The sequence below is a fragment of the Martes martes genome (genome assembly GCF_963455335.1).
Source record: "Martes martes genome assembly, chromosome: 7".
Lineage (NCBI taxonomy): Eukaryota > Metazoa > Chordata > Mammalia > Carnivora > Mustelidae > Martes > Martes martes.
In genome coordinates, this window is record NC_137894.1 from 44,363,949 (window position 1) to 44,507,785 (window position 143,837).

Genomic DNA, 143,837 nt, shown 5'->3' on the forward strand with positions numbered 1-143,837 from the left:
CCCTGCCCGCCATAAACGAGAAACAAATAGTTAACTTGCAGAGATCACAATCCTGCAAGACAGGAATCTCCCAACTATCTTGATGTTAATGGCTTGCTAAAAGACAATATTAATCAAGCTGCGAGACCTCCCTCCGGTATCCCGGCACCTTGTAGGCCTTCTTTAGCATATGAAAACTCCGTTCAAACCTCCCTTTCCCTCACCTTCCCCCAACTGCAGGGTACATAACCTGCCATCCGTCACAACCCAAGGCAGCTGCATCTCTGCCTGCCCACGGGTCCTGTCCCCGTGCTTTAATAAACCACCTTTTTGCACCAGAGACGTCTTAAGAATTCTTTCTTAGCCGTCGGCTCCGAACCTCTCCCCACCGAACCTGACCTAGGTTCTAGGACTTCATCAATACTGTATGTGCTTGTCTGGGATACTTTTTTTTCACTCCACAGGGTGTCTCCGGGACGGAGAGAAGAATGTGGGTTGGGGGGTAGGCAAAACTGGGCTGAACCTAGATCTCAAGTGCTCAAGCTGTGAGATTGCATGCAAATTTCTTAACTCGATTGAGTCTCAGCTTCCTCATCTGTATAAATGGGGCTCTTGTTCCCCTTATAAGGTTATGAAGAGGATACAGTAAAAGCCTGCATATGAAGGGTTCCTCTTGCAGAACAGGTTTTTAAAAATTACTTCAAGCTTCTATTGTTTTCTTTTCCTCTTGTTTTTCTTCTAGCTCAGCAGTGGAGATCACTGATCCACGGGGAGGGGGGGGAATCCTTACAAAATTACTTCCCCCTAGATAATACAATCAACTTTTTTTTTCCAATCAACTGTTTTTTAGATTAAGAAGTGGGAATATGAATTTTATCCAGTAACTGAAGACATTACTAAAATATGTACTTGAGTTATATATTATGACTTGCAAATGGATGGAGAGGGAGAGAAAAAGAGAACTAGTGAGAGAGGGAAAAACGGAGAGAGAAACTATGAGTGTGTTTCTGCTTTTTGAAATGTCAATTACCCATTGTTTACCGCTCTTCAATTGCTCCCATCCCTAAGCCCATCAAGGTTTGCTTAGAATGGGATCCTCTCAGCTGACCACTGAAGACATTATTCTATGGGGTCCAGCTACCACGAACAGAACAATGACGGGATGACATCGAGCTGGGAACCAGATGGAAAGAAAGTTCTCCAAGCCAGTGCCAGATAAAATTCCTTGTGATATCTCAGTCCTCAGTTTAGCTCTTTTCACATATACCGACTTTGTAGAGCACTGGGCTTGACTTTTCTTTCGCAGAGATTCTGTGGTTCACCTCTTATGATATGGTCTGCACTTGCTTCCCAAATAGGTTTTTCACCAAATAAATATGTGAGTGGAAAAGGCAAATGTGATCTAAGATCTGGAGTCAGGAAGGCTGGTGAGATTGACATTAAAACACAGAGCACTCAAATATTTATGTGTGCATTTGTGAAATATTAATGCAGCACCCAGCAAAAATACACAGGCAAACACTCTGGGGCAGGGCTCCCTCAGATCTCTTTGAAGACCTGCCTTTTCAACCTAGCATAGCTTTCGTCACTGGAATATTCCATTCGCCTCAGAGTACACTGTGGTTTCTTTCAGCCTTGAAGTGTCAGCTGGCCAACACAGCCTTCTTCAGAGCCAACCCTACATACCTGGTTCCCATTGCCAGCTGCTCCCTTGATCTTCGCACCTGGAGGGCACCCGCCATCTGCCAGCAGAGACACTACACAGGGACTGAGCCTCTGTATGGGAGCGGCATGGGCACCTGGCTTCTTCTGGTTGCTGGACCTCAAAGGCATCCTCAAAGAGCCCCCTCTGTTCATTGCCTTGCCCTGTGCTTCCCAAGGGATTTGGGAAACCTAGTAGGGGCCATCAAACACCAGACAGCTGGGCTGAGGGGACTCAGGCAGCCGGGCTTGATTGAGAAGAAGCTTTGTAAGGACCTATTTTATGTTTATATTTTGTCAAGAGGCTTTCATTGAGGTTAAACAAAACCTTGTTGTTTAGCCCTTGAACTGTCCTGCTCCCCTTCCCCCAGGGGATTCACTTAAAGGCGGGTCCTGGAAACCAGCTCCAGGTAACAATGCCCAGATACAAAGATGGGTCAGGCCAGGTGGAGACATCCGATCAGTAGGGGGTTGCATACTGTCTCCCTAGCTACCAAGGAGCATGGGCCCCCGCCCTTTGGGAACCCTTTTGGCGCCAATCCTAATCAAGGTGTAATAGGCTGATTCAAATGTCTACTAGGGTAAATTATAATTCAATTGGTCACCTAGCATCACTGTGGAGTTTCCTGTGTGTGTTACAATCTCATTGGTCACCTGTGCGTGGCCAGGCCCAACCGCATGGCCTTTGCCCTTAAAAGCTAGACTGTGAAACAGAGAAGGGTCGCCCTCTCTTGTAAGAGGTGCGGCCCCGAACGTTCGGTTAGATTCTTGATGCTTGGCGCGAAATAAAGCTTTGCTTGACCTTCGCTTTGTATCAGTCTCGCTCCTTTAATCACGGACCCGTTATTGGGGCATAACAGCCTAGGAGGAACCGTCTGTGGGCAGGTGGGAGTCCTGGACTGTGGACCCCTTCAGGGCAGGCAAGATGTCTGTCCTGTTCACTCTCCTAACCCCAGCATCTAGAACACTGCCAAGCACATACTAGTTCCCTGACTAACTCACAACCCATGGAGATGGACTGATGTCCCCACTTAGCAGCAGTGTCCTTTATTCTGAAAAGATAGACAGAAGTATGTGTGACAATGTCATCCATTTCCAGGAATGAAGTACAAAAAGCAGGGTGCAGTAAAGGACTGACGAGAACGTGTTTAAAATGAGGCAAAGTGAAAGGTCCATCCTCTTAAGGGTGTACACAGTTCACCGGACTGAAGAAAGGAGCACTGTTCTAGGAGTCAGGAAGTCTTGGCTTTCATCAGACATTTTCACATATGTGCTGTGTGACACAGAACAAGTCACTTCCTCTCTCCAGGCTTTGGTTTCCTCTTCAGTTAAATGTAGCAGCTGGGCCACACAAACCCCAAAAGTTTAACTCTGTGCTCAAGGTTGGAAACTCATGGCTAGGTTTGTCAACGCTGGTCACTGTTCTGCTTCCCAGCAAGAGGTCAGTCCTCTATCCTCTACCACACATTACTTCCTAGGAGCTCCCACCGAGCCCCTGTTCTGGAACATTCTCCACTGACAGATGTGCCCTGCCACAGGCCCTCACAGGCCCTGGGGCCCTGGACCTGGTTCCCAGCGTCAGCTGTCCTCCAGAAGCTGCAGTGAGGCACAAAACTGGTTCCGCCCGAGAATGGGGGACACCCAGGAACCACAGGCCAGTTGCAGAGCTTCCTCAACACATTGACAGCTCCAGTCCCTTTCTTCCCGGAAGGTTCTCTGAAACTGGGCTGCCTTTACATTCCCCTGGAGCCATTTTGCTCTGGATCCATGCACTGACTGAGGGCGGTGTGGCCCACTCCCTCACAGGATGTGCTTCAAACCTGCTGCTGACTCAGCCTTTCTCCTGGACCCTTTCTTTTGGGCCCTTTTTCCTTTCCCCCTCTATTCTTCCTGGCTCATTTTCCCCCTCACTCACCTTCCAAAACTTCCCCTTTCTTCCCACCTCTTCCCACATGCTTTCTCAGTCTCAGTGCTTCACCCTGATCTCTGGCTTCTAAGGCCCTTCTCTCAGGCTTCTGGTCAGTGTCACCATTCTTTTGGCTTGGAAAGCAGGGCCCAGATTTCTACGTCATTAAGGTTCCCTTACTTCCAGGGTCCAGGTAACCCATCTCTTTCTCCTCTCCTTTCTCCCTGTGGTTCCTTCTTTGCCCTTCTCCATCCGTATCTTTCAAAAAAAGTCCCCTGCCCTGGGCACCTGGGTGGCTCAGTGGGTTAAGCATCTGCCTTCAGCTCAGGTCATGATCTCAGGGTCCTGGAATCCAGCCCCATGTTGGGCTTCCTGCTCAATGGGGAGTCTGCTTCTCCCTCTCTCCCTGTTCCCCGTCCCCCAACTTGTGTTCTCTCTCTTATCTCAAATAAGTAAATTATATCTTTAAAAAAAAATTCCCCTTCCCCATCTTGGCCATAGTTGGCAGGTGTACTTATTTTCTAGGGCTGCCCTAACAAAGTAGTACAGATGGGTGGCTCAAACAACAGGAATTTATTTTCCACAGCTCTTGAGGCCATTAGTCCGAGGTGTTGGCAAGGTTGGTTTCTTCTGAGGCCTCTCTACTTACCTTGTAGATGGCTGTCTTCTCTCTGTGTCTTTACACGGTCCTTCTTTGATGTCCTATCTCCTTGTCTTATAAGGACATCAGCATGTTGGATTGGGGCCCAACCCAATGACTTCATTTTAACGTAATTACCCTTTAAAGACCCTATCTCCATATATAGTCATATTCTGTGGTACCGGGGATTGGGAGACACAACTGAGCCCCTACCCACAGGGGCGATGGTAGTAGTGGTGGAGGGGGCACAGGCTTTATATGCTGTGTCTGTGCTGATTGGGGGGAGGGGGTGGAAAATCTTTAGGGAAGGGTGTAGAAGGCAGGTGCCTTATGATCCAGAGGGAATGGTTCACTGTGACCTTCTGAGGCACTGTCCCCTCAGCACCCTAACCCTGGATGCTCCCCTAGAGTCAGGCACCTGAGCTAAAGGAAACCAGATGGGGATAGCCCTAAAAGAAGCCAAGCATCAGGCAAATCAGAAGTTTAATAAAAGTGAAAAAAATTATAATACAGTTGGCTGCTTTAGAAGGTCTAATATGTTGGTCAGCCCAACATACGGACTCCATGTGGGTCCTGGGAGGTCACAGGATTGGTCCCTCACACCCTCCTCCCACGGGGGAGGCCTCTGTCTTTCTGGTGTAATTTTTGACCAGGCTAGTTCTGAACTCCCTCATCCTGTGAGGAAACCTGCCAGAGTCTGACCTTTCCCCCATGGTGATGATGTTCATTGACATTGTTTTCTCAAGTCCACACCTCATCCCAGGTTCTGAGGTTGGAAGACAGGTGAAAGCCCGTTTTATGGAGAGTAAGAGCTTGGGAATGTTGGGGCATCCTCCTTAGGAGACGGCCACTGCTCCCAGGGGCTCCTTGCTCCTCCCTAAAGTCTTCTGAATCCCACAGGCCCATCTGTCTTGCAAAGCATTCAGGGATACAGAATGCCTGGGCACTGGTAATGAGGGGGGACCCAGAGTCTGCGCAGAGAGAGCCGGGCCAGCTAGGAGGTACTGCTCCTCCTACGGTGGTGGAGAGCTTTCCTCTTGGCGATGTCCTCCTCTGTGTCACTCTCACAATTCCTCTGGGGAAAAAAAAAAGAGGCCCAGGGTAAGGGGGTCATGAGAGGCCAGGGACGGGGTTGTGCTGGGTAGCCCGGCTGACACACCTGGGCCAGGGGCCTATAAGCCAGGGAGGTGGATATTGAGGCGAAGGCTGTTGCTCTGTCTGGAGTCTTGAGGGGGATTGGGTGGGGGTAGGGAAGGACTTGAAATGGGGCCAGATCAACTGCCTGGAGGCCTCCTTCCCAGGAGGAAGGAAAGCAGGCAGCACATCTAAGAGAAACCAGGCACCAGGAGAACCCAAATCATAATAATCATCAAGATAATATCTGGTGTTTGTTGTAGCTGCCACGTAACAGGTTGACGGGTCTCCCGAACTCAGCCTGGAGAGAATGGGGGGGCAGGGGTGAGCCACAGGGACCTCCCGAAGCTCTGATGGCCGCTGCCCCACACCCACTCTGCTCTGACTGGCTCAGGTTGCTCTTCTGGCTTTTGTGCTCCATCTTTATGAAAGGGGAAAAGAGTAAAGTGTATTCCATGGCGGAACCAGAGTCAAGGCAGCCATTCTGGAGATCACGGTGCCTTTTTTATTCAGGTCATATCAGTCTAATCAAATTCTTTGAAGATTTTATTTATTTATTGGTTGGAGAGAGAGCGCACAAGCAGGGGGAGTGGCAGGTAGAGGGAGAAGCAGGATCCCTGCTGAGCAAGGAGACTGATGCAGGACCTGAGCCACAGTCTAAACAAATTACTAAAATTTATTAAGAAAGGTACTAATCCAGAAAGACTTCAGTGTCTCATAAATACTCCATTGTTAGATGTTCAATTTTAAGGGTGCCTGAACAAAAGAATCTATCATCATCATCATCATTTAAAGGAAATTTCCTCTGAGAAAACTATATAATAGATGTCTGGGACCCAAGCCTTCCTTTTCCACTTGTAGAATGAGGCATTGAGCTGATGGCACTGAATGTTTAAGTAAAAAGAAGGCTATATTTAAAAATGTGTGCACAAGGACAAAAATTAAGAAAGAAATTTACAGGGGTGCCTGGGTGGCTCAGTCGTTAAGCATCTGCCTTTGGCTCAGGTTATGATCCCGAGGTCCTGGGATAGAGCCCTACATCCGGTTCCCTGCTCCTCGGGAAGCCTGCTTCTCCCTCTCCCACTCCCTCTGCTGTGTTCCCTCTCTCGCTGTGTCTCTCTCTGTCAAATAAATAAATAAAATCTTAAAAAAATTTTAAGAAATTTACATTCTTTCAACTATTCTCTGGTCCTGTCTGCCCATGGCCTCCATCATATCAGAGCAACTCACTTGCCATGTGCCTTCCCGGAGCTTTCTCTCTCTCTCTCTCCTTCCCCTGGCCTAAGCCAGTTGGAAATCCAAGGTCAAGATTAACTTTAGCCAAGTACATCCTGGACCAAGCCTGGCTATAACAATAAAAATAACTCAAGCTCTGCTGAATAGCAATTTTTTAGCATGAGTCAGAGCCAAACAATGAAAAAGTAAGCTGGGGGAAAGTCTGCCTGTCATTAACAGGGATTTTCAGAGGGAAAGTCCAGTCCCCTTGAATAGCAGGTGAGGAGAGCCATCAGAGAAGGGACACGGCTTTGCCAAAGCCACACAGTTGCTTGGGGCCTCTGGTGCCACAAATCCTCAAATCAAGAGTAAGAACCAACAAGAGCTTTGGCTAAAGAAAGTGGACCCCAGGACCTGGTGCAGAGGGAGGTCCCGGGATGCAGCCCGAGCACTGCATGTCCTGGGATTGTTCAGGGCTGACGGCCCCATCTGTCTTAGGCAGCTGCCCTTCCTGTGCCATCCCAGACACTTCTGGGGCCTCCTCACTTTGATGAGCAACAGGGAGCGTCCGTACCGGGGACCTCTACGGCCGAAACACTAACTGCATTCAAAAGCACTTGGCACTGCATTTTAGTCTACGGGGAGATTTTACACAATCACAACTGTGAATACACACTGAGCACTTCTAATGCCAGGCTCTAAGGATAGGTCCTCATTTAGTCCTTGTGACTACTCTATGAGGTAGGAACTGTTATTAACCCCATTTTACACAGGATAGCATTTTGGCACAGAGAGGTTAAGTCATTTCCTCAAGGTCACACAGCTAGTAAGTGGCCAATATGAATTTTGAAAGTCTAGTTCCAGAGGCCACGCTCCTGATCACAGTAAGTTCATTTTAAATGTACATGAATAGTTACAAGCTAGTCAAATGTCATCTAAATATTGTTGTTGTTGTTGTTGTTATTGACAGCAATCTAAAGCAAAACAGAAATGGGCAAATTGAAAGATGAATATTAAGCTTCCATTCTACAACACATCTTTGGATTGTCAGGAATATATTTTGGGTTGACTCTGGTAGTTGCGTTATTCAGAGCCCTCAAGGTCTCCAGCAGGCCACAAGTCCTCAGGGAAAGACTAGGGCAGTAAAGTGGCAGCAGCTGTCCCTTTGATGGTCCACTAGGCAAAGATGCAAGATCCTCCAGAAGCCCATGCTGCCCCCTTGGAGTGCTCCCCTCCCAGGACTGCCCTAGGGGTCCCCCTGAACATGTGGCCTCTGCTGATCACACAGTGCAGAGGAGGACAGGAAGAGTGGAACCAGTGGGAAATAGTTAGCACCCACCTGCTCCCTTCCACCCCCAAGCTCCAGGCCACCCCAGAATCCTGCCCAACAAGAGAACACTGCATTTCCCTACCAGGTCCTCATCTGGCCGCAGGTGCACCTTCTTCATCAGGGAGCGGGTGAGGTGGTTGCACAAGGAGACGATGCTGAAGGAGAGCTGAGGGAGAGAGGGGGAGAGAGGGACTGCCAGGTGAGACGGTGCACAGAGACCCGCCGGGGTCCCCTGCTCCCCACCCCCTAACCCTGACACACCTTCCATCGCCTGCGGACATACTGCTTCTTGAAGTTCTCCAGGTTGACCACAGACTCCCTGCGGACCAGGGCTTGCTGGTTGTCCACTGGCTGGGAGACAAAGCAGAGTTTGGTGGCTGATGTTGGGCTTGGGTCGGCAGCCACCCCGCTCTCCAAAGCCCCAGCCACATAGCATCCTTAGCCTGACTCTGCCACCTCTCCCTAGGGCAGGGCATGCAGGGGAACATCGCATTGAGGCCAAAGGTTACAGATGTCTCAGCTGTTTCGGAGATGCCCCTGGGGCCCCTGAGCTATATTATAACACAGCCGAACACACACTCTGGGTGGGCAGGAGACGCGTCCCTCAGAGCGGAAGAACGGGAGGCAGGGCCTTCAGGCATTGCTCACTTTGGGGAAGGGTCATCGGACAGCAGTCTAGGATGCCCACTGTGTGCTGGGCTGCCACTGGGCTTAGCAAAATAGAGGGCAAATAGAACATCAGGACTCCATTCACAAGTAAACTGAAGGAAACAGGGGCTTCGGTGGCAGGGGAGAGGAAATGGGATGTAGAGTTGCCTTTCACAGCCTGGCGGGTAAAGCTCAGCTTAAATCCTGACTTCTCCGACAAGCCTGGCTGGCTTTGCTAAGCCTCAGTTTTCTCATCTGTGTTATGGGGATAATAGCTTTATTAAGGTAGAGATGACATATAAAAATCTGGACATATTTAATGTACACAATTTCATGAGTCCATTCCCCCTTGAATTCCTCCCTTCCTGTAAAACAAGGTTTTCCTAGATCAAAAGACAGCTTTCAGAGGTTCTATGAACCTCCCAAAATGGTTTGCAAATTTTAGTGTGTAAACTTGTACATGAATCTTCAGGGCAGCATTATTCATAATAGCCAAAAAGTAGACACAACTGAAATGTGCACCACCCGATGAGTGAAAAAAATTCCATACAATGGAATATAATGTAGAAACATTACTCATACTATAGTTGACCTTCAACAATGCAGGGTTAGGGCACTGAACCCTGAGACAGACAAAAACCCACATATAACTTTTGACTCCCCAAAAACTTATCCACTAATAGCCTCTTGTTGACCGGAAACCTCCTTGATAACATAAATAGTCAACTGACATGTTTTGTATGTTATATGTTTTATGTACTGTATTCTTAAAATAAAGCAAGCTTGAGAAAATTATAAGGATGAGAAAATACATTTACAATGCTGTACTGTGTTTAGAAAAATAATGTGGACCCCCGCAGTTCAAACCTGGGTCCACTATTCTGACAGATGCTACAATGTGGATGAACCTTGAAAATATTATGTCACAAAAGGCACACATATGTATGATTCTATTTTCATAAAATGCCCAGAATAGGCAAATTGATAGAGACAGAAATGAGATTGATAGTGGCCAGGGCTGGAGAGGGGGTGCTGGGAGAGGACTCTGAGGGGGTATAAGGTTTCTTTTTGTTGTGAGAAAATGTCCTGGAGTTGGGTGGTGGTGATTGTTGCACAACCTTGTGAAGATACTAAAGAATACCGAATTGTATTCTTTTAAATGGGGAATTTTAGGGTATGTGAATTGTATCTCAATAAAAAATTTAATTTAATGGGTGTGTACAGGCAGGCAGTTCTTCCGAGGAGAGCAGATAGATTTCATCCATTCTTGGAGAACTCTGTGACCCCAAGAAAATGAACTGCCGTAGGTGATCCATAGGGGCCCATCCAGCTTGATTTTTCTCTCTGCTCTGACAGCCTCCTCACAGCAATGCCTCATGTGGCTTCGCAGTGAATGCTGAGTGACGTAGCTCGCGGGTTCCTGAGCGCTGGCCTTGTCTCTCATCCATATTGGAGCACTCCTCCATTCTCGATTTCTCATCATGGCCCTCAGCACTGGGGAAGCCGGCGCATAGGGCTGGCCCACACAGCAGGGGACCTAAAATCCAGCAGGAGATGCACTTTCCATGTCCACCCAATCCCTGCTCTTGGAAGGCCCCCCTGTGTTTCAAAGCCCAGTTCAAACATGTCCATTCCCCAAGACAGCTTCCGAAAAGCAATGCCTCCCTCCCCGCCATAACCGAAACACAGGTGGGTTCCCTCAGTATTTCTCACCAACCTTGGCCAGCTCTGCAGTGGGGCCATCTCCCTAGCGAAAAACAACTGGAGGTCACAGAAAGGATTTTCTTCATGATTTTGTCAGTGTCCTCGGCCCCACCTCCTCCCCACCCTGAGCACCAGTGGGTACTTAACAGCTGTATCCTTAGTTTCCCCGAGTTGCTGAAGAGACACCTGACATCTGCTCACTCCTGCCAATGACAGGCCCAGGTACCTGGATCAGCAGCCGTGACACCATGGCTCCCCAGGGCTCTGCCTGGGAGCCAGCACAGCTCTGTGGGGGTCAGGGAGCAGAGAGGAAAGTGTGCATACCCTTGACATTGGAGGGGGGATAGAAAGCCAGGGGCTGTTCACTCTCCCGAATTAAAACACTTTGGGCCAAAGAGTGAGGAGGAATGAGGGGAGGAGAAGGAAGAAGATGGAGAGGGAAAAGATGAGAAGAGGGTGAGGCCACTGAAAGGACCATGCGGCTAATCTCTCCTAGCTCTTTCCTTAATCGCCTCTCACCTCCTGTGCTGCACCTGCAAGCCCAGTCCTGGGTCTAGGTCTCACCTGAGGGCAGATCTTGCTTTTTCCTGGTATCAAAGCCTTCCAGAAGCTTCTTTCCCACACTCTTGATGGAAACCAACAAGTTCACCAAGATCCCCAAAAGCCTGTACCATCTGGGTCCTTCTCCAACCTGATTTCCTCCCTTTCTCCTTTCTCTTGCTGTGGCTCCTCCAGTCTGCTTGTTGGCCCAGGAACCCAAAATCTCAGGGTCTTTGCCCTTGCTCCTTCATACATTCACTTTGTCACTTTGTTCAGTCTTTGTTCAAACGTCACTTCCTCAGGAAGCCTTCCTTGACTGCTCTGTATAAAACAGCATCCCAACATTGTATGGGGGCAACCAGCCCCATACAATGCACTGTGCCCACACCCTACTTCTTCATAACAGGTCCCACTACCTGACATTTTATTCTGTACTTATTTGTTTTTTGTTATTCTCTCTGTCCTGCACCTCCCAGCAACTAGTATCTCCTTTCCAGGGTGATTTCCTGCCTTCCCAACCCACAGAACATTTCCACCTCTAACTTCGCTAATGTCTGCATTCATTTATGAGCCTCAGGCCTGCAGGGGACCCTTGTACTTTACTTGGAGAGTCTGACGAGGGATCAGCAGATTCTGGGAGGGAAGGGACCTCTTTTTTATCCACTTCCTGATCAGCACTCTTGTCAGAAGAGAAATGTCCAAACCCCATGGCTGGAAGGTCAACATATAGTTGGGGGAATCCCTTTAATAGGCATCCTACCTTCCACCTGGTCCAGCAATGCCAGCCATGGAGCAGAGGGGCCCAACTAAAATATGGGGTGGAGGGACCACTCCCAGGGGCCATTAATGGGAGGTGATGCGATTGCTTCTAGGGCCCAGTCTATGTGCTACACAAACAGCATGAACTCTGAGAAGGGGGCCAGCCAGGCATAAATCTGTCAGGCTGGCCTTTCCTGATCAATGGGTCTCCTTGGTTGCTAAGAGGCTCATCACATGCTGACACTACCATCGAATCTTTGAAAGTCAGGGGCATAAATTCTGCAGTGGAATCTGTTCCCGGAAGGAATGTGGCACCAACACTTCTGATTCAGTGAGGGGTACTGGGGGGATGGGGCTGTGTTCTGCCTTCTCCTGGCCCTCCCCTCCCTGTGAACACACACTACCCACCTTCCACCCTGAGGTCCTTTGGCCAGAGCATGGGCAATTCTGACCAGACTCCTAGGAGCATGTTAAGTGTCTCGGAAAAATGTCGGGAAAGGAGGCAAGAGGAGAGAACACTGTGGCTCAAGTCAGGTTTTGTTTATGGAGACCCAATTGGCCTTGGAAAAGTCCAGCAGGGTGTGCTGGGTCAGCACCCACGCCCACAGAGCAGAGAGATGGTGTAGCAACTATCCCCCAGGCACAAAAAAGGAACTCTCTTTATAAGAAGAGACACTCCAGATTTTCTCTTAATATCAGCCCTCCTCTAGAAACTGCAGACAGATTGCAACTTCTCAAACCTCCATCTGTGCCACTTCTCCAGTTCCATCCTCCACGAAAAGTCAAGGACACCTGAGCACCCACTTCCCTCTCCAGCCTAGGTCTGTCTGTCTCCAACCCCACCAATCTCCCCAAATCCAGTCTCTCTATAGGCGGCACCTCCAACTCTCCCTTTTGGGGGCTAGAGCCTGGGCCCTACTAGTTCTCACCTCCCAGTCTTCCTAGGAAAGGAGAACTTGAGGCTTCTGAGAGCCTGCCTCCTTATGCATGGATGCGGAGAGCTGTGGAGAGACTGTGTCTCTAAAGGTTGTCTTGTACTGAAGAAGCCAATGGAAAGGAGTGGGAATGCCCCCTTTCCTTGCCTGACCTGGTCTCACTTCTCTGAGTTAGGTCTCTGTACTTTTAATTCTCTTTCCAGGACCTTCAGTTTTCTGAGCAATTTTTGGTCCCCAGGAAACGCTTCCAAAGCTCTCCCTCCTGTACTCTTAGAGAAGACAGGAGACCTGAGAGACGTCACAGCCAAATGGTATGCATGGACTGTGTTTAGATCCCAATTTGAACAAACCACCCACAGCAACAGGACAGCCTGGAGAAAAGTGGGGACATGGGAGTATAAAATATCTATTCACATGGGGGCACCTGGGTGGCTCAGTGGGTTAAAGCCTCTGCCTTCGGCTCAGGTCATGATCTCAGGGTCCTGGGATCGAGCCCCGCATCGGGCTTTCTGCTCAGCAGGGAGCCTGTTTCCTCCTCTCTCTCTGCCTGCCTCTCTGCCTGCTTGTGATCTCTGTCAAATAAATAAATAAAATATAAAAAAATATATCTATTCACATTATATTGAGGAATGATTCTTGCTTTTGTCAGGTGTGATAATGGTACAAGAGTAGCTTTAAAAAGAAAGTGCTTAGAAATTCATGCTGAAGATGAGTGAAATAAATAAGTCTAAAGTTTGCTTCCAGATAGTGCAGAAACAGCAGAGTGCAGGTACATGGGAGATCACTGGCCGTGACTAGCTCACTGCTGTAGCTGGGCAAGAGGTATCTGGAATTCACTATACCATTCTGGATATTTGTGAATATTTCCCATAACAAAAAGTTCAAAATGAAAACAGCCTCTCTGTTAAATCTCTGTAAATCTCCTCTTTTATCTCCATTTAACAGGTCCAGGCTCTGGACCCCAATCTGGGCTCATGCCCATCCCCCCCCAAATTCTACATGGCATCTTCTCCTCAGGCTACAGCTTGGGAAGGAGGTGTTGAGGGGGTGGGGTCCCTCCCTGAGAACACTTCTGCTCCCTGCTGCCCCTCAGACCCCTTCTCAGTCCAAATTCATCTCTAACATTTTCTGGAATACTGGGTACCTCCATTTATGACTCGTCATGGCCTTTCCCATCTCCCAGCTCGGGGGGGTGGTGGTACCATGGTTCCCATCTGTCCCAGACTGAGTGCTTTATTCAGGGGTTGTCTTGTCCTTATCTGTCACCTCCCTCCAGAGCCAGAGCACAATCAGTATTTGTCCCAACGAACTGGTTCCTTCTGTTCCTCAAATATGCCCACTGCTGGGTCTCCTCTACGGGGCAAAGAATCTTCTCCATGGGCCAAGAGTTTCACAGACAAAGGAGAAAAGGCCATGCAGTGCCACAGACATTTCCAGAGATGGACAGTGGGATTGGTAGCGGGCACACAGCCACCTACCACACGGGCCAGCTATACTGTGTATCAGAGCGAGGTGGGGGGGCCACTGTCTTCATAATCACATGTAGGTGAGGCTGGGCAGTCTGGGGAGAGGGCTCGTGGGGGAGACCAGCTTCTCCTGTCATTATCACTTCACTGCCACCTCCTGCCGCTGCAGACTCACCGGTTGCCATGCTATCTCCACCTTTCCCAACGCAAAGCTGAGCTATCACATGCCATGCACATTGGCCTCAGCCCGGGGGGACATGCTGTTGCCTTCCCCAGGTGCCAACTCTCCAGCTTCCTTGGGAGTCCGTAATCGGGAAGATGTCACACATTCAGCCTCCCCTCCACAATAGCCCAGGTGGCCTTTGCCCAACTGCTCAATACCTGGTGAATAAAAACTCCTCCTTCACGGCTGATATGGCCTAGCAGTGCTCCCCAGGCCCATCTCCCTCTACGTACCAGTGAAACATTCCTTTCCCAACACCCATCCAGCCACCATCAGCCCTGTCCTGCCCTTGACTCCACTGTTATAATGCCTGGTATGCCCAGGTGGCGGGGAACCCAGGGACTCCTCTGGCTGGGCGTTCCACCAGACTCCTTGGCCTCTCCCCTTGGCATCAAGTTCTGATGCCAAAGGGCGATAGGAGTCAGACTGGCCAGGTGACAGAGGAAGGTCACAGTCCCCTCTCATTTCCCTGAAAGACTTGGGGGCATTTCTCAGGTCATTTCGATTTGTGTTCACAAGCTCTTAGTTACAGAGAAGGGTCTGCTTATAAAACATCTAAATAATAAATAGCTACCAATGACCGGACAAGAACCGAGAGAGGACGATTCCACGACTGTGAGGAGAACCACTTACGGTTCTGACTCCAGCTCTGGGGATGACCAGCCGGCTGATTCCAGCCAGGTCTTGTCCTGTCAAATGCTGTGAAATGAGGGTGTCTGGTGGTTGGCCGCTCACTACCTCCCAGCTCGAGCAGTGAGTGGCCGATGCCACGATTCTGGACTAACCACTTTTCCCTCCCTGTTCCCAGTCTCCTTCATTCAAATCAGCATCAACGCCTTACTCCTTTAGTGCAGTTTATGTAGACCTTCACAAAAGTTGAACCTGAGTTACTCAAGTGGGGGCTTCCTTTCCTTAGCAAATCTGGTTGTATGAGGTCAAGGTCTATTGACATGGCCAAAAGGGACCCTTTTATATTTGCAGTGTCTTATCTTATGGCAAATGAGTGCATTACATCTCAAGACGGGGCAAGTAAGTTCTTGGAGAGACTGGAGACAGGTCACTTGTACCCAGTCTCCCAGGCAGGGCACAGGAAACAGGGCTTTGCTATCTTCCACTGATTCCAAATACATACTTTTGCGTCTCCGAAATCAGGTTTTCTCTTCAAACCAATGGCATCATATCATTACTGTCAGTCCGAAGTGAAGGCAGCTGTTCCAGGAGATAAACACACCGCTTCTGCCAGACTTTAGGGCCCCCCCAACCTTAGACCATGTGACATCAGATTCTCTGCTTGAGGTTCATTCAGATCACACCGATTGGGCAAATACAGAAAGTACACCTGCGTGAGGACCACCCACCTGGGCTCCTCTTCTCTAGCATTAAGAATGAAACACACGTTTCCTTGCTTTCCCTTTGTGCATGATGGCTTTATTTCTGCTTGCCCTCTCAGGGAGGGTGTCCTGGTTTTGGTGGGGAGATTAGGCAGTCTCCTATCACACTTGGCTTTTTTCTTTCTTATTTTTGGTATGTAAAATAACAATGCATTGTATATTTGATGAAAATATGGTTTCTTACATTTGATGGAAACCGTTTCTATTACAAATATTATATGTGATATTTGAAATGATCTAGCATGATAATGGAAAAGGAGGTAGGTTTGCATGGGGTCAAAATCTCATGTCTCACCCCAAACCACTTGCCCTCTATGCCACTCATTGGCCATCCCCCCCCACCCAGCTCTGCAGGCTGTTGCCTAGCCTGGCATCCATCATGACTCCCCAAGACTCTTGGGACGAAGGCAGAGCTCTTAAATTTGGCAAAGTACCACTGGTCATGCCTTCTCTCCAGCCACATCTACACCACCTACTCACCCTATCCTCTCCCTTCCAGCTTCCGTGCCCTCTCCACAACCGAGCCCTGGCCCTGACAGCTCTGTTGTCAGGAACACTTCTTTCTCCCGGTTTGCTCCCCAGACCTCACCTCCAGCGTCACCACCTCAGGGAGGCCTTCCCCGACTAAATCAAACCCCACTACTGGCTACACACATCTCTTTCATAGCATGTGTTCCACATACACTTTTGCACTTGTAGAATGTCCTTGATTAATGTGGGAATCCTTTACCTGACTGTGAACTCCATGAAGGCAGGAGACGAGCCTGTTTTTACTCAACATTGTAACCCCAGTGCCAACCCAAGTGCCTGGCAGTTGGCACGTGCTCAAACATTATTTGTCAATAGATGGTTGGGTGGCCTTGGGCATCTCTGCTCTGGAAGCAGAGAGTAAACTCCTGGAGCCTGGGGTGGTTACCACTGACTGTGACCTTGGGCAAGTCAACCTCTCTGTTTCCACATCTCCAAATTGGGAATAACACTTATCCTGCCTATCTGACAAGGGTGTTTTGTGAGTCTGTGAAGTCACTTTGAAATGATACCATCTGGTGCCTCACCCCCAAGCTTCTAGCCCAGTGCTGGGCCCACACTCCACCATGCTCTGTCTATATGAGCTGGCTGACCGGCCCCTCCAGGGAGATGACCTCACCCAGTCCTCAGGGAGGTGTGCTCAAAGCTTGGGGTCAAGAGGGGACCCCTGAGCTTGTGCTTCCCAATCTTAAACTCTCATAGAGTTTCTCAGCCCTTTCAGGGCCCCAATGGCCCAGGTACATAAGAAAAGGGACCTTCTTGTCGATTCTTCTTGGTCTTCATTCCTAAAACAAGGTTGGGACCTTTGGCCAGAGCAGAGAAAGGGGGAGATGCTGCCCCTTGCCTCCTGCTTGGCACACTGATCTGCAGACAGGGACAGGGCTGGATAGGAACAGCAAATAGCACTCTTCAGGTCCCACTTTTTGGGACAATCATCTAAAGGTATGGGGCATTCTACTCTACCTGGCAGAATACGTGAATTAGATGAAGTTGCTAACTTTTACCTCTGGAGCTGAACGTTACCGTGAAGGTGGACACTTACAGCAAAGTCTCACTATTGCTTCCCGTAGACCTCATCTGAGGGTCTGTCTTCTTGAATCAACCAGCTACGAAAGACCTTGAGGAAGTCACTTTCCCTCTCTGTATTAATTTCCTCAACAGTTACATGGAAACAATCGTAACAACAATGCTAATACCACCCACCTTCCTGCTCACAGAGTTCTTTTAACCATCAAAGACATAAGTGCTCATAAGTGAAAAGTCAGTGCCAGTAAAAGGTATTAATTTTTCCATGCATTTTAAATCCCTCCTTCCATAGCAGGAAAGCAGCACACTGGCTTATTGTTGTCCCTAGTTAAGGCAAAGATTCCTCAAGGTCTGCAGTCCCTAAGGCACAGAGGTGGGAAGTGAGATGTTAATGACTCCATGATCACAAATCAATTCTCGAGCATCCCCCTGGGCCAGTCATCCTCCCTCCAGAGAAGGGTTTGCGGAGGGGTATTGACTCGCAATTGTTTCAACAGCCTGGCCTCTGCCAGCCACCCTCCCAGAAATCCAGGCTGGTGAGAGGAGGTGCAGAAGGAATAACTAGCTAGCACCTTCCTGATTCTGGATCCTGTGAAGGGGGTGGAAGGCTCTGCTACAGACACACACCCCACGGGCTAATTCTAGCTGATGTCTCGGTGGGGCGCTCAGAAGCATGCTTCTGCAAATCCTCCAGGATGCATCACGGACTAGATTCTGGTACTCAGGGCTTCAAGCCGGCCAAGGCTTCCTTGCCGGCTGATCTGTCACACAGCTCCACTAGGGACTCCCTGGCGTCCCTGTGGAACATGGAGCCCAGGCCATCTGTGTTCCTATCCTCCAGCTGGAAGCTGCCTGCCAGTTCCTGGATCCACTGTAGGTCTGCTGAGAGCTCCTGCCTTAAAGCTTCAAACTGTGCATGCAGATGGTCCAATTTCCTGGCCATGCTTCCGAGGCCGGCCCCTGTGGCCTGGAGGTCTTCTCGCAGGAGCTTCTTCAAGGACTCCACTTTGCGGAACTCATACTTGAGCTGGGATAGGTCGTGCCGGGCATTCTCGCTCTCCTCTCGGTACCAAGCTTCCTTTTCGTTGTATATGGAGGCTAGGGCCTCCACGTCGTCCTGGATGGTGTTGTGGGTCCCTGCCAGGGCACAGCAGCCCTGGTCGACCTGCGCCACGTCCTCTACTACGCGGGCGAAACGCTCGAAGTTGACGTACGTGTTATTGGGGGGCATGCTCGAGTGGCATTTGAGGGTGTACTCTCTCAGGCGCTTGGTCTTCAGCTGGGTGGGCTCTGTCTTCTGCTGTTCTGGGGCTCTGACTTCTCCTTTGGACTAGTGGGTGTTTGGATAGAACAGCCAGAATTAAGTTGATGCCCGATCCAAAGGGCAGTTCAAGGTGCAGGCAGAAGGCACACAAGCAGCCTCGTAGGCATTTGCTGCATGCATCAGGCCACAGGGAGAACCACGGTGGGATGAGCATCCCCACAGACGATGACAAAGATTCAAGACCACAGGGGTGCTGCCCGCATGCTCACCTCAGGGCTGGGGGGCAGGGATCCATGGCCATTAGAGAAGGTCTCCACACGCATAGCACTGAGGGAGCTCACACAGACAAGCAGGCGATAGCCAGAACTTTGCAGGCATCCGCTCAAAGGCAGGAGCAGACAAGGCCATGGCTGACTGAGGGAGGCTGAAGGACTGCTCTCCTTCAGGGCCGGCTGGCATGCTGGGCCTCAGCAACTTGCCACACTAAGCCTAAGGAACTCGCTCACTCTGGGCTCAGGGCCCACTCCAAACCTAGAGGGCCCTTGGCCTTCCCCATCCTTTAACAGGCAGATGAACCTACTCGGAAGCATTCCAGCCTTTCCTGACCTCCATCTTCCACAGGCCCTACCCTTGCCCATCTGCTCGCTCAGATCATCCTAGCCTCTCCTTGAGATCCAGATGAATGGGACACCTGGTGATGCCCAGGGAGTGCACATCTCATCAGTCAGCAGAAGTGGGGCCGTGATCCTGGTCTCCTGATTTGCACCCCACCAAAGTGGGGTGGTTTTTTTTTGTTTGTTTTTTGTTTGTTTTTATAAGTAATCTCTACACCCAATGTGGGGCTTGAAGGCTTGAACTCCCAAACCCAAGCTCAAGAATCACATGCTCTATACCTGAGCCAGTCAGACACTCCTGGGCAAAGGGTTTTTAATTAGTACTTTACTGTACTGTGCCTAGAAAGCAAGACCCTCCCCAGACTAGTGGCTGGAAGACCAGTGATGACACAGGTTAGGTGGGGCGTCACCTTCGCGCCCCCACCTCCCCAGAGGGAACAGCCTCGCACTGAGGATGACTGCCTGTCCTCCACACTAGGCTGCCATCTCCCAGCCCTGTCCCCTAAGGTTTCAAGGCGCCGAAGAAAGCTGGCTGATTGGTCAGAGTGTCATCCTTTACTCAGAGCCCCGAGAGTCAGAAAGAAAGAGGTTTGGTTACAGAATTGAGGTTTCTAATTGTCTTTGCTTTCTCTCTACAACTTAGGAGTCCTGATTTCTGCTTTGAGAATGACAGTGACACGTCCTCTGACAAAGTACACTTTGTAAGACAGCCCCAAAGATAAAGTGTTTCAAGGGAGGTTTGTGAAGGCTTCATTTCATAAGTCACCCGAACCTGTGAAATATAAACTTAAACCTATGAACCTATTTGAACAAACCCAGACCATTTGGCACCCCTGCCTGGCTTTCATCTATGCCCAAGGGTGGGGGTTTCTAGCAAAGGTCTTCCCGTGGGCCCTCTGCATCTGGCCACCCCACCCAGCCCCAGCAACGGATCGAGGACCTCCTGCTCACTGGCACTCCACACCATGCCCTTACCGTGATCCAGGGGTGTTGGAGAGCCTCTTGGATTGTGAGCCGTTTCCTGCAACGAGGATCAGAAAACAGTGATGATCCAGAAGGACAGAAGCTGAGAGCAACCGTCTCCATCTTCACTCTTTGTCAGACCTGCCTTGTGGCATTCTTTGACCACTGCCATCGAACCAGAATGATGAGGAACGCAGAGCTGGATGGGGAACTGACTGAACTCCCTGCATTCCAGACAAAGTGGTCCAGGCAGACCCCTCCGTAGAGTGACATTATATAGACCCTCATCTTTGGCCGTAAACTCAAAGAGCCTAACAACACACTCTATGAGACTCACAAGTGCTCTTGTGAGCTGAGTTGTACACAGACCACTAAGCCTCTGTGCTATTCTATTTGCTTCCCAGATCCCTTCTCAGCCCTTCTCTGCTCTGGTAGGGATCTGACCTAGCACTGCCATTAGATGGGGAAACCAGGACTCTACTCTTTTGAGGACCCCATTCTAGCTTTCTCTGAAGTCTGTGGGACCCAGAGGTCATGGCCTTCTAGAATCTGTAGATCTCATTCTTTTTCCATCTAGTCCATGCTCTGGGCCCCCAGCATCTTACAATTCCCCGTTTACCTCCTGCTTTGATGCTGTAGCCACAGGGCTCTCCCTAGGCCCTAAGAAGGGGTAGGATTAGCATGTCTCCTGTTTTCCCACTTACTGACCCCTCTGAGTCCGCCTCCCCCCCCAACTCCCATCTGGATTGGTTTAGAAACTCTGCCACTTTCTTTTTCAAATCCTAGTTCTAGGTGCCTTTGGGACAGACTGGAAAACATAATGTGCCCTAGAGAAATGCAGGCTGACTTCCAAACACGTGTGTGTACGTGCATGCACACACACACAGACTTATTTGTATTTTGGCAGGAAAGAAAGCAAAAAGACCTGAGCAAGCAAGATGAATGCCAAATCTCAGCTAATCCACGCTTCTCAGCACTCGCCCAGATTAGACAACGATGGTGAACATGGCAGCCTGTGGCAAAGTAGGGACAGACTGACATGTCTTCAGGAGAGGGGACAGGAGAAGGTCAGTACCTCAGAAACCCATGCCTTTCTCTGTTATCTTACCGGGTCTCTTTAACCAGAAGCTTCCGAATGAAGTCCTTGGCCAGCTCGCTGGTCTGGCTGAAGAATTCCTCGTCAAAGTCATAACTCACTGCTGTGATATTTGCTAGCGTTTCCTGCTTCGTGTCTCCCAGGAAAGGGGATGCTCCACTTAGGCTGAATACAAAGAGAGGGAATGTGTGACTGTAGGTGAGTAGAGGGAGTCAGAGCTGAGGGAGTCAGGGGATCCTGACTCGTACTATTGCATGGGGATGGGAAGCTGCCGGCAACATCAGCTGCCTGCTCTGGGCAGCCAGTCAGCAGCCTCCTTGACTAACTGAGTCGGACTCAATCTACTTCATGGAGCTACCAGTAAGTACGTGATAGAAACTGTGTCCTAGGAACTTGGAAGAGGAGGGGAGAAAACACAGGGACGACTCTTTGTAATCCCAAGCAGAATAAAACAGAATATAACAGAAGGTCTGGGGGAGCACAGGACAGAGGCAGGCTCCACGGCGGAGCTGACATTAGTATTAGCTGTGTCTTGAAGAATGAAGAGGCTGTCAGCAGTCAGGGGAGATGAAGTCTTCTAGACTAAGGGAGCATCCTGAGCCAAGCCTGAGAGGTGTGGAAACAGACGGGCCATTAGGGCCGGGAAGTGTATGTGAGGTTCCCCTGCAGGGTTTGTCAAGAATGTGTCATTCAGATAGTGACTCCCAAATCTACTGTTTCCTGACTCATATTCCAGCTTATGGGATACCTCCCCCTAGATGTGTCATTGTCACTGTGCCCTAACCTCCCTCCATGAGCTCCCTGCCTTGTTGAATGATGTCACTCCACAGATGCTCCCAAGCTAGAACACAGGGCTCACGTCTGACCCGTCCATCCCGTTTCTCACAACATCTAACCAGCCTCAAACTCTCGTTGGTTTTACCTACTAAATATCTCCTGAAGGCCATCCCCATCCCCACTGTTGCTTTCTTGGCACAATGGCAGCAAGGTGCACTGGGAAAATTTTGCTATTTCAGACCTGGATTTGAATCCCAGCTCCACTACTCAACAGCTGTGTGAACCTAGGTAAGTTACACAACCTCTCTGAGCTGCAGTTTCCTTCTCCATAAAATGAAGAAAATAAAAGCCTCCACCTCACATGATTGCTACAAAGAACAAATAATACGCTGTCTCCAGGCAGTCTTGCCCATACTAAGCGCTCTGGAATCAGTGGCCATGATTTCTGTCTTTGAACACAAAGAACCTTCTATGACTCCCCGTCTTCTACAGGATCACATCTAAACTCCTGAGCAGGACATCAGAAGTTAGTCCCTACCACCTCCTCGGTACACTTCACCACACTTACCAGGCACACTGTTTCCTCCTTCAGTAGACTGCCCTTCCCTCCCTTTCCACCTGGAGAATTAATCTCATTCTGTACAGCCCAGCTCAAACGAATCTCAGTCTCTCTCTCGTTAAATCTTCCACAGCCCCAGCAAACCAGCGCCTCTCCCAGCTATGTCTCACAGAGGCGTGTTCATACACCCAGCGTGACTTTGGTCCCACTGAGTGCGACTTAGCTGTGTGGTGTCTCTCCCAACACAGGAAGCTCCAGGCAAGCAGGGCAGACCTCCCTCATGGCAGCATCCTGAGTGCCTCGCCCAGAGCCCACCATGGAGCAGGCACCCAAGAAACAAGAAACTGTGTGGGACTCAAATGAGCTGCAAGAAGGCTCTGTGCCTGGTACACACTCAAATTCCTCAATATTTCAGTATGGAAATCAGAAAAAAAAAAAAAAATCAAGGTTTCAAGAGCCAGCGCAGAATCTGGAAACGTGGAGAAATGGATCCAGTTCTCCTCTGTGTCCAGTTCCTCTGGGGCTTTTCAAAAATACTGATCCCCAGGGACCTCTGGGTGGCTCAGTCTGTTAAGTGTCTGACTCTGGATTTCGGCTCAGGTCATGATCTCAGGGTCCTGGGATGGAGCCTTGTGTGAGGCGCTGTGCTCAGGTGGGAGTCTGCTTGAGTCTCTCTCCTCCCCCTCTACCTCTTCCCCCACTTATGCTCTCTCTGTCTCTCTCTAAAGAGAAATAAATAAACCTTAAAAAAAAAAAAAACCTGATTAAAAAATACTGATGTCGGGGTGCCTGGGTGGCTCAGTGGGTTAAGCCTCTGCCTTCAGCTCGGGTCATGATCTCAGGATCCTGGGATGGAGCCCTGCATCGGGCTCTCTGCTCAGCAGGGAGCCTGCTTCTCCCCTCTCTCTCTGCCTGCCTCTCTGCCTACTAGTGACCTCTCTCTGTCAAATAAATAAAATCTTCAAAAAACAAAAAAACAAAAAAAAACCAAAACCTGATGCCCAGGCCCCATCCCTAGCAATTCTGATGTAATAGCTCTGCAGGGGGTTGAGGGCAGTGGTAGGTATTACAAGGTCTAATGTGGAGCCAGGATCGCGACCCTCCACATTGTACAGAGCTCCCAGTCTATGGACTGCTGGAAGTCAGAGAACTGGCGGAGAGGGGTGCTGGGTGCTAACGCCCCCACGTCACGTCTGGCAGCCGCTAGACTCTGACCCAGTGTGCCCTAAAAATAGCACGTCCCAGGTGCGCGGTCAGGGGCAAAGTGTGGGAAAGCCCCGCTGGAATGAAGACCTACTAATCAGCCAGGGCTGCCCGGGGAGTTTGCACGTGTCTGCTTCCTTAACCCGCACAGCACACCTGCGGGCAGGAAGTTTGAGATTCCTATTTTCCTGAGGAGGAAAACAGGCCCAGAGGTTAAGTATCTGCCCAAGGCCACACAGATCGAAAGTGGCAGGTTCCCTGCACATGGGCCACACAGGAAATGACTGCTTGAGCAACTTCATACTTTGGGGCTGGGAATGAGGCTCTGGGGAGAAACGAGAGAAGCTGTGAGAGCCGGGGAAGGCAGGGGAGATGGGGGAGAAAGACTCGGGGTCAGGGGAGGCACGGCAGCCGGAGGGCTGGACCAAGGCTTCTGGGTGAAAGCTGACTTTCTCACGGACAAGCAGCCCGGGTGAGGCCGAGCGGGGGATGCCGGGCGGCAGTGGGGACAGGGACAAGGCTCAGCCTCCATGCTGGGGCCAAGCATCCAAACCGGAGCTGAGAGCACAGACCACCAGGTGTGAGGTGGGGATCGAACACATCTGGCTCACAGTAAATGAGTAAATGGGGAAAATCAGTAAATTCAGTCTGCCTGCCTGCCTGCCTGCCCTTCTCTGAGTCCTCCCGGGTCTCCTCGATCCAAGCGAGGTCGGGGCCCCGGCATCAGGGATACTTACAGGATGTAGGTGATGACGCCTATGCTCCTGCAAAACAAAGAACAGGCCAGTCAGAGCCACGTGGCTCTGGCCCCAGCCCAGCAAGGGACTCCCCTGAATGGTCCCCAGGGGAAGCGGTCACCTGCCCCTTCACGGCGGCCTAAAGATGCCATCTCAAGTCCATGGCCCTCTCGGTCCCACTCTTCAGCAGCAGCCTGGGATGTGTGTGGAGTCACCTAGCCCTGGACATTCAGTCTAAGGACCCAAGTTCAGACTCCTGCACTGGCAGGCTGCGACTGGGACAAGTCCCTTATCATCTCTGAGCCTCTTTCTCCTCATAAAAGGAGCGTAATAACTACGTCACAAAACTGCTGGGAGGATTTTAGAAAACCAGGCAATGAAGGTACTCGGCCCCTATCAAGCACTGTTGAGTGAAATGAATTCTGTCTGTGCAGAAAATCCTCTACGGTACCCCTGGGCCCCACACCATGGTTAGAGCCTAAAAGGCTCTGGGCAGTCATTAACGGACTCATTAACGGAATGAGCTATTGTTACTATTTCTTCATAACGACTGTGCCAGGCCTCAGGGCTGCAGCCTCGCCTCTCCCCTTGTCCCTGCCTCCGCCATGTTCTAAGTGGCCTCAGGTCTGGGCCTGGTTGCCTCCAGCTGCCAGGGCCGTGGGTCCAGCACACATGGAGCAGCCAGAGGCTCCGAACGTGTGGAGAAAGTGGTTTTCATGGTCGAGGGGGATGTCAGCCAGAGACGGGGTCTGAGGCCTGCTGACCTTGAAAGGATCCCTAAGGTGCTGAGGTGGCCTGCACAACTTACCACATGTCAGCCTCCAGTCCCAGGGGCTCGTAGTTCACAATTTCTGGAGCTGAAAGAAGCCAGATTGAAGAATCAGCAGGAGAATGAAGATGAGAAGATAAGGCTAGAGAGAATTTTAGGGTGTTTGGTGACAAATGTCTCCCTCCTGAATCCTCACTAAGGAAAAATCAGAGCAACAGATGGAGATAATTCTGGGTCTAAGAATCTTGAGAAATGAAGTTGCCTGTTATTCTGGTGGGAAGCTTTTACACAGAGGCCTTGATGGTGGGGGAGAGGAACACCCTGAAGAGGAAGCGCAGGGTGGCGAGAGGAAGATGCAGGAAGAGGAAATGGGGCCTAGCAACAAGGCCTGCTTTAGAACTCTCTGGTGGAAACCAGGCAGGTCAGCACTGGAAGGTGATAATGAAGAAAAGAAGGCAGAAAGGGAATCCAAATTCCTGAGTCTGGTCTGAAAGAGGGGCACCTCCCTACTGAGGAGAATGAAGACATTCTGGGGCCAATGAGATGATGAGCCTGAGGTGCCCAAGGGGCATCCAGACAAAGATGTCCTGGGAACAGGAGAGGGAGACAGAGCCGTCAAATCTGAAGTCATTGTACAGGTGGAAACAGGAGATACGTGGATGATGTGGTGACCAGGAGTGGGTGCAGAGTCTAGGAAAGAAGATTCTACCCAGCACAGAAGAGGGCCGAGTTTTGCGCGAAGATCAGACGAGCACTTGGAAAGTGAGTAGTGTCTAGAGACTGACGGGATGGGTAGACGTCGAGATAAGAGTGTAGATGACACCATAAAAAAGCTTGGTCATGAAATGGAGGAGAAAGAGAGGTGAGTAGCTAGAGAAGAGAGAAGGGCTGAGCCTGTCTGATCATAATGGAAAAAGGGAGAGAGCAGGAAAGGCTACATTTGTTCATCTAGAACAATAGCAAACCCACGGCATCTATGGGGTGTGCCCACCTTCCCACCACTCTACTTCAAGACACGAGGAAACACTTTTCTGGCTCTGCTTATTTTTTAGCTTCTTAAAAATGATGTCTTACTGGATATGATGTAGTCACCTGCCCCCTCAACCTAACATTATGCTTCTAGCGTTCACTCAGGGTTCATCCATGGTCTTTCTTTTTCACTGCTATGTAGTAGTCCACTATGTGAACATACAGCATCTTCCCCTCAGTGATCATTTGGATGGTTTCCACTTCTTTTCTCATCAGAACAACACTGTTATGAACTTTTTGCACATGTCTCCTCACAAACATGAAAGACTTCCTCTTGGATGGTGATTCAAGGTGTGGTCTGAAGACAGTCACTGGTCCAGACACAGTAGGTACAAAAATTGGGAGTAAGCATTTAGAAACTCACAGAGCAACTTGACGTTGCCATGACATTCAAATTGTGATGATTTTTCTAGGGATTTATTTTTCCAATATCTTACTGTAAAAGCAGTCCTGGACAGATTGAAAACATTTTTTTTTCAGTCTTTCACCACAGAGAGTTTGAGAAACACAACTCACTTTCCAGGCTTGTTTGCTTGATAGGCATATACACTCACTTCTGTTCTCTGTGTGCTTTTATTGGTCCATTTTCTTCTTTGCTTTTCTTCCTCTTTCTTTTTTTTTTCTTTGATAGTTTTTAAAATTAATTTTCTTATTGTTTCCCCCTCTACTTACATTTTTGTAATGGCCACCCTTGAGACTTTAGGATGGCTATCTAACAAATTCTAACATAAAGCAGTGTTTTGACCTTCTTCTAACAATACAAGAACCTTAAAATACTCATTTAAGCCCTCTGTCCTAACATCATTTTCTTCCATTTTTAGTTCTTTTTTTAATCCCACAATCATCATCATCATCATTATTTTAAACAGAAAATGTTTACATTTGTCCAATGTTTACTCATTTCTTTGCTCCTATTACTTCTGACATTGAGACTTTCCCTCAAAAGGTCATTAATTCACAAGCACATCTTTGGTAGTTCTATTAATACATGCTTGTTGGTGGTTAATTATTTCATGGTTTGTCTTTCTTGTTGTTCACTTTTGATTTTTTGTTTTTTGCTGTGTTTTGTCTGAATCGTTTACCCTCTTTCTTGAAATATAACATTCCTGGGTATGCAGTTAGGGGTCCTTTTTTTTTTTTTTTTAGTATGTAAATTTAGTATGTAATTGACTTTATCAAGCAATTCATGAATCAATCAGCATCCCACCTAGTAAATAAAGAGATGCTCCCTAATTACTGTTTTTTTTAAATTTTTCCTCAGTTCTTGGAAGATAATATTCTATTGGACATTGGTTTCCATTGTTGTTTTGAGAAGTATGCTGTCAGTCTAATTTTTTTAAATTTGTATTGATTGATTGATTGGTGATCTGTCTTTTCTCTCTGGCTGCTTTTAAGATCTCTTTGTCTTTGGTACCTTATAGTTTAACTGTAATGTCAACTATAGTATAACTATAATGGATTTATTTTTATTGTTTTCTGTTCAATATACATTGTCCTTTCTGTAGCTGGGCATGCATGATTTGACAACACTTCTGGAAATTCTCAGCCATTTTCCTCAAATGCTGCTCCTCTGTTGTCTTCATTCCCTCCTCTGGGATTCCAAACAGACCTATGTTAGCTAAGCTTTCCATTTTTACCCTCTTACACTTGTCCTCTACTTCATATTTTCATGTCTTTGTCCTTCCGTGGTATTCTAGTTAATGATTTTTCAGCTCTGCCTTTCAATTCTTCAATTTCCCCTTCAGCAGCGTAAAACCTTCTGTGTAACTCATTCACTGCATTTTAAATTTCTAGGAGTATATGTTAAATCTCTCAAATTTCTATCTGGTTCTTTCTAGAATCTGCCTGTTCATTTTTGAAAGTCTCTTGTTGCTCATTCTTGTGTTTCTTTTATTTCTATATACATTCCATTTATTTTATAGTCAACCTGTGGTAATTTCAGTATCTTATGTCCTCGGATGTCTAAGTCTTGCTGGTCACTCATTGAAATGCTGATACACACACTTTGGGAGAGGTCTTCCTACTGAATTCCTTTGCTGCCCCCAGACCCAGCTCTAAGTTCATTTCACTGGCTTTGGAGGTGGGGTTAGTGGTGCTGGAGGAGTTACTACACTTAACATTTCTCTTATTCGCTATGAGTCCAGAATTTCATTAAAAAGAATATTTTCCTCAAGAATCCAGTTTTGTAGCGGGAAGGCTTTTGGAAGACTGTATCCACTACACTCCTAGAGGCTGACAGTAGTTACTTTTCAACACCGGGTCTCAGGTTCAAAGTTCAAAGGAATGGTGGGAGTAGGACAAGTGATTATAACCCTATTTCTCAGGAGTCCTGGGTAAAGAAAGTCATTCTAATTTGGACACAGACCTAGAGAAATCACCCTATATATCTGTAAAGTACAAACAAAATCAGTTCTGGGCTAGAGCTGGGTCATACGGGCTCACTAGAGTCAACTGTGGGCATCTCTTCCCAACTCTGAATTCAGTGACCAGTTAAAATTGATAGCTTAAAATTGGCAAATGCTATAAATTAGGGTTATGTTTTGTGTTGAGACCCAGTTGTTAGACATTTAACAGCATAGCAGTGGAAAAAACCCTCCACATTTTGGCCTACTCGTCAATATCCCACTCACATGGTTAGTCTGATGGGAACTCCCTGCTCCATCCAGAGTGGACAGTGAACAATCCCCAATAAATGCACTAATTCTGGCCCTACCCCCTGCTATAAATGACTGAACCTGGGATGTGCTCCTCCTCTACCCTGACTCTGTCCCCATCCCTCTTCTGACACTTCTCTCATCCATAACACCAGCCCTTTGTCTCTGTTTGACTCAAGGGCATGACTGATCCCACTGACTCTGCCAGAGTGGACGTCTTATTTGAACAGTCTTCCAGAGATAACTCCATCATTCACTTTATAATTAATCATATGCTGTCTTGTGTCACTTCTTCCACTCTTTCCCTGAATTTCTAGCTGAACCATTTACTGTTGATTAACACTCGGTTTGAACTTAACTAAGTACATATACGTATTTTACCACACACGTGAATAGTGGACAGCAACTGCTATCTTGGATAAAGTTCAAGAACAGATGTCTTATGCCCTGGGTTCAAGTTGGTTGTGCCACCAGCTCATTGTGTGACCTTGGATGTGTCATTCTGAGTGTGCCTCCTTGCCATCACTGTGTCCCCAGTACCTCACCAAACATCTGTCTTAAAGTAGATGAAGAATAACCATTGGTTGACTTCAACTGACATCCTGTAGCCTTCCAATTCCACACTTGTTAAACTAGATCGATGACCCAAACAGATCCTTCTAGCACTGTTACTTGGTGGTTTGTTGTCTTATTTCAACAACTAAATTGCACGCCCCCTGGGGGCAAGATCTTTTTAGGAAGACAACCCAGTGTAACCAAAAGAACACAGGCTTTGATGTTAGATGTATCTACATTTGAATCTTAGCTTTACAACATACTCGTTGTTTTGCCGTGAACCAAGCATTTGATAGAGAAAATAACTAAATCTGCTTTATGAGGTTGTTTGAAGATTAACTGAGATAATGTTTGTAGGACCCCCAGCATAGTGCCTGGCACACAGCAATGTTCCCCTACCCTGGGGTCTCTGGGTCCTTAACAGGACCCTTCTAGAAGAGCCGTAGCCCTGGCACGTGTGACCCGAAAATCCATCAGAAGGGATAATCTGACACATTCTGTTTTCCTTTTTGATTAGACTGTGGTCAGAAGTTTCCGCCTCCAGGTTTTGGGGAGACCATACCCTCCCCTCCATTTCCAAGACCACTCCAACTCCCAAAGCAGAGAGACAGTGGTCCTCTATTCTCATTCCTCTCCCCTCTTCAAGGCTGCCTCTCTAGGACCCCCAACCTGAAGTCCCAGTCCCATGAGGGGGCTTCTGGGGCCTGAGCCAAGACTGAGAGAACGAGAGGGAAGACACAGCTGCACGAATAAAGGCCAGGCACACAGGAGAGGTGAGTGGGTAGATCTGGCATTTGGCAGATGATTTCCCTTTTCCTTTTCAGGAAATCAAAAGCTGCTCCAGAGAAACTTGAGTTTATGGGAATGCCAGAGGGCAAGTTAATTTTAAATCTTCACAATAAATTCAATGAAGAGCAGGGGGTGGGGCCAGGCTCTGCAAAGGCCTGTAGCCTTTTCTGGCCTCCCCCTCCCACTGGGTGCTCAAAGCCAACACCTGGACCCTTACCCAGAAAACCAGCAGAACATTTCCTTCCCCACCCATTATATTTCTAAGGGGGAGGATCTCCAAGGCACCATCTCTCAGCCTAGAGACCACAGCCCTAGACAAAGGGTTTGTTCCCAGACTTTCTCTACCTTTGGATCCCAGATGCTTAGGTGGGAGAGAAACAGGCCTAAAACTCACCAACAAATTCTGGCGTCCCAAAAATGTTCTTAAATTCAACTCCATCTTCTATTTCATGAGCCAGGCCAAAGTCAATCAGCTTGATGTGTGGAATGGGAATATTCTTGTCTAACAACATAATGTTTTCTGGCTGGAGAACAAAAAAAAAAAAGAAGGAAGGGAAGAAAGGAAGAAAGGACATTAATTAAAGCCCTGTTTTGTGTTTTCACTTTGGGGTTAGGGTGGGGTTTGGTGTTCTTTTTTAGGAGACTCAAACTCTTTCTTGGTTTTATGTCTTGTCTTTTCCTGTGAACTCAAAAACAGGCGCTGAGGGCAAGGCCTGGGTTGCACCAAACCTGCTGTTCACAACAGAAGCGGAGACCTTAGCTTTGGTCCCATTTCTGTCTCTGAATGGCAGATCCCTTTAATGCAGTGCCTCTGTTTCCCGATCTGTTAAATGGGGCCAGGGAGAAAATTGCAGCATTTCCCGTAAGCAAAACCACTGCCCCTGTGTGAGGATGGGAGGGGTGGGAGCCTTGCAGTCTAGCCTCGGTTTACACTTGGCTTATTAACCTCTGTCTTCCTGACCACCTCTTTCCCCTGGCTGGCCAGCTTCCTGTTGACAAACTCCCCTCCTCTGGACTCTGTGTGGCTCATACTTCTCTATGTGTCTAACTAATTTTGGCCCTCGGCAGGACACAGGAAAAAAATGCACCTGATTTCCAGGGAAAATACCAGCTGCCCAGGCTATCCCCAGTGTCACAAACAGCTGTCAGATCGGATGCAACCTTGCGGGTACGTGTCAGTAGGGGGATGGTCCTGCCCTGGGGCTCACACGCTACAGGCTCTCAGTGAGGACAGAACAGGAGCCTACCCTTCTCACTCCCACCCAGCTGCCCAGAGTCCACAGTGGGGGAGCAGGTCGCTCTGCTTCACCATGTCCCATCCCACTCCCCACCATGATGGTCTTGGACTCCATTCCAAGTGGAATGTCCTGAAAACATACATCCGCACCAAAATATCAAATGTCACAGCCGCATATTCATTATAGTCTCAAAGTGAAAACAAGACAAATGTCCATCAACTGGTGAATACGGTATATCCATGTATACTATTCCACCATAAAGAGGAACGAAGGAAAAGAAAAAATAAAAAGGAATAAAGTATTGATATTTCAACATGGATGAACCTTGTAAACATCCCACTCGGGCACCTGGGTGGCTCAGTCGGTTAAGGATCTGCCTTCAGCTCCGATCATGATCCCAGGGTGCTCGGATCGAGTCCCACATCCGGCTCCCTGCTGAACGTAGAGTCTGCTTCTCCCTCTCCTTTTGTCCCTCCCCCGACTTGTGCTATTTCTCTCTCTCTCTCTCTCTGTGTCAAAGAAAAAAATAAAATCTTTAAAAAAAGAAAAAGAAAGCCTTAATGCCAAGTGACACAATCAGTCACAAAAGACCATGCGTTGTAGGATTCCACTGACACAAAATACCCTGACTAGGTAAATCCGTAGAAACAGAAAGTGGATTAGTAGTCGCCTGGGACTGGGGGAAAGGGGAGTGACTGCTAATGGGTAACAGGACCTTTTTTTTTTTTTTGGTGACAAAGATTTTCTAAAATTGATTTCGGTGTTAAGTTGCACAACTTTGTAAATTGTACACTTTACATGGTTGAGTTGTAAAGTATGTAACTTATTATCTCAATAAAGCAGTTTTAAATAAATAAAGGTAAATAAATAAATACATGTTTAAGAAAATCAAGTGTCCCTATTTCTTGAAGTCCTGAAGAATTTCCCACCTTTTACCTTTGTTCACATTATTTGAACTACCTAGAGAGCCTTCTGCTTGATCTGACCATCAAAATCCTAGCTGGGCTTCTAAGTCTAACTCAACTCAGCTAGTCTTAAAAGCTTTCCTCAAAGGGAGGAACTGAGTATTGCCCCCCCAACCCCGCCACACACAGCCCAGAAATGAATTCTCCTCCCCCGTCCCCTTGGTGCTTATTTTAACCTTTTGGTTATGACATTTGTTACACTCTCCTTTGCCCACAGTCCTTGCTGTCACTGTCCTAGCTCCTCTACTGGACCCTCAGCTGGAGGGAGGATTGGGGTCTTTGCTTATTGACCCGTGCAGTGCAGAGCACAGAGACTGGCAGGCTGAGGGTGGTCCTAACTGTTGGCCGAACTGATTCTCATTCTGGCTGGAAGACAGTCCAGGTGCCACATCCCAAACTTCCTGGCTCCCCGAAGTCTCTGAGACCTCATGTCAGAGTGGCTGGAAACTTTCACTCGAGGGAGCTGGCTGAGGCCTCCCCTGACTTTGAAAATGAATAATACATTCCCTTTTGCTTTTTCTTTTTTAAAGCTTGTTTATCCTTTTTCCCCTCTGGAGATTTCTCTCCACTTTATTTTGAAAATGTGTCAAAGTCCTTTCCCAAGGCAAAGCAGGGTCTTTGGCCCTGCAGAAAGGAGAGCAGGGACAGGGGAGGTCAGGAAATAGGACCCAGACAGATGGCCCCACTCCAGTATGCCAATACAGCCCTCCAATGGCTGCCCATGGACCCCAAGTGTCCTGGAACCCCATTCAGGGAGCTGTGCCCTCCCCACTGCCCACCATCACCCCGGCCGGTGGGGGCGGGGAGCTTCTCCTCTCCCCATTCCACCATATTCTTTAGTCACATTGTTGGGAACCTCCCCTCCTCTCCAGGCAATGGCCCTGAGGCTTGTCTCTGGGACTGAGGGTCAGGGCCCGAGGCTTCCTGATGAGCAGTGTGCTCAGGCCGCAGCCCACGCTACATGGGGAAGGGAGCTGCAGCAGACAAATGCTGTTGTGCCAGACCCCCAGAGATGACCCCCAGAATTATGGGGTAGCAGGAACAGGGTGGGGAACATCACGGAAGAAGGAAGAACCATGTGAGGCTGAATTCTCCCAGGCAGCACTGCTCTGAGAGGTGAGAAGCATCCTTTTATGGCCTCTCACCTCTGCGACCCACAGTCCGGAGAAACAGCCTCTCCACCGGCTTGTGAAAACCTCAGGGCCAGGCCACAATTTCTCACCCGAGTACTGCCTGGCCTTACAAGTTCTTGTCCACCCCGAGAACCTAACACACAGCAGGTGACTTCACCCCCACTTGGAACATTCTTCCTGCACAGTCCCAATCCCCAACCTGCTTTATTTCCTCTTCACATTTCAGTAAAAATAGTCTCTCCTCCAGAAGGCCGACACGTGGGTGCATACATTCCACCCCCCCCGTCCCCATAACACCCTGTGCCTCCCCAATTCCAGCGTCTCTTCCCCCGTCTCAAGGTGACAGCTTACTTCTCTCTCTCCCCACACCGAACTACAAGCTTCCTGAGAGTTTTGTTCCTCTCCTTGCTACAGAGCCTGGCATCCACCAGGTGCTCAGTAAATGTCCGTGGAGTGAGGACAGCTGTCATTTGGCTGCACTGTGCTAACCAAGCACATGACATACTTTACACCTCATCGAACCCTCCCTCCCATCCTATGCAGTGGATGCCATCATTCCTCGGTTTCAGAAAGAGAAACCAAGACCGAAAGACTGACTTGTGAAGACAAGGCTTAAGCCTCTATCTGTTGGACTGCAAAACTTCTGCTCCTAACAATAGAGGAAAGGATCTCCCTTCCCTGGGGCTCAAGTGTCCTGGGAATCTCCCCTGGGAATGCTGCTTGGGCCTGGCAACCTAGGGCAGCCTTGTACCCTGGCACAGCGGGAATGTTCTGCTGGGTGGGCAGGCCCTGGACCCCCGTTCTGCCCTCCATCACTCACATCCTGGCCCATTTGGACCAAATGTACTTTTAGGTTCAGACCTGCCCTGACTGGGAGTAAACAGGAAAATAGCTCCTATATCTGTAGTTCCTCTTGCTTTCGGAAGGGCTTCCTTCTCACTACCCCAGCCTCCATGAACCCAACCTGATGCCACCCAGAAGGCAAGGCAGGGGCTGAGATCTTCTGAACAATTTCCAAGGCAAGCAGCATACAACGGCTCCACGTCATCTTTGCAACCGCTCTCAGGGGTAGGCACTGTCAACATCTCCACTTCACAGATGACGAAACAGAGGCTCAGGGGGCTAAAGCACTGGCCCAAGGTCCAACACCTCATAATGGCAGAGTCTTGGGGTGGGTTTCCCAGGCAGTCCAGGCCCTGCTTGCCACCACATCACCCAGTTTGGTTAACTACCTTCAGTGGTCCCACTGACCAGGAGAGAAAGCTCAAATGCCCTGCCTGATATTTGAGACAATCAGGCTCTGCACTGAGGGTTCCATGCCACCTTCCCAGCCTCATCGCCCCTCACTTCCTTGCACCTGCCCCCTCTCCCTTCCAGGTGGCTATTACACACCCAGAGAGACAGCTCGGTTCCATCCTTTGCTCTGGCTTTCCCCCTTGCCTGGAATGCCTTTCCTACTCCTCTTCACACTTTCAGGGACTATGCCTCAACTCCGCCTCCTTCTACTGCCTTACTTTTCAATGAAGCGGCCCCTGACCCTAGGCTCTAACCCCCTTGGCGCTGACAACGCTTATGAGCAAGTGGTCCTCAGTTGTAGGCTGTCTCTCGTGTTGGGACACCGCTGCTCTCCCGGGTGGTGGCCTCCCTGGGAAACTTCAGATCAGTGCTAAGTTTCTTGGCGTCCCCTATGGTATCTTGTGTCCTGCACGCACCCCTGAAATACGCTGACATGCACTGAAAGAAGTGGGAGTTAGCGGTCCTTCTCTTTCTGCCCTGTGGAAGTCCTACACCACCCTTGGGGGGGTGCCCTAGGGCACTCCTCCCCACAGGGGCCGCTGTAGGGCTGGGTCAGGAGGGACCATGACTGAGGGAGGATCCCCAAGGGTAGCCTGAGGGCCAGCAAAGCAGCAGCTCCCCCAAGGGCTTTTTCTCAGCTTCTCTGCTTCCCCCTTCCCAAACAGGGTGGGGCACTAGAAAAGATCCCGGGCCTGCGTACTGGGAAATTCCAGGTTCATCTCCACCATACAAGGCCATGTGAACTGAAGCATCCCACTTCCCCTCTCTGGGCCTCAGCAACCCCAGTTCTAAGACAGACACTGGATGAGATCCAGAGCCCCTTCAAGCGCTAGCCTCTGCAGCTGCAAGGTGGCACAACCTCCCGAGCTGGTTGGGCAAATTCCCACTCCTCTGGGCTCCAAGCAGGACATACAAAAGGCTCAGGTCTCCTGTCTCCAGGTCAGGAAGGAAGAACAGGCCACTGTGACCACAGACTGCTGGGTCCAAGCCAGGCTGCCCTCTGGGGTAGTATGATCCTATCCATCTGTCATTCTCCAGCTTTATTTACTTTGACCAAATACTACCCACACACTTGACATCACCTCCAAAGCATGGCTACAAGAAGAGATTCCTACAGGTGCCACCACTGCCCAGCACAGGGCTTGTGGAGTTGCTACCAGGAGGCAAAACTGCCCTCACCTGTCAAAACAAACCCACCCAGCTCAGCCCACGAGGCAGGCAGCTGTGGGAGAGGCTAACATGCCCCACCGTGTCCCAGTGGACTTGATCAGAGGTGCCTGCTATGGCACTAAACCGGAAGCTGGTCCTCCAGGCAGGACCCATGTGAGTGGGTGATTCCACTCCCCTGTCCAGCACAGCGTGTCCAAGAGCCCCTGCAGGAGGAAGGCAACCTCAGGGAGCTATACAGTAAGGTGCAAAATGCTTGAGCTTAGAGTCAGGCGGGTCTAGGTTCAAATCTCAGCTCTGTCACTCACAGTGAAACCTGGTCAAAGTCAATGGACCTCTTGCAGCCTTGGTTTCCCATCTGTAAAATGGGACAATACCTCCATGGCATAGGGCTGTTCTAAAGATCCAGAGAGATGGTCCATGGAAGGATCGATGCCCAGCAAGATTTCAAGTAATGGCGGCTGTTTCCATTCGTTCCTCTCTGGGATGGAGCAATGACAACAGTCATCCCCAGGAAACTTACTGAATCCCTGCTGAATCACCTGTGCACCACTGTAGAATATGCCCTCTCCCTGACCTGCCTCCTGTCCCACGCATGCTCACCCCCATGTCCCCCTACACTGTTCACAGTGTTGAAGCTGCAAGGGCCCTCAGTCCCACCATGCTGCAGAGCAGCTCACAGAGGTCAACAAACTGCCAAGGTCACTGAGCGAGGAGGAGAGCCCAAGTCTGTTGACCCCCACCCAGTGTCTTCTCCACGTGCCTGTCACTGGGTGAGGCTGCTTATCTCAGCCAAGTGGGGTACCGGCCAGACAAGAAAGCTGCTTATGAACCTTCATTGCAAATGTGGAGCATGGCCCCAGGAAGTGCTGGGCAACCTGAGCCAGCAAGGATGCCTGCTGCCAGGCCTCTAGGGGCAGGTTTCCACGGAGATGCAGCAAACTCTTCCTCTGGCACCCTATAGATGAGACCACAGGCAGCCCCTTCCCACAAGCCTCCAGTGTGGCCCATGCACAAGGTCCCCTCCATCTGGCAGTCAAGGCTCTCCTACCTCTGGAAACTCACCCCTCTGCCATATCCCAACCAACCTCCTAATCACCCTGACACCACCTTGCAGTTAGCTCTGCTGGAATGGCCTTCCTCACGAGCTTCTTCCCGTCCCCACTGCCAGCTCTGACACATTCATTCTGGAACAAGTTCCATGACCCCTTCCCCTCCAACACCTCCAACTAGTTGTTTCCCCCCAGCACCTGCCTGTTAACCTGACACACCTCTGGCGGCGAATCAACTGCACTCTAATTCCTTGTGTGTCCTCTCCCCACTGTCCTGAAGCCCCAGGAGGACAGGGGCCCTGCCTCTCATTTCTACCCCTTGCACCCAAGAGTGGCTGGCATTGCAATTCCTGGGTGCTCGGGAACTATTTCCTGCCCAAATGAACAACTAGCACAGTCACATACGCATCTCTTGCACCTTCTGCTTTTAGGGAATCAAGATAGATAATGGCTAAGAGCCTTGGAACCTGGGTTCCAATCCCAGTTTGGCCATTTACCAGTCTGACACTGGGCAAGTCACTTAGGCGGGCAGCTGCAGGTTGCTCACTCATTAATTAGTAATGCTGATCCAACAACCTCACGAGGGTTACCAAGAGGATCAAACAGGACCTATAAAGTGACCCGTAGCTGTTAGCATCCCTTCTGCAATTATTTCCTTGGTCATGTCTCTTCTTCCCAGAACGAGGGTCTTTATCATCTGCCTTCCTTCTCAGCCAAAAATTCTGTCTCCCCCAGCAAGCATCATCTAAATAGCCAGCCTAGCGCTCCTTCCTTCTCCCACCTTCACACGTGTGCAGCAACCTCACCCCACAGCCCCAGTCAAGGCCAAGAGCCTGTGTGTTAGTCCCACCTTCCCGACCAGATTGCCCAGTTGCAGAGAGCAGGCCTGTTTTGCATGCTCTGTGTTCCTAAAAGCACCCAGACTGGGGTTTCAGTATAGCACAGCCTATAGCGTTTAGTTTCCAAAGCATTCATACTCATTTGATTCTCACTGTCCAAGGCAGGTACTGTCATCACCCCCATTTTACAGATGAAGTAACTGAGGCTCACAGAGGTTAAGCGCTTGCTCAAGGTGCCTCAGTAATAAGTAGCGCAGCTAAGGTTCAAGCTCTGGTGGATTCCAGATCCTGTGTGCCCTCCTGTCTCTCCTGTTGCCTCCTTCCTCTAGTTGATGCAAGGGAGCCTGCTGGGGTCACCCTTGCCTGCTGCCAAAGTGGGCATGTCCACCTTGGTTCTGGTGCCTCAGCAGCTTCCTGTCCCAGCTCCATGTATTTCCCAGAAAACCCACAGAAGCAGCTTCGGAAAGGACCCCAACTCGGTCGCATTTGGATTTTTTGTTTTGTTTTGTTTTTTATTTATTTATTTGACAGATAGAGATCACAAGTAGGCAGAGAGGCAGGCAGAGAGAGAGAGAGGAGGAAGAAGGCTCCCCGCTGAGCAGAGAGCCCAATGTGGGGCTCGATCCTAGGACCCCGGGATCATGACCTGAGCCGAAGGCAGAGGCTTTAACCCACTGAGCCACCCAGGTGCCCCTCGCATTTGGATTTGTTAAACCACAGCTTCTGGCCACACACTCATGGTCTCCTCCTCTGGGAAGGCTGCTGCATGGTTCTGACCTCCCACGCATCCTCACCCCCATGTCACCCCTACACTGTTCACAGTGTTGAAGCTGCAAGGGCCCTCAGAGATCATTAAGTCCCATCATGCTGCAGAGCAGCTCACAGAGGTCAAGAAACTGCCAAGGTCACTGAGTGAGGAGGAGAGCCCAAACCTGTCTGGTAAAGCAGAAGGGAAAACCTACTCTAGCTACCTACTCTGCCCCTAGGCTCTGTGATATGGAGAGAAATAAAAATTCACTTTTAAGGGCATTCCAGGACCACTGGCTTTCGGCCTTGGGCCAACCAGCAATGTTGGCCCTATGGTTTGTGCCAAACTAGCATTTGGGGTGGGCTTTCCCCACACGTCACCTTATTGGATCCTCACAGCCACCAAGCTATGGATGGCTGGTGTCCCCATCTAACCAGTGAGGAACTTGGGCCTGAGTTAAGACATTCTGAGCCCCCAAGCTGTGCTTTGAAGGTTCCCCTTCTGAGCAGGTTGCCCACTGGAATCCCCTGGGGGACTGCGTTAACAACACCAAACTGAGGAAATCAGTTCACCAGGAGTGAGTGTCCGGTGTTGGTTTTGTAAAGCAAGCTCTCCAAGGAAGTCTGAAGCAGATGGCGCCATGTTTGGGAAACCAGTGCTGAAGAGGGCGCCGGCATCTGACGGACAAACGTTAGAATCCCACTGTGCCCTGAGCTAGCTGTGTTGCCCTTGGCGAGGCACTCACCTCTCTGAGCCTTGGCCCCTGGTCTGCAAAACGGGAATATTACTGTGGTAAGGTTCTAGGAGCCCTCAAGTAACCTCTTTCTATAAAATGGGCATGACAGCGGACCCTCCCTCACAGGTGGCTGCATGGATTAAACGGTTAACACATGCCCAGCACTCAGACAGGAGCCTTCATGTTTTCAAGGTGCCCAGTAACCACCGGCTCCCATTGTTGTTACTACACCACCGACAACAGTGAGCCTGCATATAACACGATCCTGTTTACAAAGTGCTCTCACGTTGTGGGCAGTCTCAGAGAGCCAGGGAGGTGCTGGAGCTGGTGCCTACTGGCCCATGACAGCCCAGGAATTGTGTGAGCTGGCTGATAAAGAGAGCCACATTAACTATATTATTTTAATATTAAAATTAACTTTTATAAACTGATATTGAAATAAGTCAGATGAAAAACAACACTTAAAACTCATTGCTTCCTAATTTTTTAAATCGTATTCTAGTATTCTCTGTACTTTTGAGGTGATCTCTGTCCCTTATCTCTGAATTGGGGAAATCCTAAATAAGGCTATGCTACTGCTCCCCTCTTCCAAACTCTGGTCAGTGGCAGGTTGGTGCCTTGAAATTGTGGGCCCGGGTGGGGGGAATATTGACACCATGGAAAGTGGCAGACACTACAGATCAGATCCTGATTTATTATCTTTTTGATTCTAGACTTAAGACATGCTGGAGAAGATCACTTAATAACGTAGCTGAAACTTAAAAGGGTGCCATGTATGTAGCTGTTGTTTTGTGATTAGCACAGAAACAGAGGACATATTTTTTTAGTATTCGGAAACTATGATCTAATCCAGCCAAGAAGTCATTCCAGTCATTGACAAATAAGCAAAGTTCTAACACATGTCTTCATTGTTTCATTTTCACCCTACTTGTTAAATTCTGTAGACAAAAATATCAACCAACATTCTGGTCAGAATCACACTCGGGTATCAACTGCATCCCTAGGTTGGCTCTTGATACAAGAGTTTGGCAGAAGCCAAAGGAAATGTTGTATGAGAAAATTGGCTCTCTGGGATTTACCAAAGAAAGTATCATATATTTTTATTGTTTGTAGGTTGTGTTACAAACCTTTACATCATAAAATTCATGATAAATGTGTGTGTGTGTGTGTGTGTCCATACACTTGATTTCTGGAGATCTGGCTGTTACCAGAATACCACTGCACAAAACCTCAGGCAAGGAGATGCTCAACCCCCAATCTTCTCCTCTCTCTACTTCACCATGCGGCCCCCTGCTGTATCTCGTAAGAGTCACCTGGTTGGCTTAATGCTTCCTGTTTCAAAGTATCTGTATTTCAACTCTTTCATTTTTGTTTTCTTTCTTTCTTTCTTTCTTTCTTTCTTTTTTTTTAAGATTTTATTTATTTATTTGACAGAGAGAGACACAGCGAGAGAAGGAACACAAGCAGGGGGGAGTGGGAGAGGGAGACGCAGGCCTCCCGCCAAGCAGGGAGCCTAACGCAGGGCTCGATCCCAGGACCCCAGGATCACGACCGGAGCCGAAGGCAGATGCCTAAGGACTGAGCCACCCAGGCGCCCTTCGTTTTGTTTTCTTAAAGGTTTTTTGTTTGTTTGTTTGCTTTTTAAGTAATCTCTACCCCCAATGTAGAGCTCCAACTCACAAGCCTGATGTCAAGAGCTGCACGCTCCACCAACTGAGCCAGCCAGGTGCCCCTCAAGTCTTTTAATTATGCCTCTCCGTAGCTTAATATTTGCCACATTTTGTTCTTTCCCTCCACTATTTAGAAGTTCAGTTTCCTCAGCTCACTCCTTCTGGGGTTACCCTAAGGGGGCCTGGCAGGAGTGGAAAATGCAGCCAGCATTTATTTCTAGGGCTCTAGGCTCAGTCTGATGCATGGGGTTGTGATGAAGGGGCCCAAGGGGTAAACTCTGAGGCTAGGGCACAAGCTAAGCTTGGCATCTGAGGAACAGGAAACAAGGTCTGCCCCTCAAAATACACCGAGAAGGTAAGGCAATCACAAAAGACTTGTATAAAAGTTCCTACAGCAAAGTAAAATAGAGCACATGTGGGTTCCTCGGGTTAAAATGTAAAGTAGAAAAAAGCATAAGAGAAAATTGTAAAAGTAGTATAGTTACAAGCATCCTAAAATGAACACACACGCACACCTGTTCAAAAAGCTGGAGAAAATAGACCAATGGTTAACAATGGTTGTTTTGGAGTAGAAAGTCTATGGGTAACTTCTCTGCAAGTTTCTGTGTCTTCTATGAGCTACTACTTTTTATGACAGCATAAAAGACCAACCTTCAGTTAAAAAATGCTAAGGGGTACCTTTGGGTCATCCCTTTCCCACGTTCTTGTCATTATTGGCCTGCTCTCTCCCAGCTATCCTCTCTGCACTGCCAGAATTTTCTTTCAAAATCAGAAATAAAATCATGTGCATCCATTCATGAAAGGTCTTCTACCAATTATTAATTTTCTTAAGTGTGATAATGGTGGTAGGTTGGTAGGAGCCTGACCTGAATCTTGGGAGATGCCTACAGAAGTACCGAGAGTGAAATGTCAGGATGGCTAGAATTTTCTTTCAAATTATACCAATGTTTTAAAAAATCACATATATTTTTTATTTTAATTTTTATTTAAAATGTTTTTAATTCTAAAAGCATACATGTACTATGTGTACATGTCTGTGTGTAGATATACATATATAAAAATACTTTCATATAAACATACATTTTTCTTTTTTAAAGAGAGAAGGAGGTAAAGCAAATGTGTCTACATGTCGAATCTAGGGGGAAGGTGTAATGGTGGCCATTGTATTCTTCCAATTTTTCTGATATGTTTTCATAATAAAAAATTTTGAAGGAAAAAGTCTTCCGTGGTCTGCTTTGACAGACCGTGGTCTGACCTGCACCTTCACAATCTCACTGTACTCGATACCGTCGGTTAAATCTCTGCCATGACTCGCCTTTGCTTCATGCTGCCAGGTTTTAGTATGGAAACAGCCTCCTTCTTGTAAGTCCTACTTTCAAATGTATGCACATTTTATAGCAACTAATAAAATATACATTTTTTAAAATATGAGGAATAACTTATTAGAAATAAACAACATAACCAGATGAGAAATTAACTGTGTGAAGGAGAAATGCATGGCATGGTAAAAACATTTGGATTGATAATATGTCAGAGGCATGGCCCAAGGAAGTAAGAAATTTACGCTGTCAGAATCTGGGGAAAGAAGAGCTGGTGGCACCCAGCTTGGCTTAGGGTTTCCTCATTGGCTGAGTTCAAGCCTCAGCTCTGTCACTTAATACCTGTGTGATCCTGGACTAGTTACTTAACCTCTCTGAATCTCAATTGCCTTGTGTGTAAAAAAAGGACAATACCTTGTACTTCTACAGGTGGCCACAAGGATCAAATGAGAGAACAAATGTATAAGCATGCTACATTCTAGAAAGTGCCATAAACATTCAAAATATTATTAATATCATTCCTATGAAAGCTTGACGAGCAGACCCCATCATGTCACGAACGTAAAAAATAGCTCAAAGGATGGTCAGAGCATCGAGGAATTTGGATTTGGGGTACTTTGTTTACAAATTCAAAATTCACTTCTTAATGCTATTTATATAAACCAAAAGCCCCATGAGAGTTCTGGGTTCCTGGCTTGCATATAATTTCATTCAATCCTCATGGCGTGTCCTTTTTGCTGAAAATACCAGTCAGACCTGAAGACGACCTTCCATTTTTGAATTCTCCAGCTGGGCTGGGGTGTAGAGGAGATACACCCATACTCAGAAGGGAAACTCCCAAATCTAAAATAAACACAAAACCACACAAACCCGCCCTCTACAAGACCTTCATTTGTGCTGGGATGGCATGCTAGGGTGAGGTTTCCGGGCAGTACGGAGGAGGGTAGACCACCATGCAGATGCCATGTCTGAAGGCACACCGGATGCTAGGTGGTACTGAGGGGCAGTCAGCCCTAGTGTTCCTTCCATCCAGGCAAATACAGAGCAACGTCATCTACCTTCACCACCCACAACCACCTTTCTGGGGTATATTTACAACACACACTGGCATAGTATTCCCTCTGCTGAGTCAGAACACTTACCCCCTGGAAGTGAGATTTTGCTGGCGAGAGTCATGGTTAGTTTTCATTTCAGGCGGCCTCCCCACTGAGTCCCACCATGGCCATTTCCTAGTAGACAGTGGGCCCTTGGAAGGCAGGTGCCCTATCGCACTGATGTCTGACACTCTACTCCTGGGCATATGACAGTCCCTCAATAAATGTTCACATCATGGGACTAAAACCTGCCCGTAGCCTCTTTTGCATTTTCCAGCTGACACGAAAGGGCCTTTGCCATCCATGCACACATCTGGTCTTACCAAGGCATTCATCCCTTTGTTAATTCATTCATTCTTCATGTGCCAGCGACGGTGCTAGATATAAGCAGCAGAAAGTGAGTGAGAGCGACAGATACTCCCAGCAGAAGGCTGTACAAAGGGCGACAGAATCAGAGAGGCAGGTTCATTCTAAGTTATGGTTTGGGAGGTAGCAGGGATGGGAAATGCTTTCCAGAGGAAGTGGTGTTTCTGCTGGGCCTAGAAGGGCAAGCAGGAAGGAAGTCTATGGCCAGAGAAAAGGAGGAGGAGCAGCTTCCTGGATGGGAACAGCATGAACAAAGGAGGAGAGAGGCCAGAATACGGATCTGTCATCTTGTTGCCTGGAGCTAGAGTTTTGGAGCGGGGTGGGGGGGTGGGGAAGGTGGATGAGGTCAGAATCAGACCTGAATGTCATGCTGACAATGGGTTCATTTATCCTACAGATGACAAGGACCGACCCACCACAAATTTCTGGACAGCAGCCTACCTTGATCTGTTTTCCCAAGACTGCTTATCATACGGTAATTGGTACATTTATTGTTCTCTGCCACAAGGCTGGAAGCATGTCAGCTTTGACATGGAGTCAGGGATGGGGCCTCACCTCTCTAGCCTCTCTAGCACCATGACTGAACAGGAGGAGCTTATCGGCTAGCAGTCCCAGGAGAAGCCATTCATATTCCAGAGGTCGTCATCTGCCCCTTCAAGCTGGAAGGTGAGCGTGGAGAACAGGTCAGAGGTAGGGGCCTGGAGACAACAGGGTGGCTTGTGTTCGTGGGACCACAAGACTAGCCTGACTCACTTGGTGAGGAGTAAGAGAATACAAGTGTTGAGGAAAGCAGAGGCACCTCAAAGAGAATGAAAATCAGGAAGAAAAATATATCCGTGAAAAATGATTTTTAGATGGTGGGAAACAACATGGAACCCCCCCACCCCCCCACCCCAAGCTACTAGCTGGACTTTCTACATCATCCCCTCCAGCTGGTGGAAAGTTCCAGCCGGGGGCACGCATACCCACAGTCTGGCTCCAGGGATGTCTACCCCATCATGAGGTAACACAGCTACTCATCACTTCCTGGAGTTGCTCAGCTGGGCGTGGGCCAAGGGACCACGGATGGGGGCGGAGGGGCCAGAAGGCTCAGCGTCTGCACAGCTCTGAGGACAGGAGGCCAAGATAGGGGTTAGCAGCAGCCTCGCCCTGCGCACATCTGAGGCAACCCAGACTGTCTCCAGGTGGTGGAAAGCAGCCAGTCTGAGCCCAGGAGCCAGACATGCCCCAGCAGCCATCAATCTCAGCTCTCTGCTGGGCAGTTGAGAACTGTATTAGCAGGCCTGTTTTCCTAGTCTGATGGGCCCAAAATCCTGTAACAAGAGTTGTGTTTTCTTTTCCTCTCTGCTGGGAGGGGAAATAACAATGGCAGGTACTATTACAGAGCGCTACCTGGGAGTCGGCTAATGCCGCTTCTCTTTAACCCTTGCAGCAACTGTGCCAGGTGGGGATTATTGCCTGTGTTGAAGCTGAACAACTGAGGCTCAGTGGTATCCTGGTATACAGCAGAATGAAGACCAAACCCCGGCCTGGCTGCCTCCAAGCCAACACTCCCCTCCCCACAGCAGCCACACAAGCAAGTTAAAGACTTTTCTTTTCTTCTTCTTCCTCTTCTCCTTCCTCTTCTTCTTCTTCTTCTTTTATTTATTTATTTGACAGAGAGAGACAGCAAGAGAGGGAACACAAGCAGGGGGAGTGGGAGAGGGAGAAGCAGGCTTCCCACGGATCAGGGAGCCCCATGTGGAGGATCATGACCTGAGCCGAAGGCAGATGCTTAATGACTGAGCCACCCAGGTGCCCTGCACACAAGCAAGTTAAACAGCATGAAGGGGCTACCGTCATGGTACCTATGGGATTACAACTCCTCCTACCTCTACCAGACCTGGTAGAGAAAAGACAAAGAGTGAGGCCAGGCTCCTGGAAGCAGTAAAGACACAGAAAACAACAAGTTAACTGTCCACAGTACTGTCAGGAGGGAGACACAAGTGCGATCCAGGTAGACAGTTTCCCACTCAGAGTGTTACCACTTGGAAGGCCAAAGGCCCGCTCAGGCCACACCCTCACCAGATTAGGGCACTAGCCTCCCAGCTAGGCCCCCAGCCTCCAGGTGTCCCCATTCTATCCAACCTTTCAGCCAGAGAGAGATCCTTCCGAAACACACATCTGCTCACCTCACCTTCATGTTCCCCCCCATCCCACTCCCTACTCTGTATCCCTCAGGGTAAAGTTCAACCTCTTTGGTTTAGCTCTCACACCCTTGTGTCTGCCTTCTGCTCTCCTCCTGGCTTGTTCATTCAGTCATTCAGAACATCTACCCTTTGCCTGTACTTTCCTGAACACACTGTGCTCTTTCCAGACCATGTACACTGCTAGGCTCTCTTTCTCAGAAGACCCTTCCCCTTTGGTAACCCCTGCCAGTCCTTCTAAACTCAACTCAAATATCACCTCTTCCAGGAAGCCCTCTAGGATACCTCAGTCTGACTCAGATGCCCTCTCCTTTGAGCTCCCCAGCTCCCCTATACTTCCTCCTATCACAGCACTTAAGAGTTGCTGAGCTTTCTTTCCTGTCTCCTGTACTAGGTTTCCTAGAAAAGAGGAACTGAGCCTGGACAGGGCCTTAGTTGGTTTGTGTATCTGTAGAAATACCTAGGCACATGGCACAATGCTTGAAACATAATAGGACTTTCTGGATAGAAAACTGAACGGGTCTTCCCCCCAATCCCTCCCCCACCCTGGGGTAAATAGGTCTCTCTGATCCTGGGTTAGAAGATCTTTATGCTTCGGGGGTCTATAAAGGCTCATCAGTCCACTAAACTGAGCTCAGTTACTACGGGAACTGATCCTTCTACTTTGACCACATTCTTGCTTTCTGAGCTCCTATGTGGTCACAGTGAACTTTCTCAACCCTGAATACCAGTTACCACAAATGATCAGTGCCCCTTGGAAGCAGCTTTGTGGCCACGTTAGGAGATGGGAACAGGGAGGGCAGCCAGCGGTCCCTAGGCTCCAAGACTGATGACCTCTGGGCCAGGGGCGCTGGAGGCTGTGCGGGGCCCAGACAGCCAGCCGACCTCGGCAGTGCTCACCTGAACGCTAACACTTCTGCCTCTCCCTGAGTTAGTTCTTGGTTACTGAAGAGTCCAGCCTTGTGACACGTGTTTGGTTTCACGTTTCCTGTCAGTGGTCTACTATTTAAAAATGACACCCCACCTACTACTGTCTGAAAGAGGTAAGGTACTGCAGTCTGAAGAAGCAGCTTCTTGCAGCCAGCCCCTCTGTGAAGAAAGCCTGATAAGGCAAAATGAAACCAAGGGACACCTCCTGAGGCATCATATTTTTCCTAGGAGCTCAGAGTTTTCCATGGCAAGACGAGGGAGGATGGCCAAAGGGGCGCTGATCCCTTCCTAGCAGTAATGTCAGAAGGGGCAGGGCCCGTTCTTCCTAAAATGATTCTTCTCCCACATCCCCTCACTGACCTTGAGATCAAAGTGAGCAATTTTCTTGGCATGAAGGTAGTTCACACCGTCCAGGATTTGCTTGATGAAGCTGGTGGCCTCTTCCTCACTCAGCGATTCCTTCTGGGCCAGGAAGTCAAAGAGCTCTCCTCCCGACACTCTGCAAGACACCGGTGGTGGGGTGGGGGCCAGACCATGGGTGCAGCTCCTGACCATGACCCCCACCATTTGGACATACGGCAGGATTCCCTCACCCATCTCTGGGGTTCTGTCCAGCCAGCACCAGGAACCGACTTTGCTTCTATTCACTGCATTCTTCCCTTTGGATCACAAGGGCAGGAACTGCTCTTAGGGAGTCACCAGAAGGATCTTGGGTTATCCTCGGTATTGCCTCTCCCCACCCCGTGACTGAGGGGACAGAGGACAGAAACAGTGCTGTGCAGTGACAAAGAGAAACATATGCTGGGCCAGAAACTGGGGACCCAGGTTTTAGTCCAGCTCTGCCACTGACCTTGGGCAATTCACTTTCCCCCTTCAGGCAGATCTTAGTTTCCTTACCTGCAGGATGAGCTGATTGAGAAAGACGGCTCCTAAGCCCTTTCTTTCATTTTACAAAAGATACTCAAAGTTCAAGGGAATCTAGGCATGGGTTCTAGACCCATTTAAAAACCTGACCATGTTACTCTTGTCCTCACCCTCCCCTCTCTTGCACCTTATGGTAGATATGGCAGGAATGGAGGCCCAAAGAGCAAAACCCACCTCCCCTGTAAATACTAGTTTACAGGTTTTTTTTCTCCCCCACCCCCAACTCCTGCCTAGTTTACAGTTTTATCAGAATTAGGGATTTGGGGGTGCCAGATAAAATAGGGGATTCTTATTCACTAAATCTGACAGCCCTACTGGGTTTGTTTGTCCTCTGATGGATGCTAGGGTATCCAGCCAGGATGTGCTTCTCTGGGGCTGGGACAGAGCCAAGGGTCATCCCAGGGAAAGATATTAGGAAGAGATCTGGACCAAAGTGTCCAAGAACTCAGGATCACCTGGAGAACCTGCTTTAAATGCAGATCCCAGGTCCTACCACAGACCCTAACAAATTAGATTCTCCAGCCCCTAAGCCTTGGAACCTATATTTTTACAATTAAAAAAAAAAATACTAGTAATTCATATTCATTGAATACTTACTCTGTGCATAATGTATACTTAAGGCATATTATCTCATTTAACCATCACAATACCTTACAAGCTAAGAACTAGCATTTCCTACTTGAAAAAACAGAGGCCCAAGGTCACAGAGTTAGTAAGTGGCAGTCAGGATTCAAACCCAGGCAGGATGACTTTCAACCACTCTATCATACCAAGTGTCCTCAGATGATTCTTAAATGGCCAGAATGGCTTCTGTCCCAATTTGGGGACTCACTTATTCCCTACTGCCTAGTTCATCCTAAACAAAGAGCACCAAAATGCCCTTTTTCTCCTTTCTTTAAAAATGTCCAGAAGCACCCATGGAACCACTCTTCAACCTCAGTGTCATGAAAAACAGAACCCCTGGACACGATGGGGTGCCAACAACAAGTACACAGCAACACCCATGACGTTATCTCACACCCACCTCTGCTTCAGCCTCTCGCTCCGTGCTAGCTAACAGAACTTTCTGCCGTGATGGAAATGTGCTCTATGAACGCTGTCCAATATAGCCACTAGTCACATGTGGCTACTGAGCATCTGAGAGGAGCTGAATTTTAAATTTTATTTCATTTGAAGTCATTTTGATTCAAAAACTGAAGGGGTATAAAATAGTTTACTCCAAACACAACTTTATTGTTTTGATAGGATGGTATTTCACGCTAATCATTACATTGAGAATGAGCTAAATGTGCTGTAAGTGTAAAAAACACACTAAGTTTTGAAGATGGAATATGGAAAAAAGAATGTGAAATATCTCACTAATGATTTTGATATCAATTACATATTAAAATGATATATATATAGGAGTAAATAAAAAATATGATATAAATTAATTCACCTATTTCTTTTTACTTATTATTCAAGGCAGCTAATAGAAAATCTCAAATCACATATATGGTTCACATTATATTTCTCTTGAACTGTGCCAATACGGAGGTTATCTCCTTTAGATCTAACCGTTAGGTTACAGGAAATGCAAGACATAGAGGAACAAGTTCACTAATAGCATGAGGAAGGAATAAGCCAAATCCAGGCTGTGAGACAATCAATGGGACAAATGACCTAGTTTTTTCCAACAAATCAATAGCATCAAGGAAGAAGGGGAAGGAGAACTGCTACAGGAGAAATGAGACAGAAGAGACAAAAGAGCCAGATGCAGTGTGCGGACCTCATTTGGATGCTAATTCAAATAAAACAACCATAAGAAGATATCTTATGTGTGAGATTCCTTAAGAAATTAAAAATAGAGCTTCCCTATGACCCTGCAATTGCAATACTGGGTATTTACTCCAAAGATACAGATGTAGTGAAAAGAAGGGCCATCTGTACCCCAATGTTTATAGCAGCAATGGCCACGGTCGCCAAACTGTGGAAAGAACCAAGATGCCCTTCAATGGATGAATGGATAAGGAAGATGTGGTCCATATACACTATGGAGTATTATGCCTCCATCAGAAAGGACAAATACCCAACTTTTGTAGCAACATGGACGGGACTGGAAGAGATTATGCTGAGTGAAATAAGTCAAGCAGAGAGAGTCAATTATCATATGGGTTCACTTATTTGTCGAGCATAACAAATAACATGGAGGATATGGGGAGATGGAGAGGAGAAGGGAGTTGAGGGAAATTGGAAGGGGAGGAGAACCATGAGAGACTATGGACTCTGAAAAACAATCTGAGGGTTTTGAAGGGGCGGGGGGTGGGAGGTTGGGGGAACCAGGTGGTGGGTATTAGGGAGGGCACGTATTGCATGGAGCACTGGGTGTGGTGCATAAACAATGAATTCTGTTACGCTGAAAAGAAATAAAAAAAAAAAAGATATCTCTGGTTCAATCAGAGAAACATCACTATGGACTGGAGCGTAGACAGCCTTGGTGGTCCTGAGGCCCGACTGGATAATTCTGTCATGGGATGGATACATGATGGCCACATTTTTAAAAACTGTCATCAATGAGAGACACACACTAGAGTGTTTATATGTAAAGTGACATTTTGTCTGAGAGTTGCTCTACAATATTCCAGCAAACAAACAGCTAGGGTAGGGGCAGGTGGGGGAGTAGGAGTTTTATATAAAACAAGACTGGCAAAACATTGATCATTTGAAGCTGGGTGATGGACATATGAGTGTTCCTTACATTTTTCTCTCTACTTTTGTGTATTTGAAATCCACTATAATCAGAAGTTAGCAGTAAACTTCCACAGTGGGAGGTGGGGACTCTGATCTCCCTCAGCCGCCCTCCCACATTATGACCATCATCACCTGGCAGTTCCTCCATAACAGATGAGCAAACCGAGGCCCACAGGAGGGAAGTGACCAGACAAGGTCTCTCAGCAGGGGAGCGTGCGGTCAAGGCCATGTCCAGGCCCCAGCCGCTGTCCAACACTGTCTCCTCGGACGAACGTGTGACTGGAGAGGAGCTGTCCTAACCCTCTCAGCCATGCCTCTCAGGGACTGGGGGTAATGAGGATGTCTATATGCTCACCTCATTCTGAAGAGCAAACGGGCTGGTGCGATAAGAAAGGCACTCAGCCCAGTGACCGGCATGTGTCAGCACTCCACCAGCAGGGCTTCCGCCATGAGGTATTGTTTGTCACATGTGGTTAGTGTGGGAGAAGGCGCTGGGGATGCAGTGAGGCTTGGCAGGGCCTGGCTGGGGGAGTACGGGAAATGAGCAAAGGCCCAGAGACGGGGGGGGGGGGGGGTGATGCTCACAGGTCATGTATGTGGCAGGAAATCCCTGGGCGCTGGCCAGCCTTGGAGGTGAGGGGCATGCCTGCTGGCGCGGTGGTTCTGTGGCTGCCTAGCACGTCACTCTCCACCTTAGTCTTCTCTCATCTGTCAAATGGGGTTAAAAATATCTCCTTCTGGCAGACAGATGAATGTCAGAAAGAAGATCCTGTTCCTGCTGGGGTGTGAGCTTCTCAAGGGCAGGAGCCATGATCAGGTCCTCATCTTTCTGGCTAGTGTCTGCCGCATAAGAGATGCTGAGTCAATATTTAGAGAAAGTAGGGGTGGTGGTAAAGGGGTGAAGAGAGCCTGAGAGAGGCGCCGGTGAGATGGCATCTGAGAGCATGTCTGCTGCTAGAGCCGCACTGCCCCTCTACTCCCTCAGCTGGGCACAGCCCAAGGTGGCTGCCTCAGTGTTGGGATGAGGCTGGTGCACTATTTCTCCATGTGTCTCGGTGGTGAGGCCATTCTCTGCCCTACCCCTTCCTGGGCAGGTGCTGGAAAGTGGAGCCCCCTCTTAGCTGCTGAGTCCAGTCAAAGGGCCAGGACGGTGGTCCCAATCCTTCCCTAATATAGATCCAACCTTCCCCTGAGGGTATGGCACAGGAGAGTCCCTGGGCCTGGCTTTTCTTCTTGCAAAACAGGAATAAGGATGGGGCGCCTGGGTGGCTCAGTGGGTTAAGCCTCTGCCTTCGGCTCAGGTCATGATCTTGGGGTCCTGGGATCGAGCCCCGCATTGGGCTCTCTGCTCAGCAGGGAGGGAGCCTGCTTCCCCTTCTCTCTCTGCCTGCCTCTCTGCCTGCTTGTGATCTCTCTCTCTGCCAAATGAATAAATAAAATATTTTTTAAAAAACAAATAAAAAAAAGTTAAAAAAAAAAAAAACCAGGAATGAAAAAAAAACGCCAGCCTATGGCCCCCGGGAGTGGGGAATCTTGCTGTAGGGTTGGACAAGTGCTATGAGACCCTTGATGAAGTCCTGGAAGTAAATACCACACACCATATCGTTGTCAGGTGTGCTGGTGGTAGAAGGGCATTTGACTCCAAGTCTACTCAAAGTCTGACACCTGTGCTTCCCCTAAGCATTCTCTCCCTTGAAACTCACATCCCCCCAGAGGGGTAGATGGAACTTCTGTCCTGATTTTTCAAATGAGAAACAGAGGCCCCAAGAGAGTGAGACTTGCCCAACGTCACACAGTAAGTCACAAAACCAGGATTCGGAGCCGGATCTTCTCAGCCCCACTCCACCATATCTTTCTCACCGCACTGTCTCCACATTATAAAGCCTGACTTAGTGCCATGAGGAAAGTTCAAAGCCTCCCCAAGTAGTGGGCGGTTCTCTGACATCCCTGTTCAGCCGCATTCGCATTCGATCCCTCATATCACGCTATTGTTAGCTGTCTGTCTCTCTCCCCAGCTAGGTTATCTTTGCTTCCACAGCAAAATCTTGTATAACAAAGGCATTTAATAGAAGGTAGGCGGATAAAAGAACAAAGGGGAAAAAGCATTAAAACTCTCAACATGATATAGGATATTCCATATCATACAGAAGTGACACCGTGGCATCAGCAAGAGACCTGTCCGGAGCCCTGTGCCAATGTTCAAATCCACAGCGTCCCCTCTGAAACACAGGACACTGCCTGGCCCTTGCTTTCTGTCCTTCCAGCCCCCGCTGGGTTCTGTGAGGCTGCTGCCTCAGGCATATCCTAGCCTTCTTACCTTAAATAGAAAGCTCCCTAAGTGTGAAAGAATCTCATGATAATGGGGATGTGTCCTGTCACCCAGAGCCACCGATGTGAAGGCCCAGGCTGGGTGAGGACTTTGGGAGACAGCCATCAGCCACTCCATTTGAAGGTGTGATCTGGGCAGGAGACAGGGTAACCCATGGTCTCCTTCGGATAAAGGAGGGAATAGCCACAGGGGTCCTCAGACTCCCCCGAGAGTCCTGGAAGGGTGGAAGACTGATGAGGCCACCACGGTAAATGTCCAAGTCTGGACACCCAGGCTGGGGACACTCACATCAGTGCCCCGGCAGCTCTCCTCAAGGTTTTGTTCATTTTCCCCTTAACACAACTTTTCCCAAGGGCTTCTCAGCCCCCAAACCTCTTCCCTGGAGCTCCCTGTCTCCTCCCAAAGGTCTCTCCTCTCACATCCCAAAGCTCTTTAGCTTAAAAATGAAAAGAAAAACCTAATAGTCTGAGCCTCTTGTCCTGTCCTCTCAGCATCCCCAGGAGCAGTCCCTTCCCGGTCTGCTGATCTCCCTCCTGTGGGTTGTTCTGCCTGCTAGAAACGCTTTTCTGACTGTTTTGTGACCGTGTGCTAAAACGACCTGCGTGGGCAGTGATTGAGGAAGGATGCTGCTGGAGCTGCTCAGGCCCAGGAAACAGCACTCAATCTGGGGCACTGGGAAGCACTGCTGACACCCTGGGGCACTCTGCTGGGTCGTTCTCTCCAATGCAACTGCCCGGGTCTTGCTTTGCATTCACTGGGAATCCAGGAGGTACCAGAGCCATCAGGGGCCTGGATGGAAGGCGTGTCCAACCTCCGAGGGCTGACTTACATTTTCCAGAGCACACTTCACATATGACATGAGTTAATCTACTGAGATTTTGAAAATATTCTTTATGGTATACAGAAGTCAGCTTATAAGCTTATATGGCAAAACCGAATCCTTCCCATCCTTGCCTTCAACAGTCCTGATTGAAGGCAGCTGCTGCTAAGGAGGTCATGGATGGGGTAACAACAGTAAAAAGGGACTCAAATCAGGTCTGGGCATGTCCTCTGAGAACCGGTCACTTTAATAGAAAGCAGAGCGTGCCAGGCACCGGACCACAGTTGCCGAGAGGGGCAGTGGGATCGGGGTAGACCCATCCATAAAACCTCCCATTTCAGCTGAACAGGCAGGCACTAATCTCATGTTCCAGCACTGGGCAAACCCACTGACCTATTAGGTTACCTTGAGGACCAGGCTGTCAAAGGCTGCTGATCAGACCAACAGGGGTCACCAAGTCCAACCACAAAAAAACCCACAAAAAGACTTTCTCTGTCAGGAGGTCCTCCCTCTCAGACCCCAGGCTCACATGGTTTCAGCACAGCCTTAGTAATCCCTAGCACTCCATAGACAGGCACCCTGAGAGTAGTGAGACAGCTTGAAAGAAAAGGACGAGACAGAGAAACTATAAGTACACAGAACTGAGCAAGCATGGCAGCTCGCGCTGGTGACAACCGGTGGTATGGATAGTGACAGCTCACTAGAAGAGGGCACATAACTGTCAATGACCAGGAGCCTTGCTGGGAGAAACAGAGACATCTCAAGAGCATCCCAGACCCCAACTCCTAGGGTTCTACAAACAGGGAGAAGCAGGCGATTTCCTCAGCAATTAAAGAATAAAATTCTTTAATTTTATGAAAATGATCCCCTTCCTGGGGACTGATCCAAAAGGATTATTTCAAAAACAAACAAACAAACAAACAGATGGGAAATTATGAGAAGAAAGTTGTTTCATGGCCATATAATCTGTAATGGTTAAAAGCTGGGAAATAAAAACCAAATGTCTAACAATAAAGGTATACGAGTATGTAATTCAATGAAACATGATACACTCAGTTAAAAGAAAAAACCCTTTTTGTGAAGTTATGCTAACTGAGAGGGGAAAGTAGACCAAGAAATTGTATAAGTACAATGATTGTATACAAACAGATAAAGACTGAGAGGAATCACAGAAAAACATAAATAGCTATGTTTGGGTGGTAGGATTATGAATGTAATTTCTTTTCAGTTGCTGGAAAGTTTTTTAAAGCAGTGGCCTCGCCTTCCCAGCAGAGATGGGCTTCTCACTCTGCTGGGAACCAGTGTGCCAACTGCTCCCCCGAGCCCCGCAGGATGCCACACCTCAGGCTGTCCACATGGCTGACCACACCTGCAGGACACCCCCAGGCTTGCTGAGTCAGCAGTGGCATTTGCCAGCTAGTGTGACTGGCTGAGAAGACCATGGGAGAGACATAAAGGACGCTGGAGTGAGAAAGGAGTAGCACGAGTGATTTTATGCATTTAAACAGAGAGATGGATAATTTAAGCATCCAATGCAAGAGTATGCAAATGGCCATCTGCTATGTAAATCTATATCCTGGTAATACAAGGGTTTAGCTCTCAAACTAGAATTATTTCAAATGTCAGGTGGTCCACCCAACCTGTAGGCAGGCGAAGGGTGGCTGCCGCATGTATGGATGAGAGCTGAAGCTCAGAGGAGGGAGGTGACTGGCCCAAGGTCACAAAGTCAGGGATTACCAAAACAAATGCCACCACCCCTCTGTTAACCGGCAGATGCATAGATGACTGTGAGGCTCAGAATATTCCCAACACGGGTCTTGCTGCTTGACTGGACACAGCCGTTGTGCCACAGTCCAGCTCAAACTCTGTTGTCTGCCAGAGTCCCATCTCCCCATTCCATGGCCACACCTCTCGAGGGACACCAGGTGGCCAACCCCTGGAGTCTTGGTATCACCAGACTGTGACATCTTCCCCCACGAGGCCGGCATAAGGCCATCCCACCTCACACTCATAGCTGTCCACACAAGCCTGTGGACTCAGGTCCTGGCCCCTCCTCTTTTTGGCTTTGGGGTCAAAAGCGACCTGGCCTCTCAGTGTTCTTGTCTGTAAAATGGGAAGAATAAGAGCTTCTGTGTGCTAAGATTGTTAGGAAGATTAAGTAAGGTAACAGAAGTGCTCAGTACAGTGAATACAAAGTAAGCCCTCCATGTTAGTAGGACGCTTCCCTCAAGAGTCTTTGTGAGGACTGAACAAGACGGCAAACAGGAGGCACCTGATAAAAGGTTGGCTTACCGTGGAGGTGGGGCGCTCTCAATAACAGCTATTATTAGGATAATGAAGGCATCAAACAGCACAAATGCGGAGATTTTCTTCTCAGGAAAGGGCTGGAGAAGGGCTCTCTGGAGCCTGGAGCATGTCTGCTTTTCTCCTCATAGAGAAGACCCCTCCCAGACTGCCTCTCCTTCCCTCCCACCACCTTCTTACACCCCGTCCCCCACTGTCCCCGCCCCCCCCCCACATCCTCCCCTGAGCTCTCCAGCCAGGAAATGACCCCAGCACCAGCCACTGCTTCCCTTTTATCCCCAGGGTCCAATGAAAGCCAGACCTAGACTCTAGCCCTGTGCCCACTACTCAGCAAACCCACCTACTTTGACCCAGATTGCGGGGGGGGGGGGCGGTAACCAAGGGAAACAACCCACCACTGACTTCATCCGCTTGCTACTGCCCTCTGGGACCTGTGGCTGCACCATCCAGCACCCTACCCGCCCTCACCAGGGGTCCCGGGCACCCACTCACAGCTCCAGGATGAGCACCACGTCGGTACGGTTCTCGAAGACATCGTGCAGCGTGATGACGTTGGGATGCAGCACCTGCCGCAGGATGCTCACCTCCCGCTCAATTTCCTCCCGGCATACGCCCCGGCGGCTAGCCCGGCTCTGCCGCTTTTTGATGAACTTGGCCGCGTACTCCAGCCCCGTGCTTTTCTCTCGGCACTTCTTCACAATGGCAAACTGGCCGCTGTGGGGACACAGACCGGCACAGTACGGTTGTTACTATGTCCATCCAGGAATTGACCCAGTTGCCAGCCCCCAGGCCACACTAATTCAGAGTCATGCTGCGAGGGTAGGACAAATCATGCCACCAGCCAGCATTCTCACCTGCCTGTTAACCGTGGCTGAGATGGGGCAAGTCCTGGGCTTCCCTTTTGTTCATATGAATCCTTCGCCTTTACTAGGAATGAATGTTAGTATTGTCATTCCCAGTGTACAGATGTGACCACTGAGGCCCTGGAAGGTTACTGATTTGATGAGGATGACACAGCCTCATCGTTCCTAAGTCTCAGTTAGAACCTGAGTCCAGTATCCACTAGATAAAATCACAGGGTCCAGAAGCTTGTATTATGTCATGTAAAGTTTAAAAAGGAAAAACATAAAGGTCAGATCGGCATGGTCAAAGTACTAATGGTAATAGTTATTATTTCCATCCTTATCTGGATACAAGTACAAATTCATCCATTTATAACTGTGATATCTCCATATTCCCTAAATTCTTATTCTACCTTTGTTCCCGACCTCCTCCCAACAAATACAATCTCAATGACCTGATCAAAGCAGGTCTACAGTAAGGGAGCAGAGCCAAGATGAGGGTGATGCCCTTAAAGTAAGGACAAGGCCAGAGGACATGCTGGCTGGGTTGGTGGAATATTGGTGGAGGCCAGGTGGATGGAGGCAGTCTAACACTGTTAATAACAATAAGTGGGAGCTCGCCATGGTGAGAGGGCTAATGGGACCACAGAGTTGTAAAGTGTTAGAAAACTGATGCATAGGAGAGGTCAAGTGACAAGTGTGAGGTCATCACAGAGTTAATGGCCAAGCCAGGGGCCCAGCCTACTGTCCACAAAGCCACTAAGTAGTTATAGAAGTCAAGACCGTGCTTAGTGCCCTTCAGGTTTGAGCCTAGAAATGCTTCGCTCTGGGAACCAATATAGTAACCATGAAATGGTGTCCCTCCCAATGGCAGGTGGCCCTGAGCCAGCCTGAGTGCTCCAAGGACAGCCCACTCTACAGGGAAGGGCAGCAGCCTTCTGTTTGCCATCTCAGTTCAGATGGGCAAGGCAGGCGGGCAGCTCTAAGTCCCCGGAGACTACCCAGTGGTCGCCCCCTTCTGGGGTCCTCCCACTCTTCTTCCATCATTTTCCACAAGTGCCCCATGTTTTCTCACCCAAAATACCCACTTCTTAAGACAGAACTCAGAAAGTGTTCAGGTTCAGTTTAATGGCTTAATAAGGGAGCACCATATTCCACTCTCTTAGTGGATGTACTCTCTTAGTGGCTCTGGGGTAAGAGTTATGCACAATGAAATTCTCCAGATATTTGCCTCAACCTCAGAAAATAGCATCACATCTGAACCACTCCATTCCTAGAATAATTCTCAGTGAGAGAGCCTTCAAAATAAACCTAAGTGGAAAAAAAAAAAAAAGTCAAGTAGAGCAAGCAAGGAATAGATATGCCAACACTTAAATAGCATTCTATGGCAACCACCTTAGAGACGACACCAGACACATATTCCCGTAACTCTCCAACCCCTCATCCTCCATTCACTCAGCACTGCCTGAGTGTCTGCTCTGTGCCAGGCCCTGTGCAATGGAATAAGGGGCAGGGACCAAAGGCACAGACAACAGGTACAGAGGAAGCTCTGGGGAAGGAGAAGGTTCTGGGAGCTGGTCTAGGCTGGGCAGGGATGGCTTTATGGAACCAAATTTATAATACACTGTCTACTAATTCTAAAGTTTCAGCTATTTATGCCCTGAATATTGGCTCCTAGCTGTCTACACACTAGGGGTTGACGCAGGTGGAGGGAAGCCAGTCCTCTCAAAGCCAGAGTGAACACAGTCAGTGAGATCTCTAACACAGCTGGTCCCCTGGAACTACTTTGGGCCTCAGGGACACCGGGTCCCTCAGTCAGAGGCAGCAAACACCTGACAAAGCTTCCAGTCCCAGGCAACTGTGAGTCTCAATGTCAGGACGCCCATGTTTTTCTTTTCTCTGACATCTCAGGGGCCTGGCGTCAGCAGCCCTCAGGGTAGACAGGGCTCACTCCTTCCAGCTGACTGATGGGGAAACCAAAGCTTAAGGATTTTAAGCATTTTGTTTAAGCTCACAGAACACAGATGTGGAGGCACAGAATTTTTGTAAAGCTGAGAGAAATATTTCAAGTCACCTTGAGATAGCTCCCCACTTTGACTTATGAGGGGAACAGAGGCATTTTTCTGTATGACATGACTTAAAAATTCCTCAAAGTCTCAAAAAAAGCAAATGAGTGTCTGCTTATCCTGGTTGAGTTTTCTCCTTGTTGAGAGCAGCTATGGTTATGAGAGGTGATTGGGGGGTCAGTCCTAATATACAGGCCATTTCCTCCCACCAAAAGCAGGTATTTTGAGAGTGGGTGAATAACGAAGCCAAACACCAAACAACACCACTCATCTCCCCTCTCTTCCTGGGGGAGGGATTCTCCATTCAACCCGCCCTGGGGAGTCCAAGGGGAGCCCAAGGAGAGCTTAGGCCACTGATGAGTTTGCCCTTCTTGGTGGACCATTACTGGGAAGCGGGGAGAATAGCTCCATGAGGGCCAGCCCCTAGGCTGAGAGGTTTGGGCAGCAAAAGCAGCACTCCAGCGCAGACAGGCCTGGACTCAGGAAACTTACGCTCTCCCCTGGGGCAAGTGGCTACCTGCTCTGAGCATCAGTTTCCTCATCTGTAAAATGGGAATCATGACTTCCTACTAGGGACTCGTGGTAACTGGAAATATCTGCGATGCTAGCCCACAGTCAGGTCTAATGGATGATAGCTATTCTGTTACTAGTTTACTGTTCCTCTGAAGGTCAAGCTAGAAACACCATGGAAGTCACTGATCTACATGGTGGGCTGTGTGTGGCCAGGGAGTCGGTGTCATTTTTAAAGTCCTCCTCATGATTCTAGTGCATAGCTAGATGCAGGGATATCTTTGTCCTACGCAGTTAACCAACTCTCTTGACCCTTCAAGGAGTGGTTCTCAACTGGCTGTACACCGGAATCACCCAGGGGATTCCAAAACTGGCTGCCTGGGTCTTATCCCCAGATATTCCTATCTCCTGGGTCTGGGTGAGCTGCCGTCTGGGAACTGAGATATTTAAAAACCTCCCAGGTGACTGGTGCAAGCGGGGGCTGAGAAACCCACTTACCTCAGTCTTCTGATTCCCTGCATTTTACGGAAGAAGAAACCGCACTGCTATTACTCATTTTATTCCTTGTCCTTTTCAGTATTCATTACCCTCTCCCTTGGTTCTTCGATCTGACATTCAAGGGAAGGAGGATGGGGAGTATGGGAGGGAGGGAGAGGAGTGTTGTCTCTCCCACTAGGGCCATTTCTGCCTGACAGGTCTGGTGTTGAACTGCTCCAAATCAAGACAGAAGATGACCCTAGGCTTTAGGGGTACCAGGAATAGAAGTTTACATTCAGGCTCACCCTGGTCACTGTATCCACAGCAAATACAAAAATCAGAGAGGAGGTATAAAAAAAAAAAAATCAGAGCAGAGATGCCTCTCTGTTATGCCCTATTGACTCATGGATGGGCCCTCACCTGTCCATTAGGATGCTCCAAAGCCAGGGGTTCAGGCCACACAGCACAGAAGTTGCCCAGCTAGGCTATGAGGGCAAAGGGTAGGCAGTGAGAGCTACTCTAGACCAGGTTAGGTTAGGACAGAGCCACCTGGGGTGCCATCCAGAGAGGGAACAGAGAGGAGCCACCCAATCTCTAATGAAAATCATTACCCATATTAAATCAGAAATTCTGGGAATGCTGAAACTTTGACACACATGTGCAAAGCATGCATATTCCAATCCTCCTGCCTCCCCCTTCCCCTTCCCTCCAACATTGCAGTCAATACCCAATCCATGGTCTCACGCTGCAAAGGGCCAGCAGTCTCCTGGTCCTGCCATCAGAGCCTCATGGGCTGGGGCAAGGCACTGCCTTCTTGGTTTGTGTTTCTCCACCTGCCCCCTGAGGTCTCATCTCAGAAAGCTTCAGTCAGAAAGCTCCAAAGAGCCCATGACAAACTGAACAGAAGTAAAGGCTTTCCCTTTATTCTCCATGTGGGTTCTAGTCAGAGCCCTACCCCCGACCCGGGACAGCTCAACTCCCTGGGCTTCAATTTCCTCCCTTGTCAAGCAGGGGTGAGAAACCCTGGCCTGGCCGTGTCACAAGAGAAGTCATAAATGGTGCCTGAGAAAGGACTTTATCATCTAGCATTGTAGAAGGGCAGGAGGCATGGGGCGGAGTGTGTGTATGTGTGTGTGTCTGTGTGTGTGTGTGTGTGTGTCTGTGTGACTCTAAGCCTGGGGCTGGATTGAAGTCACGTAGCACGGTTTAGTGACGGGCATGCAATTCACCAGACACCAACTAGCCTCCATAATTCTGCCAGCACACTCTCCTGTAATTAAGTCAGGAACACAACCCTCTTCCCAGCCAGAGGACTCAGCTCCTCACTCACTCAGCACCCCAGGAAGATGGAGGAGCCTGCATAAAGAGTGAAACAGATGGGCCTTGTTCAGCAACTCAGCAGGGCCCAGGGTGGTACCCCACGAGGATGTCCTATTGTCTGCCCAGGAATCAGATGAAAAGGCATAAACCTAGAACAGTTTCTCGGTGCTGAAAACCATGTTATCTCTCCAACACCAGCTTCTCAACGTCATGAAGAGCCTGGCTCGATCACCCCCAAATTCTTCACTGCCAAAGAAGAACATCCTGAACGTGACCCAGATCTCACACCATTTAGATTTTGTACAGCAATGTGGATACCAAAACATTTATATCCAGCTTTTCTCTTTATAAGCTAATTTTATATTTATTCTCTCTTTTAATATTTGCAGGTCTCCTTCATAGTTCCATTTCACAGAAAAGGAAACAGAAGCTTAGGGAAGAAACTTGGTGGTTGGGCCAGGGAGCCAGCCCTGAGAGCTGGGCTAGGACACAAAACCACATCTACTGACTCTAGCTTCGGTAGCATACCAAGCAGTGGGGAGAGGGGCCTACCCCAGAAAAGAGGAGTATTTCATCACTGGTATTTAGAATTGCACAGGGACAGTGAAAATTAAAAAGCAGACTTGTTTTTTTTTTTATTTTATTTTATTGTTGGTATTCATTTTCAAAAGAAAATGCACCAATTATGACCTGCCTCAAGGAGACCAAATCACCAGCCCACCCACCCCTATCTTCCATGGAAAGTAGCAGCCACCCAGACTTGCTCTGGCACGCTGCTCAACATGTTTTGTAAGGTCTAGGAACAGAGCGGACCTAACTCAGTTCCTTTCTCAGTCAACTGTAAAGTGTCCATGAGTTTAGTAATCTGATCCAAAGTCACCAGTTTATTAAGGTAGAGATGAGGCAGGGCTTCCTAGAATGTAAACCCGGGGACAAGATGCCATGTGTGTGGAGTGGTAGTGAATGGGAAGTGTTCCAAGGCACAGGGATGTGGAGACCCGGTTCCTCCTCCTACTTCCCCCAAGGGGTCACTGTAGTTCCTCTTCCCACACTGCAGAACAATGAGCCACCATTCCTTTGGAATTACCCTGCAAGTTTTCAGGGTCAAGGAGCAGGTATAATGCTTAGATGCTTCCAGTCAAGACCTTCCCAAAGGCAGCCCAGCAGGTGGGGGAACAGGCCCTTGAGCTAACATATCTGCAAGGCATGGGCCATGGGGCGTCTGCGTGGCTCAGTTGGCTAAGCATCTGACTCTTGATTTTGGCTCAGGTCATGATCTCAGGGTCCTGGCATCAAGCCCCACGTCCCGCACTGTGCTCAGCATGGAGTCTGCTTGAGGAATTTGCTTGAGGTTCTCTCTCTCCCTCTGCCCCTCCCCAGTATGTTCTCTCTTTCTCTCTCTCTCAAAATAAATAAATTTAAAAACAACAACAAAAAAAGGCATGGGCCAGGAGCAGATCAAATCTGTAGTCAGTAGGAACCAGATCAGCTTGATCCCAGAGGACACACACCCCATTCCCACAGCAACAGCCTGTCTGGGGATGGTGTCATGGAGCCCCCCACCTCCCCTGTCTGCCTGACCACCTTTGGCTGTGGGGCCTCTGTGGCTGTCCCTGCCTCTTATCTCCCTCCCATTACCAACACATCTAACCCCTAGTCAGGCCACTTCTAATTCCCATGAACAAGATCCTTCTCATTGCCTTGGCACTCAACCTATTCTTATCTCCTCTACCCTAGCCCAGGATTTAGAATCCAAAGATCTGCATTCTACTTCCAGTTCTACCTTCAGTAAATCACATCCCTTGTGTGTAATATAGACATAAGAATGTCCCAGTCTCACCAGATTGTAACAAGAATGAAATGAGACTGTGTATGAAAGCACTATGTGAAACATAACTTCTCCGTGGAAGTAAATTCTTTTTTCTTTCCAGCTAATAGACTCTGGTCCCCACATTCCAACCCAGCCTATCCTTGAACCTGATTCAGCCCCAATGAACTGGATCCTCAGATCCCAGCTTAAAAACAGATAATGCTGGGGAGGGCCATGGCAGATGAAAAGCAGGGTTCCCGTGTGATGCCCGCATCCAGGAAGACAGAAGACACCTGGGACACAGTTACTCAAGGGCCAGGCAAGAAATTAGAGAGCCAGGAAGCCAAAATAGGGCGAAGAAATAAAAAATTGCCAGAAATCAGAGCAGGAAACAGGTCAGAATTCTGGGCCCCAGAGATAAGGGTAAGGAGCAAAAATTTACCAAAAGCCAGCTGGGCAGTGCATCAGGAACTAGGTGGACAAGCAAGGAGTACGAGGCGCCCAGGAGCAGCCTCCAAGCCAGCCTGAGGCGAGTGGAGACTCTCGAGTGGACAGAAACATCAGCACCAGAAGTGTGAACACCAGAGCACCCAGAGCCCTTCAAATGGCTGTTTCTGCCAGCAGGCAAGACAAGCCCGCGGGCCGATGAACCCGTTTCTCCTCTCTGACCATGTTGCCAATGTCTTCATAGTCTTCTGACGTTGGTGCTTAAAATTTGTGTGAAGGGTGGAACCCTCTCTCCAATACATCTTGCCCAGAAGCCCAATATGTAAAAAAGATAAAAAGCAGTACTTCTTTTTGGGAGGAGGGACACTGGGAGCCCACGGACTCAGAGCCCACACCCTGATGCCTAACAGGCTTCGTAGAACCCCGAGAGATCCAGGAAACACAACTGGAGAAGCACCCTGTACAACGTGAAAACATGCCCTTTGCTGGTCCCCAAACATTTCCAAACTGTTGAGTGGGGAAAAAAAGAGAGTGAGCGAGAGATAAGCAGAAAACACCAACGCTTCTCAAAATTATCTAGTCTTTCAAGAAGTCACTCCACCCAAGCCAAACTCAGGGTCAACAGTAAAGAATACACAGAGGATAAGAATAAGGGACCACATCAGGGAGCTGAGCCCTGACCTACCAGTGGCCCCCGTCCACAGAGTCACAGGTGTCTGCTCATGCTGGCCAATGGCAGCTGGGTTCGCAGGTTAGCTCACTTGATTCCCTGCAGGCTAACTTCCTTCCTCTGGCCTGTTTTGTTTGCCTTTTTTTTTTTTTAAATCCTGTCAGAAAAAAAAAACTCCTAAAGCATGAAAAGGAAGGAATTTTTGAGCACAGCCCAGTCAGGCTGAGGTATGATTACTTTTCAGAATCTATTTTTAAGTATAACCACATTTTGGTGGTGTTGTCAAATGAACCTGAGCCCACAAGACCAAGACGTGAAGTAAGTGAGACCTGATTTAAGCTGGACTTGGCTATACAGAGAACAGTTTTGACTGAAAATACAGCTCAGTGTCCTCTGGCATATCCCCCAGTATAGAGTCTAGGCTCTGGATGCCGACATGATGTGGGTTACATAATATAGTGTTAGGTCTGGAGCCTTCCACACACTCACCTCCTGTCTCCCCAACCCCATTCCCCCCCACCATCCACCTGAGGGCCCACTCATGTCTCCATCCCTTCTCTCACTCATTCCTCCATTCCTCACTTGTCAATCAGTGTCCTAAGTGCTCTAAGCGTAACACATTCCACAACTTGAAGGACTTATAGTCAACTGGGGAGATGAAACACACATTAAGGAAAAAAGAAACACGGCATGGGTGTGTGTAAGAGGAACATGCGTCATGGCCAAGTGAGTGGGCAAACAGAAGCTGCAGGGAAGGACAGCTACCACCTGACGGGGAGGGGGGTCTGGAAGAGCCTTGTGGAGCTGGCAGGATTTGAACCAGGCCTAGCAGAAAAAGCTGGATCCAGATGGGCAAAGGGGAAACAGTTCACCAAAGCTGGAAAAGCAGAGAGGGGGACACGAATGCTGTACTCTGTGGAGGCCCCAAGTCACTACCTCTCTACCTCACGTCCTTGCTGGCGAGTGGCCACTTTGTCAAGAACATACATCAGAACGCTATGCTTGCCCTCTCCTCTCCTCTGTGGGAGCGGAAGGAAGGCAAGAGTAAGAGGTCAGCAGACAACGATGTTCACTTGGGCTGGGCCCCCTTCTCACCACCTGGTTCCTGACAATCAGATGTACGTTTGATTTGTGAAAGAACTTCCACAGAAAGGGTCAGCCAGCTCGATCCTAGAAACGTCAGCCCATTGGCCTTCAGAGCCTGGCCAAGCCCAGGAGACTGGACCATATGAGATGAGAACTTAAGTGTGAGCTCACTGTGCAGAGCAAGAACGGCACTGCCAAGGAAGACAGAAAAATCCAAGATGGCTGAGGTTCTGCCATTCCTGTGGGGGTACAAGTTCATCCTCAAGAAAGGGCAAAATAAGCAGTTCATCTTCTAGAATCCCCTCGAGTGCAGAGTTCTGTGCCTATCCTGTCTCCTGTGAACCTTCACCTCCCCGTGGCCCACCTTGCTCTGGGATCCTTTCCATAACTCACAGAAAGTGTTAAAGGATTCCCAAGGGTTCATCTGACCTCCTTCCAAAGAAACACATTCACATTTTAACAGTGTCCTTGACCAAGGGGGACTTTAAGGTGGCAAGTTTAGGACCACAGTGGGCAAGTGGAGAGATTCCTTGGAGATAAAAAGGTCTTTCCACTTTCCTAAAATTCACACCAAATAAGTGGCTCTACAGAGAACTGACTATGTGTGTCTGTGTGTGTGAATGTGGGTGTGTGAACGAATCATGACCAGTTATTTCTTGCTGGTTCTCTTCTGTACCTCTGGATCCTTTTTTTTTTTTTTTTTTTTTTTTTTAGATTTTTAAAATTTATTTGAAAGAGAGAGAGAAAGAATGAGCAGGGAGGAGGGGCAGAGGGAGAGGGAAAAGCAGATTCTTTGCTGAGCAGGGAGCCCGAGGCGGGGCTCCATCCCAGGAGGCTGAGATCATGACCTGAGCCAAAGGCAGACGCTTAACCAGCTGAGCCACCCAGGCATCCCTGTCCCCCTGGATCTTAATGTCCTAGGAATTCTTGTTGCAACTTCTTCATTGATACACTCAGTTCCTTGCCATCCTCTGTTTCTCAGAATTTCAGTGAATTTTTTCTCCCAAAGTTTGCTTCCTTGCCATTACTTGACAATGGCCCAGATCACATCTCCCAAACACTCAGGGCTGACTGTGGGCAGAGCACACGTTTAGGGGTCCTGGCTCTGTTACCAACTACCAAGTTCTCTTCTCTCTTGGAGCCTCAGTTTTCTTCTCTGAAAAATGAAGAGTTAGACCAGATGTCTTGTTCGGGTCCATAGGGATGGAGGTAGCTCCATCCCAGCTGGCCCTCTTAGGATTCTCTGATGCAGGTCAGTAAGTCACATGGATCTATCCTTTTGAGATACAGATGGTGACTTCTCAGTTTCCCACAACACAGGGCCCAGCCATGCGCTGAGGCTACAAGAATTATCAGTCCCGTGTTAACCAAATAAATTTCCAAAGAAAGAAGAGGATTAGGGTTTTGGGCAAGAAAACCAGATCTCAGGCACTCTTAGCAAGATGCCCCTTATACCATCTTTATATCCAGCAAAATGCTGAACACACCAAAGGCTAAAGGCATGTCTATAGCAAATGATCTAGACCTTAGCCTTTCACAGCTAACCAGCCCCTAAGAACCTGGAGAGTAAGAACTCTCACAGACCCCACTCAGCACTCAGCACACAGCAAGGAGGCAGCCAGGGCTTGCAGAAAGGAAATTTTTTTTCATTTTAAAAAATTTTCTATTTAAATTCCATTTAGTTAATATGTACCATATTATTAGTTTCAGGGATAGAATTTAGTGATTCATCAGTTGCATATAACACCCAGTGCTCATTACATCAAGTGCCCTCCTTAATGTCCATCACCCAGTTAGCCCAACCCCCAGCCACCTTCCCTCCAGCAAGGGGGATTGTTTCCTACAGTTAAGAGTCTCTTATGGTTTCCCTCCCTCTCTGTTTTTGTCTAATTTTATTTTTCCTTCCCTTCCCCTATGTTCATCTGTTTTAGTTCTTAAATTTCACACAGGAGTGAAATCATATGTATTTGCCTTTCTCTGACTTATTCCGCTTAGCATCATACCCTCTAGTTCTATCCACGTCACTGCAAATAGTAAGGTACCATTAATTTTTTATGGCTGAGTAATAGTCCATCTTAGATATATACCACGTCTTCCTTATCCATTTATCTGTCAATGGACATCTGGGCTTTTTCCGTATTTTGGCTATCATGGACACCGCTGCTATCAACTTTGGGGTGCATATGCCCCTTTGAATCACTATATTTGTATCCTGTGGATAAACACCTAGCAGTGCAATTACTGGGTCATAGGATAGTTCTGTTTTGAACTTTCTGAGGAACCTCCGTACTGTTTTCCAACCTCCAAAAGGGCTGCACCAGTTTGCATTCCCACCAACAGTGTAAGAGTGCTCCTCTCTCTCTCTGCATCCAAATGGCTAACAGACCCATGAAAAAAAGCTCAACATCACTTGGCATCAGGGAAACACAAACCAAAACCACAATGGGATACCACCTCACACAATGGCTAAAATTAACAACTCAGGAAACAACAGATGTCAGCGAGGATGCAGAGATTGGAGAAAGGAAGATTTAAATGGAGGCAGCAGGAAGTGTGGTGAAGTGATCACCCACAGCCAGCCCTCAATGTAGCAGGAGCATTACTGGCAGAGTCACTTAAAAAAGAACATGTTCCTGGGATTTTTTTTTTTTTTATTACAAAAGCAGCATGTTCATTATCTAAGAGAAAAGAAAGCAAACACAGAAAAGCACAAAGAGGAGACTAAAAACTCCTTAATCACGCCTTCCCGAGACAATCATTGTTATTTGGTGTCTGCTCTCTGGATTTTTTTCAGTGCATCACATAGTATTTTCTATTGGTTTCTTAATTTTTTTAACATAACAGGAACGATACCTTAAGTACTATTTTGGAACCTGCTTTTTTACATGCTTCACTTAACAATATATCCACTTCACATTTTCCTACATAATTAAAAATTCTTTGACTACCTGATTTTAAATGGCTACCTAATCACCCATTGTACAGATAAACTATGGTTTTAAAAGCAAATTCTTAATTTTGGACATCTATTTTACCTCCAACTGTTAATGTAATTAGTAACACTGTTCTACATACCCTTACATATAAATCTTTGTATATGTCCCTGATTTTCTTAAGATAAATTCCAGGAAATAGAGTCCTTAGCCAAAGGTTATGTACATTTTTAAGGTTTTTCATGTTCACAAATTATTCTCCAAAAAGACTGTGCTATTAAGATTCCTAACAGCCATAAATATTGTCAACCCCTGCATTTCCCACTATATGCATCTCGCCAAATACTGGCTCATTACTTTTTTCGGCTTTACCATCTAGATAATGCAAAGATGATATTGCATTTGTTGTTTTAACCTGAATGAAGTTAATTAACTTGTAAAAAGAAGGTAATTGACTTGTAATTGATTATTAGTGAGAATGAATATCTTTCCTATGTTTATGGGTGATCTGAACTGCATACTCACATATGCTTTGCTAATTTTTCTACTGGAGTGTTGGCCTTTCTCTTAGTGTTTATGAAAGCTCTTTATGTATTTGTGGTATTCATTTGTCATATACATTGCAAATATTTTCCCCAACTGATTGGGTTGTCTACAGAGGAGTTTCAGGTCTTCTCAGCATCGGGTGGTGGTAACCAGTTTTTCCCCTTTACCTCTCCCTCCCCCTGTCACTTCAATCACCCAGATGCTGTGCTTTAGGGGCACCATGAAGGGAAGTGGCTTGAGCCCTGGGGTGAAACTCTTCACTTGGTTGGTTACCTAGGGACCTGATTCAGGCTATACCTTCAGATTCACTGTGCAGGCCCAGAAGAACCACCGCCATCTCTCACCCCCCACATGTGCTCCTTTCCTCAAAGTCACCTCACTTTCCTCCTGGCAATGCCCCCCTCCCCGCTGATTGCAGGGAGGGATGGCATCTCAGAGTGAGCAAGTCCTAATGAAGAGTGGGCCTGGTGCCCCCTACAGGGGCCACAGCTGCGGGGTGGCTGGCACAACAGACCCTTGAGGGACACAAAGCATCTCTCCTGCCTCCCAATTATCCATCATGTCATTTAGCATCCTTTGTCCCAGGATACGCCTAATGGCTTTCTTTCAGAAATCAGCTCCATGAAGTTGTCTGGTTACCCTGAAAAACTGATACCCTTCCTCATTTCAGAAAATGAAAATGACATTACCTTATTTCCTTTTTGTTATCTTTGTGGTCAGTGATGACCACTGTGAGGGCCTAGATCTTGGGTGTATTTCCTTCCTCCTTCCATCACACCAGTGGTTCTCAGACTTGGGGGTGTTTCAGAATTATCTGGGGAGCTCGTTTAAAATACAGATGCCCACTTGTGCTCTCACTCTGTCTATAAATAAATAAATAAATAACTAGATAGATAGGTAAATAAATAAATAAAAACCTTTTTAAAAAATGGAGAGCCTAGGTGGCTCAGTCAGTTCAGCGCCCAACTCTTGGTTTTGGCTCAGGTCATGACCTCATGGGTTGTGAGATCAAGTGCCCTGCCGGGCTCTGCACTCAGCATGAAACCTACTTGGGCTTCTCTCTCTCCCTCTGCCCCTCCCTCTGCTCTAAACAAACAAACAAACAAAGTCTTTCAAATGCAGATCCCCAAGCCTTACCACAAATTTGATGAATCATAATCTTTGGAGGGCATGTGGTTTTTGGATCTTCTACCTTCATTTTTCAATTCTGTCTATGTGCCTGTTATCCTGTGTTGTCTCCAACCCCAACACACACGAACAGGAAGAACTAACTGTAAGTGGTTCTGTGTCACCATCCCTCCAGCAAGAGAAAGACAGTGAGCTGGGGAGCACACCTGCAAAGACAGAACTCGGCCCGTTTCACAGCCTCCAAACTGTTAAAGGTCCAAGACAGAACCCAAACACTTAAGGTTCATCCCAATAGCCAAGATGATGGATCTCAGAGAAGGAGCCATTTCCCACAGGAATAAAATGGTGACGCTTCCATCCCCCTTCTGTCCCCAGCTCATAGGTGGCCCATCCCCTCTTCCCCACCCTCGAAGGGATTTGACTTTAGGTCCACACCCAGTCTCCCACAAGCCTGGAGGTAGGGTGGGGGTGGAGGAACAGGTCCAAGGCCCCTTGGAAACAGATTTCTCTCTCAACCCTCCTCCCACCCCTCCCTGTCTCCCAAGCAGAAGCCAGAAACTCTGCTGGGCAAGTGGCTCAGAGTTGCGGCTTTGCCACCTCCTGTCATCACCAACCCCAATTACCAGCTACCCGGCGCCCTCGAGGCTGCCACTCCTCAATTCCTCTAACTCGGCTGCTCTAAGTCGGCCTGGAACGTTGCCTCTGAACCTAATTGTCAGAACAGAGGAAGGGTACGGGTCACATCTAATGTGATTCATTTTTACCTCCATCAAGCCAAATTGCAATCTAGAACAGTCCTCCAGCTCAAGGCCTCTTCCCTCTAGAAATCCACCCGCCAGGCCTCCCTCACCAGCTGCTTCAGTGTAGCCTCATCCTTGCGCACGTGACCCATGCTGCAGTCACAGAGGGCCAGAGGTTAGCCAGCAGCGCTCTGAGGGAGCAGGGGGCTTGGATCCGGGAAGGACCCCAGGACACCAGCACGGTTCTGTTACTAGCTGGCTCTGGAGACTTGGGTGGTTTCTTAAGTTCTCCGTGCCTCGTCTCTTCATCAGTAAGATGTTATGACAGTCACCTCCCAGATGAGGATTACCCATATTGACAGATCTAAGGGCTCAGAACAGCTTGTGCCGTATGATAAACATACAAACACTGAGGTCAGAAATATGACCTCAATTTTAGCTCTCTGGGCTTCAGTTTCCTCACCTGCAAAATGGAAAGAATACACTTAAGTTGCAGGACTGCTGAGAAATCTTAATTAGAGAAATACAAGGAGCCTGGCATAACCTTATTGCCCGGTGAATGGTTTCTGAATGTGAAGGATGAATAAATCAGACAATGAATATCCTGATTCAGAGCAGATGTTTTTCCCCGTGGTTGCAGGCTGCTCTTTCTTGCCCCCTTAGTATCTCATAAAATCACTTCTACCCTTAGGGAAACAGGCCAACAGAGCAGTCACCCGTCCCCACAAGGGCTCCACTCGTGTCCCACACAGGCCACAGACTGGCCAGACGGGTACATTCTTGGCTTATCTTGAGAGCTGGCAGGTTCCAGCTTTCCCTCCAGAGTAGAGTGAGAAGCCAGGCCACGTCTTGACCCATCAGAGCTCAGGACAGCCAGGGGACAGACTGTCTCCCTTAGGTCTTCTGCCACTGTACCATTTCCTGCAGGTCAGGGCTCTGCGGGGTATCCTGCTGGACGCTGGGTCTGGCTGGTGAGCTTTATTTACACACAGAGAAGGGTCCCCGGATCACCAGAGCTGTTGTGCTTTTGACATTTCTTAATGCTCAGTGCATGTGAGTTGTGTAACTGAGTCTGGAGTGTAGGCACCAGGGACACCGAGAGGCAGCGGGAGCAAGGGGCAGGTCCCGACTCATGTAAGAACCACAACATATTCGAAGAAGGCACCCTCGCAAATCTCTTTTCTAAACATGCTATGTGTCTCCTCTCCCGTGCTCTTTGAGGACAGAGCTGTTTTGTTGAGCCCCTCTTTACTTCCAGGATGCCTAAGCTCACACGGGGTACACAGTAGGCCCCTCTTTGACACACACTAAACTCAGCTCAGAAGCATTTCATGTATACTCTGCTGACAACCCACCCGGTCCCTCTCTGTTCTGTAAGGAACTTTCTCATGATCCCAGCAGCAAGTAAGATGGAAAGTAATTTGGTCAATTCCCCTTCCCCTCCAGCCGAGGAATTATCTGACCAGGCTGGGACCAGGGTCCAGGCCGATCCACAGGCTAGGTGTCAGACCCCACCCTGGCCAGAGCATAGCTGGGGAGTGGGAGGGACCATCCTGCTCCCACAGCTGCCAACAGCTGCTTCTCACGAACTGCAGGGTCAAACCACAGGGGAGAGGAAGGACACCTCTGACAGTTAAGGAAACACTCAGAGCTTGCCCAAGGTCACAGAGCAATTCACACAGGAGCGGCCTGAGACCCTGGGTCTCTCAGCACCTGTTCGGTGACTTTCTAGGATGGCAAGGATTTCCAAACTTTTTCTGGTAGCAGAGCTCTTTTTCTTTTCATTCTTTCTTTCTTAAATTTTTAGCAAAGTAAGACCCATGACCGTGGCTAAATAAAAAAGAAATTGCACACAAGGCCTTAGAGTAGAATCTCACACACACACACACACACACACACACACACACACAGGAAAGCCCCATAAGACTCAGCGGAAAACCACACACCATACCCTCTACAGCGAATTTCCCTTTACAACGCACCTTCCTGCTTTTTGCTACAGAGGCAGAGGAAACCTCGCTCCTTGCACAGACACCCCTTCAACCAGGTATGCCTGAGTTTTGTCCCCACAGCTCCTCCCATACTCAGACTCCTGAGGTATCAATATCCATAGCAAAAGAGACCTCTACAAAGCCCCAGGCTTTCCTGTGGCCGAGGCTCTGGTGAGACAGAAGTAGGAGTCCACCTGCGTCACAGCTCATAAAAACATAAGTAAAAAATGGCTAGTTCACTTAGCAGTCATGCAGTCCTAAATTAGTTGAATTAGATTACTTTCCTACCAACTGGCAGAATTCAGCCCTGCTGGGGAAGAAAAAGGAAATTTTGATACAAACGAGAAGAAGGGGTGAACTGGGAGTGGGGAGAACTGGGGTACCCAGGAGAAAGCAGAACAAGATGGGCCCTGCAGTGGAGGTGTTTGGGGTGCCAGAGGTCAGCATGAGGACACCCAGAGTTGGAAAGCTGGGACTAGAGGGTGACAAAATGTGTCAGAGGGATGCAGAAAGAAGCAGGCGGAGTATCCCGATTGCTTACTCCTCAGTCCTTCCCTTCTCCAAAACACTTTAAGTTCACATTTTTCAACCACCTCCAGGACTGGCAAAGTTAAAAGTTCTGGTCTGCACTGCATTATGATTCTGCTGTTGATCTTTGGATGCTGAAGGTGGGAACTGGCTCATTCTGCTCTCTCTAGATCACTGCCCAGCCATGAGGAAATGCAGCTCGTCACCTAGATAGGGCAATTACCCTCTGAGATGGTGCAATCTCCTTCCTTCCTCCTCCTTCCCCCAAGCATTCACAAGGCACATTTTCTTCCTCCGAAATGCAGAGCAAAGATACAGCCCAGGAAGATAACAGCCTGTTCCAGATGGGGATGGGAAGGAAAGTTTGACTTCTTCCTTGCCAATTTGGATACCTTTTATTTCTCTTTGTTGTCTGATTGCTGTTGCTAGGACTTCTAATACTATGTTGAACAAGAGTGGTGAGAGTGGGCATCCTTGTCGTGTTCCTGATCTCAATGGGAAGGCTGCAAGCTTTTTCCCATTGAGGATGATATTTGCTGTGGGTTTTTCATAGATAGATTTGATGAAGTTCAGGAATGTTCCCTCTATCCCTATACTTTGAAGCGTTTTAATCAGGAACGGATGCTGGATTTTGTCAAAAGCTTTTTCTGCATCAATGGAGAGGATCATGTGGTTCTTCTCTCTTCTCTTATTGATTTGTTCTATCACATTGTTTGATTTGCGAATGTTGAACCATCCTTGTAACCCAGGGATGAATCCTACCTGGTCATGGTGGATAATCTTTTTAATGGAAGGAAAGAGGGGCAGACAGTTGTAATCACAGCTCTCAACACAACCTTCCTGGAAATCTCCCTCCCAGGGCCCTGGGCTGCACTTCCTCTCCTTTGCTCACCACTGAACCCTGTACCCCCGAGAACATTGCTCCTCATAGTGAGAACTTTGGACCAGCAGCATTGACTTCACCCAGAGGTGGTTAGAAAAGCAGAATTTCCGACCCCATGCCAGCACTACTGAATTAGAATCCGCATGTCAACATGACCTCCCATGTGAGTCACCCACATATTAAAGTTTGAGAAGCAGTACTTTAGAAAAACTTACAGCAAGCCCCCAGACTACTACTTAATGGAATCCTGGGCACCCCAAAATTCATTTCATCGAGAAGATTCTGGACCTTCTTGCTGGAAATCTGGACCTAGGAAACTGTTTCATACTTTGGTAAAGGCAGAATGGTGAGCAAACACAAATTAATAAATATCCATTGAATGACTTCTTTCTTGAATGATAATAATAAATGAGAAAGAGTAGCATTATGATTTACAAAGTGGTTTTATGTGTCTTCTCTTATTTCATATTCACCAAATCCCTAAGAAGACCCTGGGGACGGGTATTACTGACTGCAATTTACAGAAGAGGAGCCAAGCCCGGGGGTCTTGGAGAGAATGACACCAGCAGCCTCCAATGTCACACTTAGGAGCCAGATCTGGTGGAAAGATCACAGCTCAGCACAGACTAACCATACATAGTGTTTGGAGGAAAGGATGACCTGATTTTAAAAAATGTTTTAGTAACAAAGTTCATCAGAAATTCCTTTTTTATTTGGGCACTCTTGTTGAGAATGTGAATCAGCTTTACCTTCCCTGGTAATGAATAAGATCCTGTATATGTGCTTTGATCAAATATGTTTTTGAAGATTAACAGATCTTGAAAGGTCTTCAAGTTCTCCCACTGTCATGTCTTCAATAGCATCTATCACAGTAATCTGCATGTAACTGTCAGTAAATATTTTGAATGAATGAATGGTAGATACATAGATGAGGCAAATTTGTCAGAACATATCTTTTCATCTGTCATTGGAGAAGGCTGTAAACTGACCTATAGGTGTGAGAAACTGGGGCCTTATCCCTAAAATATGAACTAGATTCCTGATACCATCTTGTTTTCTTTTAATCTGCCTATTTAAAGGTCACACATATACACATGCTCATAATTCCACTTGGCAGAGGATTATAGTTAACTGAAGTTTCATAGAATGAGACCATAATGTGTCCGATTGTCTCATAAGGTTTGCAGTCTGGCACAGAAGGCAATTTCCAGGAAGGAACTTCAGCATTATTTTCAGAATTGACAGCATCCTTGGAAGATTCTCCAGTTTATTTAAAAACAACAACAACAACCGATCGTTATTATTTTGTAGTTATATCTTGCTCTATTTACAAAGACTTTTCACTCTTTTTAAAAAATAACAGCTACCATTTATTTCCTGCTATATTTTTTTTTCAGGAAAAACTCATTTTTTTATAAAGATTTTATTTATCTATTTGACAGAGAGATCACAAGTAGGCAGAGAGGCAGGCAGAGAGAGATGGAGGGCGGGGTAAGCAGGCTCCCTGCCGAGCAGAGTGCCTGATGCAGGGCTCAATCCCAGGACCTGAGATCATGACCTGAGCGGAAGGCAGAGGCTTAACCCACTGAGCCACCCAGGCACCCCTCTTGCTATATTCTAAGCACCATTCTAGAATGTATTAACTCTCTGGGTCCTCTTAGTGATCCCATCAGGGAGGTATCATAATTGTCCCATTTACAGATAAGGCAGCTCCTAGAGCTCAGAGAGGGGAAGTAATTTCCCAGTCATACAGCTAGGAAGGGGCAAAGCTGGAATTTAAACCCAAAAGAACTGGCTCCAAAGCCTTACTCCTGACCTCGATGACCTCATCTTGAGTTGGTGGGAAACTGGTAAAAAATGGAGTCAGCAGCCTGGGGAGAGATGATGAGACAGGAGGCCAGGATCTTGACCACTTTGAAAACCAAGCAGGACTGAGTGTGATCTATCCTTGAACATCACCAGAGTGTGCTGGGAACTTGGCCATGACAGAGCTATCAACCCAAGTTTTCACTTACTTGTTCCACAGAAACAAAAGTCACCAGTGGACCCCTGAACCCGAATGCTCCTTTCCACCTCAGTCACAGGTGACTGTAGACTTTTAGGGCAGGCCTGTGGAAGCAGAGTGCCCGTCCTGAGACCTGACAGCCACTTGTCTACAGCTGGGATGTGGGATCCCAGGAATCAGGTGGTCTGGGATCTGGTAGCCACTTCCTTGAGAGAGCTGTCATACTCGGGATAAGTCATAAACTCTCTGAGCCTCTGCTTCCTCTTCTGTAAAATGAGGGTAACCCCTGCCTACAGGAGGCTGCTGTGAGGCTCACACACGAAGATGGAAGCAAACACACTTTGTAAACTGCAAAAGGCCATGCAGACACACAGACCAGCTCCCTCGGTCTCACGCACAGGCAGTGAGCCGCGACTGGTAAGAGTTCGGGCACCTCTGCCCCCACAGTGAATTTCTTTAAAGTAGTATTCCTTACAGTTCTGGAGCTTTTTAACAGAGAATCATCCAGCTAATGAAATGGAGCAGAGGATGTGTGTTGGGGTGTGTGTGTGTGTGTGTGTGTATGTGTGTGCGCGTGCACGCACGTGCCTGTTGCTGGAAGTGGTGAGGTGGTGGGGTAGGGTTATGGCCAAATCCCTTATCAACTCATCCAAAGCAGGAATTCATAAGAGTGGGACCTAGGCTGGGAGGCTGAGGAGGGCAGGGATAAATGCAGGGAGGTGAGATGGGGAGGAACTGTCCTTGGGAGAGAAGACTGGGCCTTCCTGCTTTAGGGATACAGACAAACCCTGCTGTCTCTCCTCGGCTCCCCCCAGGTCACATACCTAGATTCTGTCACTCTTCAGTGACTGAGTGTTAAAACTCAGAAAACCAATACCGCCAAAGAGTGTAAAATCAACCCAAATTCATGGAAATATTTAGTGACCGTGCCCCACTATAGCCAGTGCCATTGCTGGCAGAGACCTAGATATACATTGTAGACTGTAAGGTAAGATCCTTACAGGACATCCAATGCTTCCAGCATGGAACTCCTGAGGGAGTTCCACAACCCGGGTTTAATCTACGTGATGGAGAGTAAATCAATCATCCTCTCTGGACCTTAGTTGCCTCGTTTCGGTTTCTTTTTTTTTAATTTATTTATTTAGTTAAAGAGAGAAAGAGAGTGAGCACGGTGGGGATGAACAGAGGGAGAAAGAGAATCTCAAGCAGACTCCCCGCTGAGCGCAGAGCCCGATATGGGGCTCGATCCCACGACCCTGGGATCATGACCTGAGCTGAAATCAAGGGTTGAATGCTTAATCGATAGAGCCATCCAGGCACCACTAGTTGTCTCATTTTAAATAAGATGACTGACATAGATCCAGTTTTCAAACTTCTCAACTAGTAAAGCCCAACATGTAAAACCAATGGAAACAGAAATTCTAGGTGTGGAGAAGCCACATGCTCAATCCCCCATTCCCTTTCCCCTGTGGTGGCCCTGGGCGGTGGGCGGGGGAGCCATGGCTTTAAGGAGCACAGCTTGAAAATCGCTAGGTCAGATGGACTCTACGTTCCCGTCTATCTCTAGCCTATGGGACTCCGTGATTTACCCTGGGAGCTGGTGACAAATGTCAGGGTGAACTAGGAGCCAAAGTGATTCTTATGGTCAATCTGGCAACCAGGCTACACAGGAAATTGGTCAAGCTTGGAGCTGGGGGATTCACAAAGTTAAACAGACACGGCTTGCGGTGGCCCATGGAGAATTTATCCCTTGGGTGAGCTAGCTTGCCACTGTGCCAGTTCCCTAATCTTTAAAATAAGGTTATCCATCTTCCTTACAGAAGAACCCCAAATAATACAGAGAGGTACTCCCCTCTCCATGAGACAGAGCCAAATTCCCTTCCCCTTGAGTGTGGGCCAGACTCAGTGACTCACGAACAGAGCATGGAAAGGGAAAAACAGTGAACTTCCAGTGGAGAAACCTGGCTGACACCATCTTAACCGAGTCATCAAGATTAAAAACACCAGTGATAATTCATGCTGATGCCAGGTACCCCCTACTAGCAGGTGATAAGAAGGGTACTTCACCTTTGTGGCATTCTTCCCTCCCACCTCCAGTCCAGAATGTCAGGAAAATATCAGACAAACCGAAACTGAGAGACATTCTGCAAATACCTGATCAGTACTCCTCTAGCTCCTCAAGATCATGAAAAACAAAGACAGAAATAGTCACAGACCAGAGTTCCTTTGTCCCCTGTATCTCCTGTAAGTTAGTAGTTGGGTCTAGAGGTTTGCTCAGATTCAGGTTTGAATTTCCAGCAAAACTCAATAGGTGATTCTGTGTCTAAGGAGACATGACAGCTAATGCACAGTGGAATCATAGAGGAGACCCTGGAATGGAAAAAAGAACCTAATGGAAAGACTAGTGAAAGCCACAGGAAGTCTGGAGTGTACTTAATAATAACGTACCAATGCTGGTTCCTTAGTTTTGAAAAATATACCAGGGGTATGCAAGATGTCATTAGAATCAGATGGAATTGGGTGAGAGGTATCCAGGAACTCTCTGTGCTTATCTTTATAACTTTTTTGTAAATCTTAAATTAATCTGTAATCTAAAAAATTTCAGAATAATAGGATCCACCTTATAGAGCTGTGATGATCCAATGAACAAAGGGCATAGATCAGCATGTAATACACAGTAGATCCTCTATCGATATTAATTACTCTCATTATTACTACTACTTTGTGCCAACCCAGAACATTGTCCTATTCTATTTCATGTTCTATTGTACTGGAGTTCATTTGGTTTGCAAATATTTAATAACACCTGTGACACCAAGACTTTGTGGCACGTCTTCTGAATAAGGTTTCTGAATCAACTTGGGGGTTAAGCAGTCTCATAAAAGCTTTTGTCCAATCTCATTAAAACCAAATTTTTCTAATTTCCATAATTATCAGTTCATAGCCATCTCATTTCATGCCTACCTACCCTCACTCTGCTGGGGTATCTCAAAGCAAATCCCAGATATAATTTTATGTCATCTGTAAATATTTCAGTATGTGTGTCTCCAAGGCAAGGACTCTTTTTAAAGAACTGTAGCCACAGTACCTATCGCACTTTTCAAAATAACAATAATTCTTAAGTTATCATCAATATCTTGTTGGTGCCAATATTTCCCCTATGGTGTCATAAGGATTTTTCAAAGTTTGTTTCATCAAATCAAAATCCAAATAAGGCCCATACATTGCAACTGATTGAAAATGTCCTTAAATCTTTTAATCTATAGGTCTCCTCCTCTCCTCCCCTTACCCTACTTTACACACACACACTTCTCTCTTTCCATCTCTCTCTTTTTCTTAAAATTCATTTGCTGAAAATACTAGGTCTTGTGCCTGGCAGAGTTTTCCAGTTCTGGATGTTGCTGACCATAGTGTTGCTGAACATGTTCCTCTATCCCCTGTATTTCCTACAAAGTAGAAGCTGGGTCTAGACATTTGATCAGATTGAGGTTTGAGTTTCTGGCAAAACTGCATAGGTGCTTCCATCAGGAGGTATATACATGCATGGCTGTCTCTCTCTCTGTAACATCAGCAACTTTTGATGACCAACACCTAGAGCCATTCACTCAAAGTGGGGGAGGGAAGTCATTTTCTAAAAAATTATCATCACTGGGGCACCTGGATGGCTCAGCTGGTTGAGAGTCCAGCTCTTGATTTCAGCTCAGGTCATGCTCTCAGGGCTGTGAGATCATGCCCTGCATCAGGCTCTGCACTGGGAACGAAGCCTGCTTAAGATTCATTCTCTCTCTCTCTCTCTCTCTCTCTCTCTGGATTCCTGGGTGGCTCAGTCAGTTAAGCGTCTCCCTTTGGCTAAGGTCATGATCCCAGGGTCCTGGGATCAAGTCCTACATTGGGCTCCTTGCTCAGCAGGAAGCCTTCTTTCTCCCTCTGCCTGCCGCTCGCCCACTTGTGCGTGCTCTATCTCTGACAAATAAATAAAATCTTTAAAGATTTTCTCTCTCTCTCCTTCTGACACTCTTCCCCTCTGGAAAAAAAAAAAAAAATCATCATTCTCATCCCATGATTGGCCTCATGCTGATACCTTTGCTTGGATGAGACAGCTTTTTAGACCAGTAGAATGTTCTGAGGGTTTGGAGCTCCTTCGTGGGGTATAGGCTTTCAAAGCTGTTACTGCCCCATTGGCATGGGGTCAAAGTCAGAGTCTCTATTGACCGGTTTGGTGGGGTCTTCCCCTCAGCTTTGATCAAAACAATCACATGGTAGGCTCCAAGGTTCGGCACAGGCTCTGGGGGTGCATACAGGCTCTTTTTCCAGGGTCTCACAAATGCACTGGGCATGGGCAGAACTGCCTCCCGCATCAGCCAAGACACAACCCAAGACATAACTCTGAAAGCCACACCCTCCCTTTCAGCAGCCACAAGTTTTTGACCTCACATTCTTGGCTTCAGGGCCAAAATCATGATGACTTCTCTTTCTTTCCTTTGAAACATTAATTCCTTCTACTCCCATAACTCCTTGTAGGTGAGGGTTTCAAAACACTTTCTTACCTAATCCTCCCACCACTTAAGTGTGTAAGGAAGGTGACTAGCAGAGAGCTCCACTCCCAGGCAGGAAAACTAAGCCCAAAGAGCTTGGCTGGACTTTTTGCTGTCCTGCTCTGGCCTAAGGCCTGCGCTTCAGATCTTGTCTATACCAAGAAAAAGACATGTCTTCGGAGTAAATCCAATACCCACCCCCAAGGGATCTTCCTACCTGTGGTACTGGAGGAGCTAAGAGGCTCTCAGCAAGACGGGTTCCAGTCAGCTCACAGCAAATTATCCAGCTAGATTTCCCCAAATAGCAGCAATTGCAAGCACTTGTCCTACTCTCAGGCTGTGTGTGTGATGCCATGTGTTTTGATCAGGGGTTTAGTAAACATAGTCACCACAGATATTGGAAACAAGAGCAGAAACATTATCCTCCCTTGACCTAAATCCCAGCTGCCCGTCCAGAAATACCACATGCAGCTCGGGAAAGCTATGCAGGTGCTGGAGAAGATGGAGAAAGGGATGCCCGAAACAGCCCGGGAGGCGGGAGGACAGCCACATGCCCTCCCACGAAGGGAACGGGCTTGTACCGATCTGCCCAGAGTCCCTCATGCTTGAGGCCAACAGCAAACACTGGGAGACAGATGGCCAAGGCGGAGGTGGGAGGGGGGAAAAAAACAAGAAATTATCTTGCCCACAAAGGAAGGGAAGTGAACACAAGGACTGGATCCAGGAGTAGAACCAGACCCAGCCCACGTAAATCTCTGCAGTGTGGGCAAAACCAGCCTGCCCAGCATGGCTCTGCCTGCGCCCTCTCCTGGCATCCCAACAAGAGGGCTTCAGCACCAACTTACACTGGGAGATCCCAGCCCACCATGCGGGTCCACCCGGCTCCCCTCACCCAGCCCTGACCCCTCTAGCTGTCCGAGGTGAGAGCGCACACACTTTTACTCTGAGCTACAATCATGGCTTTTCATGTTACTTACTAAGTGGTGTTTCTGGTTAGGAATCACAGCTGTAAAATTGATTTCAGTTCATTATACTTCTTCATGATGTTGCCCCTAAATTTTGCACACTATATTCTTGTATATTATTTCAAATAAAATGGGAAAAAAAAAAAAAACCATAGCAGCACCTGCCACCAAGGTCTGCACCAACCCGAATTGGACCCATACAGCTTTTGCCAGTTTACTGAAAACAGACCAGAGTCAGAGAATCAGCTCTTAGCAGCAGAGGCCCCAGGCATTCAGGATGACTGATCAGGGAGCAGGAGACACCAATACAACTTCTCTCCTCATTTTATGTCCTGGTTTATACAATACATGACAGCCCCTGACACTCCCCAGCTGAGGATGTGCTGTCCCTATGTCAGGACCCTCAAGGGAAGCCACAAACCCCCCAAAGCAGGACAGAGCGAACCGAGGAAATTGTCCGAGATCTCCCCGTGTTCAATAAAACTTGGCAACCTCATGGAGCCATGGAAATAAAGGGAGCTTCTCACCATCACCCCTTACTTTACAGATGGGGCCACTGAGGCCCCGCAGAGGGAATGGCCTTGCCCAAGTCCCCTGTTCTCCCAGGCATACTGATCCAGGACCAGACAGGTCTCCTGACCGGCATCCCAGGTCTCTCTCATCTCCAGCACGCCTCAGGTTTCAGACAGCCCAGACCTGGCGCCTGCATGGGGAAGGCCAGGCAGCTGGGGGAGGAGAAGGCCAAGTCCAGATTACATCAATCTCACAGGTCGCCAAGAAGGAAGTGGAGACTATTCTTCCTTCCCACCCACACGGAGCCCAGTGCAAACTAGTAGCCTGGCTCCAGGTAGCCACTGAAAATGCAGGAGGCTCAAAAGCTGAAAAACAGGGGTGGGCCCATCCCCACTTCCTCATGCTCATGATCACACGACCCTTTCTCACATATCCCCCAAATGAGGGGAAGGCATAAGATCCCCTCAGCTCACCATGTGGCCAACCCAATGTCCCCAAGTTCTCCCTCAGCAATCCTATCATGGCAACCTGTCTCCTGCTTACACCTGTCCAAGAGGTCCTCCTAGTTCCAGCCAGAGCTTTCTATCCCTCTTTAGGGGATAGAAATTTGGCAGCCCCCTCCTCCAGGCAGCCTTCTCTGTCTCCTGAAGCCCTTCCCCTGATCTCCCAGCCCTGGATAAAGTTAGTGCTAGGAAGGAAGGCAGAGGTATTATCCTAGAAGCCATGTGCTTACTTTGTCTGGGATTCCTCCTAACTCCCTGGAACAGTTCTCTGATGGGTCTATTAATAGTTACCTAATTTCAGTGGTTTGCTGTTAATGTTGAGAAGTGTCCAAGAGTAAGACCAAGAGGGCGCCTGGGTGGCTCAGTGGGTTAAGCCTCTGCCTTCGGCTCAGGTCATGATCTCGGGGTCCTGGGATGGAGTCCCACATTGGGCTCTCTACTTGGCAGGGAGCCTGCTTCCTCCTCTCTCTCTCTGACTGCCTCTCCGCCTACTTGTGATTTCTCTCTGTCAAATAAATAAATAAAATCTTAAAAAAAAAAAAAAAGACCAAGAGTCCTACTTCCTGGCACATCCAAAAGCTTGGGACATGCAGGAGTGTTTGATAAATGCCATTTAGCACTGTATATCTGGTAGAACCTAAATGACCATCAGTTGGATAAATAAAATGTGTCATATCCATATAATGGAATATTATTTGGCAATTAAAAGGAATGAGGTTTTTGATGCATGCTAAACATGGATGAGTCTTTTTTTTTTTTTTTAAGATTTTATTTATCTATTTGACAGATAGAGACACAGTGAGAGAGGGAACATAAGCAGGGGAGCGGGAAAGGGAGAAGCAGGCTGCCCCCTGAGCAGGGAGCCCGATGCAGGGCTCGATCCCAGGACCCTGGGATCATGACCTGAGCCAAAGGCAGACGCTTAACAACTGAGCCACCCAGGTGCCCAACATGTACCAGGTGCCAAGACAATGAGTCTTAAAAAACATTATGAGTAGTAAAAGAAGCCAGTCATAAAACACCACATATTGTATGGTTCCATTATATAAGATGACCAGAATAGGCAAATCCATAAAGACAAAATTAGATTCATGGTTGTCTAGGGCTAGCAGAATGGGGAGACTTGGGGAACGATTCTTAACAGGAACAGGGTTTCTAGGGTGATAAAATGTTCTAAAATCGATTGTGGTGATGCTGTAACTCTAAATATACTAAAAGCCATTAACTTGTGTAACTCTAGATGTTGAATTGTATGGTAGGTGAATTATATTACTTAAAGGGATTGAAAAAAAAAAGAGGAAGCATAAAAATACTCACATTACTTTACTGGGTGATATCAATTAAAGAAGTAGGTATTTATGAAACACTTCCACACACATCTGTCCTGGGTCCTATCTCAGCACCCTGTACAGTCACTATTTTCACCATCTTACAGATCAGGAAGTTGAGGCTCAAGGAGTTGAGGTCCCGTTGCTAACTAGCCACAGACGTGGAACCAAAAAATCAGATGATCTGAGTCCAGGTAAAATCTTCTCTAGGAATGCAGGTATGAAGAGACTTTGAAAGAAAAAATACAGCTTCACACACAAGGAAAAGCTGGAAACAAACAAAACATCTTCCGGAGGCACCTTGGTGGCTCAGTCAGTTAAGGTCTGCCTTCAGCTCAGGTCATGATCCCAGGGTCCTGGGATCGAGCCCCACATCAGGGTCCCTGCTCAGCAGGGAGTTTGGTTCTCCCTCTCCCACTTCCCCTGCTTGTGTGTTCTCTCTCTCTGTCAAATAAATAAATAAATCTTTGGAAAAAAAAAAAAAAAAAAACCCTCCTCCGCTAAGGAACTGCAGTGGCTCCAAGTTGTCCCGGATGCAATGGAAGAGTACACACCAACATTAACATGATAAACAGGAGGCTGATGTGTTATAAAATAATGTCAAGTAAACATGTGCAAGTGGTATGTCAGTTTGGTTATCGTTTTTTGTTCTGTTTGAAATACCCTTGTATGGCCAAAACACAGTAGAGAACACAGATGCAAAAATGTGCTGGGGTGATGAATAGTTCAGTGAAAACTTTCCTTTAAAAATTTCCTGTGTTGTTTTAACAGTAAAAAAAAGAGAGAGAGAGAGAAAATAAACACTTGAATGGACACCCCCCAACCAGCACAGCAGAGCATGGTAATTATCCAAACAGGGGTGAACTCCCTGGGGGTCGGCACAGGCCACTGAGCCACAGGGTCACCAAGGGCCTTCCAGGCAATGGGGGGGAGAGGGCAGGACCCCTTTTTTAGTCTGCAAATATCAGCTCAAAAGGAACACAGGGGAGGCAGCCGGAATGTACTCCGTCACTACAGATCTTTCCTTCAGAATGTTCCTTGTGTCCTGAATAGGGGATGGTCCCCTGTCTTCAACTCCAGAGCATACCTCCTCATGGCATTCAGCACATTTTACTGGAATTCTCTCAAGAGACTGTGAGGTCCTCAGGCAGAGCCAGTCATCACTCATCCTTGTACCCTCAGGCACCTGATAGAGCGCTGGACACACAGTAGGTCTACAGTACACATTTTCTGAATGGAATTGGCTAGACTCTCTTCATACCCGCCACCCTCCTGAGCTAGACTTTTACACACAAATACACTGAACACCACCTCCTGATCAGCATTCCTGCCCGCCGTCCTCCACCCACACATCCCCACGTCCGCCTTCCAGAAATGCTGATATCATCCCATTCTCCCCTGCTCGAGACCTGTTTCCCCCTTCCCATCAAGCCTGGGCACCTTGGCCAGGCCCCAGGGCCCTTTCATCACCTGGCCCCATGCTACCTGGCTTCCCAGCAGGCACAGCCCAACACACTCATTCCCACCTCCAGGCTTCCACTAGCCCTCTTTGTCTATCCTGAGATAACTCCTACCTCCTCAGCTCCCACCTCTGCTGAAATTCAAGTTCTAACTCCTCCTGAGGCCTTCACTGACCATGCCAACCCCTGGGGATCCTTGCCTCTGAATGTGTCAGCTCCAAAGCTGAGTACACTTAATAATCTTTTTGTGCCCTTTTCTTTCCGTGTTTGTCTTTTTCCCACCCTCGAACTAGATTAATCTTCTTAAGGGCAGGGCAAGGTTACACTTCATCAGTGTGACCTACCACACCCAGTGTAAGACAGACACATTCTAGAAGCTCAACATTTACTGGTGGTTACATCTCAAAATCGGAAACACAGCCTCAGTTAGTAATGACAATAGTGTTTTTTCTTCCAGGTGGTACAGAGGCTTGTTCTAGGCAGCTTTGCAACGTGGGGCATGGGTAGGAGGATCTTCACAGGAGGGGTTTAGAAACTTCAATCTATGCCACCAAGAAACAAGGGGAGTCCTCTCTAGCCCCTGAGAGCACCCAGATCAGGAGGTTCCTCATCACCTGGAAACTTGTGATAAATGCAGATTCTCAGGCCCTACCCCAAACCACCTGAATCAGGAACTCTGGAGGTCAGGTCCAGCCTCTGTGGTTTAACAAGCCCTCCAGGGGATTCCAACGTCCACCAACATTTGAGAACCACTAGTGCAAACACTTAAGAGGAATACCCTGATATATCAGAAAGAACAATTCCTTCCGTCTCTAAAGACTGCCTACGGATATAATTTTTAGCTCACGTCTTCCTGTTTACTATTATCTCTACTGCTCCTAAAATCAACAACTATAGTTGGGAAAATAGGCAGAGCATACGAGCAGTTGATAACTATTATTACTAGTTAGTACTACTACCAGCAGTGGTAGTGACAGCAGTATCACTACTACTAACTACTAGTACCAGTAATAACACCAGTTACTGACTGCGTAGTACCCTCTGTCAATTTCCCCAGCTAAATAGTAGTTTCTAGGAGTGAGAGGTCGAGTAGAGGTTAAAAATCTATGAGGCATGGGGTAAATGCATTTGTGACCCTTTCAAAATGACCATGTTCCCCATTTGTTTCTCAGGTTTAACCAGCGGCTACTCAGCATTCCCTTAACCCCAGAGGACAAATGAAGACCAAGGTGGAACTGGCTGCCTTCTCAATCATCTTGACTTGCAGTTTGAACTCTTTGGAAAAAAAAAAAAAGATTTCATTTATTTATTGGAGAGAGAGAGAACACGAGCAGGCAGAGTATCAGGCAGAGAGAGAAGCAGGCTTCCTGCTCTGCAGGGAGCCCAATGCAGGGCTCAATCCCAGGACCCTGGGATCATGACCTGAGCTGAAGGCAGATGCTTAACTGACTGAGCCAACCAGGTGCCCCTGCAGTTTGCACTTTAATCGTTCTAAGTCCCTACAGAAGACTTTGGTCTCTAATTGGGATGCTTGCCCCCATATGTGAAATCACTGGGTCAGTTTGCTGACATCTCCAGTCGGACCCCATCCATGAGGACAAACTGTACATGCTCTCATTCTTCAGCACCCGTCCGTCCCAGGGCAGATTGCTGGGTGGGGTGGGCTTGTGCGCACAGCAGCGGCCCAGCTTCCTGTAATCTTGTTTATAAACTGTGGATGCTTGCCCTGACCTCGTCAGAAGAGGGTTCAAGAGGAGGCCTGCAATTTGGGGAGAGAATCTGCAGGGAACAGCATTGCCTTGCAGAGGTGGCTGGCTCACTCTGTGGTCTCCTGGTCTTGGGAACAGAGCGAGAACACAGACCTGGGGCTACTTGGCAGAAGGCACCTGATCTGAGCCCTTTGGTTCAGCCAGGGGTCAGGGCAAGGGAATAGATGAAGCCACAAGCGAAGGGGTGGGGGGGGGGGGTGGTCCTCAGGAAAAATGGGGCAGGTTGGAGCAGAGGAAACACAGGAAGAGGGCGGGCTCTCACTACAGCTTTGCACGTCCAGCTGTGTGACTGTGGACAGCCAGTCTCTCCCCATCTGTGAGCCTCCTTTTCCCTACCTATACAGCTGGAAAATGAAGACCATCTCAAAAATTCCTTCCCCAGACATCCAAGCTGATGCTACAGCCTTATTAATGCTCTAAGCCAGCGCTGTGGATGATGGAATGTTCTGTAACTGCACTGTCCGACAGGCTAGCTGCTAGCCATGTGGGCCTACTGAGCGCCTGAAATGCTGCCTGAGGAACTTAGTTGTAGTTTTATTTCATTTTAATTACTTTACATTTGAATTTAAATCAGCACGCATGGCTGGTGGCCCTTGCACTGCACAGCGCAGCACAAAGGGAATTCATGAACCACAAGTCCTTTAAAACTCTATCACCACATTGTAAGTGAAAAGAAAAAAACTAACTTAAGCAGCCAGTTTTAAAATGCTGTAGTTGATTATTTTTTTAAGAAAGTTTTTATTTTAAAGTCATCTCTATACCCAACATGGGCTTGAGCTCACAACCCTGAGATCAAGAGTCACAGGCCCCACTGACTGAGCCAGCCAGGTGCTCCAAAGATGTTTTAACTTAAAGAGCAGAAAGTCTGAGTGCTCCCTTAAGAAGTCCCAGAAAGCAGAGCCCCTCTTCCTGGGTCCTCATCCCAGCCTTGTCCCCAGCCAGCTCTGTGGGGAGCTGAGAGTCCCATGACCAACCTTGGTTTCAATCTTAATCCTCTGTGCCCCAGTTCCTTCTGTGAAGTGCACACCAGTCCATCTGAGTCTCCTACACAAGCTATGAGGACACACTGCAAAGCTGTACCCTAAGGAATCTTAAAAGTGCTAGCAAACACATTACAGTCACCACTCACTACCCATGAATGCTGTCACAACCTTCCGGAAGCCTCACTAAATGGCCCTTCAGCCAGTGGGAGGCTGGGGAGAGGATGATGATAATGTGGCCAGGGACCGGGGGGAGGGGGTAGAGGTGGGGGGGTGGGGAGAGAGTATCAGGCAGCCACTGATTTATCAAACATTCAACAAATTACAGGCACACCTCAGAGATAATGCAGGTTCAATTCTAAGAGCACTGCAATAAAGCAAATCAAACCACTTTTTCAATTTCCCAGTGCACATAAAAGTTATATTTACAACACACTGTTAGTCTACTCACTGAACAATGGCATTATGTCTTAAAAAAAAACAACATATTTACCTTAATGAAAAGTGCTTTATTGGGGTGCCTGGGTGGCTCAGCAGGTTAAGCCTCTGCCTTCGGCTCAGATCATGATCTCAAGGTTCTGAGATCAAGCCCCGCATCGGGCTCTCTGCTCAGCGGGGAGCCTGCTTCCCCCCTCTCTCTGCCTGCCTCTCTGCCTACTTGTGATTGCTCTCTCTCTGTTAAATAAATAAATAAAAGAGAATCTTAAAAAAAAAAAAAACTCTTAAAAAAATAAGAAAAAGGCTTTATTGCTAAAAAATGCTAACCATCACTTGACCTTGCAGTAAGTAGTAATCACTGACCGCAGATCAGCATAACAGATATAAGAATAATGAAACAGTTTGAAATATTGCAAGAATTACCAACATGTGACACAGAGACATGAAATGAGCAGATGGTGTTGGAAAAATGGTGCCAACAGACTTGCTCGAGGCAGGGTAGCTACAGACCTTCAATTTGTAAAAACAAAGCATCCTAAAGCCAAGCACGATAAAAGAAGATATGCCTATATTCCATGTGGCTTATATGCACTCAATAAATGGAGCAAGTCAATCAGCCAACAGTTCTACTTTGAATTTATCTGACAGTTATCCTGTATGAGTGTGGCACAAGAGTCTGTCCTGTTGACTGCGGAATCTCAGTGCCTGAAAACACACTTGGCAGTTAGAAGGTGAGTAAACGAAATAGGCAGATATGCAGATGTCCAAGGATGCTCGTTGTGGTAGCAACTCCAATGTCTACCAACAAGGACACTAAAGTCATTACGGTCCATCCATAACAGGCAGTACAAGTAGCTGTGAAGAGGAACGTCTCTTTCTCTCTGTCACACACACATGCACACACACACACACACACACACAAACACACAGAGATCTGGGAAAATGCACAAAACGAAAAAGCAAATTGCAGAACCACATTCTGATCCCACCTATATGTACAGTCTCATCCCAACTACATTCTAAAAACTACAGAATGTGCAGATATATGCTTGTCTATGCATAGATAATTTCTGGAAGGATACATAGAAATTGAACAGTGGTCACCTCTGAGGAGGGGCTAGAGAGGTTTAGGAGGAGGGGGGCAGGAAATTTCCAACGCATTCTTTTTTTTTATGGATAGTTTCCTTTTTCAACTATTAAAGTTAAACATGCTCATGTTAGAAATCATATCTGCAACATCACACAGCATATATATATATACTGAGGGAGTGACAGAAAAAAATGTTTACATCATAATGTCTTTGGGAAAAATGGGATATAAATTGTGTCTTTGGTGTGATTCTAACGTCAAATAGACAAAAAAGAACAACACACAGAAGCAAAACCATCACAGAGCCGCTTACGGTCTAGACCTCAAAGGCCAGAGGCTCCTGCCATCCCCACCCCTAGCCGATCCACAAGGTGGCAACGAAATCAGTAAGGAGCCTCTCCCTCCTGCGCAGGAGGCAGTCACAGTAAAATTACAAATGTCCTTCGAAGTGACCCAGGTCCAGTTCCTGCACTCCGAGGGAATACGGAGGTGGAGTAAAGCTTGATTGGACAGTCCCCGTTGGCTGAGACTTCGTTCTTCGTTACTGAGATTTTAGGCTAGAAGCTGCAAGTTGGAAGACCTTAAGCAAATCTGTGTAATTGTAAAAGACCAGAAACTAGCAGCTTAAACTACACTAGGTGCCTTTGAGAGTTAGTGATTGGCAGGAAAATGAAGCCAGGCGCAAGGCTTCCAAGCAGCTGGGATGTCTCTGATTACCGCCAGCAGCCCTATGGAAGCAAATACCTTAGGAAAACAGAAGGGCTTGCTTCGGGAAGGGCAAGAATTTAAAAGTAAGGAACCTAAGGGGTGGAAGACCCAGAGATACTATCTAGCCCAACCCTACATTGCCAGAGAAGGAACAGAGCCAGATAAGAATGCATTCCTTCTAAAATGACTGCAGACCCAGGAAAGTGCCCCAATTGCAGGCGTCCTGGCAGTGACTAGGCAAGCAGGCTAGATTTGAGAAATTATTCCTTCTGGAAAAATACAGTTGGCTGCACATCACGTGGAAGCCACAGGAAACAAGGGCCCAGTCCCCCCACAAGTGTTCCAGGCTCACATGAATAAATCACGATGCCATGGCGAGCAGATAGAAATCTCCAGCTTCAGGACTAATTAGTCATTTTATGAAGTAAATCCCAGCCTCCTTAGGGTGTGGCTGGCAGCTTCCCCAGAAAGAAACACCTTCCAGGTAGGTTCTGGGCCGCGCTCACAGTCCTCGTGATGTTGCAGTGACATAAATCACATACATGTTTGGTTACCTTGTTTTCCTCTCACTGGGCTCTAGAATAGTCTTTCTTGGTCCCGAAGAACCAGATCCTAGGGAAGTGGGGTTCTCACAAAGACTCCTTGGAGAGAAAAGCAAGCATGGCCCCTCCTGGAGTTTGGTTTTTCAGGGGTACTACCTGTGGAGGTGGAGGTGGAGGAACGGTGTCTCTGACCAACCCCAGGCACAGGGAGAACTTTTCCGTTGGTCCAGGGCCTCCCATTATCAGACATGATCCCTCAGAGACCTGGGGGCGGTTGGGCCATCACACAAGGTTCAACTTGAAAGGGACCTTCCACAGTCGTTAACAACAGCCCAACACTCTGGTTTTCCAGAGGACAAAGGGAGGACTGAGGAAGTGAGTGACTTGTGCACAGCCATCCGATAATTTAGGAACAAGTCACCCACTTCCTGGGCTTTCGTTTCTCCCTACAGCCCTCAGGCCTCTGAAGGAGAGAGACCTCAGGTCCCAGATGAAGCCCAGAGCCCACACCTTCCTATGCCGGGTGAGCAGCCAATGGGCCTCCAACAGCTATTCATCAAAGGCCACACGCAAAGTATCACAGGGGAGCTCACTCTACTTGAAATATAGACCTGATCCCTTGGAAAAGTTAGTGCCATTAAATAAAAACAAGACTTTCCACCATGGAGGGAAGAGAGAGAATGACCAGACAAGCGAGAGGCATTGAGGAAGGAGGAATTCTAAGAGGCAGCCAGAAAGTATAAGAAAGTATAAGGAGATCTGGGCAGAGGAGGAGAGCAGATGTTTGGGGGGTGGTCAGTCGGGGGGAGGTGGCATGAGAGGGTACCGTATGGTCAAGGGCCTTGCCAGCTGCCGTCGGGCAGGAAACAAACAGCCTGGCTGCCCCCTGGAGCCCTGTCATGCCAAGGATACCCCCTCTCCTGCCTACGCCATACGCAACAAGGACAGCATGTTCCAGGTGGGAATTACTCCTCCAAAGTTCAAAAGCAGCTAACACCAGGGCTCTATGCATTTTATACAAAAACCCCCCATTGCCACTCTACGGGGGGCCAACGCCCACTTGACCATAAGGCCCAACGGGCTTCTTGGAGAGGAGAGGCAGGTGCATGGGCAAAAGGCCAAGCCTGCAGTGAGAGCACTGACCCCAAAGGTCTCAGACAACTCCAAGAGGAAAAAGGGGTGGCAGGCGTAGTAGGCTTAACAGTGGACCCTAAAAAGATAGTCCATGTCCTAACCTCCAAAACATATATATGTGACCTCATTTGGAAAAAAGATCCTTGAAGATGTACCTCATTGAAGGATCTTGAGATGAGATCACCCTGAATTACCAGCGTGGGCCCTAAATCCAGTGACAGGTGGATAAGAATGAGGCAGAAGGTGTCCTGATAAGAATGAGGCAGAAGGAGACCAGACAGAAGAGGAAGACACATGGACACACCCAGGGGAAAAGGCCAGGTGAAGACAGAGGCAGAGCGACATGGCTGCAAGCCAAGGAATGCTAAGGGTTACCAACAGCCACCAGAAGCTAGGTGAGGGGCTTGGAAACCTCCCTCAGAGCCTCCAGAAGGAACCAACCTTGCCAGCACCTTGATTTTGGACTTCTGATCTCCACAACTGTGAGAGGATAAACATCTGTTGTTTCAAATCATCTAGTTTCTGGTGATTTGTTATGGCAGCCCCAGAAAACTAATATAGCAGGGCAGGGGACGGGGAAGCAGGCTGGGGAGTCTCAGGAGTTCTGTGAGATGATGTCACTCATGTTTGTGACTCCTGAGTCACTGGCTCCTGAGGACTTCAGGCTGGCTGGATACAGGGCCCATGAACAGAAGCCCGCCCGGCTCTCTCATCATGCACGGCTACCATAGCGGGGCTCACTGCATTTTGGGGTCTCTCTAGAGCTGTGGTCCTGTCCACCCAGCCCAGAATTTCCATACTGGATCCATGAGCCCCCCCAAAACTAACTGGCACCATCCTTGTCCATGAGTTTCTCAGAGTCCATTATCATAAACAGGCAGTATAGTTTAGTGGAAAGTGTTCTGGCTTTAGAGTCAAACAGACCTGGGTTTGGGTTTTTTTTTAAAAGCCTATTATTATTATTATTATTATTATTTTGTAATCTTTACACCCACCATGAGACTCGAGCTCACAAACCCAGTATCAAGAGTTGCATGCTGTTCTGAGTGGCCAGCCAGGTGCCCCAAACAGATCTGGGTTTTAATCCTAGGGTGACTTGGGATATGAGTGACTGACCTCTCTGAGCCTCAGTGTTCTCATCTGTAAAGTGGAGTAAGTACTCACTAACTCACAGGGCTACTATGACAACTAGAAATAGCCATGTAAAATGCCCAGCCCACAGTCTGTTAGGTAACAGGAATGCAATAAATGGTAACAATTATCATCATTATTTACATGGATAATGAAGTTTTTCTGGAACATTGGCCTGAGCCCCTCTTGTTCTCATTGCTGTGGTGAATACAAAGAGAGCCACGACCTGGGTCTCTCCTCAAGGGCTCCCACTCAGCAGAGCTGGTGAGCACTTACTGTGTTCCCTCTTCTTAGTCCCTCCTTCCCCAGTCACCGGCTATGACCCCAGTCCCCTATGTACCTCCAAGAGGCACCCAACACATACTTGTTTTGCGAAGAACCAAAAAAAAAATGACATTGAGCGAATCACCCAACCTCTTAAAACGTTGTTTTTATCATCTGTAAAATGGGGCTAATAGCATCTAACTACTCTGCCACCTCATAGGGCAAATGTAAAGACCAAACAGAGACAGCAGCCATAGAAGGCCATAGAAGCAAAGCCCCACTGTGCGGGGAAGCCTAACGAGGTTGGCTCTGCTGGGCCTGCAACCGTCACAGCGAATCTGCATTTCGGGACATTGGCAGGTCCACATCTTAAACTGGGTGTAAACCTCCCCACGTTTTCCGGTCTGGAGTCAGAAAACCTTGACTCTACTTCTGACCCTCCGAGCCTCAGTTTTCTGTAAAAGAGGGTTCCTTGCCCCTGCCGAGCTAGAAACGTAGCCACGAGGACTGAATGCGATCGCGTATGTGAACGTGTTTTGTAAACTGTAAGGCGCTATACAAACACAGGTGATTATCATGATTATCATTATCATGTCGGAAGCAGACCGTCCACACCGCTGTGAACCTCGGAGGAACACAGACCAGAGGGCCAGAGGGAGGAAAGCACAGTTTCTGCTTTCAACCACTCCTTTCAGTTTGGGCAACTTTGAAACCATCTCCATCAGATTTCAAGGTTCTATATGGCTTTGCCAGGAAACCAAAAATATTCTAGCCACAATCCTGGAGAACCACAAAATAAGCCATTTCTGTAATAGGTGCTTCTGGGCTTCAAACAACTCGGCTGCTTAGGACCCAAAAAAAAAAAAAAAGTTTTGTTTTGTTTTTTTTAAACACCACATACCACAATTCAGCCTCTCCCCGCAAAATACACATCTTTTCTCCTAAGAAAATAAAACAAGTAGAAACCAACTTTAACCGATGAAGTCCAACTCCGAGACATTCATTCTTGGAAGGAAGGCCTTCCTGGGTGAGGAGGGCAGACAGAGCTTTCTCCAGTTATAGTTTATAGGCAGAGAGATTCCCAGGAGAAGTGGGTGAGGAAGTGGGGTTCCTGGCCAGTCCTAAGGGCTGTGGGGACTGGATCTATGAGCCCAAAGAGACAATTGCTGCCTCAGACTCAGAAATTAGCTCTACTAACCCAATAAAAGAGCTAAATAGCCACAAGACTCCTTTAGTGGTTATTTTCATTCACTGGGCTTAAAGAAGACCCAGAAACCAATTTCTCCTCACCCACAGGCCTTGATGTCACAACCTCGAGTTCCAGCTCCTTTCTCCTCAACAATGCCCCCCGCCTCCCATCTCACAGCAGTCCGCAGACAAAAGGCCCTCTGGACTGGCCAGAAGTAATCTCAAAGGAGGTCTACCTCCCCATCATGGCCTTATCAGCCACTTTGGGTCACCCCAGGGCTGAGGAGGGCAGACACACCCAGTCCTGGGGTCAGGGCTGATGCACCAGGATCCTGCCTGTAGCTACTCGCCCATGTTTACACTTGGGGCTGCCTCTTCCTCCCAAGACCCTCAGTCCTGGGTAAAGGCTGCATGCATCTTGTTTGTTAGCTCATGTACCCTGTGGAAGTTTCTGTTCTTTTGTCCAAAACCCTAAATCTCTTGAGAGGCATGGTGGGAAGAGCACATGCGAGGCAGTCAGGCAGACGTGGGTTTGAAGCCAGGCCCACCGCTGACTGGCTCTGAAGCTTTGGAAAGGTGACTGTCCTGGGCCTGGTTTCCTCATCCCTAAAGGGTAGCTAGCTAATGTCTATCACACAGTTTTGCAAGGATTTGTACTCAGACATGGGAGGCTCCTGGTATATGATTGGTGCTGAATGAGCAGTGGTTATTATAATAATGGCATTGTCATCTGCCCCCCCCTCCCAAACTCTAAGGCCTAGTCCCTCCAGACCTGGCTCTTGCCACTTCCAGCTCCCACGTAATCATTTAGCAGAGTGTCCTGTGCTCGGACCTACCGGTTCTGGGCCAAGCCAGGCCTCGCCACTATGGTACACAGAGCTGGCAAACAGAAAGCACTCAGAGCAATTAAGTGTTTGTTTACTTAGAAAAAAAAATCCTGAAATCTCATATGACTGGAATTTTTCCCACCACATTCTGCTTTCATGGACACAAATCAATAAGGAAACAAGCTTAGATCAGGGTTTATTCAGAAAGAGTAACTTCTCCCTGACAGACTTCTCTTGATGACACAATGTTCAGCAGGCAAAACACAAAGGTCTGAGGTCCTTGGGAGATTCAGAAATTTCCTTCGGACTCGTCACAGAAAAATAGTTTATTTCTAATACGTTGCCCTTTTATAATTATAAAAGCAATATGGGATCCTTGCAGACGGTGTGGAAAATGGGAAAAGTGTATGAAAAATCCAAACGAGGAACAATTTAGCCATCTCTGTAGAATGTCGTGGGGGATGTTTTGGTGTGTTTCTTTGCATTGTCTTCTCTATAGGCCTCAAGCATGTAAGTATCCATTTATTTAAAAGTGAACAGATGATAATCTCAGGAAACAAACTGAGGTTTGCTGGGGGTTGGAGGGGGAGGGACAGGGTGGCTGGGTGATGGACATTGGGGAGGGTATGTGCTCTGGTGAGTGCTGTGAAAAGTGTAAGTCTGATGATTCACAGACCTGTACCCCTGAAGCAAATAATACATTATATGTTAATTTTTTAAAAAAGTGAACAGAGGAATATGCAGGCCAGCCAGTGGCCTCAGGAAAGCAGTGGGAAACTGCCCATGAAGGCTTCCTCATCCTGTTTTCCTTTCTCCCTACCCCTAAACAACTGATTTGTTAATGACACACCTCCACATTGCAAAACTACATTTCATCTTATCAAGACCTGGTGAACTCTGACCCTCTTGGGGGAGTTAAAGTAGTCATCTCCGCTTTCCATTTTCGTGTCACAGGGTCAATATTAACTAGTTGTGTTGCTAAAACAGGCCTTGGGCATGGCCTCGGTGCCAAACGTCACTGTCTAATCTCAGCAGCAGCAGTTCCAGTGGTACCAGATGCCTTCCCGTGCCACGGGCCCTAGCGCCAAGTCAGTGACTCCTGCCCCGACTGAACATGTGGCCTCCAGCCTGGCAAGGTTGCCTCATGTGATCATAGTCCAGAAGGCTAGTGCCAGGAGACACACAGATGTTAGATATGGGGGGAGGGGTGCCTGGGTGGCATAGGGGGTTCAATGTCCAACTCTTGGTTTGGGCTCAGGTCGTGGTCTCGGGGTCTTGGGATTGAGCCTTGCGCTGGGCTCCCTGCTCAGCATGGACTCTGCTGGGGATTCTCTCTCCCTTTCCCTCTCTCCTCCTGCTTGTGCATGCGTGTGCTCTCTCTCTCTCAAATCAATAAATAAATCTTAAAAAAATATATTAGAGATGGGGAATTTGAGGCCATGAGGACTTGCCTAAACACATGCAGCCTGGACCCATCCACTCCACACCAGCACTCTTTCTCGCTGTCCTCTCGTTGACTGCCTCGACATGGAGAAAGGGCAGAGACAGAGATGGCAGGTGTGCACAGACCCTCTTTTATCAGGCCTCTCACTGCCAGGTGGAGGTGCTACTCTGAGATGGTCCCTTTCACGGGGCGGGGTGGGGTGGGGTGTCTTCCCAAGAGTGGCCTGGTCTCTTACAGTGAAGATTAAGGCTACATCATGGCATCATCAACTCTCCTGTCTCCTGCTGGGTCGCATGTCCCCGCCTCCTCTGGGAAGGTTCTCCCTGCAGCTGTCGAAGAACACAGACTGTCCGGTAGCCCCAAGGGAGTCAGAGGCTTAAAAGGAAATACCTATAGGAAGGAAATGTGGGAGAATTATGGAATTATGTCAGGGGTAGACCCCTGACAGCACATCTCTGGAAGAAAGCCCCTATTCTTGAGAATACCTCAAGTACTGAAAGGAGTAAGTATTTCTGTGCAGTAGTGGAGAGAGCAAAGGACCTGGAGTGGAGAGACTTGCATTCAGGTTCCTGTCGCACCACCAACATGCTCCATGGCCCAGACAGGAACACTGTCTTGCCCAGGGCACAACATCTTAGTGGCCCAAGTGGGACTTGCATCAAGTTCTCTACTCCAAGTGCAGGGCTATTGGCTCAGAGGCCACAAATGAGGCTTTCTGCTCCTCTTTTTTTTTTTTTTTAAAAGATTTTATTTATTTGACAGAGAGAGATCACAAGTAGGCAGAGAGGCAAGCAGAGAGAGAGAGGGGAGGAAGCAGGCTCCCAGCCGAGCAGAGAGCCCGATGTGGGACTCGATCCCAGGACCCTGAGATCATGACCTGAGCTGAAGGCAGAGGCTTTAACCCACTGAGCCACCCAGGTGCCCCTCTGCTCCTCTTAACCTCAGCCCCAAGATGCCCCAACCCCCATCTGGAACTTCCACGGCAACAGGACTCCTCGTCGTCTCCTCAGCTGAGATTGGTACCTGCACAAGGGGAAGCGCCTGCACCTTCCCTCCCTGGAATCAGATACCAGGCTTGGCTTCAGAGAAGCAGGCTGCGCCACTTCCCTGAGAAGCAGGAACAGGACAGAGGCCACCAGGCTAACCCCAGTGCAGGAAGAAGCTGTGCTGTGGGGCCGTTCTGGCCCATGACAGGGAGAACAAGCGAGCATTCTCTACAGCTGCTGGGGTGTCAGACAGCTCTGCACACTTGGCCTGCTCCTCTGCTCCGCCCCCTCCAGGCAAGAAAACAAAGAAGGTCGTGTGAGCAGGGCTGTGAGGAAAATGATGCTGCATTTCTACCTTCTCTTGGGCTTGTAGACACAAACAAGCCCTTGGGGCTCAGCACGGATTATGGTTGTCCCAGCCCCTGTGTTTGTTGACTGTCTCCTGTGAACCCGCCCCCGCTAGAGATCCTGGGAACATTAAGAAAGACACCTTGGCCCCGGTCCTCAAGGGGTTCACAGTCTGGCTTGGGATACAGAATGAACTTCCAGAACGCCTTCTGCTTTAGAGCAATTATGTGCAAGGCACAGACTCTAAGGGCTATGGATCCTCGAAGCTGGAAAGATGGACAAGGCTGGGGGAGGTACCATAGAAGGCTGCAGAGGAATAGGAGGCATTTTCACTGGGCTTGAGGACTCAGGAGAATGAGGGGAAGAGAGGAAGGGAGATGAGAGAGAAGGTGCTCCAGAAGGAAAAAAAAAAAAAACTCATTAAGAGGCTTGGACAAGAGGACGCCTGGGTGTCTCAGTTGGTTAAGTGTCCGACCCTGGTTTCAGCTCAGGTTGTGATCTCAGGGTCATGGGATCGAGCCCCAAATAGGGCTTCACGCTCAGTGGGGAGTCTGCTTGAGATTCTCTCTCTGTCCCTCCCCCTGTTCTCTCTCTCTCTCCCTAAAATAAATAATTTTTTTTAATCTTTTAAAATTTTTTAAAAACTGGGGGGAAAAAAGGCTTGGACACAAGAAACAACAAGTGTTGGCAAAGATGCAGAGAAAAACATTCGTGCATTGTTGGTAGGAATGCAAACTGACACAGACACTCTCGAAAACAGTATAGACGTTCCTCAAAAAGTTAAAAATAGAAATACCCTACACCCAGCAATCACACTACTGGGTATTTAGCCCCAAAATACAAAAACACTAATTCAAAAGGATACAGGTACCCTGATGTTTACAGAAGCATTGTCTACAGTAGCCAAGATACAGAAGCAGCCCAAGTGTCCATCAACGGATGAATGAACAGATGTGGCATCTATATACAATGGAATACTACTCAGCCATAAAAAGAATGAACTCTTGCCATTTGCAAGGACATGGATAGAGCCAGAGAGTATAATGCTAAGCGAAGTAAGTTGGTCAGAGAAAGACAAATACCACATGATTTCACTCATATGTGTAATTTACTAAAAAAAAAAAAGGGGGGGGGAGCAAAGGGATAAAAGAGAGAGAGAGAGACAAATCAAGAAATGGGCTCTCAGGACGCCTGGGTGGCTCAGTCGTTAAGCGCCTGCCTTTCAGTTCAGGTTATGATCCCAGGGTGGGGGGATCGAGCTCTGTGTTGGGCTCCCTGCTCAGCGGAGAGCGTGCTTCCCCCTCTCCCACTCCCCCTGCTTGTGTTCCCTCTTTCACTGTCTCTCTCTCTCTGTCAAATAAATAAATAAATAAATCTTTTAGAAAGAAAGCAAGAAAAAGGAAGGAAGGAAGGGAGGGAGAAAGAAAGAGTTCTCAATTATAGAGAACACAGTGATGGTTACCAGAGGAGAGGGGGTGGGGGGATGGGTGAAATAGGGGATGGGGATTAAGGAGGGCACCTGTTGTGATGAGCACTGGGTGATATATAGAATTGCTGAATCACTATATTGTACACCTGAAACCAATATCACACTGTGTGTTAACTAACTGGAATTAAAAGTTTCAAAAAATGTAAAAATAAAAGGCTTGGACAGGGGAGCATAGCAGCTAGAGTAGAGAAAATTTGGGAAGTATTGAGACGTAAGTTTCAGCAAGTAGAGTAAGTGAAAAAATGGTGCTAAGTCAGCCACATCCTTCAGTTTATTTTTGTTTTGTTTTAAAGATTTTATTTATTTATTTGAGAGAGAGAGAGCATGAGAAAGAGAGCACAAGTTGGGGAGAGGTAGAGGGAGAGAGAGAAGCAGGCTCCCACTGAGCAGGGAGCCCGACTTGGGGCTTGATCCCAGCACCCTGAGATCGTGACCTGAGCCGAAGACAGAAGCCTAACCAACTGAGCCACCCAGGCCCCCTACATACTTCAGTTTAATCAGCCAGGCACTTATTCCTGACTCTGTGTCTGACAGATGATAGGGAAGACATAGCTTCGACATAGTCCTGAATCACTTTCCCTGCAAAGAGGACACGAAAGGGCAATGAAAAGCTAAGGCAAATAAGTCAGAGCCATATACCTGTGGGCACAGAGTAATCACCCAAGTCCCAGTTAACATCTGGCTATGGGGCAATCTCATAGCGACAACAGAAAAGGCCCAACACTGTCATCGGTAAATGAGCACCTGCTGCCATTAACAGTTTAAGTTCTATTCTCAGTTAATGGCATGTTCCTCAAAGTCCTAGGCAAAGGTTTCCCAGACTTATTTTGGGAAGCTCTTGTTCAGAAAGAGCTTCCTAAAGCCAGCATTAGCGGGAATTAGGACTTGAGCTAGAATACATACAAGGATGTGTCACTTCACTTAACAGACAGGATCCCTAGAGTGGACTTCGTCTGACTCCCATGCCCCTTTCTCCATCTGGATCCCATGAACTTTTCTTCCAGCTTAAAACCAGCAAAAACTCCAAACATCTGAGCATGAAATACTTAAAAAGCAGTATGTTCTCTATACCATAAGAAGTACATGTTGAATGTTTTTTTCAAAGATACAGAAAAGTATAAATAAAAAACTGTTGAGGGGCACCTGGGTGGCTCAGTAGGTTAGGCCTCTGCCTTTGGCTCGGGTCATGGTCTCAGGGTCCTGGGATCGAGCCCCGCATCGGGCTCTCTGCTCAGCAGGGAGCCTGCTTCCTCCTCTCTCTCTGCCTGCTTGTGATCTCTGTCTGACAAATAAATAAATAAAATCTCAAAAAAAAAAAAAAAAGCTATTGAATCATCCACAATCCTACCTTCCCCTCCCTCCCCATGCCGGCCAGCCCTGTGACCAATACCATTACATTGGCTAGCTTAGATTTTTGTCCATCCTGTGTTTGCTATCCTGGACTTTCCCATGGCTCGCCAGCCAGAACCAGTCATCTAGCTTCCAAGGGACCCACCCCCTGCAAACATACCTTGCATGCTCCTGTCCCTTTGGGAAGCTCTTTACTTATTGATATCTGCAATGCCCATCCTCCCTACTCAGCCTATCCGAATTTCAACCACCTTTCAGTGCCCCACTTTTTTCCTACCTCCCCAAATCTTCATCGGCTATGCCAGGTCATGGAGGTAGCCATGTTCTAAACTGGAGAAAGGGGACTGCGGACCAGAGAAGAGGAGAAACGTGACCAAGGTCACAGCGCAAAACCAGAATAGAGACTACAGAGTGGAGCCAACTGAAACCAAACTCATCTGAACACTTACGCTGCGCCTACCTTACGTGGATCACCGTGTGAGGCACTAGGAAGTAAAACAGAGTGGCCTCCAGACCCTGTGATCAGAAAACTCACCGGACTGTGACCTGGTTTGGGGCAGCTTTTCGTCAAGGGGTAGCACAAAACTCAGTGAAAGCTGACTTGAGGGCAAATAATGACAAGGGTGGCCGCATGTGTTGTGTGAATGTAGCTACTTCCAACCCAGCCCATAGTCAGCAGTCAACGCGCAGGCAATAGTCTGGGCGGGCCTCTAGGAGGAAGTGGCTGGAGCAAGGCTCCACGCTGGGGTGAGAGTGGATAACACAGGGAAAGCCTGCTACTCGAGTTCTGTGAAGGAAAGGTAGTCACTGGAAGGATCCACACAGGAATGGGAAGTGAGCCTAGAGGCCACAAAGGCATTATTTGCTCATGGAATCAGGCCTCCTCAGTGGCCGCTCCATTCCTTCCTCACCCTCCGAGTCAAGTCTCAGAGAGAGGCCATTTAATTGGCTTTTAGCTAAGTTAGCACGGCTCCTAGTAGGCAGAGCTGTTTAAGGCCAGCCATCTCATAGAATACCAGCTAGCCAATGAATGGGTCGCTTGGGGTTAATCGGGGGCTACCCCTGCACAAGGACCAGCCCAGTTCCACTCTACCGGTCAGGGGGCAGTGAGGGGCATGGGGTAGGGGAGAGGGAAGAGAGTAGTTCTAGCAAGAAAGGAATGCTGAATACGGTAGACACCATGCACAAGCAGGGATGGGGAGGGCAGGGGGGAGGAGGCAGGGTGCATGGCATCTCAGCAGGGGTCTAGTGTGAGCAAAGGCAAAGAGGTAAGATGAACATAGCCAGGAGAGGATAATACGGAGACTTGCTGCATCAGGAGTCTCATGATCAAATGAGGTAACAGAGGAGCTGCCCAACCCAGTTCCTCCCCGTAAGGCCTTCAAAACAACTGACTGCCAGGCTTTTAGCAAAATGGATGAACATATTGTGACCATTTGCTAGACACTTCCCAAATGCCAGGCCACGCCCTTACATCTATGGCAGGAATGGGAAAAGTGGTATTTTGAAAGCTGCTCCAAGCTGTTACCGTGGAGAGAGAAGACTCCATCATGGGGGCAAGGTGGGTACAGATCAGAGATGGCTTTTGCATGGGAAAAACTTTAAAGGGCCTTTGATTTAGGATTTAAAAAAAAAAAAAAAAAAAGCTAGGGTCCTCTCAGGGACAGGTTGTCACAACAAGGAGCTAACCTGGCTGCATCTGAAGGAAAAACAGGTCTCCACCGGTTAGTAAGTATGAAGGATGGTAGCAGATTTGGGCCCCGGAGAGGAGTCCTAGAAGACCCCAGCATCACGGCAGAGGTCAGGTATCAAAGGAGCAGAGGGGTCTGCTACCACCCTTTAAGCCATCTCTGTGCAGAAATTCCTCTCATTACCCTCAAGCCTTGTGCGAAACTCAGCGTACCCTGCAACCAATCTTAGTGGTGGGGGAGGCCCTCAGAAATGGGCCCGAGTCCATGTGTGAGACAAGGTCACAGAGGGAGCCCAGCCTTGTCTCCAAGGAGGAAGGGGCCCCTGAGCCCAAGGCCCTGAGACATGGAGGAGGATGTGAGTCCTCCCTGGGGAGAGCCAGAAACACTAGATGAGGAGGAGGACTTCCTGTTACCCAGGAATGGAATGCTCATTATTCTTATTTGGACATTAAAGAATGGGACTCCAGAAGGCTGGAAAACATGAAGAGACTCAGACTCCACCATGTGGTATTTCAACTATCCTGTGAGACAGGGACCATCTTAGGACGAGGAAACAGAGCCTACAAGAGTGCAGCTGCCCGAGGTCTAAAAGCTCAGAGTGGCAGAGTCAAAGTCAAACCTGGGCCTGGTGGCTTTCGCACCCAGAAGGGTCCTTGCCAGGTTAGGGCTCGTCAGTCTCCTGCCCTGAGCCTGTTCTCCTGTCGACACCCCTCAGCTGCCCTTCTCCCCCCTCTGCCCTGTCTTCTCAGCTGGGAGAGAAGTGGAGCTCTCCTCCAAAAGACTGGTAGGAATGCTTTGCCTTCTAGAACCGCACTGTAGCTAACCTTGCCCCTTTAGCTTGTGGGTCCTGCCCAGGGTGCCAAATTAACCTCACCCCGAGAAAAGAAGGACATTTCATCACCCTCCAGGCCCTGTGGCCAGGCCACGAGGGGCCAGCAGCTTAGGATTCAAGATTAGGGTCCTGAGGCCTCAAGGTTAGGTGCTGGCCACCAAGGGCCAGGGATGAGCAGGGAGGCAGTGCCAGCCCTAGAGACACACCAGGTGCAGGACAACTGGGCTCTCAGCAGCTCTCCTCCAATAGCCCACCAAGAGTAGGAAACAACTATATAGCCCTCCCTCCTTGTTCTCTGGAGTGGGCCTGAGGGTCTCAGGCAGAAAGAAAATTCTGGGCAACTTGGTACCTCAAAGGAGGCACCAGACCAGGAGTCAGAGTCATGGGCTTAAATCCCAGCTCTGACACTTACCACGGCAAGTCAGCCAAGCTCACTTAACTCCAGCTTCCTCATCTGCAAAATGGGAGAAAGACCTATCACCCCATAGGCTGCAAGAGGATTAATCCAGGTAACGAACCCCTGTGGCTAGTGCAGGACCAGATTTAGAGGAGACACTCAATTCCTAATGCCCCGAGTGCCTTTCCCTTCTTCCCACTCCAGCACTCTCTGAGGAGGACAGGATTAACTTAGTTAGACAGTGGCTCTGAAACCACCTTCTCGGAGGTTCCTCACAGGCTCTGAGAGGGAGGGCAGGGAAGGGGGTCAGGTAGACCTCTGCTTACCCCTTCTTCCTTCTTTTCCATAATGGCCCCTTCAGACTTTGATCGGTTTATAGCCTGTCCCCCACCCCATAATAATCCACTTTTTAAAAGTCTTATTGCGGGGCACCTGGGTGGCTCAGTGGGTTAAGCCTCTGCCTTCGGCTCGGGTCATGATCTCAGAGTCCTGGGATCGAGCCCCACATTGGGCTCTCTGCTCAGCAGGGAGCCTGCTTCCCCCTCTCTCTCTGCCTGCCTCTCTGCCTACTTGTGATCCCTGTGTGTCAAATAAATAAATAAAATCTTTAAAATAAAATAAAATAAAATAAAAGTCTTGTTGCTTAAATAGTGAACTCTACTGAAATAAATCAGGAGTAGTCAAATTTTTTCACAAAGAGCCAGATAGTAAATAGTTCCTGTACTGTGCACCAAGAAGCAAAATCAAGGTATGTGCATAATGAGGAAGAAAACAACATCTACACAAATTTTCAGTTGATGAAATTTAAAATATAATAAGGAGTTTTATTTTATTTTCATTTTGTGTGGTTTTGGTACTGCAGATCTTCCAAGAAGAAGAATGGAACATTTTGGGGGGAGGAATAACATTTTGTTTATCTGGGGTCCAAAGTCAATGTTTCCTTTCATCAAATCTGTTGGAACTCTTCATCTGTAAAACCCATTCATAGTTCCAAGGCCACTCAAACAGGTGGCAGACCAGGTGTGGCTGGAGGGCTCTAGTTTTCCATCCCCTGGTCTAGACGATGTAGGAGCCCTTGCAGATTGGAGTTCTTGGGTTCTAAAGGCTGGTGAAGGCTGCTTGGGAGTCTGGGGCAATCCCCCAGAGAGTCACTGAAGGCCACAGCCATCACCCCTGTGGGAAAATCTAGAAGTTTCAGGGTCTCCCACAACCTCCCACCTGCACTGCCAGAGGCTGGGTTGGTTTACTGCAGCTAAGGTGATGAGTACCTCAGGACCAGACTCCTACCACTAGCCTTGCCTCTTCTCCTTCATGTGGGTTTCCTCAGCAAGAAGTACAGGGGAACAACACTCTCTTCTCCTCTGCCCTCAAAAGCAGTCCCCTCCCAGGCAACTGCTCTGCCAGAGCTCTCAGAACGCTTTTTTAGAGACTCCTTCCAGTCAGTTTCTAAAAGTATGGACAAAGATGCGGAAACTTCTACTGGAGTTCTGTGGTCTGAAGACCTTGTGTCGCCTCTGCCTCTGAGGGGAGGGAGGCCACAGGAAAGAGCTCTCTGCCTCTGGTCCTGGCAAGGCTGGGTCACATACCTTCCCCAAGCCTCACCGGCATCATTTATAAAATGGGAATGATTATATTTGCCTTACCTGACTTGTGTTGCTCTCAAAACTTCAAATTATCCAATGACTGGAAATGTAATGAAATATAAACACCATGAAGGAGGGCAAAGTCACAGAGAGAGATCAAGATTGGAACTAAGGGAGAAGCACAGAAGACCTCCACCACTTTAAATTAACCCCACTGTGAAAACACAAATGTTCCTTTACGAAACTCTCCAAGTACCAAAAGCACACAAAAACAATGAAAGCGTATCGACAAAGCCACACGGAAATAAGCACCTCCTGGTGACCTGGTAAACTGATTGAGTATCTAGTTTCAACCATTACACAAATCAGTCATAACCTTCGACCCGGTATTCAACCTCTGGGCGTACGCCCAGCAGAAATAAGGCAGAGAGGAAAGTAAGCAAATGCGTCCACAGAAACATTTATTTTTAGTAATGAGAAACAACAGGGGGAACTTAAGTACACTGGCAATGTCTCTACAGCAGAATGCTATGAAGTTAACAGATGTATATGGACTGTACTGTGTCTATTTTTTTTTTAAGACTAGAATTCTTCAAAAATGTCAGTGTCATGATGGCCCTAAGGCACCATTCCAGATTAAAGGAGATTAGAGAGATATGGCAACGAAATGGAGTGTAAGGTCGGCAGTGGATCTTGTTGTGCAGGGAGAAAATGGCCATATAGAACACTAATGGAGGGGCGCCTGGGTAGCTCAGTGGGTTAAGCATCTGCCTTTGGCTCAGGTCATGATCCTGGAGTCCCAGGATCGAGTTGCGCATCGAGCTCCCTGCTCAGTGGGGAATCTGCTTCTCCCTCTCCTTCTGTCCACCCCCCTGCTTGTGCTCTCTCTCAAATAAGTAAACAAAATCTTTAAAAACAAACAAAAAAGAACACTAATGGAATTATTGACAAAATTGGAATGAGATTGACAGTGTAGATAAAAATATTATACCAGAGTTAAATGTCCCGAAGCTGAAAACTGTTCTGTAGGTATGGAAGAGAGTAGTCACGCCCTTAGGAGATCCATAATCAAGTCATAGGGGATAAAGAGGCATCATGTCTGCAAAGTGCTTTCAAATGGTTCAGAAGCAATAACAGATGGTCAGATAGACAGAAACGAAGGAGCAAGAAGGGAGAGGAGGAGGGAGAGAAGGAGGAGAGGGGGAGGGAAGGAGGGACGCAGTGACAAAATGTTAAAAATCAGTGCATCTGAATAAAGGACATGTGGGATTTCTGTTATTCTGAAAACTTTTTTATTAAATTTGAAATTATTTTGAAGCAAAAAATGCTTAAGTTATATGGACTCGGGATACATGGAATGGTGTAAATAAAACAAGGTTGAGTGGAAAACAACACAGCACAAATATCCATGCTGGTGGTGAAGTAGAAAAGAGAGTGTACACTGTAGATACAGATATAGGGTGTCAGTGACACCCCCCCCCAGCTCTTAGAGTTTTCCTAATGCAAACTGAGCTCAATGACACCTACCTTTCAGGGCGAGTGATTTGCCCCGTGTGCCAGCTTCTGACGGAAGCGTGGGCAATGCAGCCACTTTGTTCGAGTGGCTCTGTGCTTTGTTTTCCTAACAATGGGTAATGAAAGCGCCTCCCTCCTTCTTCCATGGCCTCTGGCACCCAGGGCCCTCTGTGGTAGCCTGTCCTCCCGGCAGCCCCACCCTTCAACCCCCACCATGTGTCCTCTTGCCCAAGCCCAGGCCTGCTGCTCCCCAGTCCCTGGCAGAGCCCTAACCTTGGAGTGGTTACCTGCTGTCTCCTGGACTAGACTGTGAGGAGCTGTCCTGCGCAAATGATGACTTCCTCCTCTGAACAACTGGCACATATTTTTGGGGTCCCCCTATTAGCTCATGGCCTGTTCCATCTCATTTCATTTGAGGACAGCGCCCCTGTGCCCCAACTGAGCCTAAGCTCTTCTGGGGCAAGGCCTGAGCCCCAAGTGTCCTGTATCCATCGTGGTGCCCATCGCCAGTGGGTGCCAGGAAGGATCACTGGACTGTGATAATGACCTAGAGTATGTACATGAACGTACGCATCCACACACCCCACTCATCTTTCAGAAACCATTGGCTTGCTCAGGGCATAGCTACGGCCCAAAGGCTACCTTGCCACTAACACCAAGCTGAGAGCTTCCTGGGCCTGAAGAAGACAAGCTTGGTGCTAGTGGCCGGGAAGCCTTTAGGCATGAGGGACAGAGTCCACTGTAAAAGTTCTCTGAGTCTCAGTTTCTTCATCTGTGAAGTGGAAATGTAATCCAGCTCACACTGTTCTAGAACAATAGGAACTACCCGGCACAGACATTGATGTGAGCACAGAAGATTCTTACCACATGTCAGCCACGTTCACCTTCCCAGCAACAGGAAATATAAGCATGTATGTGATCAGAAAGGCACAAAAATCCCAGCCCAGGGCAGCAGATAGGGCTCTGCCCAGCAAAGTTCCTGGCTTTTATTTCTGTCTTTCTCTGAGTTTTGCTGTGTTGCACAAAACGTAATTTCCCAGTTGACTTCTCCTTCATACGGTAGATCTGAATTTCTTGAGGCAAGTACCTAACATTTTGGAGACCAAGTCTCTCCATCTGTAAAATGGAGCAATAACTACTTCACAGGATAAGACAAGGATTAAATATAATAATGTGTGTCCAGGAAATGGAGGTAATTATTGCATTTTGTTTTCTGCTTGGTGTTTGTGAAATCCTGGACATTCATGGATTTCAAGGCCTGTGGTACAAGGGACACGTGGATGAGATTTTCTGCCTCAGATTTAACTCAGGGGAGGTTCCAGACAGCGCTGTTGCTCAGTGAAGGGTATCTGTGGGAGGAGAGCACTTCTCAAGTGTAAAAGGCCTGCTCTGGACACTACAGAGGGGAGCCCAGTCCAGAGGAAACCTCAGTGGGGAGACGGCTAGGGGAACCCTTTCGGGTAATGTGAAGTATGATGACCCGAGCACTTAATAGGGATGTGGGTCCAGAATAAGGGGTAATTAAATACACAGAAGGGGATAGAGTAGGTTGGGGTGGGTCAGACAGCTTTTCTGGGGAGATAGCATTTGACCTAGACCTTGAAGGAAAGAGCATGGAGACGTCACAGAAGTTGTTGGACTCTCTGGCCTCCGTCTCAGTGCTACAGTGATACTCAAAAGAAGAACTTGGGCGGGGAGGAGACAAGCGATGGGGCTTAAGGAGAGCGTTTGTCATGATAAGACCTGGGGGTTGCATGGAGGTGTTGAATCACTCTATGTTACACATGAAACTAGTATTACATTCTCTGTTAATTAACTGGAATTTAAATACAAACGTAAACAAACAAAAAAACAAAATAAGAGAACCTGCCTTCAAAGAGTGGACAGCCTGATACACACAAATGTGAGAGAGGCCTCACCTAGGCAGTCCCAGGGCCATGAATGCTACCCTGCTCTCCACAGCCTCCCCAGCCTGCCCAGTAGCCCAGCACTGGGGGGAATGTTAACTCTGAATGTATGTGCCTCAAGCAGACACAAAAGAGGAGGGGCTGTGTGGACATGAGAAGCAGCCCTGGAAAAATAAGAAGGTAGAACTCAGAAATAAAAATAGTTGCTGAGTTAAGGCTGCTAATCTCTCATTGGCTTAACTTGCCTTCTTCAGTTCTTTATGTAAAAAAAAAAAAAAAAAAGCTTTCATCCAAAATAAGTCTCATAGATCTCTATATAGTGCTATAAAAAGATAGTCAATGTATTTCATTAAGCGAAAAAACAAAGCTGTAGATTGTTATGGTCATGTGATCCCATCTGGGTCCCTGTACACACTTGCTTTACTTAGAAAAGTTCTGAAAGGTGACAGAAGAAAAATTATCATCAGAGTCCAGCTGTGGGCATGAGACAAGGCAGGAGGGTAGAAGGAGGTGACTTTTTACTTGAACTCTTCAGAACTTTATAACATTTGCCATGCATTGCTTCTATAATTTAAAAAGGAAGTTTTTAATTTAAAAAGAAATAATAAAAGCTCCTTTGCTTCAGAGGTCACCTCAGAAACCCTTTTCCCAGGAACTGAGACAAGTCAACCTAAACACCTGTTATTGTAGTTTCCTATAGTGCTTTGTGGCCAGACTGGGCTATAGAACCCATAGAACCCAGCCTGGGTAAATCTGAGCACTACACATTCCTGGAGGTCTTGTTTCTCTCCCAAAAGAGGTTGCCCTGGCTAAGCTGAGTATGTGATCTTAACCACAGGGAACCCCATCAGGTAACTCGGGTCTGGCAGGCAGCCCTATCAATATGGATGTCACAGGGAATTCCTTAGTGCTGCTTAGGGAGGGCGAGGCTGGAGAACAGTGGCTCCCTCCCTGGGTCAAGACTCCTGTCCCTATGAAAGGGGATTCTGCACGTTACATGCCTCGCAGGGTGCCTTGCACACATGAGCCTCCTGTAAGTAACAGGGCTTGTGGCTGGTGTCTTCGCCAGCGAAGAGGAGAGGGGGTGAGGGTACGTGTGGGGTCATGGTGGGGTAGGCTCTTGGATAGAGCTGGGGCTGCAGATAAAAGTTGAATGAACATATTGATAAATATTTGTCTGTTTATTGAAACCAGCACAGTGTAGTTGAAAAGCTTCTTTAAGCTTCACCTTCTATGTTGCTTAGTCTGTGACCTTGGACAAAATCACCCCCCACTCCATCAGCCTCACTTTCCTTGTCTATAAAATTGAGATTGGGACTAACTTCTTGTTGAGATCCAGTTCAGCATAATGTTTTACGATGTTATGTTAATGTAACAGTCTAAGTAAAGGAAAGTCATATAAGCACAAGGAAAGAAGAAAGCGCTAATCATTATAGGACAGACATAATATACATTAAAATAGTTTGTATTCTTGGGTGTACATTCCCAGAGGGAAGGCTTATCTACCAGTGCCCTCCCTCTGAGGAACACCACTCCTTCCCAAATTCTCACCCTCCTGACCCTGACACTGCTACCCTACCCTCAGGGTCAAACAGAAAAGACCACCCTGACATATATTCTCCCCACTCACCAGAAACGTTCGAATGAGAGCCAAAACGAGTTTGTGCTTTGTGAGTTCTTAGGGTGTGGTAGCCAGAGCCCTAGCCCAAGAGTCAGACCACCTGTCCCCACCCCCAAGTGACCTCAGACAAGTCTCTTTCCCTCTCTGGTCCTAGCCCTAACTAAAAAGGAGGAGTTGGGTGGGGTTTTCTTTTTAAGTCTGCTCTTGCTCCCCTATTCCCCTGCTCTACCTAGCCCCAGCTACAAAGGCTGGGAGAAGCCAGAATCTACAGGCCAGCATTACTCCAAGCATTCCCAGAAATAGAAGATGATCTCCAGCATCCCCAGCAGGCTGGTCCCCAAATGGGAGCACAGCCAAGTGTCTGCACTCGGTGCCGTGAGCCAAAAATCAGGCAAGATGCAGGAGCTCAAACAGGGCCACAGCCCAGGACCCTCCAGCCAGGGCACGCTGTCCTGATCCAAAGGCGGATTCTGCAGCTTTTCTCACAGATGTTCTCTTACTTGTAGGATCAAGACATATAATGCCTCCGAAGGAATCAAAAACATGTGCTTTGGGCACCAGACCAGGACCAGAAGGAGAGTAAAAGATTCCTTGTTGGTTAATGCATGGTTTTAATTAAGGTTTCACATGCCTACAGGAAGATGGACCTAAACATGTATGACTTGATATATGTCCATGAAAAGAATGCACCAGTGAAACAAGCACCCAGATGAAGAAAAAGAACGATACCCACCCCCCGGAAACCTCCCTTGGGCCCCCTTCCAGTCACTAGTTCTTCAAGAATAAGCACTATTCTGGCTTTTAGCACCACTGATTGATTTTGCCTGTTTTTGAACGTTACACAAACGGACTTACGCAGCGTGGACTCATTTGAGTCTGGCTTCCTTTGCTCAACATTGGGTTTGTGAGCATGGAAACCAGAGTCAGTCATGTTCACTTGTGCATAGTAAGGACTTGAATGAGGAGCTAAAATCAGTAAGACATCCATGGGTCTAGCCTAAGGTGCTCACCGAGAGCTGAGGAAGCCAGGTTTATGCTCTTCCCAAAATAAGAATGACTCAACCCGGTTCTTCCTGCAGACTCCCTCCTAGGGGGCTGCAGAGGTGAGAGGCAGGGCCTTGGTGCCCCAAACGGACTTCAAAGGCCAGAAGCTCTTGTTCATTGAACACTTACCCCATGCCTGGCTCTGTGAGGGGCACCAGAGATTCAGCAGCTCGCTTAATCCCCGCAACCATGGGCTACGTACTGTTGTTATTCCTATCTAATGGGTACGAGAACAGAGTCCCAGAGAGGTTGAGTAAGTTGTCCTAAGGTTGCACAGCTAGGAAGGGGACACAAATTCCAATCTGTGTTGACCCCTAAGGCCTAACATGGCCACCACTCTGTGCTGACAGGGAGCTCACTGGCTGGCTCCGGCCTCCACCCTTGTCTCCAACCCCAAGTACTAGTGCTTGCCCACAGCTCATATTTCAGCAGGCTCTACCCCACCTCTGGACCTGTGTCCATGCTGTTGCCTTTGCCTGCATGTTTACCCCTCTGCTTTTAAATGAACAGTCACATCCTATAAGCAGCAGTCCCTGACCAGTTGGTCTCAAACTTGCGCCCTATACTCTCACAGTCCCTCCTGCTCTCCCCTTGCATAGCCCTTAACACATGTTATAGTTATCCTTTCGGGTCCCCTGTTCATGGGGTTATTACCTTTCTTCACCAATGGATCACAAGCTTTAAAAGGACAGGAATGTGTCTGTTTGTTCACCACTGCCTTGGACAGTAGCCGGCACACAGTAGCTCCTCAATGGCAAGTTAAGCGAAGAAAAGGAGAGGAGGGGAGAAAAATAGGACTGTCTCTTCTGAATCGGAGCACTCATCTGCAGACAGCTCTTGCTCCAGCCTACTTATGGCTCCTGGCAAGACCTTCCCTCCTCCCTGAGCCCCGGTCTCCTCAGTTTTCAGATGAAGAACCTGGAAGAAAGGATCTCTAAAGGCCTTCTAGCTCATCTGGCCTCCTGACCACAAACCCTAGGAGGTCAAGCCATTCCAAAGCCCTCAGGGCTCTGCAGCCTCTTACCCACACCACATCAGCGGCAGGGTTGGCAGGGCAGGGGCGAGGGGCGTGGATCCAAAGCTTCCAGTCTGTGAGGTACAGACCCACTCACCCTGTGAGGTATGGACCCACCCACCAGAGAACAAGAGGCCTCTTCCAGCTCTAACAGTCCTGATACACAAAGGTGAGGAGAGACAGGACTAAGAAGGAATAATAGGTGAATTCCCTAGGAACTGGCCTTGACTTCCTTCTTCAGAGCCCCCCACCCCAACGAGGTCCCTTCCAACTCTGCTCTTGGCATGTGCATGGCTGCACCCACTGTCAGGCCAGAGCTCCAGGAGGGCAGAAACTCTCCGTGTTTTGCTCATCTTTGTGCCCAGAGCACTTGGCACAGACCCCTCCATGTAGGATGTGGCTGAGGTGAGGCTACCAAATCAAATGCCATGGGCAGGACCTGCCAGGGTCTGCTGCTGGGCTTGCCACCTCCCCCCCCTGGGAAGGACCTGGGAGCACCATGTCAGGAGAAGCACCTGGCTTCCCATTCAGAGATGGACTCCCACTGACCACCTCCCAACCTCTGGCCCTGTCTTCTTCCTATACCTTCTCCAGGCCCTGGATTGCCGTGGCAGTCAGCTCAGACAGAAGGCTAAGGACTTGTGCCCCTCCTGGGTCTCTGCAACCCTTTGCTCCCCCACCCAGCCAGTCAGCCAGGACAAGCGCTCCCTGGGCTTGAAGTAATGCACCCTCTTCGTGAAGTAAGCCTCCTCTGGCTTTGAAGCTCTTTCTGTTTTGTCTTTAAAAATAAAAGTAAGAGATTGAGCGCCTGGGTGGCTCTGTCAGTTGAGCATCCAACTCTGGATCTCAGCTCAGGTCATGATCTCGGGGTTCTGGGATCAAGCCTCGCATCAGGCTCCATACTCAGGGGTGGTAAGCCTGAGGATTCTCTCTCTTCCTCTCCCTCGCCCCCTCTCCCCCACACATTCTCTCTTTCTCCCTTTCAAATAAATAAATTTTTTAAAATAATAAAAATTTTAGGGGTGGCTGGGTGGCTCAGTGGGTTAAGCCTCTGCCTTCAGCTCAGGTCATGATCTCAGGGTCCTGAGATCGAGCCCCGCATCGGACTCTCTGCTGAGCAGGGAGCCTGCTTCCCCCTTTCTTTCTGCCTGCCTCTCTGCCTACTTGTGACCTCTCTCTCTCTGTCAAATAAATAAATTAAAAATCTTTTTAAAAATAAATAAATAAATAAATAAATAAATGAAAATGTTAAAATAAAATAAATAAATAAAAGTAAGAGAATACTGGGCCTGAATCCAAGAGCTCTATAAAGAGGGAAGGCCTCCTGTTTTGCATCAGGGATATAGTGACAGCCTTCAACCCCCACGTTTTTATTCTGCTAGGGATGTAAGGGGTTGAGGCTGGGTGTACTGGTGAGCTCACAGGAGTATGCAAGTGCTGTACTTACTGGAAAAGGCATGACAGGTGTGCAGGTGCAAACTGGACTGGCCAGACTTTGGCCATGTCACTCTCCAGCTGAGCAACTTTGGGCAATTTGCTTAAATTCTCTGGACCAGCTTCCTCACATGAATAATGAGAGTGAAATTCAGACTCTAGGGCTGGTGTTCTGTAGTCACTGAAGAGCCATTTAAATATTAGCAGATTCTAGAAACAGAAGGCAAGAAGAGAGCTTCGGGGGGCATCTGGGTGGCTCGGTGGGTTAAGCCTCTGCCTTCGGCTTGGGTCATGATCTCAGGGTCCTGGGATCCAGGCCCAAATCAGGCTCTCTGCTCAGTAGGGAGTCTGCTTCCTGCCTCCCCCCTTTGCCTGCCTCTCTGCCTACTTGTGATCTCTGTCAAATAAATAGATAAAATCTTAAAAAAAAAAAAAATAAAGAAGAAAGCCTCGGAACATCTTCATTGTTTTCCACACAGTAACTACTTTCAGAACTCAGAATTCATCCCTGGCTGCCTTTGGGATTTAGCCAAGCTAAAAATGCAACCAATAACTCAGATCCTAGGAACCTTCCTGACGAGGCTCGTGTGGCCTCTTACTCAACGCGAATCCATTTTCAGGAGGATTACTTCACCTCCCATTCAGGCACTGGGCTTATGAAACAAAATCCTGAGTGCCATGGAGAATCCCAAGTGGGACTCAGAGAAGAAACCAACAGGCCAGGTCTCGGTCCAGAGTCTGGGGAGGGCTTCATGAGCCAAGGAACAGATGAAACAAGAATCCTTAAGATTTGCCCTTACTGTCAGCCAGGCAATTCGGAAACAACAGGGCACAAGAATTGTAGTCCCTTCTGCTGGCGAGTCGTTATTTCCACAGAGACTGCTATTTGCAGAGCCACACCTGAAGATGAATTCCTCAGGATTGTTTTTAAAGCTTCCCAGGAATCGCATGACAAGCCCGTGCTTACCTGATCAAGCAAACACTGCCCCAGGAGAGGCGTCCCCTCCACCTCTCCCAGCCTCTTACCTGCCCAGCTCCTCTCCGATGTCATAAAAGTCCTCCACCTTCTGCTGCCTGAACGTCTCCATGTTTGGGCTCCTCATTGAGGCCTGGAGCATACAGCCCTGAAACCAGAGGAAACCTGAGGTCAGGACAGCCAGGAACATCAGCACAGGCCTAAGAGTCTGGGCTTAAAAGTAATCGGCTGCACAGAAGCTCATAATTTAACAATAATCCACAGCCCTAGTTCCTCAAGGACTAGCCTGCCCAAGCCTATTCTCACCAGTGACTGACAAGGTATGGTTCTTATTGATTTTTATCAATTCAAACCTATTACGGAGACAGGGAGGGAGGCCTCCTCACTTACTTAGATCTGCTCTAAACACGTTCAGAGAAACAGCCCCATGGCCAGCTTCAATGATTTGTTCTCATGAAATTCAGGCTGGCTGAGAAAAAGAGGCAGCCACGAGGCAGGAGAGAGAGCGCTCATCTTTGAGTCAGAAGTTCCGGGTTCGAGTCCCAATTGCCTGAGTAAGTCATTTAAACTGCCACAATTAGCTTCCCCATCTGCTAAACAGGTTAATCCTGTTAAAACACTCCAAATCATGAAATTATTTTGTAAACTCTACAATGCAGTGGAAATGTAAGGGATTATCATGACCTCAGCTCCCGGAAGGGGTGCGCCACCCAGCTGCGAGTCTAAACTGATTTGTAAACTCTCACTCATCACCCCAAGGGAAAGAGGGACAGGAGTGGTGGAACCAATTATAGGAGGCACCAGCAGTCAGGGGTTGGAGGTTGATTCCAATGCCATCCACAACTAGCTCTGTGACCTCATCTCTTGTCAGAGAGCCTCAGAGTCCTCATCTATAAAATGGACCAACTGCCTGCCCAGAGCCCCTCAGTGAGAGCTAGAGGACAACCCTGAGCCATGGGGAGCGTTCACCACCCCACCAGAAGAAGACTGTTTGCATCCTCCCCTGGGATCTCCCTGCCCCAAAAAGCTCACCCATTCCTGGGACAGCCCCATGCCACCCTGGACAGCACCCCAAGGGAAGGACCTAGGGCACAGTCTGCAAATGACAATGTTACAACCAGCTGCCTGTGGCTGTGTGTCTCAAGAGTCATTAGCACAGGCCTCTCCAAGCTCATTTTGGCTAGCATTGGCAACTTTTCTTCTGCCTGGCAATCAGATACCAACCACACCCGGGGTCCCATGAGCCCCAAAAGACTGTTTTCACCAGGCTGGGTGGAGGCAGCCTTATACAAGGGTGCATCTCATCAATGCCAAGTGGCTGAAGCTGTTCCAACTCTCAGAGAATGTATACATTTCACACTTCTTCCTCCGGCACTGCCCCCTGCACACCGTAGCTCTATTACCATGATGCCGCCTGCCTCCCTCCCTCCCATGGGCTGCACTTCCCTGAAGTCCCCCAGGCAGAGCCGGCCTGGCTCCTGAGCCTGACTTGCCGAACTACTGCATGTTGATGCCCATGGTCCATCAGGCAGCCTCCCTCCTGCTCGGTCTTCACCCAGTGCTAGCCTGAGCCCAGCAAACATGGGCTACAAAAAAGAGCAGGTTCCCAGGGCCCCAGTTCTAGACTAGCCTGGGTATGTAGCAGCTGTCTAACCCACACAGGCTGGCACCCTCTGGGCCTCAGTCCCCTCATCTGTAAATGGAACTGGTGACATCTCTATCGCATACTTCACACAGCCGTATGTGGATCCATTTGTGATTAGGGCATAAACTCATAAGCAAATAAGAAAGGTGATTATTACTGTTAATACATGACTCATCCTGGGCCAGTCTTTGTGTTTCTGCTTCCCACAGCAGTGGAGAAAAGCATTTCAATTCCCTTCTAGGGAAAAGGTTTTGGGATCCTCCTAGAAAGTTTGGCTTGACCAAAATCTGAAGCTATACCCCCTCACTCACAACCCCCTCAAACCCCCATGCTGGCAAATTTCCTGAGACTAGCCCAGAGGGTGGCAGAGGACCGCTATCTACCACCTTCTTTGGGGTCAGGCAGGTCCTAAGGGGTGGGGTTACTCATTTCACACACCTAGAGGGAAGCAGAAAATTCCAAAAAATTCTTTTGACAGATACCCTGAGACTATCCCTAGAACAGCAAAGACCCTCCCCAGAGTAGCTAAGATCCTCCATTAGGCAACAGGCCAGCTCCATTTGCTCTCAGGAGCTGAGCTGGATTCAGCTGAGCAGCCCCAGCTCCCAGCAAAATGATGAGCCCCTGCCTTGGGCTCCAGGTGTAGCCAGGGGCTAGGGGACAAGGGAGCACCCTAAGGACAAACTAGGACCACCAGTTTGGCCCCAACCAAACTTTCCAACCTTAGCCCCCTCCCCCCACATATCCTATATTCCAGCCAAATGAGACCTTTCCCATTCCCTCAAAACTTTCACCCCTGCCATGCATCAGCTCAAGCTGGGCCCTTTCCATGGAAGGCCCACAGGGAAAGCCCTCCCAGCAAAACCATTCCCTTCCCACAAGACCTGGCTCAAATGCTACCAACTCCGTGAGGCTCCATGACTCTATTTCTCATCAAAACAGATTAAAATCCCCATCCCCCTTTAAATTCCCAGAGAGGTCTCTTCGTACATTTTTAGGGTTAGAGCTTTCATATTTTGGCTCATAACTGTCTATGTCTAACCCCAAAGGAGAAGGCACAGACCCTACAGGCACACAGGACTGAGCTGGAATCTCAGCTCTATCACCTCTGCAGATACTGAGCACAGGACAACATACTGTGTGATTCCACTTAGGCAAAACTCATCTATGGTGTTGAAAGTCAGAACAGTGGTTACCCCTGGGTGGGGGGTTATGTCTGGGAAATGGGAGTTTCCGGGTGCTGGCAATGAATGCTGTTTCTTGCTCTGGGTAGTGGTTACATGGATATGTGAAATGTGCACTTATTTTGTATGCAATCAAAATTTTACATAATAAAAAATGAGACTAAGATCTACATTATGACAAATGAGATAAACATGTAAAATGACCTGCATAGTGTTTGGATGTTTCCAACAAATATGAATTCCTTCCTGCCTGCCTCCTGTCTTGGAGCCCCATGAGGGCAGTGGTTGTCACATTCTCACCTGTGACCCCCTGTCACAGCTGGTATACAACAGGCACTCCCTAAATATTTGTTGATTTAAATGTAGGGCCCAGCCTCCCTTCTCAAGGTCACTACTCAGCAGCTTCATCAGGTAAAAACAACTAGTAACAACTTAAAGCATTTTCCTAATTATCTCTCCCCAAGAGGAATTTGCATTTTATCAATTTATCAATTTTATCCATTTAGGGACATAAAACTAAAGGGGAGAAATTCCAAGGTGAAATTATAGTCACCAGTTAGGACCCAGAGAAGGCCCCAAGGCACAGGTACCTTTCTGGCCCTGAGAAGATGAAACAACATGGCAGAGGGGAGGGACACAGCTACAGCTTTTGGTCAGAAGCACAGGATGTCTGCTCCAGACATTCCAAGGGTGAAACCCACCTTCATGCCCACATTTCTCTTAATGGAATCACTAGAACTCACACTCCTGCCCTCAACCCTCATAATAGGCAACCCTTCTGAGGTTTAACAGATTTCCTAGAACCTCACAAATGGGAACCTCAAAGGTTATCCAGGGGCTTTTTAGACACCAGCATGAGGAAGAGGAGGCAAAGCATCTCCCCCTTTATCTATACCATACGTTGGGGCTCTGGGGAAGAATTCACTGGGGGCAGGAGGAGCTTGACAAACCCACTGCTATCTGGTCTATAATCCACTCGTTTTTGTTTTGTTTTTTTTTTAAGATTTTATTTATTTGACAGACAGAGATCACAAGTAGGCAGAGAGGCAGAGCAGAGGGGGTGGGGGGGAAGCAGGCTCCCCGCTGAGGAGAGAGCTTGATGCAGGGCTCAATCCCAGGACTCCGGGATCATGACCTGAGCTGAAGGCAAAGGCTTTAACCCACTGAGCCACCCAGGCGCCCCTATAATCCACTCGTTTGACAAAAGAAGGAAATTGAGGTCCAGACAGGGGATGGGACTTAAAGTCCCACAGCTAGCCCACTCCAGCTGTTCTTGTCCGGGCTTCTGATGACAGCCCCCTCAACCCTCCAGTATAGCACTGGGGTTGGGGAAGCCAGTGGCCTCCAGAGGGACAACTTAGGAGGAAGCCTCCAAGGCTAGAGGATCACAGTGCAGGGAACCCTCTACCCTACTAAATCCTCTCACTCACTGGCCCCAGCTCACTCTCCTGGTCATTTGGAGATCCTCATCCCACCTCACCTCAGTCAGTGAAATGGGACCGTTGCAAGGGGGCAGGCAAGCTTGTCCTCTTATACCTTCCCCCACATTAGGAATCATCACACTCAGGCTGTGAGGAGACTGCCCACAGAAGGGAAGGAGCTCCGGCATTACAGAGCCCCTCCATGCAGTCAAATCTCTGACCAGCCCCAATCAATCTCTGATGAGGAAGCTCGGGCCCAGAGATCAGCCATTTGCCTAAGTTGACATGAGAAAACCCATTTTTCTAACAAAGGTCCAGCTCCACTAGACAGCCTTCTTGTTCACCCTCATGTCTAATAAGGAGGGAAACCTCAGGGAGGTGGTCAGGGTCACTTCAGGTCTCATTCCTGCCAACTGAAAACTTGCTCCAGACCAGCACACACTCACCCCCAGCCACACACACCCTGCACCCCCTGCCCAGGCCTCTTCCAAAGCAGCTGAATTATCAGTGGGGCCACTTTACGGCTAAATCACAACTTGGGAGAAGAGCAGGACTCTGAAAGTACTGGTGAAGAGGCCAAGGTACCAGCTCCCCTTAGTTACCAAGAGTCTCCCAGAAATACCTTACATGGAGGCAGTTGGGAAACAGAGTCGGCAATCACAGCAGCAGCCCCCAGCTGCCCTCCACTGGATTCTAGAGTACAAGGTGCCAGGGGCTGTTCTCTCCACCTGGCCCCAGGGACCTTCCCACCTGCTTCTGAGGCAACCAGCTAGGACTCCCTCGCTCCCAGGGTGCACCCTCAACCTACTACTACCTGCATGCCTCCATGCTCACCTTTCTGGAACTCATTTTCTCACTCCTAAAGTGAGAACACTAATCTCTACCTCGCAAAGTTACAGTGAGGACCAGCCAGACCCACACATGCCATGAGACGTCCACAATGCCTGGCCCAGAGTCAGGATCAACTACTGACGACGCCCTCCTATGCCCTTCTATCCCAGCCTGCTGCAAACTTACTGGCTACCCCCATTGCCTCCCTAGTGGCCCCAGGCCCATGACGACGGGGACCACAGCTTCATTCTGCCACAAGCAAGCTGACTGTGTGTGGAGCAGCCTTTTGGAATCACGTCCTTGTGCAAATGGGAGAAGAGCTATGCGATGTGGTTGCAGAGAAGACTAGCCCCTCTCCTCCCGGAAATCTGTAGTGCTCTCCCCATCATGGGGGCCCTAAATTGATGAAAGTCTGTTTCCTATCTCCCCTCCCCCCACCCCCGCCTTCCCCATCCAGCCCCGGGTGCCAAGCCTCCGCCAGCCGTTCCCACCCCGTCCCTCGTCCCTAGGGTCAAAGTGCCGGGCTTCGGAGGGCGCCCGAGGGCAAGGCCGGCCAAACCCCCCGGACTGGGGGCGGGGGTTACGGTGTGAGGGACCCGGGCGGCGGGCTCGGGGAACCCGACAGCGCGCCCCGGAGCAACCTGCCCCCGCCAGCCCCAGCCCCGCACGCCCTGTCGCGCCCGTCGAGCCCGCATACGGGCGCTACTCACGGCGAGAGGCTGCGCTGGGCGGGCACGGCGGGCGCGACGGGGTGCGCGGCGCTCGGCTCTGCTCTGCTCCCGGCCCGCTGCCCGCCCGCGGAGCCGCAGAGGAGCCGAGGGGGCGGAGCGGCGGCCCCGTCCCAGGCGCCGGCTGGAGAAGCACCCGGCGTCCCGGGACTGGGGCTCGGGGCGCCCCCTGCTGGGAACCCCCTCTGGACCGCCCCGAGGTGAGCGTCTAGAGCCTCCTGCCAGGTCCCCAGACACCTCCAGGAGTGGCGGCGAGAGCCAGCGGCGAGGCTCTCCCTGTGTCCTTAGCGTTCTGCCCCTCACAGGCTGTGTGGCCTTGGACAAGTCAACTAACCTCTCCAAGTCTAATCTGGAAATTGCTTTAAATGAGCGGATGATAATCTGATATAGCTTGGCACAATCGCTCAGAAAATGGTATTTCCTTGTCCCCTCACTCCCAATCCCTTGCCCGCCCCCCACCCCCCACAACGCACACACCGTGAGAGAGGAAGTCCCACGAGGGAATAGGCCGTTTCCTCCCTCCCAGCCAGGATGCTCTTCTGGGAACATCACCACCGGCTTTCACAGCTGGGTGGGGGCTGAGATGGAGAAGGACACTCCCCTTGATCCCCACCAACCCCCAGCTTGGGAGTGGCCTAACCTCGGATGCCCTCTATGTCCCCTCCCCCCAGCCTCTGCATGGTTGGTGAGTGAAGCCCCACATCACCGTCAAGCCTTCCTTAATAAAGGACTTGGCAGTGGATTCCTCCTCTCTTTCTTCTGCCAAAAATCCCAGGAAGAAGAACAAAAAAAAAAAAGGGAATGAGAGTGGAGCGGGTGATGGGAAGAAGGAAGCGGAAACAGAATCACAGCCAAGACAGAACTTATGTGAAGACAAGAGACTGTTTAGCGAAAGGAAATGGAGGCCCCTTCCCAGAGTTTCCCATCCCTAAGTCACCAACAGGGCTTCTCAAGGGGTCCTAGAGGAAAAGGTGTTTGATTCGGAGTTCTGCTCTTTGGTTCAAAGCCCTGCTCTGCCATTCCCCATGTATAGTCTTGGGCATGGCACCTGAGCTTCTCCTTCATCAGTAAAGTGGGGCAAATGCCCCTTCTTATAGTTTCTAATGGAGCTACTATGGGACTGAAATGAAACATGTGTAAGGGATGCCTGGGTGGCTCAGTTGGTTAAGCATTTGCCTTCAGCTCAGGTCATGATCCCAGAGTGCAGGGATCCATTCCCACACTGGACTCCTTGCTCACTGGGGAGCACGCTTCTCCCTCTGCCTGCCATTCCCCCTGCTTGTTCTCTCTCTCTCTCTCTCTGACGAATAAATAAATAAAGTCTTTAACAACTACAAAAAAAGTATAGGATGTACCTGGAGGACCTCCACCAGTGTAAGCAATCTCCCACACACAGACTGGGGTACTGACAAGTACAGATGACCCCTGTCCCCCAGCTGACCAGAAAGACCAAAGAGCTTCCTTGTTTATAAACTTTATCACACCCCAGGACAGTGCAGACTCTGAGTCTCCTGTCCCAAAAGCACCATGCTACCTAGAGCAATACCCAAGACCAGAGGTGGCTTCCAAAGTCAGTGACAAAGGAGGCCACCCACTGAAGTTTCACCAGTGTAGGGAGACCCTTTATCCTCAGACTACCCTCAAAACACACACACACACACACACACACACACACACACAGTTATCTATTGCTATGTAACAAGACACCTCAGCCTTGGTGGCCTGAAACAGCAATATTGTCAGGCTCACAAATTCTAGATTCAAGAATTCAGACAGTGCACAGAATGCCTTAGCTCTGCTCCGCAATATCCAGGGCCTCAACTGGGAAGACCTGAGTGGTGGGGAATAATTTGCATGGCTGGGAGATAGAATATTCTGGAGGTTTCTTCATTCACGTCATAGCCTGGGCTATGATGAAGCCAAGCTGGAATCAGCCAACACTGCCAGAATACCTACATGTCGCCTCTCCATCACTTCCCCTGTGAGCTTCATGCTTAACACCTAATTTGCAAAAACAACATCCCCTCACATGAGGCAAAACTGACATTCTTAGGTTTGATACTTGGCAAATTAGTCAAAGAACATCACAGCAGGAAGGGTCATTTTCAGTCATCCCATCCAGCCTGTCATTTTCAGACAAGGAAACGGAGGCTCAGAAAAGAAAAAGTGACTTGTCCAAGGTCACACAGCTGGTGAGAGGCAGAGCTAGGTTTAGAACCAGGCCTCTGCCAGGTTCTGTCTGGTGTTCCCTGCACCATTCTTGCCAAATACAATTGCTTAGGGAGGTACCATCTGGAAATGCATTTTTTGCTTAAGGTGGAGTGAACGTATCAGACCTTCACCTGAGAGCAGCAACAGGACACTGAGCACTGCACATGGGACCAAGGTGGCAGCGGGCAGAGAAGGAAAGACCCCAAGGGTGGTAGCAAGAAGTGCATCTATTCCAGAATGAAACCAGAGGAGGGGCTGGGTATTAAGAGCTAAGAATCAAGCAGTTCTGCTCCAGCTCCTGCATGCTTCCCACGGCTGGCAAAATAGCACAAATGCCTCACTCTGGCAATTAAGGCTCCAACCTGCAGTTCCCAGGCCCACACATACACCCTCTTCCCTCCTGTGTCTGCACAGCCAGCTCTCTTGCCGGGTTGGATTATTGGCTGTTCCTGCCTCCAGGCTTTTGTTTAAGCCACTCCACCCACCCCCAGTCCCATCCTACAAAATCATATCCAACCTTCAAGGGTCCTTGAAGGATGGGTATCCTTATCTTCCGTGGATACCATCTCCCTTCTTCTCCAGATGTCTTTCTCCCCAGATCCCCACCACTCTTGGTTTGTACCAAATTGGCATTCTCCTTCCCCTGTTTTAGTTATCATCAGTGTCCACTTCCCTTTGCCTTTAGGGCAAGGACAATGTCTCATTCATCTCTGTACCCAGGCAATGGCTGGTAGCCCAAACCTGATAAAGTTTGCTAGATTGGATTGCTAGAATGTAAATAGCACAAGACGACTGTCTTGTTTTCTGTTGTCTCCCAAGGATATCCAAGTCCCTGGCCCTTAGAAATTTTATGTTGGATGGAGAGATGTATAACTCATTTTAATAGATGCCACATATAGCATTTCTTCCAGCAAGTGCCTTCTCCATACCAGGAACTTTACTTCGGGTTGGATGCAATGATCCCTTTCTACAGATGACGTAGCTGAGGTTTGGGAATGTTGACTTGCCCAAGCTCCCCTAACTTGTAAGTAGCTGAGCTCCGTTGTGACTCTGTCCTGCCCACCTCCAAAGACCGGGCTCTTTCTGCTCCCCTGACCCTCCTACACACTGTCTTCTCTCAGTGGAAACTTCCAAGGATTCTAAAATGGTGTTAATACAGGGGTTCTCAGCCCAGGCTGCACATCAGTATTGCCTGAGGGTGTTTAATGATCCCCATGCTCAGACCACATCCCTCACCAATGACATCGCAACCTCTGGGAGGGGCATCTGGGCATCAGTAGTGAATAAAACTCCCAAGTGATTCCAGTGGGCAGGTTGAGAACCACTTTGCTCATGTCACAAAGATCTAGGGAAATGAAACCACCCTCCATCAACCCACCAAACTGCAAACACATCTGAGCACCTGCTTTGTTCAAGACACTCCAAGGGACCGTGAGATGGGTAAGTCACAGGAGCTTGAAGCTTCCACAGGGAACAAGCCCACAAGGAAAGAGGTGACCGTGGCAGGCAGCAAAGGGCAATAAAGGGGTGATATCCTAAAGCACACTTTGGTGCCCGGCAAGTATACAGAGCCTAACAGCCTGCGGTTAAGGAGACAGGGCAGGGATTAAGATGCTGCATGTATTGGCTGGGGCAGCTGGCCCTGGGGTCAGCCCAGAGGGTGCATAGTGTGAGAACAAATGATGCCAGGTGTCTGCATGCAGTTTACTTACTGTGTGATCTAGGGCAAGCTTCTTGATCTCTCTGTGCCTCATTATCCACAGTGGTCAAATGGAGCTAAGAATAGCATTTGTCTCCTAGGTTGTTGTGAATGTTCAGTTCATCAGGGATCCATGCAAAGGACTTAGACCAGTACCTGGTACATGGCAAAGTGCTCAATGAGTCTTAGCTCTTTTAATTTTTCCTTAAAGGTCTGCTGTGAGCTTCCCTAGAGGAGGAAATGGAACTTAGCCATCTTTTCACCCCACCCACCTACAGCGTGGCCCAGAGCACGTTCTTAGCAAGTGTCAAATGAAGTCTGGAATGCAGGCTTCTTGACAGTGGGCCCAGTGTGGACTCTTAGGCTATCAGAGCAAGCCAGGAGAGGGCACAGGTGGTTCCTCCCTGGCTGGCTTGCCTCCGGGCTGGAAGGCAGGATGGAAGGCAGGCCGGAAGCCTCCTCCTCCCAAAGGTGGCCCTGTGGCCTGACTTCTCAGCCCTTCCCAGTCCTGCCTACCCTTCCCTGTGCCCTGTGCTCCCCCACACCCAGCTAGGCAGGGCCAGGGGGTGTGGAAAGGGCCCAGAAGCCCTTCCTGTTTCCTCCCTCAGAAGGCCCACTGGCTCCTGCAGTCAGAGGTGACTGCTTCGAACTTTAGCCTTACTAAACTCAGCAAAGCCTTGACCCCACCAAGAAAGGGGCTGGGCCATGAAAGGCCTTGCCTTTTCCTGGAAGCCTAGAGGATGGGGATTTCCTGGGCATATACACACACCCATTCACTCTGCAAATGTTGGAGGACAACTCCTGGGACTGGGTGTCATTAAGGGTAAGCATAGAATCAATGCCTAGATGTTTATAGTAGCAATGTCCACAACAGCCAAACTATGGAAAGAACCTAGATGTCCATCAACAGATGAATGGATAAAGAAGATATGGTATATATATCTATATATCTATATAGATATATAGATATATAGATATATATACACACACACACACACAATCGAATACTATACAGCCATCAAAAAAAAACCCCAAAATCTTGCCATTATGGAACTAGAGGGTATTATGCTAAGCGAAATAAGTCAATCAGAGAAAGACAATTATCAAATGATCTCTCTGATATGAGGAATTTGAGAGGCAGGGCAAGAGGTCGTGGGGGTAGAGAGGGAAAAAATGAAACAAGATGGGATCAGGAGGGAGATAAACCATAAGATACTCTTAATCTCAGGAAACAAACTGAGGGTTGCTGGAGGGTGGGGGGATATGGAGAGGGTGGTTGGGTTATGGACATTGGGGAGGGTATGTCCTATGGTGAGTGCTGTGAAATGTGTAAGCCTGATGATTCACAGACCTGTACCCCTGGGGCTAATACTACATTATATGTTAATATATATAAAAAAAAGGAATCAATGCCCAGAAGTGTTGGTCAACTCCAGCAGGCATCACGAGGGGCTTAAGGGGAAGGAGAGGCTTGAAAGAAGAGGACCAGGTGAGTAGGAGGTGGCAGGGAGGGGAGGACATCAGATGGGAGCAGCTGTATGCACAAAGGAATGGGGGTATTCAACCACTTGCCATTTACTGTCCCGACTCCCACCTGAGTCAGCATGGGGGTCACACTGTCAGATCATGACCCAGGCATTCGCCATTGCCTTCAGTTTGGGACAGAGGTTGGTGTCATGGGCATGGAGTTCTTAGAGAGGCCCCCCCAAATTGTGCCTACCTTTAAGTCTACAAATTTCACCTACCTGTGTCTCTAGCTTGAGAAGTCAGGTAGGCCTATTTATAGTCCTGTTCAGCCACTATTTTGGAAAGTCACCTTTCCTTCTCTGAGATTCAGTTGCCTCATCTGTAAAATGGGAATATCACACCTTTCCCTCAGAATTGATGTGAGGACCAGACAAAATATTTGAGAAAGAACTGGGTACAAATGTCACCTTCCCTCCCAAAACTGATGTGTCCCTCTCTAAAGATAGTCTGTCACTTGTGCCATATCTCTCTAACCATGTTATTACCACAACTGTCCCTGAAATATTTTTTTCCCTTCACCTTCATTTATCCAAGACTTAGCTCAATTCTAGCCTCCTTTACTGTTCAGATATTTCCTGGTGCCATGGGCCAGGCTCTGGGCTGGGCCCTGAGAGAAATGAGACACAGGCCCTGCCCTTCAGGATTTCCAAGCCAAGCAGAGAAGCTATCCTGGAAACAAAGGTCCAGAACCCCATGATCTGGGGCCAGGCAAGAGGCTGGGCAGAGTCCCGGAGGAGCCCAGAGGTGGGAGGCATGGTCCCTGAGCACTGAGGGCAGTGGCAGGAAGGCTGTTCAACGTCACAATCATATCTGCTGAACTGAAGATAAGATTGCATCTTCCCCTGTTTGTTAATGGGTCCTTTGAGTCACTCCTGCCATCCTTCCCACGCTTTGCTGGTGGTGTGGTTAGACCCACCATCAGAGGCCTTGGGTGGATCCATGAGGGAAGGATGGGGAGGACAGAATTTCCTCCCCATCCCAAGAGGAACTTCAGGGCCAAACTTGGTCCCAGTCTGCTCCGACTCCTTCCACACCCCTGGCTGATCCCCGACCTCTGTGTAGGCTTGGCCTCCCACTCAGGGCTCGTGCCCTGCCCTCCCTGGTCTGTATCTCCCTCTCAGCCGAGCCCAGGTCCCGACCCAATTACAAGCAGCTGCATCCGGGAAAACAAAGGCAGAAAAGGCCAAGTCCGGCCATCCATAGTGGCCTCTGTCCCAAACAGAACTGGGCCTCCATCCTCACCAGAACTGCTCTCCAGGGTAAGAAAGCCCGGGACACCTCGGCTCTTTCCTTCTAAGTTTTTCCAGCCTCTCATGCTTGGTTTCTGTCACTGTCTCCACACAGATTATGCTCATCCCTCTGCTTAGATCAAACCAACATTTATAGAGAATCTATCTGAGCCAGGCACTGTACTAAGCATTTTCCTATTATTTCATTTAAATTTCACCAAACTCTGTATTATTATAATCTCCATTTTACAGATGAGACTTAGTGAGACTCACAGAGTTAATATGTAGCAGAGACAGGGCTCACACTCTGCACCAGTTATGCCACACCACCATCTCCAAGTTCTGCACTGAACATTAGGAAGAGCAGAAGTTGGGGGGCTGTGTATGGTGTGACAGAATCACTCACGAATTGCACACCAGGCACAGCAGTGCCAGTAGGCTCCTCCCTTACTCTTCCACCTCCCCACTGACCAGAGGATACAGCTTTGGATTTGAGATAAATCCGGAATAGGAATAACTCTGTGAAGGACACCTGTGTGGCTCAGTCGGTTGAACGTCTTCCTTCAGCTCAGGTCATGATCCCAGTGTCCAAGATCAAGCCCCGCCTCTCGCTCCCTGCTGGGGAGGACTCTCCTTCTCCCTCTGCCCCTCCCCCTGCTTGTACTCTCTCTCCCTCTCTGACAAATAAACGAATAAAATCTTTAAAAAAAAAAAAAAAAGAATAACTGTTAAAAAGAGAGCAACCTACCCAGGAAAGCCTCCTGACAGGGCTGTGGAGACCCTCAGGAGAAGTGGAGCAGAGGTAAGTTTGGTCCTCTATGAGGGACAGAGGGCTGAAACGATAGCTTTATCTAGAAGTGAAATACACCTCAGCGTGCCATGCTCAGGGAAAAGCAAAAGAAAAAGAAAGAAAGAAAGAAAGAAAGAAAGAAAGAAAGAAAGAAAGAAAGAAAGAAAGAAAGAAAGAGAGAGAGAAAGAAAGAGACTTTTTTGGCAGTCCGTCCCCAACCTTGTGTTCCGAATGCAGTCCCCAACAAGAAGGCTAGACTAACAACTCATCCAACCCACTTGCACAGTTTGTAAACTGGAAAATAAAGAAGTCAAAAAAAAAAAAAAAAAGAAAGAAAGAAAGAAAGAAAAGAAAAGAAATCTCCCAGAACAAAACAAAAGGACAAGAAGATGGATAATATGAAGAAGTGTTCAGAGGCATAGAGAATAGAACTAGGGAGTCCAACATTTGTCTAAAATGAGTATTAAGAGAGAATTAAAAGGAAGAAATAATAAAAGATATACTTAAAGAAAATTACCTTTGCTTTTTTTAAAAAAAGGTAAAAATCTTCAGATTAAAGGAACCCACCAAGAGCCAAGTAGGATTAATTGAAAAAAATATCTATACCAGGGCAAATCAGGGTGAAATTTTAGAACCCTAAAAATAAAGAAAAACCCTAAAAGAATTCAGAGGAGAAAAGCATCTTGCCTCAAGAATACAAAGGAGACTAGCAACAGATTTCTCATTTGAAACCTGTGGTTTCAAACCAAACTGTGAATGTGAGAACAACATGAAGCAATTTTTTGCAAAATGGCTCAGAATTCTTACCACATGCATCTAAGATGAAAAAAAGGATCACTCTGGAAAATGTAAAAAAAAAAAAAAAAAAAAAAAAATGCCTGGGCACCTGGGTGGCTCAGTTGGTTAAGCGACTGCCTTCGGCTCAGGTCATGATCCTGGAGTCCCAGGATCAAGTCCCACATCGGACTCCCGAATAAGCAGGGAGTCTGCTTCTATCACTGACCTCTCTCCTCTCATGCTCTCTCTCTCTCTCTCATTCTCTCTCTCTCAAGTAAATAAATAAAATCTTTTTTTAAAATGTTTAAAGGATCGAAGAAAGTGGATGATATGAGATACAAGTGGTAGCTTGGGCTGAGTGGGACCCAGAAGAATGGAACACAGCTAGAAAGAAAACAAAAGAATTCTTAAGGGGCTGACACTTGAAGGATTCTCAATTGACATGGGTTTATATTTCCTTCTTTATCCAGCCAGTACTACTTCACAAGGTCTTAGAATCACCAGACACCTTAAATGAACTGATTCAGAACTTCTGGGCGTGGGGCTGAGGAATGTGCATCTTCAACAGACCCCTTAGGAGATTTCATATCTACACTAAAATTTGACGCCCAATGTGTATTTGTTTCTAAAGAGAATTATATATGATCATAAAGTATATCTCATTTATTGGCTTTTTATTTTTAGAAAAAATGCTTAAGCCAAGAATGAACTAGTTTAACTGTAGTACTGATTAAGATGTAATGCTATAGATCTTGACAGCACAAAAAATATATATAGCTAACAAATTTGGAAAGTGGAAAGGGAAGAAAGGGTAGAAGGAGAGGCATTTGCTCTAGTTTATATTATATTATTTTTTGTCATAATGGAAGGCTCCTAAGGGAAATGGCTGATACCAGGGCTGGGGCAGGGACAGTACAAGGATGAGAGCACAAGGCAGGGAGAGGAAAAGATGTTTTACAACCTAGAACACCTTGTGCCAGAAAGTAAGAAAGTGCTCAAGAATGGATGGTAACAAATGTGTTGGGGACAAGGGAGCCAGCTTGAAGGGGCTCCCACTGATCCAATTTGGAATAATTTGATTATTGAAATAAATAATGATATAAACAGGTTTTAATATGTTTATATAACATATTGAAAGAAATTTTTAAATCCATGTGTTCTAATCTGATATTTAAAAATAAAAATTAAGGAGTAGCTGGGTGGCTCAGTTGGTTAAAGGTCTGACTCTTGATTTCAGCTCCAGTCATGATCTCAGAGTTGCGAGATTAAGCCCCTCGTTGGGCTCCACACCAGTCATGCAGTCTGCTTAGGATTCTCTCTCTCCATCTCCCTCTGCCTCTCCCCCTTCCCTCTCTAAAAAAATAAATTATTAAATAAATTAAAATTAAAATTAAAATTAAGGGGCCCCTGGCTAGCTCAGTCAGCAGAGTACGTGACTCTTGATATCAGTGTCCTGGGTTCAAGCCCTACATTGGGGGTAGAATTTACTTAAAAATAAGTAAATAAAAACTTAAAAAAAAAAGTTCCACCTGTTTATCTCACAGAGATTTTAAATTTTTATTTTAAAATTTAAAATTAGGGGCGCCTGGGTGGCTCAGTGGGTTAAAGCCTCTGCCTTTGGCTTGGGTCATGATCCCAGGGTCCTGGGATTGAGCCCTGCATTGGGCTCTCTGCTCAGTGCGGAGCCTGCTTCCCTTCCTCTCTCTGCCTGCCTCTCTGTCTACTTGTGATCTCTGTCTGTCAAATAAATAAATAAAATCTTTAAAAAAAAAAAAAGAAAACTAAAATTAAAGTGAAGGGAGGAGAAGAAAGGAAAGCATTTATTTATTTATTTATTTATTTATTTGCAAAGATTTATTTATTTTAGAGAGAGAAAGCACGTGCATGAGCGGGAAGGGCAGAGGAAGACAGAATCAGACTCCCTGCTGAGTGTGGAGCCCGACTCAGGGCTCGATCTCACAACCCTGAAATCACAACCTGAGCCGAAACCAAGAGTTGTTCGCCTGACCAACTGCGCCCCCCAGGCGCCCCTGGAGAGCAGTTTTTTAAAGGAAAATGCCAACTCATAAATGAAGAAGACTTGATGGAATTAGAAAAATCACCACTTCCCCACCGCAGAGCAATGAGTGTTCAGGCAAGAAAGACTCATCACTGGGTATTAAAACCACTGAGTGAAAGATGGTCAGAAAACAAGATATTCCCATGGTTTCTAACTACCACGCCACAGACTGACTACTCATTACTGACAAAGAGAAAGGGGTCCTTTCATGTGTTGTGCTGGGAAAGAACATCACCCATGTAGTGTTTCTGCCAAATATGTGGATGCTGAATCTGGTCAAGAGGAAGCAATCAGACAAATCCACATCCTGTTGGACAACCGACCTGTACTTTTTAAAAATATCATTGTCACAAAAGAAGACATGACTTCTGTACATTAGAGAGACCGAAGAGATGACAACTCTGTGCAATGTGTGACCAGTGAGTGGATCCTGGATTTAAAAAAGAAGTTAAAAGGGACATTATTGAAAAATTATGGAAATTTGAATATGGACACTTCGTTATGTAATCTATCAATGCTACATCTTCCGAGGGGGGAGAATTATATTGTGTTTATAGAAGAGGATGGCCTTATTCTTGGGGCATGCATGTTGGAGTATTTGGAGGAGAAGTGGCAGTAAGTCTACAGCTGTTCCACAAATCGTTCAGCAAAAAGGAGAATGTGTTTTTGTCACTATGAAAAAACTAGCCATGGCAAGCTGTTAGCAGCTGATAAATCTAGATGAATTCTTCTTGCAACTTCTCTGTAAGTCTGAGGCTTTCAAACCCAAAAGTTGGGGAAAGTAAAACATAACATTTATTATGGTGATTGGCAGAAAAACTAAAAACTACAAATTGTTGAAACTGATTGTCTTTGGGGAGTGGGCAGAAAAGGACACTTCTAGTTTTCATTTTATACTTCCTGAACGTTTTTTGCTATGCTTCGATATTACTCTTGTGATTAAAGAAAACTAGTAATTAATTAATAAAACAAATATGTACAACAGAAGTTGCTCTGAGGATGTAAGCTTGTATCTGCGGAGGCCTCTTCAATCCAAAAAAGAATTGATAAATATCATGTTTAGTGCCCATTAATGTTCATTAAGCTTGTAGACCTATTAATGGTCACTGAGGTTCTTAGAGCTCAGTCTTGCTTCCTAAGCCTCGTTTCTGCTTAATAACAGCATTCATTAAAGGGCTTGCATTATTTTACTAAACCTTGCAAAGAGAAAAAAATATTGCTAAGAATATTAAATATCACTAATGTGAAGACCTAGTAGGATGTAAATATCTTTCAGAAATTGATGAAAATGAAAGAATGAATTGAATCATATCTTGTTTCTCATGTCCTACTACGTCCTTTTTTTTTAACCAGGGGGGTCCTTTGTCAATATACTTAGCCCGTATTTTTTTTAAATATTTTATTTCTTTATTTGACAGAGAGATTGCAAGTAGGCAGAGAGGGAAGCAGAGAGAGAGGGGAAAGCAGGCTCCCCGCCAAGCACCCAGGTGCCCCACTTAGCCCATATTTTAGTCTACAAAATAATTAAATAATCAAGAAAGTTTCACATTTTGTTCTTTTAATGCACTTTAATCTGTGCAGCGAAATGACTTGCCCAAATCATGCTGATTATCAGCAAATCCTCGGTTGGAATCCCGACCTCTTTCCATATATCCTAAGCCCACAGTCTTGGCTCTGAGTTTTCCATGCTATGTGAGTGTGGATAGGTCACTCGACACCTTCCCACCATTTTTTCACCTGTAAAATCAAGTAGTAGGATTAGAGCCCCCACGCTCGCCTATTATAACCATGTATTTCACTTGGGGAAATGAAGGTCCAGCAATACTCCGCAACTTGGTAAGTTTCACCCTGCAAGGCAACCTTGAGCTTAGCATATGTATTCATTGTATATTCTTTTTTTTTTTTTAAAGATTTTATTTAATTTGACAGAAAGAGATCACAGGTAGGCAGAGAGGCAGGCAGAGAGAGAGGAAGGGAAGCAGGCTCGCGGCTGAGCAGAGAGCCCGATGTGGGACTCGATCCCAGGACCCTGGGATCATGACCTGAGCTGAAGCCAGAGGCTTTAACCCACTGAGCCACCCAGGTGCCCCTTCATTGTATATTCTGACTCATCTGAGCAGAGCTCACCTTGACGTAGCCACAGAACACTGGTATGACAGCCTCAGAAATCCAGTGACAAGGAGACTTAGATGATGTGACCCAATTTAGCTTAATTAGCTGAATCAAAACAGAAGTAACATCATCCACCCCCCACCACCACCACCAAAGCAGCACACACTCCTTAAAAGCAACAACAAACAATAAGCTTTGCTATATAAATCACTCTTTGGTATATAAATCATTCTTTGCTATATAAATCATTCTCGGGGTGCCTGGGTGGCTCAGTGGGTTAAAGCCTCTGCCTTTGGCTCAGGTCATGATCTCAGGGTCCTGGGATGGAGCCCCTCGTCGGGCTCTCTGCTCAGTGGGGAGCCTGCTTCCCGAACCCCGCCCTCTGCCTGCCTCTCTGCCTACTTGTAATCTCTCTCTGTCAAATAAATAAATAAAATCTTAAAAAAAAATCATTCTCAATTCTGTATAAATCAACAGATTCACAACTGTGGACCAGGCTCAACATTAATCATGCCTGTGGTTGTTAAGGATATTAATGAATCCTTGGAAGCCTCAGAGAGCCAGAACCCACTATGGCTTCTAATAAGTAGAAATTTAAACCGAAAGGAACCTTAGGCACTATCTAACACTTTCATTTTATAGAAGGAAGAAGGAAACCCAAAGCAGGGAAGTGACTTTTACCCGAGTTCATACCTGTCTGGGCAGAGCCAGGATTAAAGGTCAGGTGTGACCCATCATTCAATGGACATTCCTTTTGTGAAATGCCAAAGGCTGAAACTCTGTGTGAAGCTGAATCCCTACATTATGACCAAGGTGAGCCTGAAGTAATTCATCAAGGAAACACTGTACCATGAGCTGTGGGAGACTTAGGGGGCACCTAAGAAGATAAGAAATAAAAAACAGGCTCAGGATAACCAAGAAAATGAGCAGTGTGATACAGTATTAGGCCCTAGGAGTTTGGATAGAATCAAAGGAAACTTCTCCAAGGGGGGAAATAACATTTTACTTTACTTACCTCCCACCTTTAAAATGTACTTTTTAAAAATGGCTTTATGAAGGAGACACGTGCTGTAAGATGTGTGTGTGCATGTTTAGTAACATTTATTAGGGGTTATCGTATTATTAAAAGAAAATATATTCATTGCAAATAAACTTTTTTTTTTAAAGATTTTTTATTTATTTAACAGACAGATCACAAGTAGGCAGAGAGGCAGGCAGAGAGAGAAGGGAGGAAGCAGGCTCCCTGCTGAGCAGAGAGCCCAATACGGGGCTTGATCCCAGGACCTTGGGATCATGACCTGAGCCGAAGGCAGCGGCTTTAACCCACTGAGCCACCCAGGCGCCCCGCAAATAAACTTTTTTAAGGCAGAGACAACTACTCTTAAATTTTTAATATATTTGCTTCTAGCCATTTTTATATGTAAATGCACTTCCTTGTTTTTAATTGGGATCATTTGGCATAGATTATTTTATATTTTGTTTTTCTCTTATCTTGAGAATTCTCCAATGGAATGAACAAGTCTTTGAAAACACTGAATCCATTAAATGAATGTAGTATTATTTAGTTAATACTTTACCTATTGTTAGACATTAAGTTTTACATTTCTCATTATAAAAAATAATGTGACCAGGGATGCCTGGGTGGCTCAATCAGTTAAGTGTCTGCCTTTGGCTCAGGTCATGATCCCAGGGTCCTGGGATCACCTCACATCAGGCTCCCAGGTCAGTGAGGAGCCTGCTTTTCCCTCTCTCTGCCCCTCCCCCCTCCATCATGCCCTTTCTCTCTCTTTCTCAAATAAGTAGATAAAATCTTTTTAAAAAGTAATATGATTACATGGTTCATAAGGTAAGATTTGGAAATAACGGCCATGGATAAGATGGACTATTCAACAAAGGGTGCAAGACAATCATTAGCCATGTGGATAAAAAGAGAATTGGGTCCATTCCTTATGTATATCAGTATAAATTCCAAATGGCTCAAAGACTGAAATACTAAAAAATCATTAAAGTATTAAAAATGAACACAGGAAAAATGTTTTATAACCTTGGAGAGAAGACAATCTTTCTAATTATGACCAAAAAATCCAGGATCCATAAAATTAAAGATTGATAAATTCAGTCACATAAAAATAAAACAAAACAAGAAACACACGAAAAAGAAAGCACTAAAAAAAAAAAAAGAAAAAGAAAAATATTCATGGCAATAAAAAATGAAAAAATCAAAAGTAAGTAACAAACTGGAAAAAAAAAAACTTGCAACACATATCACTACTCTAATTTGTGAAGATCTCCTACAAATCATTAGGAAAAAGATTAACCAGAAAAATGGACTAAATGTAAACGATTCACATCAAAGAAAATACCTCTAACTCATTTCATAAAGAAAATAACTCTAACTCATATAAAAATGGTGCATAACCTCACTCATGCTAAGGAAAACACTAACTAAAATTCCACTGAGACAAAATTTTTCACCTATCAGTTTAACAAAAATCTAAAAGTCGGAAAATGCCCCATTCGGCTACAGTGCAGTGCAATGAGGACTTTCATCCATTGGAGTGCAAATTGGCACAATCGCTACTGAGGGCAATTTGTCAGTATCTATACAATGTCAATGCATAGATCCTTTATCCAACAATCCCATTTTCAAAAATTTATCCTAGAGATCTACTTGTAAATGTATGATATGAGGTATATAAATGGTTGTTCATTACAGCCTGGTCTGTAATAGCCAGATAACAGAAATAATCTAAATGTCTATCAATAGGAGCCTTGCTAAATAAAATCTGATACATACAATGGAACCCTGTAACACAGTGAAGAATGAGGAAGTTCTTTGTAGATTGTTATGGGAATATCTCAAAGATACACTGCTAAGTAGAAAAAAAAGCAATATATATATACACATACACACAGATATATATATTTATATTGGCTGTTATAGGCATAAAAACTGTGGAGCAATAAGAAATTAATAACCATGAAACCTATTGGGGAAGGGTGAAAACAGGTAGACAGGGTTGTGAAGGAATCTTTTCACCATATACTTTAGACCATGTTTTTTTATGTTTAAACCACCTGAAGGTGTTACTCATTCAAAAACTAATTCATGTGGGACGCCTGGATGGCTCAGTTGGTTGGGCGGCTGCCTTCGGCTCAGGTCATGATCCCAGTGTCCTGGGATCGAGTCCCACATCGGGCTCCTTGCTGGGCGGGGAGCCTGCTTCTCCGTCTGCCTCTGCCTACAGCTCTGCCTGTGCTCGCTCGCTCTCTCTCTCTCTCTCTAACAAATAAATAAATTTTAAAAAAAAACTAATTCGTGTTATTTATTAATATGTTAATTTGGTTTATGTTAGTTAGTAGACATTAATTAAACATTCCTATGCAACCAAAAATCTGGGAAACATATTTGCAGTATTATGACAGAAAATGCTAAAACCCAAAAAAACCCATGGGTCTTTTTGTTTGTTTGTTTTAAGTGAACATCTCAGGGGCACCTGGGTGGCTCAGTTGATTAAGCATTTGCCTTTGGCTCTGGTTATGATCCAGGCACCAGGGATCAAGGTCCACCTGGGGCTCCCTGATCAGTTGGGAGTCTCCTTCTCCCTCTGCCCCTCCCCCTGCTCCTGCTCTCTCCCTCTCTCTCTCAAATAAATATAAAAAATCTTTTAAAATAAAAATAAATAAAAAGTGAACATGTCTGGGGCGCCTGGGTGGCTCAGTGGGTTAAGCCTCAGCCTTCCGCTCAGGTCGTGATTGGGATGGAGCCCGGCATTGGGCTCCTTGCTCCGCAGGGAGCCTGCTTCTCTCGCTGCCTCTGCCTGCTTGTGTGTTCTCTCTCTCTCTCTCTGGCAAATAAATAAAATCTTAAAAAAAAAAAAATTTTTTTTTAAATCTTCCACCTAGGGCTAAGATTTTTTTAAAATAACAATACCCTCCTCCAAATAAATAAAGTAAAAATGCCCAGTATTAATGTGCAACAGAGACACAAACCCCCATTCTTGGTAGGATGTCGATCAGTACAATTTAGAGGGCAATTCAGCAATATATATCAAATGCCTCAAAATTACTCATAACCTCCGGCAAGGTAATTCCACATCTAAGAAAGTCCTCCGTGATAATCACCCCAGTCAGAATTAAAGCAAAGCGCCCACTGTGGTGTAGCATTTAGCGCAGCCGGGTCAGAGTGGTGGCGAGGGCGCCCTGGGGTGAGGGGTAGCGGGGAGCGCCGCTCGGCAGGTGCTGCGACCCCGGTGGGCCGCTGAGGCTCAGCAAGCCGTGCTCTGTCTTGCTCCTAGCTGACCGGCTGGAAACCTGAAAACTGACACTAAGGAGACATGCTTTGCTGCCACCTAGTGCTCCCCAAGGTGATTGCACCCAGCTGGCGAGGAAAATGGTCCCTCCGTTAAGTAACTTAGCCACCAAGGGGCCCTATTTTCGCTTAGTATACACTATAATAAAGCATTTACTATGTTCCAGGCATTGTGTTCAGCACTGCCTTTAATCCTATTAACAGTCCTCTCAAAACCTAACTTTACAGATGAGAGAACTAAGGTACAGAGAGCTTAGGTAACTTGCCTAAGGTCACACAGCCACCCAAGTGGCCAAGACCAGAATTAGAGCAAGGTGGCCTGTTGGGACCAGGGTCTGTGCTCTGAACCACCTCCTTTGCAAGGGGCAAAGGTCTGTGTGATAATAATAGTACTCAAAGAGAACCTCACAGCCCATACAGCAACTGCTACCCCTTCCCCTAGTACATCTGGCCCAAATAAGTTAGCACAGGGACTGAGTCGGCCTCTGCCAGATAGGCAGTCTAACCTGAGTCAGGGACAACCTATGGCCCAGGCCAAATCCAGTGGATTTACAAAAAAAAATTATTTGTGAAATACTTCATATAGACAAAAAGTAGATAAGGAATAACATAATAAATATTGAGGATCCACCAGCAGCATTTAAAAAATTGTGTCTCCAGTAGTAATGCATCAGTGATGTGTTTCAACCCTTAATGCACTGGCTTGTTTTCTGCCACTGTATTAACACATAAGGGGCACCAAGTGGGCTCTCGGTGCAATGAGGTTTTTATTGCAATCCTTCGCCTTCCTAAAAAACAGTCCTCCCCAGTTATAGCTAATATCCTGCTGGAGACATCTGATGCATCCTGCTGGAGACATCTGAAGTTTGGGTAACAAAGCAGTTGCTTCATGGTAGAGCTGAGAAAGCTTCTCGATTATTTGCTATGATCTAACAAGGTAGTGGCTTCCATTCACAGCTGTGAAGCCCAGGGCTCTGAGGAATTATTGAAAGAACAGGAAGCTCAAAAGCTAAGGCAACATTACTTGCAGACCAGAGTTATAAACCTGACCTCCACTAAACTCCTTAGCAAATCCATGCAGTCCTGAAGTCACACGCCAAATGTCATGTGAGTACATTTTTTCCTTTTGGAAAAGGAAAAGGATCAGTTCCCTACCTTTTATCAGATTCTCAAAAAGGTCGGAGACCTTCCAAAAAGGTTATGAATCACTCCTCCAGATCAGGGGAGGCACCGCCAAATTCTTCCTGATACTTGCTTTTGTACAAGCCTCCAGTTGAGAATGGTTCTTTTTGGTTTGGGTTTTGGCTTTTGAGAATGGTTTGTTGTTTTTTTTTTTAAGATTTTTTTTGTTTATTTGACAGACAGAGATCACAATTAGGCAGAGAGGCAGGCAGAGAGAGGAAGGGAAGCAGGCTCCCTGCTGAGCAGAGAGCCTGATGCGGGACTCGATCCCAGGACCCTGGGATCATGACCTGAGCCAAAGGCAGAGGCTTAACCCACTGAGCCACCCAGGTGCCCCTGGTTTTTATATTTTTAAGTGGTTGGAAAAAAACAAAAGAATAGTACTTCATGATACACAGAATTAAATGACATTCAGATTTGTGTCCATAAAAAAAGTCTTACTGGAACACAACCACACTCACTCATTTACATCTTGCCATGGCTGCCTTTGGGGGACGAGAGAAAAGCTGAATAGCTGTAACAGAGACACAAAGCCTAAAAATGTACCATCTGGACCTTTCCTGAGAAGTTTGCTGACCCAGCCAGAGATGGAACTAGATAATACATCTTGTAAATGTATGTGCCTCTACTTTGCACTTGTGTGTAGATGCTGTTGTGATTAAGTACAAACTCATCTAAGTATATTACTAATGTAGGGGACATTAGTCAGTGGTACCCTCTTAATGAATCTGGGGAGCTCCCACCACATGAGTCTTGCTGACGTCCCATATGGAAGGCCAGCCTCTCCTTTCTCCCACCTCCCTGGCACTCAGGGCATACACGCAGCCTTTGGCATTAGATACCTCATCTAGGGCTCCGAAGCTGGAGTGAGTCACACAGAACAGCAGGGAGAGGAGAGATCGTTCTGGCAGCAGCAGAGACAAGGCAGTCACATCTAACTTCCAAGAACAGCAGGACCAGCAGGATGGGAGCCCTACAGCAACGACCCACTTCTGGCTGTATGTCAGAGGTCTCCTCACTCAACAGTCCCTAAGGAATGGCTTTGTCTTTGCTTCTAGCTGTCTAGCCTGTGTGTCTACCCGGCCAGGCCAAGCTCAGGCACTGGAAGAGACCAGCATCATTGGCCAGCATCATTCATTGCCTGCAGCAGAGGAGCTAAAGGCAGAGGTTGGCTAAGTACGAGCTTCAAGGGGACAGAGAGTGGCCATTCCGTCTTTGTACCCTCAGCGCCTGACAGTGCCGGGTACTGAGAGGGCTCACTGAAGTATCTGTTGATGAGAGCACCGGGGAGTAAGTGTGTGAGTTGGAGAGAGCATACACTAGGGATCTCAACTCCATTAGATTCCAGCCACCTGAAACTGGCAACAAGCTTTTCATGCATCAGAGTCTCTTAAGAAGGGACTAGAAAGACAGCCCTCCTCCTTTAACCCTAGCTATGGCTTCCTGGGTTTCCCAGACCATCAAGGCTCTACTGATGAGAGATGGTCAAAATTGAGGACTACTGTGAATTTGACCCTGGGCTATTAGTCTCAGAGCTCCTCTGATGATACCTATCCTATCTTTCAGAAGCAGATAGCCGGTCAAAAAGCACAAGTGAATGCGCAAGTGTGCGTTGGCTGGGAGAATGTGAGACAGGGTACACACCAGGTACACTTCGCTCTGGCCGTGGCCTTTGCCTGCAGACTGTCATGAAGCAAGCAACTGGGCGTTGGTGCTCAGACCAACTCTGGTGGATTGATAATTCAGAAGGAAGTGATTACAGTGATAATCAGCAACACTTCATTAATTGTGGATCTACTTATATAGGCTGGGGGGACAGATGTCTAATGACCTGGAAAAAAGCGAGGAGCAAATGAGAACTTTCATAGCAAAAGATCAGGGATCAATAGTGACATTTCCACAAAGCTAGTGCTCTGATCCCACAATGTCTAATTTTCTAGACAGCAGCATTTTTCATAATCTCAAGGGAGAGGGAGAATGTAGGGCAAAAGCTGGGCTGAAGCAGTGCAGACTTAGCAGAAACCGAGACGGTCTCCACAGGACTTCTGGGACCAGTATGTTATAGAAGAAATTCATTCTATTTTTGTCCCCCACTATCCTTGGACACTTTGTTGGGAAGGTATGATCTTCCTCTGCCCAGTGGTGAAGATCTGGGCAGACAGATGATTTCTGTCAGATGAAGTCTTCCCGTCACCTTCAATCATAAAATCTCACTGCATTAAAGAATCTAGTCACATCTCATAGTCAAAACTACAAACTTGGCATTATCTCGTTGGCTAATTTGGGTCCTGCTTCAGGCTTTAAACCTGTATCAGAGCAATGGGATACAGTCCATTCCTCCTCCCCAGCCTCCCTGCTTGCTAGTTAGTCTACCACTGCCTTAGAGGCTGATGAGGGAACATTCAAGATAGGACAGTTCTTACTTAGCTGGTTGGCTTTGTGCTCTCTGGGCTTGCCTGGAGATTAGGGCTCGCTCTCTCTCTTGGGTTGGTACCTTCCTGAGCTTACCAGAGGTTCCTGCTGCACCCCTTGACCCTGGCAAATGCATCTGCCCTGTCCTTTGCTGTTCACTTGCTGTCCTCTCTCCTCAGTCCCTGGGCACCAGGCAGGACATGTTCCTTCTGTGGAGGTCTCCTCGTCTCTGCTGATGGCCTACTGGACAATGTCAAATATGACCCCACAGCACAGTCCATGAGAAACAGTCATGCATACCTTGTCCTGAGGGCTCTGTCATCAGAGTCATTGACTTTGCCTCTCTCTTGCACTCTAGACTTCCTAGGCAGGAAATCAGCCTGCCTTTGGCCCAGCCTTCAGTCCACTTCCACCTTCTTCCTTGGGCCCGAGTCAAGCACGGGTTTACTGGATTTCCCCAACTGCAAGGAATACATTTCCAAACTCTCTAAGTTGTCCCCTTGGAATTCCCCTCAGCAGGTAGTGGTAGAAGGTGTCCCTTCCCTACTCCTCCACCAAAATGGGGGCTGGAACTCAATACAGCAACAGCTTTATCCAAAAAAACCTCTTCATTAATCTTCTTATAAAAGCCTCTGTTCTTTCAAAACATATACTCTCAAAGTGGATAAAGGGGTTCAAGAGCTAAGGAAGAAGTTCTCCTATTTTCCCCTTTGTATCCTCAATTAAATTTGAGGCAGAAGAGCTCCATTCTAATAACCTATTCGTTACTTAATGCTATATAACAAATTACCCCCAAACTTAGTGGTATAAACAATAAACATTTATTATTGCTCACAGCTTCTCTGGGTCAGGAATTTGGGTGGCTTAGCTAGACAGTTCTGGCTCAAGGGTCTCGTGAAGTTCCAGTCAAGATATCAGCTTGACTGAGGCTGCAGTATCATTTCTAACACAGTTCACTCACATGGTTTGTAAACTGGTGCTGGTTGTTGGTGCAAGGCCTCAATTCCTCTCCTTGTGGAATTCTCCACAGAGTTGCTCATGTGTTCTCATGACATGGTAGCCGGATGCCCACGGAGTGAGAGATTCAAGAAATCAAGATGAATGCAACAACACCTGTTATGATCAGCCTCAGAAGTCACACACTGTCCCCTTATTCTTGATTAGCCACACCTACCAGGTCTGATTCAATCTGGAAGGAAACTATATAGGGGCATGGAGACCAGGAATGGAAGATCATTGGGGAACATTCAGAGGCCGCCTTCCACAAGCTGTTATACCTCAAATGATAATTAGCCCCTAAAACAAAATGAACAAAGTTCAAATAAAGAAGAAACCATAAATTTAGCTTGGTTTAATCCAAACTTCTTTAGGGGACTTCTTGATCTTCAAAATTATGTATATTATCTGGCCCACTCCACATTCGATCCTTATCTACAGATGGGTCCAGGACTTTCCCTGAAGGAAGGCAGGGCCTACGCCAGCTTTTAAGGGTTCTTTCTGGTTCTCAGATTTCTGATTATTATGTAGATACCTTTTAGAGTTGACATTTACCTAAGATTTACAATTCAACGTAAACATTCTAAGGTACATCATTAAAAGAATCATCTCTGCTTTATTTATTCTACAGGTAATGATTTAAATTGAATACATCTGGGCACAGTAAATATTTGACATGAAAAGTAGTTGTATCAGAAGAGGCGTCAAAAAATTGCAAGTCATCTGACACATAATCACTAGAAAATATTTTTCTGTCCGATCATTTAAGTGTTACAAATCCTGAGAATGTTATCCACTGAACAAACTAGGTACTGCTTATAATTAAATCTTGCTTGCAAATCATCCGTTAAAAAAATGCCTTGAGGTACAAATCACCTATGTATTAAACATGAGTCATTTACATTTTACAAAGAATTTAAACAAATATATCAAACAATTAAAGGTAAGTGGCTCTTAAAACAGCTATTAGTCGGGTTCCAGAACACACTGTTCCACAATTTCCCGTAAGTTGGGGTTTTCCATTGCAGCTGCCACTCGCTCTTTGTCATTTATCTGCTTGTTGACTGCAAAACACAGACAAAAGTTAGCAGAGGGACTGTGTCAACATATAGTGACAGACAAAAATTTCATTAGCCCTTTAAAACAAAATTGAACTCCTTGATAACTTAAAGCTGGCTCACTTTTTATAAGTTCTAGAAGGGAGACTTACAGAGAAAAATACCCCCTAAATTCCTACTACTCTACCACAACTATTTTCATTTCTTTCTTTCTTTCTAGTCTTTGTCCATATACACTATTTCCATATAGAGTAAAGAGTAGACACAATTTTGAAAATTGCTATTTTTCCCCCCTTAAGCCTATTTTTTCAAACTACAGGGTTATTTAACACAGCCAAAATCATAAGCCTTCTAAATTAATTATGAAGACTATGCTACATGGAGCACCTTTATATATATAGCCTTCTTTTTGGAAAGATTCTTAAAAGTGGCATTATTAGATCAAGGGGTCTGAATATTTTTTTATGGTTTGATTCTTATCACTGAATTACTTCCCAACATTTTTTACCAACAACCATTCATGAGTTATCAGTATGCAAAAAACATCTAGTACTATTAATAAAAACAAACACACACATACACATAAAACAGTAGGTGAAAAACAGCTCATTATTATTATAATTTGCAATTCCTTGATAAATAGTGAGAGGACATTTCCCCATGTTTATCTATTAGTTATTCTGTGAATTTTCTAT

General features: G+C 47.6%; 2 protein-coding genes across 9 annotated transcripts in view; both read right to left on the reverse strand.

Moving 5' to 3' along the window:
- Positions 1–4,692: 4,692 nt before the first annotated feature.
- Positions 4,693–121,337, reverse strand: DAPK2 (death associated protein kinase 2). 7 transcript variants are annotated; one of them, XM_080809311.1, is made up of 13 exons: positions 120,761–120,836; positions 115,020–115,117; positions 64,138–64,279; positions 56,473–56,694; positions 47,234–47,372; positions 30,529–30,658; positions 25,147–25,195; positions 24,339–24,365; positions 21,075–21,227; positions 19,979–20,024; positions 8,167–8,256; positions 7,988–8,071; positions 4,693–5,301 (listed from the first exon to the last, which is right to left on the reverse strand). In XM_080809311.1, exons 6-13 carry the CDS (start codon positions 30,644–30,646, stop codon positions 5,221–5,223), a joined length of 648 nt encoding a protein of 215 aa, XP_080665437.1. In that variant the 5' UTR covers positions 30,647–30,658; positions 47,234–47,372; positions 56,473–56,694; positions 64,138–64,279; positions 115,020–115,117; positions 120,761–120,836; the 3' UTR covers positions 4,693–5,220. The 7 variants fall into 7 exon arrangements, with proteins under 7 accessions (XP_080665437.1, XP_080665434.1, XP_080665435.1 ...); XM_080809308.1 differs by lacking the exons at positions 64,138–64,279; positions 120,761–120,836 and adding an exon at positions 121,256–121,337; XM_080809309.1 differs by lacking the exon at positions 64,138–64,279 and having other exon boundaries at positions 120,761–120,883.
- Positions 121,338–141,886: 20,549 nt separating this feature from the next.
- CIAO2A (cytosolic iron-sulfur assembly component 2A) overlaps positions 141,887–143,837 on the reverse strand; it is a 16,085-nt gene continuing 14,134 nt past the window's right edge. For both annotated transcript variants that reach the window (XR_013967081.1, XM_080807827.1), the window contains one exon: positions 141,887–143,148. Coding sequence is in view for 1 of the 2 variants with exons in the window: in XM_080807827.1 (XP_080663953.1) it covers positions 143,051–143,148 (98 nt within the window). In the remaining variant the exon portion in view is untranslated. The remainder of the gene's footprint in view (positions 143,149–143,837) is intronic.

What these genes read in the sequence shown, in the direction of transcription:
- DAPK2 (XM_080809307.1), bottom strand. Translation starts at nt 115,111, where the DNA reads ATGCTCCAGGCCTCAATGAGGAGCCCAAACATGGAGACGTTCAGGCAG. An exon ending in TGGGACGCCAGAATTTGTTG is followed by an intron (nt 25,196 to 30,528) that starts GTGAGTTTTAGG and finishes GGCTTCTTTCAG; the next exon opens with CTCCAGAAATTGTGAACTAC. An exon ending in GGCGTCATCACCTACATCCT is followed by an intron (nt 21,228 to 24,338) that starts GTAAGTATCCCT and finishes CTTTGTATTCAG; the next exon opens with CCTAAGTGGAGCATCCCCTT.